Below are 144179 nucleotides of genomic sequence, written 5' to 3'. Positions count from 1 at the left end.
AAACTGTAAACCCCCTTCACAGTTTTTCAAAAGGCAGAAGGTTATTCATTTACTCAACAATTAATTTGTTCACAACTTGGTGAAATATGTTTCCCATGCCCTCCCAGAATATGGTTAGGGATGGCTGATCAAAGTACATATAGTCATCTAATAAGCATTCCTGCATTCCTGAGCCCTCAGACAGTTTCATAGCTTAGCCAGGACAACTTGTGGACACTGGGCCGCTTTTGAGTCTAGATTATAATTAGCCAACCTAGCAGATTGTCCACCGTTCTTTTGTTCATGACATAATATATTAAATCCTGAATTCCAAGTCAGTAGATGTAGCACAAATCAAGATTATATTTTGTCCTTCTTTGTCTAATACTCTTAGAATTCCATCCAATGCAGTCATCCCAGACTCCCATTGCCACACACTAATCAAGTTCATGGATATGTCTATGTAGATGCTATCTAGTTCAGTGTTGGCCCTGAGTATCTGTTTCATGTTGGGAGCTTCTACTGTAAGTTGAGACTCTTGTTACAATGTTAGAAACAAAGCCAATGGTAGGTTTAGGCCTCTGAGTAACCGAACCCCCTGGAGAGGGAACTGCATTTGGAAATGCAACAAAAAGCTTTTTCTGTGGGTGCAAGCTGCCTTGTTCTGGAGAGGTAGGATGTGTTACCTGCATGGGCAAAGCAGGTTAAAAGAGGCTCAAAGTTCTTATTCTAATATATGTAAATCCAAATATCCTCCACTGGTTCCATTACTGCTGCTGCTGCGGCTACTAAGGAACTCACCTTGGAGTGAAGGACTTAAGATGCCAACACTTATACTTCACAGCCCTTATGCCAGGCCCTGGATTTGATCCATTGACTATAGGAAACAAGAGACTCCTTGAAGTGTGTCGCAGAAGGCTTCTCGTTTTTCGCTTGTGTTTTGGAGTCAGAAATCCAGCCTGCAGTTTAACTTTTATTCAGACATATTAATGGGTATCATCCAAAGAAGTCATATGACAGTACAATTGGTGTAATCTCTGTTTTTCTTCTAACAACAAAGTATTGCAGGTCCTCGACCATCAAAGGCTTTTTGTTCTATCACAATTTATCCCCTGCCACTACTGCTGATAATTGGAGTAACTCATACTTCTCTGTACAATGGACTAGTAAGGCCCATTCCTTGGGGAGTGAAACATCCCAGTACTCTTCAAAGATAGCAGTTGAAATATGCCCTAGAATGACATTTTAAGAAGATACCCAGTATCGTCACTAAATATAGGGAAAGTATATAATGAGAATAACTGTAGAAAATAAAAAGCAGGCAAAACAAATTAAAATAAAATGAACTCTGCATACCAATGACTTTGCTGGCTATGCAGACAACATTCTTCTCTGCAGACACCTCTTTAAAAAGAAGGAGAGCCCAAGACTGCTGAAAATGCACAACAGGCCCTACATTGTACAGAACAATGAAATGAGGGGAAAAGACAGAAAAGAGGGTCTATAGAAAAATATTTTGAAAAACGCACATAATAGGAGATTTCAATGAAAATAAAATGGGAGTTGCAAAATGCAATACAGACTTTATGGGAAAAACAACTAAATAAAACCTAGGGGAAAAAAGTTGTAGAGATTCAAAAAGAAGATAGAATTAAGGAAGAAGATGGAACATATATACTATCAATTAATAAAGAAAACTGAATCCACAGAAACTAGTATAAAGGACACATGGAGAACAACTAAGGGGGGTGGAAATGGGAGGGAGGTGGGGAGCATGGGGGTTGGGCTGGGATGGGAGTGGGGGACGGAAAACTGTACTTCAACAAAAACTAAATGAAAAAAAAGAAAAAGAAAACTGGCACCTACGTTTATACAACAAAATTCTAACATAGAAGATATATTTTTAAAATCTCATACAGCATGGATGCAACCAAATGATTATAGTGAAAAGTGTTTATACAACTTTCAAACTACCTGATAAAACAGATTAAAAATAGACCAGAAATATATGGGCATGTAATAGGCATAATCTATTTAAACCACTAGGGGATAATTATTCTTTTGTACACATGAAGCATTTATAAATTTAACATACCTGTCACAAAGAAATCATTAATAAGTTACCCTAAATAACATTTTGTAGGCTATAATTTCTGATTGTGATATAATTATGCTTGAAGTCATTAGTAATAATTTTAAACATAACCACAAACATGATTTTCATGGAAAATAATTTTTTCCTAAATAACTACTTAACAGAAACACATTGTAAATTACATTTTAAAAATTGAGAAATATGTACCTGGCTGGTGTAACTCAGTGGATTGAGTGCAAGCCTGTGAAACAAGGGATCACGGTTCGATTCCCAGTCAGGGCACATGCCTGGGTTACAGGCCAGTTTCCAGCAGAGAATGCATCAGAGGCAATCATACATTGATGTTTCTCTCCTTCTCTTCTTTCCTTCTCTTCCTCCTCTAAAGTTGGATAAACAAAATATTTAAAAAATTAAGAAATATTACTGAAGAGAATATTCAAACTATCTAGAAAATACTAAGGAAAGTTCTCAGTTTGGTTCTGGAGGAAATACAAATATTTAAATGCCTTTGATAATTTCAATAAACAATTAGAATAAACTTACTGTTACTACTGAGTGGTAACAACCACAAATTAAATATTTTTAGTAAAATTTAATAAACCAGGAAATAATATGTTCATTATTCAACAAAATCATTAATTATACAACCTTTAATTCATTCAGCAAATTTTCCTGGAGTGCTGACTGCCACACACTCTTCTGGGGGTTTGGGGAACAGCTTTAACAGAAGAAAGAAAAACTCTACCCTCATAGAGATTACATTTTAGAGATTGACAATTGTTTTTTATGAATTAAATAGGAAAGAAAATTAGAAAGAGTAGGGTTACAATTTGAAAAAAAAAAAGATGGTCAGTGACTATCTCAAGAAATAGAATATAATAGGGTAAAATCAAACCACTCAAAATGAGCCAAGCAATTATCTGGAGAAATGCATTTCATCAATAATCAATGTTTTTAAGAATAATAGCAAGCTAATTCTTTTAAAGGACTTTTTAAATGTTAAGTGATGACTTTGAAGAATCATTAAGACATTTAAAATTGAAGACAGAAAGCAACATAAAATAAATCAGAATTAGAGCAAAAGATATAACCATTCCTAAAGAAAATACAATAAATTAGAAATTGGTAATTTCCTAGAAGGTTACAAAGCACATACACTAATTCAATAAGAGTGGAAAATAAATAGAACACTAAACACAAGTTATGTGCAGTAAAAGTTCTGCCAGTATTACAGAAATGCAAGAGACTCAGATATTAATGCTTGGGTTTTTCTCATCTTAAAAACCCACTTTATATTACAATATTTTGTAGTTATTTTTATAAAATATTTATAAACTATTTATAAAATATTTACAAATATTTTATAGTTAATTTTATTAGCCTAAACCTAAAATTTGGTTTAGGCTAATAAAAATAAAATATTTTAGAAAGGTAGGGTGATATAAAGAGTAAGAAATTCAAATAGAAAAATTTTAAAGTCATTTAGTCATATGAAGATACAAGAAAGATGAGGTGATACCATTTTTTGACTAGGAAATGTAGATTTGGGGAATGGACACTTGTGTACATTTGATGAATGTTTAAATAAATACAATCATCTTTTTTTTGTAATCTGTAGAGTTTATCAACATTCAAAATGTGCCCATGCCCTTCTAGAAACTTATTCCTCAATAATATTTGTACTTTATCCAAACCACAAAAATGTTTACAGCAGCACCCCCAAAGTAGTGAAAGTATGTGTTTGCTACAAAGTTTTAAATCGAAAACTTGTTTACCTATGTGAAATTCCATGAAAAATAAGCAATTTAAACATGGTACTTTGTCTAAAACCTTTTAAGTGATTATATATTGCTCAAGAAATTATAGATACTAATTTAAACAGAAAGAAACTGATGTGTATTTATAAATTAACTATGAAAATGCCTTAAAATTCTGGAAGATTTACAAAAATTAAATAAAGCATAGCTTAGCTGAGGCGGTGGTGAAGGTAAAAGGATTTTTAAGGCTTCGTTTTTTAATTTTAATTTTTAGAATGAGAATTAATTATCGAACTGAGATAAACAATATTTTTAAATAAAAAATAAACTATAGCCTAATGCAAATAACTCAAGAATAAAAAATATGCCATTCTATTTTGCTAAATACAATCAAATTTATAATATTCTCAAGGAAGCCTTATGCTTTTAAATAACCCTTTGATAAATAGATTGCTGTTTATTTTAAAACTACTGGCATGAGTATCCCAGCTTCAGTTAAACTTGTTAAGAGAGCTCACGACTGTCCAAATGAGCAAGATGAGCTAATGAGTGCCGAGCACAACTCGGGAATAACTGCTTAGCACGTGCCGTCCTCGTGAGCAAGAAAGCACTTGTGCAGTAACAAGTGACAGTGTTAACATGTCATTAGGAGAATGCTTGAATTTTAGAACTTATGCAAATATTTTGTTTCTCTTGTCTTTTACATTTGCAAATGACTCTCCTTTCGTTTGATGTGAAAATGATACTAACACCAACAGTGGATTTTTAAAAAAATATTTTCTAAAATTTATTTTTAGAGAGAGGCATAGAGAGGGAGAAAGAGAGGAACAGAAACATCAATGTGTGGTTGCCCCTGTGCACTCCCCATGGGGTCCTGGCCCACAACCCAGGCATGTGCCCTGACTGGGAATTGAACCAGCAACCCTTCGCTTCCCAGGCCTGCATTCAGTCCACTGAGCCACACCAGCCAGGGCCCGACAGTGGATTTTTAAAGGAAATTGTAAAAGCCTATGTGAGAATTAAGATATCAAAATGTATTGTGATCAAATGAAACACCTGTGTTCACTAGCAGTATTTATTGTTTCAACTGATTTTATCCCTATGGACATCAATGTACAGATTAGATCATGTCTGTCATTATTTGAAATTTAGGCCTGGTTTTTGTGACAAAAACAAACAAACAAACAAGCAAATAAAATACAACAGGAGATAGAACTTTCATTTACCTCTTTCTCTTGTACAGTGTGGTTAGGGATGGGGTGCATGGTGATAAAGGACCATCGATAATGAGCTCAGACTGTTTCTAATTAATGTGCAGCTCTGATTCACATGGTCGGTGATGATGTCTTCAGTCACGGGGAAGGAGAAATATGGAGCTAGAAGTGTGTGCTCTTTCCCATCGAAGGCACCAAGCCAACCGCAAGCATTTTCACATCCCATTGGTCGAATGTGCTCACAGGGATTCATCACAACAGAGCTAACTGCACAGGGGGATGAAAAATGGAGCATCTAGCAGAGGCTTCAGGTACCCAGCAACTGTTCAGGTATTTTATTATGGAGAAAAATATGGTAGAAGAGATATTGGGAATAATGTGGTCTCCAAAAGCTTTTTAAAAAATGCTACATATCACACAGAGGAAGATTTATAGTGCTACTGAGATGATGACAAATATATTAAATTAGTAGACTTCAAATAAAATACAAATAGAGTAGCAAAGTAAAATGCAGTACTGTAAATAAAATGTACAAAAATCATAACTCTACTCTTGCCTCTTTCTCCCTAGTTATTCCTTTGCTTTTTTCTACTTCCAACTCTTTTAATCTAAACATTTTCTACTAGTGTGCTGCTGAGATAAGTGGGCAGACTGTACTATTACAGTGAAACCTGATTTGTTAGTTTATCAGAAAAAAAATCTAGACCTTTCATTGTTCTTTTCTCTTTTTAATCTCAAAAAAGAAAAGCTACCTTTAAAGATGAATACTTAAATTTAGGAAATAACTGTTCTTTTTTTTCTTTCTTTTTAAAAAAAATTATTTAATTATTTTTCAAGTACAGTTTTCTGTCTATGACTCCCATCCCATCCCACCTCACGTGCTCCCCACCTCCCTCCCATCTCCACCCTTCTCACTTGTTGTCCATGTGTCCTTTATATATGTTCCTCTAAATTCCTCCCCTATTCCCTTGAAATTCCCTCCCCTCTCCCCTCTGGTCACTGTCAGCCTGTTCTCTATTTCAGTGTCTTTGGTTATATTTTGCTTGCTTGTTTGTTTTGTTGTTTAGCTTCCTGTTAAAGGTGAGATCATATGGTATTCGTCCTTCAACACCTGGCTTATTTCACTCAACATAATGCTTTCCAGTTCCATCCATGTTGTTGCGAAAGGTAGGTGCTCCTTCTTTCTTTCTGCGGCATAGAATTCCGTTGTGTATATGTACCATAGTTTTTTGATCCATTCATTTACTGATGGGCACCTAGGTTGCTTCCAACTCTTGGCTATTGTAAATTGTGCTGCTATAAACATTGGGGTGCATAGGTTCTTTGGGATTGGTGTTTTAGGGTTCTTAGGATACAATCCTTAGCAGTGGAATTGATGGGTCAAAAGGCAGGTCCAATTTTAGTTTTCTGAGAAAATTCCATACTGTTTTCCATAATGGTTGTACCAGTCTGCAATCCCACCAACAGTGGACCAGAGTCCCCTTTTCCCCACACCCTCTCCAACATTTGTTGTTTATTGCTTTATTTATGATAGCCATTCTCACCAGTGTAAAGTGGTATCTCATTGTGGTTTTAATTTGCATCTCTCTGATAGCAAGCAATATTGAGCATCTCTTCATGTGTCTCTGGATCCTCTGTATGTCCTCCTTGTAGAAGTGTCTGTTCAAGTCCTTTCCCTATTTTTTAATTGGGTTAGTTGTCTTCTTAGAGTGAAATCGTATGAGTTCTTTGTATATTTTGGAGATTAAACCTTTGTCTGAGGTATCATTGGCAAATATGTTTTCCCATACAGTTGGTTCTCTTTTTATCTTAATGCTGTTTTCTTTAGCTGCGCAGAAGCTTTTTATTTTGATGAGATCCCATTTGTTTATTCTTTCCTTTATATTCCTTGCTATAGGGGACATATCAGTAAAAATGTTGCTGCGTGAAATATCTGATATTTTCTTGCCAGTGTTCTCCTCTAGGACTTTAATGGTTTCTGTTCTTTATAAAGTATTTATCCTGAAAAGAGTTCTGCATGGCCACTGCACCCTGGGTGTCTATTCTGTGTCTGATGCTTGTGTCAACATCAAAAGTGACAACTTTAAGGAAGGATCTCTGAGTCTGAAACCAATAAACAGCACCCCTTAATAAGTATTATCTTCCAGTTTTCTTTGGGCTTCCCTGACTTAAAGTTCCAGATTAGTTTAATTCGACCAATTATTATCAAAAAGTATTTGAAATAAGCAGAGGAACTTGATTTTTATTGTTATTGTGTGGAATGTGCTATAGGTCGACTTTAGGTTAAATTGATTGTTAGGTTTCTTTAAGGTTTTCATCTCCTTATTGATTTCCATTTTATTATTCTTAAATTATTGGCACATCACTTTAAATATATCACAATTTAATACAATATTAAATTTCAAGTAAGTTTTCTATAAAATCAAATTTAAATTTTTATACTTTTTAGTGTAACAAATTTTAATCCCATGTTTTTCTATATATTAGTAATATTTTTACAATGTCAGTTGATCTTGTAAAACTAAATTTTATTATTTCATGCAGCACAATTTTACTTTTATATTTTGAAAAGTTGTCTCACTTCACGTTTGCACATAAAGCACACAAAAGTTCTATTTTTATTTTATTTTTAACTCATGGCTTAATTATTTTATAAGGTTAACTTATTTGGTTATCTGTTTCTCTTTTATTAAACATAGGAATAAGATAAATTTGGTTTTTTAATCTATCTAAAGATATATAGTAAAACAAATGAACCAGTCAATAAAGGTAAAAATTCAGTAAGCTCCAGTGTCAGTGAGATTAGTGGGAAGTAGTGAGGATGGTTGTGGATGGAGCAGCAAAACTGCAAACCCAGAAAGAACGACAGTCAATTGTCACCAGAAGAGAATGAGAACCAGCTTTCCAATCCTTCCCCTTTCTCAGTGGAATTCAGAGAGGTACACTTTTACGTCACAGGTCCTCATTTTTAGACATTCATATATTGATCATTATTTGCTCTACTGCCATCCTCTTCACTGAATTTGTTCTACAAGCCTTCGGATTTTGACTCTGTTGTGTATATGTGTTTGTATGCATTTCTCTTGCTGTGGTTTTCTGAAGTTGACATTGTGTAATTCAGAAGAATGTAATTACAGCAAGATGCTGTGCTGCTGAAAGATAACTATCTGTGCAGCATAATTTCAGAAACTGGCCAACTTTACCCCCTCCTTTATTGTTCAGTTACTTGTAGTATCATCGCTCTTTCAAGACCTGCGAAGATTTACGTAGTATTAAGTAATTGTCAAAATCTAATGGACTCAGTTACTATGTTGACAGATTAAAAAGATTGTTCCTCTGATTGGAACATAATGTCCTTGTGTCTCTTTCCTAATCTCAGCATGTTGTTATATTACCAACTAACAGTCAAGATATTCCATCAAGATATAAAACAGAAATTCTGTCAATTGTGCAAACAGTGTGTCTATACATCACCGACCTTTTCAAAACTTTCTTTTTGTCAGTGCTTCATAAAGCATTTCTGCAGATAAAAATAAACAACAAAAGGTCACTGTTTTAGGCTATTTTTCATAAATGATTAAGGGGAAGAAGAAGCTACCTTAGTTCTGTATTTTTGCATTTTTTACAAATGATATTTTCCAGTTAAATTTTTTTGAAAATTTTGTGTCAAGTGTAAAAGTAATTAAATACACAGAATACCAGTGGCTGGATTCTAAAGCCCTTTGGATCAGCTACTAGGCTAACATGAACCATTGATGGGTTTGCATGTTGAAATAAATCTTCCCTTTCTTTCGGATGTGAGGTTTATATTTTCTAAACAGATGTTTGCACTTGGTTTTACAGGTTTGGGGAACTGTGTGTGGATATTTTTATGCAAGTTTATAAAAATAAACTTGCTTTTATAAAAAGCAAAATGTTTTGCTAATTCCATAGATTAGTTTATTATAAAATGTATGTTCATCTCATAAACATTAAAACACACCATTTTCTATGTAAAATTCTAGATTCAATACATTTTTATTGAGTTTCCATCAGCTGATAGGCAGACAGTTCTTGGCACTGGAGACCCTGTGCCAAGCGGGGAGACAGAAAGACATTGTGCCGTGATGAGAATCCATAGCCACATTGGACACAGCATATATATGCAGTTACAAATATGTAATCCCACAGGGAAGACGAAAAGACATTTCAGACAGAGTAAGCAACAATCAACAACACTCTACCAGGGGTGTCCGACATTTTGGCATCTCTGGGCCACTCTGGAAGAAGAGTCGTCTTGGGCCACACATTAACTATGTGGCAACACATAATCACACACACACACACACACACACACACACACACACACAATCTCATAATGTTTTAAGTAAATTTACAATTTTGTGTTGGGCCACATGCATAGCCATCCTGAGTCACATGTGACCTGTGGGCAGCAGATCGGACACCCCTGCTTAGCAAAGGGACACACCTGGAATGTTCCAGAAACAGGAAAATGGATAATAAGGGGATAGATTATGTAAAGTCATGTAATTCATGGAAAGAACTTGGATTTATGTTCTAATAATCTAATCTGATTTACATCTTAACAAAGTCCCCTGTATTGCTCTGTGGAAAATCCATGCAAAGCAGCGAGAGGTAGAAACAGCACGCTGGTGAGGAGATGATCACATAACTGAACAGGGTCATGAAACTGTGGCTTTGGCCAGGACAGGGACAGATGATTCAATTCCGGGTATGTGCAGAAGCATAGCCATCAGGCTTTAAATTAAGGCAGGAGAACAGGGAGGTAGCTTCTACGTAGATACTTCGGGAAAGTGTTGAAGCAGAGGGTTTGCGGTTGTCAGTGCCTTGAGGTGGGGATGGGAGTCCCGGGGTAGCAGAGAAGCCAATGTCCTGGGGCAGAGAGAAGACCAGGGGCTTAGCAGGAGATGATGTCAGAAACAGCAGAGGCCAGGTCATGCAGGGCAGAGAAAAGGAGACATCAAGGACATCAACAAGGCCCGGAGACCTAAGGAACGAGGAGAACTGGGTTGGTCACAACCTGAAACGGGTAAGGCTGGGGCGGGTATTGGTTGGGAGGCGAATGGCAGCTTCGTTGAGTGCAGGCTGAGTTTGAGATGTGGAAGCGTCAAGTGTGGCGTTAGACATTCTGGTATGAAGCCTACATAAGAAAGAATTTGTCAGACCGGATAAACAGGAGTTCCCAGCACTCAGATGAGATCACAGATGGAGTGAGACAGAAAGAGAGTAGTCCCCAGACTGAACCCGCGGCTGCTCCTTATTTAGACAAGGAGGAAAAGAGGAGATGGTGAAAAGACTGATGGGACCCTGATCCATCGCGTGAAGCCAGTGTTACCAGATTACCCCTATTTCAAAGGCTTTGATTGATTCTTAACTGAAATCCTGGGCATGTCATGTATGTTGATGTACAGATTTCCATAGGATTTCATAAAGTGTTTTAGGCCGTATTAAATATTTAGGTAATATTGTAACTCTAATTTTTTGTGTTTTTCTGAAGCTTAAATGAGAAAGTAATAAAAAAAAAAAACAGGGGAACCTATAAGGATGGGGAAGTGGTTGGGAAGTGGGAAATGATGCAGTACCTCTAAGTGGGTACATTTTTAAGATTGTTTTTGAATTTTTTTAAAGTAGAAATATATTATACTTTCAAAAGTAAAACAAAAATTAGAGCCATGATTATATTCTTAATGTTAATAATAGCTGATCTTTTAAAACTTGATATCCTAGTAGTTTTACTGAATAAAACAAAGACCAATTCTATTCAAGACACATTTATGAACTTAAAAGACAATCCGCCTCAATTAGTAAAGTTAATTTCAATTTTAAACTCTTTCTCACATTTTTCTATCCTATCCTATATCTTCATTTAAAAGGGTTTTAATACATAGTTTCACTCTCAACAAAGAATGATCCAGTTATCTTTTCCAGGCACGTACTTTCCATTAGTTTGGACTTTTTTAGGGTAGCAGAAACCCATTGTGAATGGCCTTTTCCATGTGAGGCGTTGAAGGGATTTACCTTTTCTCTTTAGCAAGTGTTCCACATTGATAAGCTTGCTGCTGACTATTGTGTTGTTTAAATGAAAGACTGTACTAATAATTAAGTGGAAGCCCATACACACTTCACTGCCATGTCCTATTAACTTCAACATGAGAAGAAGAAGAGGCTGAAATCACTGCTTTTAACCTGCTTCTGTGTGCCCTTCTTATGCCTACCAAGGACCCGTAAATGGTTATGAGGCCAAGCGTCAGGATTGGTCTTGCTGGATAGGTAATTCCAGGTGTGGGGAATAGGAAGAATAAAGGTAAAGAAGTTGGAAAGAATACTCCAGAGTTATTTGTTTTATCTCTAGTCTGAGCAGAGGGCAGTATTTGTAAAAAAAAAAAAAATGTTTTACCAGAATACACTTTTACTAACACAGTGCGTGTGTAGACAGTATACCCTCAGGATACGTGTGACGATCAGAAATAGATTTATATAACTAGCCAAAATATGGTCTAACAGGTGTGTTTATACCTACTAAAAATAAACAATTCATCTGTATATTTTTACTTACCTCGCAATAGAACAAACACATTTTAAGGCCACTTCATTGTAAGGGTAAAAAAGCATAAAATATTTAAACATGCCAATTCAATTTCTTTATTTTCTTTACTATTCATATAGAGTACATGTTTCAGTTAGTGTGTGATTTGCCTCTGTGCAATTTTGATATGGTGTTTTTAATTAGTTATTCTCAGTAAATTATTTTGTTTATTTGAGAAAGTTAGAAGTTTTTTTCTCATATCTGCTCAGACAACCAGAGGGAGTGAGCTGCATTTGATTATTAAAAATAAAAAAAAATTCCTCTTGAACAGGAAACACTGATCTGCTGCTGCTATTGTTTATAAAATAGCTATTCCTTTGTGCTACATGACAATGTATTATATTGTGCATGTGTTCAGAATAATAAATCCACTGAAATACTCGGATTGGATTTTGGAGGCATGAGGAACTCTCAATCCTTGTTGTACTGTGTACCACTTGTCTAACCTTTAGAAATTAAATTCCCTGTGATTGGATTTCCTCATCTGTAAAACAAGGAGAGGAACATTTCCTAAATAACTTGTAATGTTTGAATAAGATGATAATTTTGCATCGCTTAGAAGATGGTCTGCTACAAGTAAGAAATAAATATATTTACAAAATAACTCTACATAGAAAAAGTTTTTAAATTAAGAACACTGAATAGATGAGTATTTGTTGCTAAGGTTATCAGACATATTTTACTTTCCTCTAACTAGACACACTGTCATGCATCAATTATAGCAAAATATTTTGTTATGCGATGTCAGTGACTTGGGAAGGAGCTCATCTGGGAGGTGGAAAGGAGTGGCTGGGTGAGTGTCACGGTTGACCCCCCCCCCCACAACTGCACCAGGTCCTCCGCCATTCTCCCAAGGTCATTTGTTCCAGTTGTGCATTCTCCTTGATATTCAGGCCAGCAAATCATCCTTTGAAGTCGTAGACTTGTCTTATTCCTGCTATATCTTAAGCTTCTTTTAAACTGAAGTGAAGTTTGTGTAACAGTTATAATTACCAAAAAATTTCGTCCAAGGAGTATGACTCCCCCTACATTTTATAGGCTTTATATTATCGCATAAGGGAAAATTAGAAGGCTTTTTAAAATGTATTACTTATAGGAAACATTAGTCACATTTACAGACCCCTGATGGTTCTAGTCATTTGGTTTAAATGTCAAGTCTAGTCGAGTCTAAATAAGGTTTTGGTAGGAAAATAGAAAAATAAACCCATAGGTCTCATGATGATTTTCAATATTCAACAGCAGAAAATAAATTACCTACATTTATTTGTTTGTCAGATATAAAGAATGTTTCAACATACTTTGTTTTGTATATCATTAAGGAAATTAACATGTCCTGTGTTTTCTGTGCTCTCCTAAAAACACTCAGGAGAAAATCCTGTCTCAACTTCTATTTTTAGTTTTCATTGTATCCATCCAAAAAAAAGCAAGCCAGAAACGTCTTCAAAATAGCATTATAGGACAGAATTTTAGAGCATGAATCATTTTGGGGGTTATTTTGAATTTCAGCCACTTCAATTTATGGAACAGAATGCCAGAAACTTATCAATGGTTATATTAGCTCTGTGTTCCACTTTTTGTCTTTCAGAGGAAGCGACATAATCAACACATTATATTCCATGTTGCTAGTCTACGTAACAAAATGTATAAACATATAATGCATCCTAGAAATCACTGCCTGTCAGTTCACAAATGGTGTCATTGGTATGCCTGCATTGCACCTTTTTTAAAGATGAACTCCTATTTATATTTATCTGCATATTGTGGATATTTATTCCAACCATCAATAGATGGTCCTATAAGAGATTTCCACATGTTAGCTATTACACGTGATGTCACTGTTTAAAAAAAACCCTGTGGGTATGTTATTTTATATGTGTGGAGGTGATTCTTCAGGGTAAATAACTAGGAATCAGATTTTATTTTGTTCCCAACAGGAAAAAAAAAAAGTCTTTTAGAGAAAGAAAATCCATTAACCTATAGCAGTGATTTTCAACCTTTTTCATCTCTGGAGCACAGAAACTAATTACTAAAATTCTACAGCACACCAAAAATATTTATTTTTGCTGATCTGATGAAAAAATAGGTCTCATTTTGATCATTCAGACCTGAGGGCTATTGTCATATTGGTCATTGTCATACTTTTATTTGCAAATCGAAGGGAAAAGCCGTCAGCACCCCTGACTAAATCGTCAGGTATGGCGTGTTTTAAAACTTCATGCGGCACGCACCACTGTGGAAGACCGCTGGCCCACGGCGTCCCACCAGCAGCTTCCCCCGAGGAACTCTGTGGCCACAGGAACCCTTTGAGAATGGTTTTCTCTCCTGTGGAACATATTTCACAGAGGCTACAGTCAGCACTACTTGAATCATCTGAGTAAGGATTTGCCAACTCAAGAATCTTAGTTATTTATTTCTAAACTTTAAGTCCATGTAGGAAGAAAAATTATTATTAACCTGCCCATGAAAAGAGGTATGATAAAAATTCAGTATATTCTGATGACAACAACAGTATGCTTGTTTATTGACAAACTAGTGATAAAGTATGAGGAGCAATTCTGGCATGGTTCAATAAAACTAAACCTATCCACAGTCATCATAATCCTCTTAAGTTGCTTGGTAATAGCTTCTGACATTGACATTCACGGTTTTATAACTCTCATCTTGAAGATTCCAAAAAGCTTAGTAATATTTTTAAGCATGTTCTGAAAGGCAAACCAAACAAAGGGATTACTGCTACACACTCAGAAATAAAAATGCTTAACCCGACACCACTGTACACGACAGAAAGTAAAGAAGCATGCATCACCTCCTTGGGACTACATTAAAATTTTAGGTGAACAGGATTACACAGCTGGGAATGCAGCCAAAAGGAGGATAAGGAATTTAGAGTTATCAAAGAGGAATAACGTCCCCATGCTAACTCCTAACTCAAACCATCAACTTCTGTTAATAAAATAAACTCCTCACAATGAGGGTCAACTTTTGTATTATTATTATAATATAGATCTACATTATTTTAACACTGGATATTATGAAGGATTGACTTGTTATCACAACTGTCATCACAACTAATAAACACTTCATACAAAAAGACACTATGTAAAGCTACTCAGACTATGTTGTAGTTTTTTCTTCTAATTCAACTGGTTTTATTTCTTTAGTAACTAGTAAGTTTAAAACTGGATGACACAAATTTTATTATAAAAGTTACAAAGGTGGCATGTAGTGACTTCTTAAATCGAACATGCATCTCATTGCCCTAATAAATTATTTAATTGCGAATGTTCTTATATGTATATATGCATGTGTTATATATAATATATATATAGTAAAATATAACTCTCAATCTGAACATATTTTCCTTTTAGTATACTTCATATGACTTTCGGTAGGGACCCTGGAGTTCAATTTAGCAGAATCTAAACACCTAATATGTTCAGATTTTGAGAGATTTTTTGATACTACTTTTCATATGATCTCTAACAAGGAAAATCTATATGTTTATGTATCTAAATTCAAAATTCTAAATGTTAAATCAAGATCGCAGACTGACATAAATTGTCCGAGATAGAAAAGCCAATCTCATGCATAGAGCTGGCTGTGGGCAAAGTCAGGACTTGAACTCACACCATTTGCAAGTGTTTAATCCACTCCAACACACTTTCTAAAGGGAAAAAGATAGTTAAATGACTTATTATCCATTGAAAGATTACTCTAGGATACACAATTTTACACAGGAGAACAAATGCTTGTTCCCAGTCAATTTACAATGGGAGCCACATCAACTGTTCACACAAGTTACTAAACTCTCTAGAAAACTGATGTGATGTCCATATTAGGTTTTTTCCTTCAGTTAAGCCTGCAAATACAGATAATATTTCTGGATTTATAAATGTCATTCTCAGAGATGNCATATTTTCCTTTAAATATCCTTCATATGACTTTCAGTAGGGACCTTGGACTTCAATTTAGCAGAATCTAAACACCTAATATGTTCAGATTTTAAGAGATTTTTTTAAAATAATTTTTTATTTAATTCTTGTTCAAGTACAGCTTTCTGTCTTATATTCCTAACCCTGCCAACCCCCCACCCCATGCTCCCCACCTCCCTCCCATTTCCGCCCCCCACCCTTAGTTATTGAGAGATTTTTGATACTACTTTTCATATGATCTCTAACAAGGCAAATCTATATGTTTATGTATCTAAATTCAAAATTCTAAATGTTACATCAAGATCGCAGACTGACATAAATTGTCCAAGATAGAAAAGCCAATCTCATGCATAGAGCTGGCTGTGGGCAAAGTCAGGACTTGAACTCACACCATTTGCAAGTGTTTAATCCACTCCAACACACTTTCTAAAGGGAAAAAGATAGTTAAATGACTTATTATCCATTGAAAGATTACTCTAGGATACACAATTTTACACAGGAGAACAAATGCTTGTTCCCAGTCAATTTACAATGGGAGCCACATCAACTGTTCACACAAGTTACTAAACTCTCTAGAAAACTGATGTGATGTCCATATTAGGTTTTTTCCTTCAGTTAAGCCTGCAAATACAGATAATATTTCTGGATTTATAAATGTCATTCTCAGAGATGAAGCAGCATGAATATTAAAGAAGTACAAAAATATAATCTTTGAGCAAATTATAAATCCCTGAAAGAGCTAAACAGCATTGCCGTTCAATCTGATTATGCAATACAATATTTACATAGTATTCTGTCGTTGAAAGTTTTGTCATATTATCTCAAGCTTGTGGTTGTTCTTAAAGAGACAGAGTCAGGAGAATCACAAAGGGCGAAGTAGCCCATTGTTATGATTCCTCAACTTTCGCCTCCTGAGGCTGAACACTGGCAGGGAACAGGTGGAGTGTGGGTGACTGTCATCCACAATATTTAACTGATAAATTCCAACTGCGATAATTTTGTGCAGTCATTATAATCCATCTGTGAGATGACAGTAGGCCACCTACTTTATTAGAAAGAAGCATTATATCGTATGAGCTTCTATGGGTTTTCCATCAGTATATTATAATTCAAAAAGACATTCATGGTCAAATAAATTGCAGCAATGTTCTTGTGAAACAGCCATGATAAATAGAGTTAGAAGAGGATAATATATACCCTTTTCCAACCCAGAAACAATCTAGTTCTTTATTTACAAAGCTCTCCTGTTGGTGCACTGTATGTTTTGGTTCCTACTCTTGTTTAGTTCTTATCATAATGTCTGTAAAAGGTCAATGCCATCTGTAGACACACACACAATGTCAAATCCATCCAGCACAGAATGAGGAGAGGCAGTTCTTGTTTAGCCTTCACATGAAAAGATTTCAAATGGACTATTAATGAAAATATGTTTTGTGGGCTATTCAATATTATGTTTTTCATTAGGGTGTATTTTCTTAACATCTACTCTGCAAATGATTGTGCATAACATGAAGTTCACTGTTTTTTTAATTACCATGTCACTTCACTAAGCAGGCTAGCAATTTCTCTCAATACCCAAGTCTAACAAAATAAGCTTATAAAATCCACAGAAAATATACATGTCAAACTTTTGCCGGGCTACACACCTAGACTGGGATCTCTAGCTGAACAGGTGGGGAAAGTGAGAGCTAGTGTCTCCTATATGCCAAGCAGTACTCGCTCTTCCAGGTGGGATTTGCATGTTGTAGGCCCCTTCATGGCCCCCCATACAGGACTGGCCCTGACAGGAAGTAATATAAATCAGAACCTTTACATACAGAATTTTCTATGGCATAGTCCCTGGTAATGAGGCAACACTGTACACATCTTTGGAGGTTCCAGGTATAACTTAGGAGTTTTTGATCATGAACAACACACCGGTACAAAAGCAAGAACACATGCAATACCTATCATCAGCCCAGACCTTTACTTCACGAAGCTGTTGTAAAATACACTGAGCTCTTTAGTGACTTGAAAATAGTTTTAACTATAAATTCTGCCTATTTTGAAAGTTCTGTGTCTCTGAAACTTGCACATTTCACTTTTTGCCACTTCCCCTCCTTGTTGCAACTCCTTGCAGTGTTTCAAAATAGCTGCACCTTAAATTCTGTGCACCGAGAGATCATTAAACTGTCTTGTGTTGCACACATGCAAATGTATAGTGCAGAAGGTTTACAAGACCTCAAGGGATTTTAAAAGCACGGCCCCCAGGTTGAGTGAGATGTAGAGTAGATGAGTCGCGTTTAAGCCACTAATTTTTAAAAAATTGTTTTTACTTGGTTTAAAGACATGCCCCCATTTGAGAAAAATTCATCGGGCCTAAAAATGAGCAGACCTGCCAAAGGTGCAATAGCAGCCCGAAATCTAGAGAAATGCTTGCTGGGACCCCAACAAGCATTGTTGGGGACAATGGGACCCCCCTTGGGCTCCCAATTCATCCTCTTTGCTCTTTCTTCATCAGGGCTTCCTCTGGGCGTCCAATTTTAGTTCGACCCCTACTCATTACTGGAAAAGGGGAGGAAAGCAATACAAAGATGCAGAAAAAAGTGAAATGTTCAACTGGCAGTTTCCTCTTAATTTTACCACATACGTTAACCTGTAACCCAATTTATGATAATTGCTGAAGAAAATAAATATAGCAATGATTTGAAGGGATAATTTTCTTTGTCTATATTCATTGTTTGACTGATAGGTAAATTAGTCCAATTAAACCTTCCATGGGAAGGGTATATCAGCATAGTTCTGACAGCTCAACTGAGAAAAATTGTAATAAAAATATTTGTTGCAACACTAGTTTACATTTCTATTAACACACTAATTATGTATTTGAATACATGAACTGTTTTATCTCAAAGATTTCCCTTAAAGGATAACAAGGAAAAATCAATAAAAATTTTGGTGCAAAATATTCTCAATAATACGTTGGAGCATTAAGACAATCTCTCTCACACCATAGATAGGTAATTTTAGTGTACGCTAGTGTACTTTTAGTTTCAGGCAAAAAAATTGAAATGTATGTAGAATCTCTAATAAAATGGAAAAGTGAACAATTGGGCACAGAGAAGGGACAAAATGAAGCTTTTCAAAAGACTCCTGCACAGCCTGTTGCGGTAGCTGTGCCCGTAAGGAGCATGTATGTGGTTCACAAAGGGCTCAATGGTAGCTGCGTGAGGCCTAAGTGACGTCCGTGCACAGGAAGCTTTTCCTGTGCATCAGACACAGGAAATGAGTAATGAGACAGAGGGATGTGCAGCGGGCAAGACTGCATTCGCGGCAGGAGTGCTTTTCCTGTATGAACGCGGGAGCACCCTCCGGGTGCACCAGTTTAGGATCTCCATCCATTCCTTCGCCTCCCATGCGCACGGCAGAATAGGACCGCTGGCTCCTGGGTAAAAACACCCGTCAGCACCGACCCACCTTGCTGCAGTTTTACAGTTGCCATGATTCACTTCCTTTCATTCATCCTGAGACGCTGGCCTGGTCAAGTTCTGTCTCATGAAGTGTTGGTTATTGTCTGTGTTGGGCTTGGCTTAGAATGTCGTATGGCTTGGATTTCGTTGCTCCAGCTCTGTCCTCATGTTGTCCCACACAGTGTGTCATTTTAGCACAGAGGTTTAGGGCAGCTTGAAGTTTTTCTGACTCTCTGGAGGGAGCACAGTCTTTCTGCCTCCTTGGTATCAGTCTCTGGCTTTCAGAATTATGAGAGAGTACACTTCTATTTGCTTAAAACAGCAAATTTACGAGAGAGGATATCAGAATGGCTTATGTAAACCGAGACATCGTAGGACAGCCAGGCCAAAACTCTTTCCACACACCCTGGAGTAAAACGGCCTTTCCCCAAAGGAATTCAGGGAGAACTTAGTGACCAGATAATGAGAGAATACTGGGAAAATGAAGTAAGCAAATAGACACCAGAGTTTTGTTGAAGTTAGTACAATAAGCTATTTAAAAGTTTTGCTGATTAGGGCTTGAAAATCAACATGAAATTAGATATGCCCTTCAGAAATATCTTCTTCAAAACATGTAACAGAAACTAGTAATATGGACACATTCTTAATGTCTGAGCCATTATTATAAAAGTAACCATTTGATGTTATTTTACTCAAGAGTTACTAAAAACTATTTTATTTAATTCAGTTGCATATTTTAATGATGTTTCTTGATATCAATTGGTTATTTTTTCACCCAAAAAATTTGGCATCTCTGCAATGTCGGGTTTCTTCAAAACCACTGTTACGTTCATTGACTCATGGTTCAAGGCAGTGGTGTTAGGTTAAACTTTAAGGAAGCTTCAAACAGTTTATATTGCTTTTGTTGATTTTGATGTTCTTGTGTTTCTTAGAATCAACAATTGTCTCTCAGTTCCAAAAAATACTAGTGATAGATATTAAGTATCGCTATAAGAATATTTTCACACCTTTTTTCCCCATGTTTCAGAACAAACACCAAGGTTAGAATCATTTGTGTCTTCTAATTTTAAAACATTTTGAGGAATAAAAGTGCCCTCATGACTGTTTTATATTGAACGTATTGGGGTAAGAATTGTTCATAAACCGTATAGGTTTCAAGTGCACTACCCAACAAAACATTGTGTGCACTCTGCCTCGTGCGCCCATGGCCCGAAAGACTCTTTCCATCCTCCCTTTCCCCATCTTTTGCTTAACCCCTTCACCGTCTTCCATCCAGCCTCCTAACACTGCTCCCGCAACCCTCTGGCAGCTGAACGTATCCATGCCTCCGTTTCTATTGTGTTCATTATGTGTGACATATAAGTGAGAGCATGTGGTAGTTGTCTTTCTCTGACTGGCTCATATCCATTACCACTCACTAATCATCTCATAACTATAGTTGGGGTTATGCAACAATAATCTTAATGTCATGGGTGGTATAAAAAACTTAGAGCATGTTTGTCTGTCAAACCTCACAAATATTTCAGGACACTTTTAATTTTTCTTGTGTTCAACACTTTGTTTCCAATATACATTGCAACTTTCTCTTTTAAATATGTAAGTAGAGCTGTTACAAACCTAAACTCCTAAAATATACACAGGGGTGGGCAAAAGTAGGTTTACAGTTGTTTGTGTGGAAAAAGACATGGAGGTTATGATTATTATAATAGCTTCATTAACTCTGTATTCTGCATATCACAACTTTAAACCTACTTTCATTCATCCCTGTGTTTATTTTTAAATCTAAAAAGGTAAGAGGTAATTATTTGTATGTTGTTTAAAAAACTATTTTTGAAACTAGCCATAATGTAGGAAATCATACTTATTTTTAAAAGCATATTTTAAAGAATTGCCTTCATTAGAAATGATAGAGTTGCCACCCCATTAAGTTAAAAACCCAGAAATATGTACTGTTTCATGGTGCCAAACTATTGAAAGATCAGGAGTCATATTGTCTTTGAAAAGACGGCATCCAGTAACTCAAAATGTGTCTGCCTCCCCCCACTTCTCTTGACCAGCTCTCTCTCTCTCTCTCTCACTCTTGCTCTCCATCTCTGTATTTCATGTTGGCATATGTCTAATTCATATCTTCCATCTGTTCTGTTAAAACTCAGGTTTCTACATTTTGCAGAAAAAGAGGGCCATGAGCAATTCTGTGGTTAAACCCTCACTCTTTCAGTGCTTCACAAGCAGAGCGGAATAAGAAGTACTCCTCCTAGTCTCGGAAAATGCCTACAGGAATCTGGGGGAGTCTGGCTGGACGGGCTTGTCCATTCTAGTATCACAGGATGTGGGGGTGGGACTCCACGGGTGGTTCAGCTTGTGTCCTTTACCCGCCATTTTGACTGGAGGTGAGAAATGGTATCTCTTCCACTAAAGGGGGCCCAGTGGTAGACACATACATGTTTGGCAATTATGTCTTGGAGCACTACCAAGATTCTTATGATAAGCAAATCAAACTTTATTTTACTATGCTTTGATGAAAATTGCTTCAGAAATTCACTTACTCAAAGGAACAGAAACTGTTTTGAATTTTGTTTTTAATGAGGATACTCTTGACAACGCCTTAGATATGTTGATTCCCTTCTGCATATATTTTAGAAATTCATTTTAAATTAATAACATTAGGTAAATAAATACAGACTTAGTTGGCTTTTCTTTACATTCAAGGATATGTCTTGAAAAACAGGGGCAGGTGATAGATTTGTACAAAGCTATTTTTAGAATAGGTCATATCTGTATAGATTAGATCCATTCAAGAAGAGTCATTATTGATTGGATCACAGTAAATGACCAATACTAATTTTCTTCCCTGACCGTATATTTTAATGCTAGTAATAGTCAGTTTTCCCTGAGTGAGTCCTCGTTCTTATTCTTATTCATTTCTTTCTTCACACTCTGCCTTCTAACCTTCTCTGTATAACATTTAGTTAACATTATTTGCCACTATTTTTTTCTCAAATGGTAGGAAAAATCTCCTTTCACGGTAAAAAGAACCAATCTGCCACTGTCTTTCAGACTGAGGTCAGTAGGAAAATGTGACTCCGATTAGGCTTCTAAAAACATCACTTTAAAAATCAGGGTTTTTTTTTAAAAAAGATATTTTCCTTTCCCCAAGTACAGAGTAGGAATAGTACCTTCTTCTGATTGCTAGGTTAACAGTTTTTCTCACCTCATCTTCATTATCCTCTTAAAGACTGGAGTTTTAAACAATTTTACAAGTGCACCTGCTGAGTAAAGCCTTTTTCTTTTTTTCTTTTTTTTTTGAATTTGGTTTTGAAGGCATATCTTGAGTTTCAACACCGAACAATAGATAGTTGATGGTGGAAGCAGATGATAGCATCCTGGAAAGATTTTAAGGGATTGACCGGGTCTCTCAGAGTAGCCTTTTACCCAGCAGCAGACAAGTGAGATTCAGAGCTGAAAACACAGAAGGAGCAGGTGGAGGGGAAGGTGACGTACGGAGTCACACATACGTGCAGAAAATGAGAAAAGCAAATGGGGATAAATGCACCTCTTCTCCCATTTCTGAAACTTCCAAATAGTTAAGCATTATTATAATTATATATTTTCTTTTTCTCAGCATATACAACTGCTCAGATAAACATGATTGGCCAGTACTAGAATAATTGTCAATTCTTTATAATCATGGATCGAGATAATAATCTATTATCCTAATTAGCTTTTGTTCACATTTTTCAAATGTGAGATATTCTTTTAGTGACATCGAAGCTATTATTGGCATATACAAAATTTTATTATAAGAGTTGGGGGTAATACAAAGGTTTTACTCTAACTGACTTGGATGATTATTTTTTAAGCCATACATTTTGTTCTCATATTTAATATCTTTGTAAGCTTATTTTTGCTGAGCTAAAGTGATCACTGTTTGTTTGTTTTAACCCAAGCAAATATGTAACTCCATCCAAGCTGGGGGGCGGGGAGGGATGGAGAAACACATGGAAAAAAAGCCTTATAGAAAGGCTAATAATAATTGGTTAATTCGTACTGCAGAATGGAATTACCTAAAGACTGAGTTTTCCATTCTTATACATTTTTACTTTCTTTGGCAAGGGCCAGGGCACTGTATGATTCTGCCTATACAATATTCTTAAACAAAAGATTACAGAGACAGAGGACCAATGAGTGGTTGCCTGGGGTTAATAGAGGAGACGAGATTGTGGCCATGTCTGTAACAGGGAGGCATCTGTAGAGGAATTATTCTGTATGGCCTTGTGATTGGGTTCCCGTGCATCTATGCAGAAAATTGCATAGAATTATACACACACACCAATGCACACATACACATAAGTGCGTGCAAAACTGGTGAGATCTGAGTCAGGTTGGTGGACAGTATCCATGTCTACTGTCTGTAGTATTATCTATAGTTTCGCACCGTTACTATTAGGAGAAACTCGTTGAATGTATATGACATCCCTCTGTATTATTTTCTCTAAGTGCATATTCATCCGAACATCTCAGAATAAAAATTTGAAGAGACAAAAATGAGTTGTTTACAGACTTATTTATGGCCCATGAAAAATATTGCAGTTTAGGCTGCCCAGGAACTCATGAACATCTCCGCTTATTGGAGTAATGGCAAATACAAGAGCAATAAAATATAAAATGTTGTAAATATGTGTTGTAAAAATATAAAATATTTGGAACAGTCCATTAGCCAGGGTATTATATCCCAAGGCAGGTTAGGTAATTGTTTCTCAAATATCATTCTCTTCCTCTTACCTCTGTAGACTGTCCATGTGACTTATTTTGACAAAGGGATTGATAGTAGAAACGCGGGGAGAGACTTGAAATGTCCTTGTGAGGTTAAGCTTACCCTGGTCTCCTGTTATTGCCACAAGCAGAGCACAGCTCAGGGAGCCCCCTGGTCCCCCAAGAATGAGAAACCCAAGAACAGACCTGAACCAAACCCATGGTTTGGTTTGATCACAGCCTTAGATCAAGTGATCTTGGGTCAAACCACAGGCATGAGCGAGAAATCAGATTGGTTTGCAAGCCGCTTCATTTAGAGTAGTTTGTTGTATAGCCCTGTTGTGGCTGGAGTTGACTAACCCAGGACGAATAACTAATGAGAATGAATGTCAGGATACCCTGACGGAGACTACGGTTTAGGTAAAACAGAATGTGGTGTGGAAACACGTATCACAACGGAATTATCAAACATCTACCTTCTCGGGACACACCATAGTTTCAATTAAGTACAGATCTTGATCATTTTTATTTTTCCCTCCCCTAAATTAATAGTGTTTTAAAACATTTTAATGGAACTAAGGTTACACTTTGATTTTTCACTGAAAATGAATGAGTGGTTAGCAAGTGAACAATCTCTCCCCTCAACAATATAATCTAGCTTTTCCCACTGATGTAAGTGCCGTGAGAAATAACTTTGGTACGTTTGTTTACTGCCGACTCACAAACACTTAATCATTTAGTAAATACAAATATATATTGAATAACTTCAACCTCCTTTCTTTCCTAGTTCCCTATAAAAGTGTTTACTGAATTGTTTTTAGTGTATCATTCTATGTTTCTATAGAAGTCAACATGAAAAATAGGAAAACTGCCTAAAATTTCCTGATAATTGTTTTGAACTTCTTTGAAGTAAGTTTGTGGATTATGATCATAGTTTCTGGTTATTCTTGGCCAGAGTGTATTTTAATATATATTTAGAATGAATTAAGCTTTTTGAAAACTTTAATCTCATGAATTAAAATCAATAGGCAATGTAATAGTTTTATTTAGTGTTATTTATGTCGTCACTTATTCAAGGTCACGTTTTAGAAGCTCAGGTTTTCCTCTGCCCCTCAGTCTTGTTTGGCCCGGCACCACCTCTCATCTGGGTGACTGCCCGTTTCCTGTCCACTCTGATCCCATCGTTTGCCCCACAACAGACAGTCATTTAAAGAAACCAGACCCAAATATACGACGATGGCAGATGATTTCACTATGGGTGGTGGACTCATAATGAAAGATACAGATCCTCTATTCTAAAAATCCACACTTGAAATTTATGAATACGCAGGTGTGTGACAATTTTCGAATTTGAATGATGAAAAGTAAAACCACAGTGAGACACCAGGACAACTGCTATGTAGGCCTGTAATACTCTGCTCCTTCCCAATTCCCATGTGCATTCCAAACCCCCACATTTCCAAGTTTATCTTAGAAGCATTTTATTCATTTTAGAGATATCATAATGATTTATTTGCCTTAAAGATATTATTTTTTAGTCTTCCCCCAAAAGGTAAGTTTCACGATGATGTAACAGCCGATTCTGTGCATATGGGAGCCTTAGCACAGTGCCTGAGACACACTGTAGATCTTCAGTATTTCTTAGAAGCACAGAGGCATTGCGTTGATGAAATTGTATTTATTTCAGAAAGTTCAATAGTCCTAGAGCTTGGTTTATTTTTAAGTATTTTTATTTGGTGAAAAATATTTTATTTCACTTAGTTAAATGAAATGGCAGTAATTAAAATTATGCTTCTTATATATTTAGTAGCATGACAATTACTACTATTGAGCATTAAATTGGACTCATATTCCTGGATGACAAAACTAACTAGAGTAAATTGTATGGGTGTTTTTGTCTGTTTCTTTTATTGTTGGATAAAACCATGCCATTTCCTCATAACAAATACTTATATTGTTTCATGTAAACATTGAGAGAAATTGCCATGCAGGTGATTATACAAGGTAGCACAATAAACAGAATTTACAACCTCATGATCTCAACTATAAATTGAACTACAAAATTATAATGTTTTACTGGCTGCATTTAATTGCATCTAAAAGGTCTGTAGCTTTAAAAGACACCTCCACAGCCAGTGCAGTCAGCCTAATGAATATATCAATACATAAATGAGTGGAAACAGACACTTTTGTGCTTTTATATGCACATTATTCAACATTACCCATTTTTTGTTTCTTCCTTTTATTGCATTTGAGCAAAGATCAACGCTATTTTAAATGTATATCAGTGTTCCCTGAGATTTCAACATCAATCTTAAGGAGAATTTGTTGAATCAAATCATGTTTATCATCACCTGAGTGACTTTCTTATATTTAAAATGTATTCCAGAGTAGTTGCACACAAAGTTGTATATCATTTTATTGAAATAAGTAATATACAGTTCTTATTTTCCACCCCTGATGCTGACATCACCCTGTTATCATCTGTTACCTGTAGATCGATCCCTTTTGTGATTTGGACACTCACAGTTAGCTGACAGTATGCATTAGTGACTGGGTGTGTGTTCTCACTTTTCTCAATGACTGATGCATAAAGTCGCTCAGAAACCCTTGGGATATCAAATTGAACTAATGAATTTTTCATTAAAGGTCCTATTATAAACTTTTTATCTCCTGAGTAAACACCTAAGTTAAAATCTAGCCTTCGCCAAGCAGCCTCCTGTTCGTTCTTATGTTAATGACGAGGCTAATTGCAAATTTCCCTGGGTAATCTGAGAGTCAATTATTCATGAATTGCTGACAGCAGACTTGACATTTCGGAGTGACTGCTTTCAATCCTGCTTACAGGTTTCAATATCTGCAAGATGATGTAAAAGGCTTTAAACATAAAAGTTTCCAAAAGTAATTTGAGAAGAAAAAAGAGGGAGAAAAAGGAAGCTTTTGAAACTTGAACACCTGTAAGTGAGTTTTGAATTTATTTAAAGCTCCCACATTTTAGAATTTGAAAAGTTTTACGGGAATACCATAAAACTTTATTTCAAACTTTTATTTAAGTTACACTGTTGAGTTGGTGTTCTTGAATAGAATAAGCATGCCATTCTGAAAGGAGATACATGTGTGCATGTGTGTGTGTGTGTAAAATGACAGCTTTTCTCCGAAGCACCAATAAGATTACATTACAATACAAATTAATACATGAACACTGAATGAAATGTGGTTCTAATAGTATTTAACATTTTTTCATGTGGCTGTTTTTTTTTTCTGTAGTCGATGTGTCGTTTTTGTTTTTTTTCTGAATGCGTCTGCTTGTGGTGCCTGTTGGCTGCCGTGGTGGTCTATGCAATTCATGGTCTGTAGTTCGGAAGGTGAGCTTGTTCTCAGCAGTTGGTTTTCATGGTGGTTCCAACTTCTTGCATTCGTGTGAGGCAGTTTTAGATTTGCCACTGTCCCTCAGGTTTCCTGGTTTCCCGCCATATTCTAAAATAATTTGATGGCTTCGAGTGTTGTGGGCATTGAGTTAAAAACTTGTACTCTACGCTCTTGCACTTTGATGGGTCAGGTTCCTTTCTTTTTGAGAACATTCTCAGATTTGGACAGTTTTTCTGTTCTGCCTTTCAGGCAGATGAGTTTGCAAGAACATGAGTTTTTTGACTCGAACTTTTACCCTGACCATATATATTACTATTGATTTAACTAGCATTTCCATAGCTGTGTGTGTTACTGAACAAAAAGGGTAGTTTCATCTTCCTGCCACCACAAAAACCAGCCTCCTGAGGCAGCTGGTGGCAAAAAAAGGTGAGGTTTTACGCAGATACCAGGTGATCTGGGAGAATGGCCGACCCTTGTCTCAAAGGCCAAGCCTAAGAGCAGTGTCCAGAGTTTCTGTGACAATTTATAATGCACTCATGTGGAGCCTATGGGTGGCAGCTATGCATTCATCCCTGTAGCTCAGCTTGTTCCCGGCTGCAGTCTATCTCAGGCTCCCTCCTGGAACCTGCATGTGGGATCTGTGTGGCCACCGGCCGTGCATGCGGCTGCTGGGGCCACAGGATCCCACAACGTACCAGCCAGAATGCTCACCAGGTGGGCAAGGGAGTGAGAGAACCTCTCTTCTGGAGGGCATGGGCTATGTGGCTGCCAAGGACACGTGGCCGATGGAAAGAACAGGCAAGTATACCATGCAAGTCCAGGTCACAAGCAAGAGAGAGCATTTCTTTGTTCCTCTTGGACTATATCAGTTCGGGTGTGGAATGGATCAGGTGCTTTCTCAAAATAACTGATTAACTCCTCAAACCTTTGCACGCTCGGGTGTGTCTGCCTCCCCACCAATCCCCTTTTCCCAGGCTAGAAGGGCAGGCCTCTCTGGTCCAGCACTGCTGCCTGAACCGTTCTGATGTCTATGACACCTGTGCCTGCCTTCCCCTGGTCCCACCCCCAATCTTGTACCAGAGGGGAGTGGGAAAGGGATTTTTGCACCCTCAAGGTAAGAGCCTCCCCTGCTGCCATCCCAGCTTACGGGGGAGACTCCCTGGTACCCCATCTAATCAGCTACTGGTAACATGTATGTACATTATTGGGTTCCCCTAAATTTTTCTGCTACAGTGATTAAAAATATAAATAATTTTAAAAGGTTATGCAATGTCCTCTATAAAGACAACTAAAGCAGGAATGATGTTATAACGAAGAAAGCATCAGTATCAGTATTTCACAGGCTTGCTATTGTGTAAAAAAATGAGAAATTGACCACAGGACAAAAACATCAATGAGAGAAAGTCGATCCTGTGCAGGGAGATCGTTCGCTCTCAGGGCACCGTTCTGCTTCCCTAGGGGACACAAACACTGACCACTCTTTCTCCTGTAGAGGCAGGGAGTGAGGCAGGGAGAGGCACAAGAGAAGGGCCGGCCCCCCCAGCTCTTCCACAGCCAGCCCTGCGGTGTATTCCCATGGTGGCCCGCCTTCACTAGTGTTTCCAACTGAAGTGTCTCAGGTCCACCAGAAAGACCAATGTCTACAGGTTCTGAGCTCTTCCTCGGAATTGTTCTTGAACACATAAATATATATGCATGCATGCATATATACATAATACATACATGCATATACAGAGAAATCTTTCATCCTACTCTGGACTGTGGAACTTTCACAGACCCATAAAGACCTTTGTTTGCCTTATGGCCTTAGGAGATTGTCTGTTATTATGAAATCACTTCTTCTGGATATCTCTGTTGCTATTTCAAGGGGATTTGGTGGGGTTGAGGGGGTAGGTTCTTCGTTGTCACTTTTCGTCTGTATGCTTCTTGCTTGTCCCCAAGGTAGGAATTACAAGGCCTTTTCCTAATTGTTCTTTTATATACCTTTGTTTAAATCAAAAGAATGGATATGGAAAGTAGCATTTATAAATGCAAGCCTGAATTATTTCTTCTATTCAGCCTTCTTAAGTAGGCGAAGAGAAGAACATGATTTGATGAGATCATTGAATTGTATCCCTCCTAACTGGCATAAGTCCAAGTAAGCACCACACACACACACATTTATATATTGTAAATATATATTTTGGAAAAAATATGTCATGGTAGAAAGTACATATGTTATTGTGGGCATGGGCAGTGATTGGAGAGACCTACCCCATTACACTGTTTTAAGCGGGAGTCATACCACCAAGGCAGACCTCAAACTCCATTAGAAATGAACAAAATAATAAAATCCTACATTTAAATAGCTAATTTAATTACCACAATTTACCATTTATTTCAACATAATGCCATTTTACTACAGGCATCCAGACTACTTATAATTTCTCCTCCAGGGCATGATGTTTCCGGTTCTCGAGCTTTTTGTGTGTAAGAACCTCACGCAGAAGGGCAGTTTGGCCTTCTTGCATTTGTTCAAAAAGAGACAACAGCTCAAAATAAAGTTGCCTCTGCTGAACCCCCATATCACCGAACCTCAGCTCCAGTCCCAACCTCATCATCGTTTCAGCATCCCTCAGGAATGGGAGCTTTGGCCAGTCAAGCTGGTGCTTCCTGGTCAGCACCACAGAGGGAATCAGCCTCATAAACACCTTCCCTCAGCCATAAGAAGGCGGACTTGCCCGAAACAATCCACCTCATGCTATAAACTTCCTTTCCTACCCCCTTCTGCGTATAAAACCTTCTATTTTGTACAAGTCTTAGATGCTACTTTCTCTTTGCTAGATGAGTTGAACCAACTCATAAATCAATGAATAAAGCCAATTAAATCCCCCAAATACTCAGTTTTTAACAGCTCTAATTTAATTCATCCTAAAATTTCTGGAATATCACCAAAAATAGACCTAATTCTCACACACACAAAAATGTAAGTAGCTATCCATAACCTACCTAAAGCATGTTGGTGAGTTTCCTTAAATTGCCTGATTTTTTTTTCTGATTTGTATTTTGCTAGATAGAAAAGTCCATCCATATCTTGATTGATTTTGCAGCCCTAGCCCTGACAGGGTGCTTCATATGCAGTAAGTCTACAATTAGTTTGTGCCAAATGAATATATCAATTGTGCTCTGACTCTTTATCTTCATTTCTGTTTGGATCCTTGTCTGCAGGCTTCCGCAGTCTTTGTCACTCCCTGTGCTTGTTATCTCGTGAGCCTAATGCCTGCATTTGCCAATCACGTAATAAATCCAGTGAGGATACTAATGCAGTAACATCCGTCCAGCACTGTCCTGCTTCTCCCTGTCTCTCATCTCAGTTGTACAGGTTCACTTTGCCCAACTCTCGTTAATAATGCTCAGGGCTTTAGGGAATTTAACCTTTGGCCAGGGAACCACAACTTTAATTACCTCACTCCTTTCATTAATGGTCTTCCAGGGAGTGTTCGAGGACCACAGAGCTGCGAGACCTGGTACTTTTCCGTTTGTGTACTCATTGGGATTTGTGATACACCGGGCTGCTCAGACCAGAAGTCAAAAGGGCCACTGTGGTTAGTGTAGTTTCTATGATAAAAATGTATCGAAACAAAAAAAGATTCAAGTGAAAAGGAAAAGATATTTTCTCATCCAATTTTCCCCACCTTCTTTTTCCTTAGAAACCAAAGCACAAGCATATTGATACACAGAAGCACACCAATTTCCTCTTTTGCACTTTGAATAAAGACGTCAAAGAAGTGGATGAAGTTTGTTTGTGAATATGCCTTTGTCCTTACTGTTTAATAACGAAGGGGGGTGTGCCTGGAGAAAACTAATGGAGAAGACTGCTTGCCACGCCCCTCTTCCCTCTCAGAAATTCGGGGCCATTATCCGACTTTTCTAAATTACCAGGAAGGTATGATAAATAACTAGCGTTCTTTATCAAACTAACACTAGTATTAAAGTCCGTTACCTCTTTCTTTTACGATGAGTCTGTGCTACAGTGCCATTATTAGCTTGGTGAACTGAAGTTGGTGCAAAGTAATGCATTTCGGCGGCTAAATGCATGGGTAAGGGTCCAGACAGTCCTTAATTCTAACGCTGACTCATGCTCCAGCGTGTATCCTTGGGAAATTTTATTGAACGTGACCTCTGTTTCTTCATCTGACAAACTGAGGTGATTGGATTGTAACAGCGATCCTCACACAAGATAATCCTAGGAAAACATGAAGCCATTCCGAGGGAAATTTACCAGGAATTCTTGCAAAGAAAGCCATTTCCAGATGCTGAGACCTGGAAACAAACTCTCCTAAAATGGACCTGACCTGCATAGGGAGCAAACGCGTTATTGTGTACTTATCTATCAATACCGTTGAACAAGAAAGAGCCCATGAGGTTGGACTTATGCCACGTCCATACCCGTGGACTTTGCAGAGTGCGTAATCAGATCAGCACCTAAAGGAGCCTGAGAGAGATGACAATGCACCCGGACCCAAAGGTGACAAGATTGTTCTGTCACGTCACCCGAGTTTACTGCAAATTCATAGAGTCGATCTGGTGAATTCAGCCATTCAAGGTTGTGACTAAAAAATTCCCTTTTAAACAATCTCAGTGTCACAACTTACATCTATTATTTTATTCTTCTTTCATATTGTGGCAAAACCATAAAGCTTTTCTAATTGTCTTAGATAGTTCTGCGTGAGAGTTTTTGAAACTACCTCCAAGTAACCAAATGTACTAAGAGAGTGTGTCTGAAGTTATTTAAGAGGAAGAGCATGCAGAAGTTAATCAAATTATATTATGAATTAATGAAAGCGCTAATATTAAGTTTGATTCTGCTTAGTTATCATATATACAAAATGGGACTTTTAAGATGACACTTTCAAAGAAAATGTATTTTGGGGGAGAGTGAAATGGTATGCATGTAAATATTAACTTCCATACATAATAAGAATGTTGTAAATATAGTAACACCATTACCAACAAAGCATGCCAAGAGAAAACAATAACAAATGTATTTTTGTTACAATCCAATGTGGCAAATGTTTTACAAATTTCTAGCAAGCGATGGCCTTAAGTTTGTTGTTAACGTATTCTTCAAACTTTTGTAACTATCTAAATATTGTATGACTGAACTTCACCAAAGGAAAAAAAATTACAACATATTTAGCAGAAACCAAGGGGGAAAATGTGAGAAAAAAAGATTTGTTCATATTACCATTTGAAATTAAAATTCTCTCTAGTCAATTAAACATGACTGACGAAACAAAATTGGTATCTAATTGGAAAGGTTAAATATAAAGAATCACCCTTGACTGGAAAGATTACAGATTATGTTGGTTTATTCTAAGGAGAAATTAATCAAACTGAAATAAAAATACACATTAAAAACCCATCTGCTTTTCTGAAGGATTTAACAGTCAATTTCTAAAGTACCTTCTAGAGTGATGGGTTTTATGATTCAAGATAGAATATATGAAAGTACACTAATCTACAGGGTAATTTTTCTCATTTACTACCTTTGCAAATTCAGGTAAATGAAATTATTTTTTTGAACTGGATCCATTTCAACAAAGAACGGATAACTGTGTAGATAAAAACTACTAAAAACTGCCGATCGAGTAGGGAAGTTTGCAGCCGCAATCCCATTCTTTTAGTAATAAACAGAAATGTAAAATAAAATGTGTGAACTATGAGTAAGCAGAAAGCAATGCATAAAAACGATTCATTTCTTTCTCCTTCGAAAAGAGTTTCCAAACTTTTGCGAAAGCCATGGAAAGTGCCGAATAACATTGTTACAATCTCTAGAGCTTTCATTCTGAAATTGTAAAACAGAAATGGAACAATGTTTCTTTTTAAGGATGATTTGATGCATACAGCTATAGTTAATGGGAAGCAAGTGTGCAGACCATGTATTTTTACTGGAATAATATGAAGTATTTAGGACCCGCATTACATTTTAAAAACTCCTCTACCTATTCTAAACATCTGCCATTTTTCTTATCTTTTATGCAGTTTGAAGTACTCTTTATAATGTATTGTGTTTGACAATATTTCATATCATTTTGCTTAAAAAATACAATATCCTGAATATCATATCTAGAACAACAATGGCAATGTTCTCATGAGATATTAAAAACTTAATAAAAGAAACAATAGATACGGAATTCAACATTGCTAAAGGAAGATTTATCTTCAGAACTTGACCTGACTAATAATCTCCCACTCTGTGAAGAACTGATTATCATGAGAGGATTACAATTAATTTCATATAATACTCCATGTTAAAATTCTAGGAAGAGCCGTGAGGGGGTTGAGAATCTTGGAATCACAGCTACAAAGTTAACATGAGTTTGCAGTCTTAGTTACTATATGTGAGGAAAAACACATTTCTCCCAGTTTGCTAGGACTGACATAACAAAAGTAGCCCAGAGGAGGTGGCTTAAATGATAGAAACATTATATATATATGAAGACTAGAAGTCCAAAATCCAGATGTCAGTAGTTCTGGTATCTCCTGACTTGAAGATGGCTCACTGTGTCCTCACGTGGCCTTTCTTCTGTAAGAGGCGCCTCAGGTCTCCTTGTCTATTCCAATTTGCTCTTATAAAGGCAAAAGACAGATTGAATTAGGGACCACCTAATGACCTCGCTTATCCTAATCACTGCTTTAAGGGGCCTAGGTCCAAATACAAGCACTTTTTGAGGTGCTGGGGATGTAAATTCAGGAAACACCATTCGCCCCAGGACAACATCCCATGGCGTTTGCATTAAGGAAATACATATGACCACCATTGTTACCTTAGACCTTTCAACCTGTGCTAACAGAAGGGAAATAGGACAGTCAGGGATGTTTGCAAGTACCTTTAAAGAGTATTTAAAGTACTGTACCTTTTGTTTAGAAGAGCTGATCTCTTGTTTACATATATTTTTTAATAGGACACAGAGTAGAGGAGGAACTAGAAATAAGGGAGGCTAAGCTTTGTGGTGAGAGGCAAGGAAGAAACAACCCCCCACTCCTTCCAGCAGACGGGTCTGTGACAGGCTTCTGCACTTCAGAGTTCAAAGGTCTATGGATGTTCCCTCAACTGCATGAGATGCTTGATTTTATTTGGACAACTGCAAAGGGGCTGTTAGAAAGACTAAAGTTTCAACATTATCATTACCTTACAAAGATTGTTCTTGAACAGGATTTTCACCTCTTGCCCATTTGCAACACAAGGACAAAAGACAGAGAGAAAGAGAGAGACAGAGAGGGAGGGACAGAGACAGAGAGCAAAACAGGGAGAGAGAAGAGCGAGGCCAACTCCTCTGGCCCAGTCCTTCAGCCCAGCTAAGGACTGCCCTAGCCTAAACACCAGCTTCATGTCAACATATAACAATATCCAGGTGAAGCCAGGAAAGAAACTATCCCACCATCCCTCGAATTCCTGAGAAATAGTAAATTATTATACAGCCTGAAGTTTTGAGGTGATCTGTTATCAGCTATTGATAACTGAAACAATCGCTTTTAAAAGAATTAGAGATTTTTTCCCATTTAAAATCTGTGTGAATTTGCACAAGTTGCATATTTTTTTTATTGTTCAAGTACAGTTTTCTGTCTTTTTACTCCCATCCCAGCCCACAACCCCAGTGTTCCCTGCCTCCCTCCCATTTCCACCCCCCACCTTAGTTATTGTCCATGTGTCCTTTATACTTGTTCCTGTGAATCCTTCCCCCTTTCCCCTGAAATTCCCTCCCCTCTCCTCTCTGGTCCCTGTCAGCTTGTCTAATTCTCTAAAAAATAGAGAATTCGAGATTTTAATAAAATAGCAAAATAAAATCTAGGCATGATTTCAATAAAAATAGTATGAGTTATCTTTTATAATTTCACTTTAGGTTCTATATTTTTATTTCCACATCTTGGAAGTAACTACTTTTGGGTGATTGAAGAAGGTAAGATATTTTATTCCATGTTCATTTCTATAGTCACCCAATTATGGGATTATTAAAATTTAAATATCAACCTCTAATTTTGCTATCAGCAAGCTAAGTATGTGGAACTTTGAAAATAAAGGAGGGAGTTTATGTATGTATGTATACCTATATTTACACCTATATGCATATATGTGCTATTTACAGAGTTGAAGTTGTTTTTACAACAAACTGTTGTGATTATTTGAAGATTGTAGAGAAATGTTATTTATATAAAATTTTAAGTATTTTCAGTACTTAAGGCTTCTAAACTTTTTCAACTATATTCTATAAACTAGTTCCAGAAGAATTTTTAAGAACCCTGTTTTGATTTAGATTATGGTAAAAGTATAGTTTGAATTATATCAAAATAATTTACTCATGATGTATGAAAAGTAAAAAACTCAGTAGAGAAATAACTGATTCATAGCAAGGAATGAGACAAAAATAATACTGAGTAATCAGAAATAATTATTATCACATCATTCTACATCACTTTGTTTTATGTTCTCATCTGACGAGTTAGAAAAATGTTAAATAATTAAAATTTTGAAAATGGATTACAATACATTTCATAACCAAAAGTAATTAGAGTATTTAGAAAAATGTGTTATTTACTTACAGCATGGAATATTACCTTTGTGTTTTTGGATATCAAATATGACATGCTTTTTAAAATATGGCTTACAAGATCAGAATAAAGCAATTTCAGAACAGTGTTGAAATGTATACTTCTTCAATGAATTTACTAAAATATAAAACAATCTTTTAATTACATGGATTATTAAAATGATTCCTTTCATTGTGTTTGGAAATAAGTACACACAAAGAACTTAATAATGTCAAACATTCAAATATATATAGTTAATTAAGTCACACTAATGAGCTAACAGCTAATGTGCTTGCTGTAATCTTACAAAGCAGTAGATCTATTTAAATTAATTTCTCATAAGAGAACCTATTTTTCTCCCTCTAGAGAAAATAAAAACAAAGAAATCTTATTTTAACATGGTATATTATTTGCTTTATGTTTATAATCTGTCTATATAAATGTAACATCTTATGTGTGTTTATATATAAAATCCTGTATATATAATGTATCTATAATATGTAATCATTTAATAATTTATATATTATATACTTATCATGTATATGTGAAAATTTATAATGTAGTATATATGAATACATAAATGTACATATATCCCTGTGCAATTGTTATGTACAATGATTAGTTTCATACAACTTAGTCCAATAATCCTATATAAACATATACTTTAAAATGTATATTTTTGACACGTTATCCCCTAACTCTCAAAAACACTATATGCATACATGCACATATATACATAGATTACAAATTTCGAACTATACTCAGTTAGCTGTTTTTGAGGTTCAATTGTTTGATGCCATCTATGATTTTTCTGTTAATTATATAACTTACTAGTGCTCCCATAAAGACAAAAGTTTGACTCTTTTTCTCCATGACTAAAGCAGAACAGCAATTTTCTAGGCACATGAAACCAGTTCTTCTAAACATTAGGATTCTCAATCTTAAAGCCCCCAAGTCACAAATCTATATGAATACCGTTTAACTGAAATGTATACGATAGTAGTCAATGCCAGAGAGTCATGCCATGAAATGTACCAACTGTTTGTTTTCACCATGAAAACAGAGGAAGATTCCAAGTAGGAGGGACGTAAACAAATACAACCTGGAAAAGGAGCAGTGGGACCAAATTTTCAGGATAAGGAGATTGTGTTGAATGTTCAATCTGTTAATATTTGCAAAGCACTTAGAATAGTGCCTGATGCATATGAAATGCTATATGCATACTTTTAAATAATAAATTGATTCCACAACAATGAGAGAATGAAAGGATTAAGAAAGCTGTTCTTGCTGTTATGTAAAAGGAAGATTGAGTAAGAACCTGTAAGCACAAAAACGATTGTGTAATCCATTCACGAGATAAAATAGAATATATTCAATCAGATAATAACCCTTATTATAAGAAGCTACCCAAAGCTCCAGTAGAATTATTTACAATTCACTAATCTAGTAAATTCAATTTAACTGAAAGTATTCTAAGCAAATGAAGAATGAATTTCAAATTATGAAGAGAAAATTGGACAATAGGTAAAAAACATTAAATCATGGAAAAAGTTCCTAAAATTAAGATCCTGTTAATTAAATGTAATTGATTTGATGACTATGGTATCAATAGCTGTAAAACCAGAAGACAAGGATGACCTGTGTGTTAAGGGTAAACCAAATTACAGGGCACCAGTCATTAAAACTAGTGCAAACAATGATAACTGTGCTACTATTTGAAAAGTTAGTTTTAAGATTTAAAATCGCATAACAGGAAGCACAGATGGAGACAGCAATAACATGCAAAAATTTCCACTTGAAACAGGCTGAGTTCAATAATGATATTGAACTTCTAATTATACAAGCACACTCTCACCTGCATGGGGGACCCGCAGCCTCTCAGTGTTAAAAGCTCTGAGTTTATGTTTCATTGCATCCTGTCTCAAATGTGGGCTGGGTGTTAACAATTTGGAAATAAATGAAAATCTTTTTAAATACCTAGTTGGAAGCAAATAGTAATTGGTAATCTTTCCTAATTATTCTATTTTATTTAAACTTGTACTTATGCCCTGGCTGGTGTGACTCAGTGTACTGAGTGCTGGCCTGTGTGATCCAAGGGGTTGCTGGTTCAATTCCCAGTCAGGGCACAAGCTGAGTTGCAGGTCCCCAGTACAACACGAGAGGCAACCACATATTGTTTCTCTCCTTCTCTTTCTCTCATCTTTCTCCTCTGTCTAAAAATAAATAGATACCATCTTTAAAAATAAAATAAATAAATAAAAATAAAGTTGTACTTGTAAGCAATGATGCTTAGGCAGGCATACCAGAATAACTTCAAAAACAGTAGGGGTCACTAATCAAATGAGAATTTTTGTTTAAATATTAGTGTGTCAAATAAAACATTGTATTTATATTTAAAGTACTTTTACTTGGTAAAGTAGAGCAAAATATATTGAAAATGTTAGGTCAAAATTGGATTTAACTAGAACATAAATCTGAGACAAATGGTATTATGAATGACTTTTCATATAAATGGCAGTTGAAATATGCTTCTAACTGCATACAATGGTTGCAATAACATGGAGAGCAGAAAGCTACTCAACATTTATTTAAGATACAAAACTTATGGAAAAAGATATCATAAAGTAAGGCACTTATATTAAGAATAGATTATGAGCACTAAATATTAACCTAAATTACAGTCCTTATGTTCTGTTTGAGGCAATGTTCTGTCTTCTGAAATTTATTGCTTCCACTGCTCTTTTACATGAAACCAATTTGAATAAAAACACATATTTAATTGCTCAATCAATTATATGAAAATGGCTATCAGTCAAGCAACAGCAAATGGCTATTTTCAAAATAAACAATGATTTAGTGAATTTGACTTTTTTCCACTGCAGTTAGATGTAGACGATTCTGTAATTGTTGTTTTTGATATATATTCAAAATATAATCTCTATGTAACCTGAAAGTGGAAATAAATGTTCCCTTTTCTTGTTGCTGAAGTATAGTCAGTGAGTAGTATGTACTTCACAAATGCCACATGAGGCTCAAAATAGGTATTCCGTAAAGCAATATCCAATTGTGGGGAGCACTTGATATTGTCAATACTTGCTATTTAAGATTTTACATCTTTAGAGAGCTACAGACTACTTAAATTTTAAGAAAGTCCATTTTACTTCAACACATAAAGACAAAAAATATGTGAAATATATTTCTATAAGTTTTGTACCTAGCTATATAAATAACTACTGTTGAAAGAAATTACAGATACACACATGAGCAAGTGCAAAAGTCCACCTGCAAGCAATTCAGGCGGGTCCCTTACCCCATCACCCTGAAGCAACAGGCTTTGTGTAATGTCGGACCAGCCCTTAAGGGGCCCATCACAAAGCCAGCCCTGCCTGTGACCATCATGTGAAGTTGCCTGCTCTTTTATGGGATGTATCTTATCATCTTACATGCATTTCATGTCATTTATGTATATTACATGTTATATATGTCATTGAACTGCAGATCTAGGTATTAAGGGGTAAGAAATAAAGTGGTTCATCCCATTATTACCCCTAACTACCCACTATAAAAACTGGTTTACAGATCTCAATTCTCACGGGAGGAGCTATTTCACCAGAAAACACAAAAGAGTTTTCCTTTACCTGGAAGCACGAACTACCATCTGGCTTCTTTGGGCTGTGCCTCCCTCTGACGCCCTAGAATGGGGTTGCTCTATTGACTTGGTGAAATTGTCCTAATTTACGATTGGAAATCCATTGCTCCCTCATAGCAGAGGCAGCAGTTAGTAAATTTGAAACCCAGAAGCATCCTCTGAGTTGTTTCTCAGCACTCCCATTGTTAGCAGAGGTACTGGAAAACTCCAACAACTCAAAACAGGCAGAACAACTAATGCACGGATACTTCAGGAATTAAAAATTTTAGTTTATCACATAAGTTAAAGACCTATACACAGATTAGAGGCTGGCTGAGTACAAAGGGAAATTAGAACTATGGTGGACACAGAAATCTTACCACTAAGTGCAATGCAAGTACAGAAATCAGAACTTCTGCATTTATGCATATTATCTCCATAGCTTTGATATATATACATTTGTCATATTAGTTAATATATTAATTATATATCTGTATATAGTAATATATGCCTATATAACCTTGTACATTCTAATATACTTTCTGTGTATATATGCTAAATATATATGCACTTATATATGATATATAATATTACATAATATTATTATATAAATAGTATATAATAATACTATTATATAATAGTATATAATATATATTATCATTACTAATACATAGACACACATTAATAACATATTATGTATAGATTTGTTTGTATCAGTATTTATACTTTCCAGGGCTGTTTTAAAATTATTATCATAGCTAATCAGTGAAAAGGAGGAAAGAGTTTCTTGTTTTGAATGGTAGAGAATATAGTCACATTTACATATCTCCATTTATATAACTATGAATACTCTCTATAGTATATGAGCAAGTGGTTATACAAAATCACAGTTTATGTAAGGATGCTGTGTTTATTTGGTTTAAATAATTATTTTAAAATATATGTAAACATTTCATTTCTTTTAAAATTTTGTTTCATGCATTAGCATTGATAGGTATGGAACAAATGGAGGCATACCGTCCTTACACTCACATCCAAGGTGCTGCGAAGCCTTTCGGATACCGGATGTCGGGCATCATGAAACCATCGAGAAGAGAACAAGCATATTCTTAATCTGGTACCAAGAATGTCAGGCAGGCAATTTTTTAAGTACATGAATTCAATCCCAAGAAAATGAATGTACTGGAAAAATGGAACTTGTTAAAAACACGATGGTTCTTTTTCTTATTTGTGAAAATGGTAGTTACTTGCTATTTTTTTCCTTTTGTGTTTCTAGCCAAAAAGTGTTTATTTTTATATTTTTTTCACTTATTGAATATACTTACACTATTTTTTAAAGAATCTAAGATTTTATATTCTTCTTAAATATCAATAACAATAATATTTTAGAAACATATACTGTGATTTCATGTAGATTACACATACTTGCTAAAGCACTCATATAAAATTGCAGATAATTTTGGAGTGAATAAAATCATTCATTGTGAAATAACAATTAGCTTGGAAATCATAGTTTAGATAACTGATTAGATTTCTTAGTTTTTAAATGCATTTGAGTTTCCTTTAATGATGCCTTGTTACATTATATTTTGCATGGTCACAGGTGTTCTCTTTCTTTCAAAGGTTTACTTGACTATTATTTATCTCATGGTTACTACACTAATGTTCTTTGCCAAAGTGACTGAACAAGTGTCCCACTTCAATACCTTTGACACATTTCATATTTGGAAGTTTAACACAGCATACATTTATTTAATACTGATGAGTAACTGGACCTTGCCAGGTGCTGTATTGAAGTGTGGGCGTGCCAAAATGGGAAACACCTTTCCCCTGTGGGAGATGTTTGAAATAATGAAGATATTACCAAAGGAAAAGGATGTAAAAGTAAGAAAAAGAGCTCATCTACAGCAGCTTTCTTTTGAAAACTAATTTATATATAAGCCTATAAAGTTGTTAACATATTAGTCAGTGATGGTGAACAGACCAGTGTTTGTTCTATCAATATGAGCAAAGAAAAAAATCACCAGAATTGGCATTCAGAAAAGTATTCCTTGAAGAAAAACTTATTTTCATAATAATGAAGGTCTCGCTGAGTGCCAATAAGTGTTAATGAAAAGAACTTGATCTTGGAACTACTGAAAATTTTTCTGAGCCTCAAAGTTAAAAGGTAAATACAGCATAGAGATACCCATACTGGGAAGAGAAATAAAACAAAAGAACTTTGACCTACAAGTGAAAATAGAATCAGAATTTCATCATACTTTTTTTACAACATTGATTGCTAATAGACAAGAACAATCTGCTGTCCAAGGGAGAGAACTGTGGGGCAAGAAAAAATAGTGCTAGGTGAAGACATATTTCTTGTTTAGTACCTGCTTATTATTTTAATAAATAATTTTATAATATTTAAGTGAATGCTTTAGAAATAAGATGTTGCCAAATATATTTCAGTGTGTCTTAAAAATGTATGAAGACCTTCAGTTCCAGTCAGGGCATGATATTTTCTGTTGGACTAGACCTCCTAAAAAAAAAAATCTATAAACAGCCCTGGCTGGGGTAGCTCAGTGGATGAGCGCGGGCCTGCGAAGCACACAATCACGGTTCGATTCCCAGTCAGGGCACACACCTGGGTTTCAGGCCAGTTCCCAGCAAGGGACTCACGAGAAGCAACCATACATTGATACTTCTCTCCTTCTCTCCTTCCCTTCCCCTCTAAAGATAAATAAATAAAATATTTTTAAAAAATCTATAAACACTGAGGCAGCCTGTATTGTTACTGCAGATAGTTAGATAGTTAGTTAATTATGAATAAGGAAGCTAAGGGCGCTGGACATTGTTGAACATAGTGAACCAGGGAGCATGTGTGTTTGGGCCTTGGAGCTTCCGCGCGGTGAGGCGGGTGGAGGTGGGACGCAGGCAGCCTCCCTCCCAGACGGCCCTGCCGTGCGGCAGTCTCCCATGTGTGAGTCGGGGGAATGCTGCTCCCTCAGTCCCAGGAAAGATCCCCCTTCACTGACGACATCATCTGTACCAGCGTCTAATATAAAGAACTGAAGCAGCTTGCCCTTTCTCTTCTCTGGACATTGTTTTTGCTTGTGTCTATTTTGCATACCTTTGGAGTATTTTTAATTTGAGTCCATTTGGCAACACATCATCCAGTTGTTGTCACTGGGAAATTTATATAGCACATTTTATCAATTAGCCCAGTAGGTGGTACATGAAATCCTTACAGAGTAGCTGTGAATATTTACAATGCATATAACTAAGGAAAATAAATATATGTCTTGTGGTGATTTTGGTCTTTTGTTAAGTCCATAGAATTATAGAAAAATAATAGCCCTATATTAAAAAGTTCAAGTTAACTCAAAAGGATAGAGTTGTAGGATCATATATGTTGCAGAAACTTCCACCGTAAGAAATATCAAAAGGAGAAGTTTTGATGGCTTCCTAGGACATAGTATTCTTTCCAGTAGCCTTTAAGATGTAGCAATTTCAATCATTAATTGAAAATTCTTTTAATGCTATTGTTCCACAATTCCTACCCTTGTCTCTGTTTTAATAACATGTTTTAATCAGATCAACTTAAATCTTACCTATTAGAAAAAGAAAACCTAGAATTTTACATGTCAGAAAAAGGAAACTAGGTTTCTGAGAATATTTGTTTTAATGATGTTGCTTATCATTTCCCCCACAGCGATAGACACAATATCCTCAGAGTACACAGTCATCAAATACTGTCATTAGAATACATTTGTGAATGAGGAAAATGCAGAACACATTAGCAGCATTTCAAAGCAATTAACTGAGAACATGAAACAACCAAAGTGACTCCATTATGTAACCATCCCACCATTTAGAGCTGATCTGTGTTGAGAAATGACATCAGACCCCTGGTAAGGAAATGAAGACAGAGAAAGAGGTGTGGATTGATAAATATTATCACGTCGTAGTGCAATATCGTTTAATAATGGGATCTCTCACCAACTCTCATTAAAAATTAAAGTCCTTGGGTAAATATTGATCAGCATTGCTTGTATGAATAATGGGGACCCAGAAAGGAAATAATGTTAGTAGATGTTATAATTGGGAAAGAAAAATGTAGTGTCTACAGTGTCATCGGTGACATTGTGCACAGTGTGGTTGGGAGAGCATGTCCTCTGAATAGGGGACAATGCAATTAAATAATATCAAGCTTTTCATGATGTGGGGTAAACATAGCCACTGTCGAGAAGCAACCAAACCCAGGGAACATCAGCCCAGCACCCCTGTCTACTTTGGTTACAGATGCCTCTTCACCACAATATAATTTTTATTTACTTTAATTTACTACACTAATTATGAAAATGTCTTTTTTGAAATTATGTATTCAAGTAATTGCTACATCTTAAATTTACATAGGTATGTGTCAGTTATATCTCAATAAAAATTTAAAATAATTGGCAAAAGAAAAAATTGTTGGAGGAAATGTCTTTCAAATATGGCCTGAATCCTAATTTTCTCCAAAAAGCCCAATAGAATGATTTTATAAATATTAAAAACTTAACGTATTTATTGACTTACGTAGTGTTCAATTTACTTCTGAAACTATTTACCAATATTCTCTACCTTACAGTAAACTTTATACTTCTCTTGTAGTAACAGCTTAATTAAATATGGCTGAAAATTAACCTCTCTTGGTGCATTTTTACTGATACATTTGCCTCTATGGTCAATGATGCATTGCATTTGTGAATATAGTTCAAATTCCGCTATACATGTTCTGCTGTTATTAAACTAAGTTCTTCTGTGTTGTTAAAGTTGACAGCGGAAAATATTACATGAGAGCACACCAGACCCTCCTCAGTATAATCCAAGAAATACAAACTGGTAATGATTTCACAGAGCATAAGCTAAAACATAGAAAGAAAACAAGTTTAGAAGGACCTAATAGTTCCTTCCTAACTATTAATTACCCTTAACTATTCTTCTTTGCATTAAAAAACTCAATAGAATGCCAGTACGGTGCTTTCAATGTTTCATTAACTTTTTTCTTTTTCTCTGATTTATTTTCCCTTTGAAGATGAAATGGGTATTTTAATTAGGGTGCAAAGGGAATAAATTCATAATTAGCTTATGTTGGTGTTCAGTAAATGCAATTTTAAATGTAGCCTTTTCCTGTTTGTTTCAAAGATTAGGGAAAAATCAGAGGCAAAACAAATGTATCTAAACATTTTATATCTAATCATATACTGCCTTGGACTTACTTTTGATGCGTGTTTGTATATTTTTCATTTTAAGAACCTGTTTATCATTGTAGATGGGAAGAAGAATGAAAGTACACATAGAAGCCTTCTTCATTGTTTTCCATGGACTGAGTACTTTGATTCTCTGCCTAAACTTTTGCAGCTCAAGTTTCATGAAAAAATCCTGGAATGAGTTGGTTGGTCGCCCAGGCACAGCCCAGGACAGATAAAACATTGAGGCTATCTGTAGAGTCCCTCAAATACTCTAATTGACTGTATTTACCTAAGGTATTAGAGCTGTCTCTGCAGGTCACCTAAACTACTAGGATTTTGAAAACTCTTTTCTTCGGCATTTCACTGAAGAGAATAAAGTGAGTCCAAGCATTTCCAGAAATTATAGAATGACTCAAGGAAGTATTTTCTTCTCAATTTTGGAAGGCAGAAGTGAGGTTAGCAACTACAAAAACATACCTGCTTATTAGGACATACACATTCTAATTTATCCATTAAAATTTCACATGCATTACTCTGGATATTTATATGTAGGCAGCTATGCTGTGTTGGATATTTATTTTCTGTATCAAAATGCATCCAAAAATGTAGGTTTTTCTCTTTTATTTTCCAAATAATTTTAATTATTTTATATTGTCTGATCTCCAAATATTTTTATGGTGGTCATCTTTGATTTTATTGATAATGAGGAGAAACTGCAGGCCATTTAAGGAATATTAGAGCACTTTTAAATAAGCCATCAAAAATTAAACTGAACAAATTTTGGTTTCAACCAATTACATTGTATATTAAAAATGTAGGTCCAATTTCTCTATCTGTAGACATACTAGGGAAAAATATTGAAGTTTAAATTATATGAAGTCATGAAGAAATAAAAATCTCATCATATGATTTATGTTCCTAATTGTATTCATAAATTGAGTGATTGTATCTCAGGATGCACGGCGTAGAGGCAGCCTTGTATTAGACATGGTTTCTCGGTTTCTCAGTTTGGCAATTCATCAACAAAGTGGACAAAATGACACACATTTGCAATTAAAATCAGAGAAAAGGAAACAGCACTCATAAAAATTGCAATGGAATTAAGAAAATAACAACTTACTAGATGTAAATAAACACAGTTAAATTCAATTTTGTTGAAAGTTTTGAAGAGGACTCTCCATGTTCTTTCAGGGTCCCAGAAATGATATGAAGATCCCTTTATAGGATTTAATTGAGATAAAATTTAGAGCTCTCTCTAAGACTATCCCAACACATGTTTATCATGATCACTGTATCTTTAACACACTCCTACACACCTTTGTTCGATGGTAAGGAGAAAATAATTGTAGAATGTGTGAATCACGCTTCCCGGAGGTGTCTACGGTGGTCGCACTCACAGCAGCAGAGGGCGGAATGGTGGCTGAGGGGCTGGAAGAGTGTGACCAGGGGGCGGCTGGTCAGTGGGTTCGGACTGTCAGTCTGCAAGGGGGAGAAGCTGCAGGTGGTGCTGAACCGTGTTGTGCATGTAGTCAGCAACACGCCCTCTACACTTATAAATTCGTGAAGAGAATAGAAGTATTCTATCACCATAAAATAGCACACTTGGATGACTTAGTTATTTCCCTCACTCTGAGTTATTAAATAACAAATTCCTAGAATAATTTCATTTGTTCTGATTCTAGGAAATGTAAATTATGTATTGATTATGACACATATAAATGTCAAGCACTTGTATTCTACAACAAATGTCTCCTTACTAAAATTTTTGTTTTGCTAAAAAAATCTATCTCTTTGTTTTTGCTAATAGAATTTAGTTCATGTCCATGACAAATTTATGCTAATGAAAAATTTTAATTGTTTCTTCTTTATCAACGGAATCTTTTATCGTTATAGACTTGTGACTACTTCCTTTAGCCTGATGGCACTCCTGTCCATGGGCATCGTATAGAGACTAGCTCTATCCCAAGACGAAAGATTGAGTTTAATATTCGGTCGTCTGGAAAATCACAGCATCACTGTGCTCAGTGCCTCTTGAACATCCTGAGAAATACGATCCCCCACACCTTGTTTTCTATCTAGTATCAGTGTTATGATACGAGCGTGCTGTCAACCATGTACCCAGAAGACAAGTGCTTCATTCTGATACTATTTTCAACAAGGTTAATATTTTAAAACATATTTTAGAAGAAATCAAATTCAAATTCAAGGTTGTACTAGTGTACTTAAATTTATCTAAGTAGCCCTTACCGAGAATTTACTGTATTCAAACAATATCTTTGTTGTGAGCTACACAGTGGTGAATGGGTTACACAGGATGCGCACCCCCTTCGGTTAAAGGGACCAGGAAGTAGAATAGCAGACCAGACACTGCGCCCTTGACCGTTACTCCATAGGAATAACCGTAAACATTGCTAGTCTGGGGGTTTTAAGAAGGTGATGTAATTTAGTGGAGAAAAAATGAGTAATGACTTAAGTAACTCATGTTCTAGTCATTATACTTTTGTAAGCAATTCTGTGATCTTTTGAGAGCAACTCGCTTGATCTAGTTAATTATCTGGATATCAGTTCTTTTAATTATAAAATAAGGCATTTATTTGGATTACCTCTAAGGTGACTTCTAATATTATGGTTTTGTGAGTCTATGATATAAGAATCATAGGACTTAAACATTGTCTGCTAAGGGTAACAGAATTAGGTAATAAGAAGACTGTCAGCTACGGCATTTATCCCTGAGAATTGCTTCAATTGTGAACAGGATGATCTTTTAGTAATAAATAGTAATAAAATGCCTCTCTTTCCTAAGTATTGTTCAAAGTTATAATAACTTAAATGAATTAACCAGCTTTGGAAAGGTCACTTTTCCAATAAACGGCAAAAAAAAAGGTTAACAAAATGAGTCAGACTCATAAATTGTTACCTACAAGGGTTATTCTGTGTGACACCTATATGTGCGTAATTATACCCAAAGCTCCAAAATTGTGCAAAAGCTTTTTGCCTTTTTTTTCCCCATTCAACAGAGCAGAAATGATATCTAACTGCTGCCTTTTCACGTATTTAAAAGTAATCTCTCTCCTCATAAATGTGCGGCTGTTTGTTTATTGGAAGCAGGGCTGGATGTTTTCTTCCTAGAGGTGTGTCACAGGTGGAGAGGACAGAAAACCTAGAGTGTTTGTCATATCGGGAAGGAGGGTCAGCCTGGGGTTGAGATTGGGATGCAGGGATTAAAAGCCTCTCAGAACAGCTGAAATGAAACGGAGGCATGATTCATATCAGGGCGTGTATACACACCCAACATGTAGAGGCTGATTTAAAGGACAGAGAAATAGATGTTACCCGTGACCTGTTTCCTTCTGTTTGTTACCACCCAGGTATTTGCGTGAAGGGATAGGTCGGCAATAAGAATTATATTAATGGGAAATTCCATTATAATTCTTAGGAATCCCTTAATGTTAACTTTGAAGGGACTGCTCAGTTTAAATTCTCTACACACACACACACACACACACACACACACACACACGGTTGGATCCTATCTTGAAAGGAGCTGTATTTATTTAGGGTTTGTCTATTTCTTGTAAACCCCAAAATTGGCACAAAAAGTCTGTCTGGAGGCTTTTTGTGTAGAAGTCTTATTAGTTACATGAAGACTCTTCATCTTCAGGAAGCAAAAATGTAAGGGGTATGATTTAGATACAAGAAAAGGCCTCACAGGCAGAGTGGGGTACAAACTTGAACATAACCTACTTTCAGCCATCTTGTTCTCCTACCAGGTAGTGGAGAGGTAGCAACAGAGAGAGATATAGAGATAAAGATACCATATCTTATACACATTTTAAGTTCTTTTTTTAAAAATCGTTTTATTGTTGTTCAAATACAGTTGTCTGCATTTTCCCCCCACCACTCTCTTCTCACCCCAGCCACCCCCACCTCCCTCCCTTGCTTCCACCCACATCTTGGTTTTGTCCATGTGTCCTTTATACTTGTTCCTGAAAACCCTTCCTCCCACTATCTCCTCCTACCTCCCTTCTGGTTACTGTAAGATTGTTCTTGATTTCAATGTCTTTGGTTATATTTTGCTTGCTTGTTTGTTTTATTGATTAGGTTCCACTTAAAGGAGAGATCATATGGTATTTGTCTTTCACCACCTGGCTTATTTCACTTAGCATACTGCTGTCCAGTTCCATCCATGCTGTCGATAAGGGTAGGGGCTCCTTCTTTCTTTCTGCTGCATAGAATTCCATTGTTAAATGTAGTTTTGATCCAGTCATTTACTGATGGGCACTTAGGTTGCTTCCAGCACTTGGCTATGAACATTGGGGTGCCCAGGTTCTTACGAATCAGTGTTTCAGGGTTCTTAGGATATAATCCCAGCAGTGGAGTTACCGAGTCAAAAAACAGTTTCATTTTTAGTTTTCTGAGGAAATTCCATAGTATTTTCCACAGTGGCTGTGTCAGTCTGCATTCCCACCAACAGCGCACTAGGGTTCCCCTTTTCTCCACATCTTCTCCAACACTTACTTTTTGTTGATCTGTTTATAATGGCCATACTCACTGTTGTGAAGTGGTATCTCACTGTGGTTTTAATTTGCATCTCTCTGATGGCTGGTGATACTGAGCATCTTTTCATATGTCTTTGGGCCTCACATTTTAATTTCTTTATCTCCATCCTACTTTCTGTTATACAAGAGCTGTCCAGAAAACGTCCAGCCTTTGTTAATATGAAAAAACCAGTTTGTGCAACAGTGATGTAACCTGGCAGCCAAGGAGAGTGGACCAGAATGCACATGCATGAACAATGATGACTTCACTGTGCTAGACAGTGGCGGGTGGGAGATGGTGTTGAGTGAGCATGTGTACTGTGTGGCCGTCACATTCAAAATGACTGAGTGAGTAGAGCAATGAATCTGCATCAGATTTTGTGCTAAGCTTGAACGTTTCTCCACAGTAACTATTTAGATATATCTGTAGACTTTCAGGGACGATTCAATGAATGTGGCACAAATAAAAGTGTGATACAGATGCTTCAAAGATGCTTGAGACTCTGTTGAAAGCGATCCATGTTCTGGAAGGCCCGCAACAAGCAGAACACCTGAGAGTGTTGAATGGGTATGAACTGCAATCAACAAAGACTGGTTGTGTGTTCTAGTTCTCACACTGAAGGTGATCTGATCTGAAGGTGATCTGGGGATTCCAAAAACTACTGTGTCCAAGATTCTGAAGCAGGATCTTGGCATGAAATGCATCATGGCACTCCACAGCTTCTGCTACCAGAGCAAAAGGAACATCGTGCTGCAGTTGCTAGTGAATTGATTCAAACCACTACCTATGAACCAGATTTCCTCAAGAAGGTTGTAACTGGAGGTAAATCATGGGTCTATAGCTGTGATCTGGACAGAATGGCCCAGACCTCCCAATGGAAGTTGCCTGGTTCTCCACACTGAAAAAAAGGCATGGCAAAGTCACGGTAAGATTAAGATCACATTAACTGTGTTTTTGGACTGGGAAGGTGTTACCCATCAGTCGTATGCTCCTCTAGGCCAAACAATTAGTGGGGAGTATCACCCCAGTGTTCTATGTCGGTTGAAAGTTTCAGTCTGACCAAAATGGCTACAGCTGCGGGCACCTGGTGACTGGCAACTTTATCACAATAATGTGCCTGCTCATGAGCCACGTCTTATGCAGTTTTTTTGACTAAACATCAGATCACACAGGTGACTCAGCCACACCCAGGTGTGGCTCCCTGCAACTTCTGCCTTTTCCCCAAAACTGAAATCACCTTTGAAAGGGAGGAGATTTCAGACCTGCGATGAGATTCAGGAAAATACTATAGGGCAGCTGATAGCAATTCCAATAAAGGATTTTGCAGTGTTTTGAACAGTGAAAGAGATGCTGGGAGACCTATGTGAGGTCCCAAGATGCCCACTTTGAAGGGGACTGAGACATCATTTTCCTATGTACAATGTTTCTTTCATCTACTTCAATAAATGTCTCTAGGTGTCATAACACATGGCTGGATATTTTCAGGACAAGCCTGCACATTTGTATGTCATATAAATACAAAGAGAAATTGTTAACTCATCTAAATTGTACGTTTTTTTCCCTAGGTGGTGTGGCTAAGTGGTTGGAGCACCAGCCTGCACACCAAAGGGTCACAGGTTCAATTCCCAGTCAGCACATGCCTGGGTTGTGGGCCAGGTCCCTAGTAGGGGGTGTGTGAGAGGCAACCACACATTGATGTTTGTCTCCCTCTCTTTCTCCTTTCCTTCCCCTCTGTCTAACGATAAATAAAATCTTTGAAATAAATGAATGAATGAATAAATAGTCTCTATTGATGCTTTTCCACATCAATATCTTACGGAGAAGAGACAGATATGGGGTTTTGCTGATATTTGTTACTATTTGGATGGGAAATGTAATTCTAAAAGATATTATATTATCTACACAAAGCATGTCTTTATTTTTTTACTTATTCTAAATTATCTTTTGGCTACTGGAACTGAACACTGTGAAATACAAATTTTTTCAGCAAGATAATGCCAAGGTTTCTCATATGTACTAGGTAAAGGAAAACAGTTTCAGTGGAAGTAGCAGACCTTTAATTCAGACACCACCATCCCTTCTCCGTGCTGTCCAGGTCATCAGTTAACACACGTCTGGAAGAAGGTTTAAAAGATCTTGAACCTGTCGAGCCAGATTTCCTCAAGAAGGTTTTCACTTTGAAGGGGACTAAGGTATCATTTTCCTACGTACAGTGTTTCCTGTATGTGGCATCTTCTTCAATAAATATCTCTATTTTTCATATTACATGGCTGGGTACTTTCTGGACAGGTCATATATATGTTTATATATATTTATTTATATAGAGAGACTTAAACTGAGAGAAACTAACACCTTTCAAATTCTATCCAGTAGGGGCCCTGGCTGGCGTAGCTCAGTGGATTGAGCACAGGCCTGCGAACCAGAGGATCGCAGTTCGATTCCCAGTCAGGGCACATGCCTGGTTTGCAGGCCAGTTCCCTGGAGGCCAACTCCCAGCAGGGGATGCACAAAAGGCAACCATACATTGATGTTTCTCTCCCTCTCTCCTTCCCCTCTAAAGGTAAATAAATAAATAAAGTCTTAAAAAAAATTCTATCCAGTAGGCACAGGAATCAAAGGTAAGTAGGACCCAGGACCTAAGATATTCAGTGAATACTCTGCAAGGCAGATAAACGAATAGGATAAATAAGTAGTGGTTGCTTTTGTTGTGGGGAATTCAATCCAGGCTGACGGGACACTAGTGTGACTTCTGGAAGGCGAGCCAGAGTTATTCAGCTAAAACAAGAAGTATTTCTGGATTAAAATAGTGAGTTAAAACTTCCAGTGGAATTTCCTTCCTCTTTCCCCAATAGCCAATTAGTAGCAACTACGCAAGAAAATGGAAATGATTCCTGCTGGTAAGTAAGAAAAGATATAAAGGATTATTTAGGTGAGACTAGAGGAAAAAGGAACAGTGTTAGTCATTTCCATACATCAGAGTCTGTACTGATGAGTCAAAACAATATTCGGTTCTCACCTATACCCCCAATATAGTAAGCGTGAAATCTGAGCAGTTATTTGTATTGTTTACTCCTCACATAGGAGAAGTGAGAAAAGCATTGGGGAGAAATAAATGAAACAGAGAAATAGAGAATGTGGGCCATGGAGATGATTCTAGAGTCACAGAATGGAATGATAAAATGATTTTGGCCCCCAAGTTACTCACCTACCCACTAAGTAATTAGAGGACTATCAGGACAAAACCATGATGAAATCTCCAGAGAGAGAGCAGAACTAAGGACCAGGGACACTCCTCCCCCCAAGATTTTCCCTCTGCCATTCCCTCAGGCCACAGAAAGTGGGCAGAATGGGAAGATGCTGTTCCTCACTCACAACTCGAGGGTAGCTATGGGGGCCTTCTCGGATACCTAAGTGAGGGATTAAACCCGAGCAAGATGAATCCGTCAGCTTGACCACTACGCACACATTCTTCAGGAGCAAGTAAGCTCCCTGCACACGTTTGGGACTGAAACGGATGAAAGCGTAACTCAACATAGAGGAGATAATTCTACATCCTTGCACGATACAAAGACCATCTAATTAGAACTTTATCTTAACCTAAAGAGCAATTAGAAGAAATGATAAAGGAGCAGGTTGAGATAAAGAGGGGGTTTTCAAAAAGAACAAATTGAGGGCCCAAACTGCAAGACTGTACACTTATCTAGGAAGTTGAAAAGACGCTGGAATTTAATCCTATAGGAAAAGATAAGATAGTAATAGCGGGCCCAGGCAAGAGACAGAATGGTCAAAGCACTGAGAGACACCACCCGACATAAACATAATCACTGCCCTGTGGTAGGGAATCAACGAATGGCATAGAGATCTGCTCAGATACAATGCCAGAGAATTTACGGGGTGTGAGCAAACAATGAACTCGAAGGTGATGATGCCAAAGTAAACAGAGATAGGCACACTAATTTACCTATTAATGTTTTAAAATTAAAGACTAATTCCTCCAAGACACATATTTAAAAAATGTGCCTGTGGTGGCGGTGAATTCGTAGAAAGGTTTCAGCTTGATTAAGCTTTCTGAACAACATATAATGGAAGCACGTGTCGGAGGGCCTGGAAATTATGAAGCAACCTGTGGCTGCAGTGTAGTGGCGTGGGCGAGAGCATCTGTCCCTGCTGACTGCCACGAAGCCCTTCGCTCTGCACAAACGCCAGCTCCTCTAAGTGGGTCTGAGCCGCCCATCCTTTGAGCAGGAGAGCAAGCGATGCTGTCTGGATGTGGACTTAGCCGGCATAAGGGCTGTCCTTACTAGTTTCCCTCTTTGAGTCCTCTCTACCTTCTGGGTAGAGAGACAGGGTGGAGTGTCCCTGAAGTACCAAATACGTGACTATAAAGCCACGTCAAACGTTCTGTCCTCGGCAGTGAGAGTCACCTCAGAGAAGCCCCAAATTCCACGCGGCAGGGCCAAATGTTCTGCCAGACTCTGTCTGAATGCCTGGTGCAGGGAATGTTGAGAAAAAGTATATATAATGTTTACTGTTTCAAGCCACTGTTTCAGGGTTTTTATACGAGTATAGGTGCTTGTATAAAAAGAGTTTATGTATTCACAATGAGATTTTAAAATAAGAGAAATAAACAGATTTTCAAATATTTCTTTTTTAATGAAAGAATGTAGTACCTATTAATAACACATGGTAAAATTGTTACTCAACCAAGATTGATTTAAGCATTTAGAAGTGGAAAAATACTGATAAAAAAGATTAGTTATGAGCATTTAATCCCCTCAGAAATAGCAATGCTCCCAAAATTTATTTCTGATATAACAGAATTTCAACTGTGTGAGTTTGAACAATGTTAAAATAATAATGTAACTAAGCAAAATGATAATGAAGGTAGAGGCACTTGGAAAATTACAGAGTCGCTATTATCATCATTTTTCTTGGTAGGGAGTCATGCCTTTCAAATGTTCTTAACCTTAGTGAGATTTGTCAGAAACTGGTATTCTTTATTTAACAGATACATTTATTTGAGTGTCAACAATTCTCCTTCTTTCATTCTAGCAAACATAAAGTCTAATATTCAAAATAGCACCTATAGCATTTCTTAGATGTTCTACTTTCTTGACATGCGCATACAGACATTGAGTACTGTCTATAGCTGTGCTGTCCTATACAGAAGTAAGACACATCTGGCTATTTAAATTAAAACTAATGAAAATAAATAAACTTGTAAGTGCAGATGTTCACTTTTACTAGCCCCAACTCAGGTGCGCAATAGTCACATATGGATGGCAGCTACTACGTTAGTAGCGTGGAAATAAAGCGAGGTTACTCCATGTTAACAATATGCATTTTTACTGCAATTTGACAGGTTATTTTATTTTTTACTTTTGCATGTATATCTCCTAAATTGTTTGAATAATTTTTGGTGACTTTTGATGTCATTTTTTTTACACAAAGAGAGCATAAACTAAAATTGTTTTATTTTAAAAGGACCAGAGGAAAATAATACGGTATTATGAAAGTTTAATTCTGAGTGGTACAGAAATGAAAGGTTGTAATTTTTATTTTTTCTATTTTTAGCATTTGAAACATGTTTAATAATACAATGTGGAATAATAACAACTCTTTATACTCTGCTCAATTATGCTGTAAACTTAGAACTATTTTTTTTATTTACCTTATTTTGCTTAGCATGACATCTTCAAGATCCATTCACATTGTTGTGAATGGCAGTGTTTCATTATTTCTTAGAGCTGAGTAGTCTTCCACCAAAAAATACATAAATAAAACAACCTCATAGACACAGATAACAGTATGGTGGTGACCAGAGGGGAGGTGGGGTGGAGGGAGGTGGGAGAAGGTAAAGAGGAGTTGGAAGATTTGGGGTGTAAACACACAATGCAATACTCTGATGCTGTACATTTATAAATCTTATTAATCAATACCACCCGATAACCTAATACAATTGGTTGAAAAGTATTCTATAAATAAAACCTATTGAACATATAGAATGAAAATCGTTGAGAAAACATTCTTGCTAAAAGTAACAGCATGTAATACTTGAATATAAGGAAGATAATGCTGCATGTGGGAACTTACAAGTTATTTTGTATAGATGCCCTCTCAGATATGATTAGGCAGAATTAAGACTCAAGCAGTGTGCCAAAATTCTTGAAGAGTTCTATGAAATGCTAAAACATCTAGATTTTATCTTAAGTGTGTGAAAGTAGTGAGTGAAACAAAATGACCAAGTTCTTTTTCTTGAGAGTTTGGGTGCGTGGCAGAGCCCAGAATACTTTATGGATTTATCAATTGCTCTAGAGAGCCCAATTTTATCTTAGTTTAACAATAATATCACTTGAGAGATTTGCTTGACCAAATCAGCACATTTCCAACGCAGTGTCTGGCTAGCGCGGCTTCTCCTCGGAAGGAGCAGCAGCTGCAGCAATCGGAGACACAGCTCTGTGAGCACCAGGGATCTTGGCATCGAGTCCCCTCACGCCACAAGAACAGAAGGGCAGAAAAATAGTGACTGCCACTTACTAAGAGGCCTGATTGGGAACATCATTACAAACCAGTGAGGGGAGATCAGAAATGGGGTTAGTGGTATATGTTGGAGACTGGCTTTCAGGTTGTAAGGATTGGGGATGGCAAAGACAAAGATTCTGTACTTGTAGTGCGCCCATGCGATTTACCGCTAGGGTTATATAATGTGAAAAACACACAAGCTAATAAAAACATGTATAATTTAAAATTTAATTTCTTTAAAAAATATTGTGGCAAAATGGAGATGACAATGAGGGGTTTTTTTGTATTATTTAATTTTTTTAAAAGATTTTATTTATTTATATTTAGAGGGGAAGGGAAGGAGAGAAATATCAATGTATGGTTGCCTCTCGTGAGTCCCCTGCTGGGTGGGAACTGGCCTGCAACCCAGGCATGTGCCCTGACTGGGAATCGAACTGCGATAGTGTGGTTCGCAGGCCCGCGCTCAATCCACTGAGCTACGCCAGCCAGGGCATGACAATGAGGGTTTTTTTATAAAGATTTTATTTATTTTTATTTTTAGACAGAAGGGAAGTGGGGGGAGAAAGAGACAGAAACAATGTGTGGTTGCCTCTCACATGGCCCCCACTGCGGACCTGGCCCACAACCCAGACATGTGCCCTGACTGGGAATCGAACTGGTGACCCTTTGGTTCACAGTCCGCACTCAATCCAATGAGGTACACCAGCCAGGGAGACAATGAGCTTTTTATTTAAGCCATTACACATGAAAGAGTCTACATTCTCTTGATTCTCTGCTCCATTAGCTTCCCTTGAGTGGCCTGAAGTTCCTCTGTGAATTTAGGACCCTGTTGGACTGGAGTAACTAAATAAGAAGCCATTTTATTTTGAGGTAGCCTACATATTTCTTGTCTCTGACCCCTCCCCCTCCTTCCCACACACAAACATGATCTGCATTTTTCCAAGTGATGACACTGGCTAAGCGGTGATCCTGTGCAGTTGAGTGCACTTCATTTTGACACCTTCTCCTCATGGACTTCCTCTGAATACGTAGATTCTCTCTGAGAGCAGCCTCTCTTCTGTTAAGTGCTGCTTGCCCACTTTAATGATACTGATTTCTTACATTTATTATTATTATTACTGTTACTTGTTTTTACTTGTAAAGGACAGTGTTGTTTAGAGAAGAGTAGAGTTCATGCATAGTATTTTTGTCCATAATTTTTCTCATGCAAATATGCTTATTGACATTGTCAGCAGAATTATTTTTGCATACAAAATATGAGCTGCCTCATTTCAGTGGGTTTGCATCCGTACTTCTGGCGCAGCCAGATTAAAAATCGCTGGTCATTAGGAGTGTGCTTGCATCAGGCACATCATTTTAGTGTAGAGTAATAGTGATAATAATGATAATAATAATGACAACAACAACTACGTGCAAGGTAACTTCAAAGACAGAGAAGGAAGTGCAATGTAGCAACTGTTAAAATTCCCTTTACTAGCAATTAGGGAAAGGGAAAGAAGCCAAGGAAAGTTAGATTCAGAGTATTGAGAGAGTCTGTTAGAAAAAAAGTAATAATTTACCATGTAAGCACCGTGAAATACTTTCAAATCTCTAATCAACCTGCTGTCATGCACATGTACTTTTATGTAACTGATACAACAAAAACCACAGTCTTTATATTTGTGCTGCATTAAACCGCATATGTGTTGCTAGAACTGGATACTCCTATAAGCTTGATCTAGTTTTATAAAATGTTTTAAACTATTTAGAATGAATATTGATTCTTGGAACTCAGCCAATCTCTGAAAAGAATCTTGTTAAAAAATAGTGAATTGAAAAATAAGCATTTTTCTTCAACTTAATATCTGCTCCCGTAGTTCTGAATAAAAGAGCAGTGTTTAAGAGCGACTCAGAATTAAATGTTAAGATTTCATTTATCTTACATTCTCTTTAATATTAGTAATAAATTCAACCTGCCCATGACTCCAGATAAAATGCAAGCAAGGGAAATCTTAAAGGTTTGTAACTAGAAAATATAGACATTCTTTATAATTATTAGAAAACAGCAAATCGTCCATTTTGGTTTGATCGGGCTACCTTTAGCTTCAGTTCTGTGTTAAGAATAACTGTAGTGAATGTCGCCAAGTCTAGTCTCTATGCTTTCCTCGTGTGCAGCAATGTTGCTGGGTACGCAACAATGTTGCTAAGCGTGAAGAACAGGGGACAGACAGCAGAATTACGGAGACATGCACTTGCTCTTCTGTGCTCCTTAGAGAGAATGAGAGGTAAACTACGAATTTGTCCGAGCCGTGTGCAAACCCCACCTCTGCTGCCACAGCACCTCCTAACCTGAGATGAGATCTTTTATCTTCATCCGTTTCTTCCTTTTATGAAATAAAATGGAAAATTGTGAAAAGATTTATATAAATGCTCACCAAATTGCCATGCGTCATTTACATTGGAACACTTTCTATTGAACACTAAGATGCCATCAGGCAAAGAATGGAATGTGTACGTTACTTGGACTTCTTTCGTTGTAGCTCAGAACACAGACACACGACCCCTTCATCAACTCTGCTCCGATGGTAGGCTTTGCTAAAAAAAAGTACAAAACTGCGAGGCTACAGCTCTTTTCAACTTCAGCAGGAGAGCCTAGGATGATTAATTAGCGATGTCGAAGGGTCCAGTAGGTTTGTGCATTTGGTAGCTTTGTAAACCATCCATCAGGGCCGGGACAGGATTGTTTACAGACAGCATATGATTTCTGTTGATACGACGAGGTCTAGTAAGACACGGCCAGGAAAAAAAATGATCTAAAGCAGAAGGCTTAGGTCCCAGGGACAATGTGCTCTTAGCAGCTCCTTCATTTTTGATATGTTTGGATTCTAGTTGGGCCTATTTATTTCTAAAATTATTTCAAAATACCTTTTGATAATACTGTGGCAAGACATAAAAACTTTATGTTAAAGTGCTATTTCAAGGACACCGCCCTAACATCACACGTTCATTCTTTTATTACATATATCATATGTATACTGTATATTGATATTTAATATGAGACCTAAACCTGAATTGGATTTTTTTGCTACCTGAAAAATGTACATTATTTCAGCGAGTGGCAGCATTTTTACCTTAGTTCTTTAAAATCAGGCCAGTATAGCCTTTTGATGAAAATCACTCTGTATTAAAATTAGTGGGGATAAATCATTACTCTGGATGAGAATTGTGATGATGGTGATACATGGCTACTATTTTAGGAATAAGTCAGATATTCACATTCACATGCTCTGATCTGTATCTGAATGCTATTTATAATGTTATGTAACCAATGTCTTTTTCTTGGTTTTTTAAATGATCAAAAACATGAAATGTGCTTTCAGGTTTAGATACTTTTCAAGTTTTTTAACTTCATGATTAAGGGAATCAAGTATATTCCATATGTGAACACCTGTGTCCAATGTCTCCAAGTTCATATAACAAAAATACATTTTAAATCTCTTGTTTAAAAATATGGAAAATTGTGCCAGTACTTAAAGTTTCCTCTTTCTTGTTCCCGTGTCACTTAGGATTGGCCCCTTTCTTTCATTCTCTAAATACAATTTATTAACAAACAACAAGTGTTTATCCCCTAAATATCTCCCCAATCCATTCCATATTTAGTACCTGGGTGCTGGTCCCCAGATGACCACTTTTTCTTTCCTGGACGGTTGCAATAACCTCCAAAGGGGTTATCAATATTCCCTCTGGCGACTTTCCTAATCCATTTTCTTCAGTGAAGTCAGATTAATCATTCAAATACATCAGACCTGATCCTGGCATATTTTCCTGCTGAAAATGGCATTTTTTGCTCTCCCTCATCTAGTCCCACACTTCTCCCTGGCTCTTTCCCCTCCAGTTTTCCTGCTGTTTGTGTGCGTCCTCATCCTTCTTCCGCTCAGCACAGTGACTTTGCTCCCCCCTGTCACCCCTGTCTGGAATGTGTTTCCATCTCTCTTTATCAAATTAAATTCTCAGGTCAGTCCTGTTTTTCCCCAGAGAAGCATTTTCAAACTTCGATGAATTGTCCCCTCACCCCAGCATCAGCTTCCATAGAACTGTGCTCTTTTTTCGCTATTTTTCTGCAATAAAATGTTATGTCCACATGTGCAAATATGTTATCATTGTATGATCTATAATATATAAGGGCTAGACTTATTCAGTAGTCATTCATCATTGAATTCTCACCCTGAGAACAATCTAAGACAAAACTAATAAGTAACTATGTTCTGCACTGTAGATGTGTTATTTAATGCTCGTGATAAGCCTATAAACTGAGTATAGGTGTTATTATTATAGTTTTTGAAATGGGGAACTAGAGGCAAAGAGTAAGCAAGTAAATCATGGGGCCGCATATCTGTTAAATGGAAGAACTTAATTTTTGAACCAAGATTTTGCAGGACTCTGCTCTAGAAACCAGCTGAGAAACTCCACCTACTACCTTAAAGGGTAGATGGTTATTGAGTGTGGGCAAGTATAAACCATGATGACATAGCTGTGTGTTTCTACCCAGACATTCAAAAATTGAATTTTGAATAACCTATTCAATATAGAGTTTAAGTTAAACAATATCATCTACAGACTCCAAATTCAATGAAATTTATTTGGTGTTTTTCCTGGGATATAGGCAGACAGACAGAAGGAATGTAATGGTGTTTGCATGTGCTATGTCTAAAGCCATTCCGTATCCGTATATACGCTAATATCTACAAACAGGTACCCGACAGTTTTCTTTCAGAGTGAATAACATTCCTATGTTTAAGAAAGGATTTTGAAGACGCTTCCTCAACATCTTATTCAGACAAACATTTAATTGGTAACCCATTTGTTAATTAATGGAAGGCGATCAAGTTCTATTTTGTCAGGCCGTTACTTGAGAACATGATATCTTTCTCCACACGAATGGAGTCCACCTACTTTGTGGTAAGCACCTAAGCATTTTGTGTTTAAATATGGAAATGCAGCAGTCTCTGTAAGCTTGGTCTATTGGGAGAAACAGAAAATGTGACAATGTAATTTGGTAATGTATAAAATAAAGAGTAGTGTGTAAAATTCATAGAAACATTTCAGGACCAATAAGTGTTAACCAATTGAATATTGGAAACAAGGATTATTTTTCTTCTTTTGTAAAATCACAGAATTGTAAGAGTTTTCATTCATACTCCCAAAAAGTTGTTTGTTATGACTCTAGGGTGGGATGTTACAGAGTTTGACGAGATGGTCATGGAGACAGTGAAAAAGGAAGCTAAACGTGTTGGCATTGGCCAGACCATGAAGAAGCGTGAAGTTAAGGACTGGTGACTTTCTCCTGGATGTTAATGACATAAAACTATGTAGCAGAAGAGTGAGGTATTCATATTATCATTTAAGAATGTGTAGAAAGGGGATGAAGGGGGGTTTCTGGTAAAAAATAGCATTTAGAAGAAGGTTATTTTGGTAAATGAAAAAGTACAGATTCTGAAGTAAGATTGTTGCATTAGAACTTAAAACAAGTGGAAGAGTAAAACTAATATTTAAAAGAGTAATGAAGGAAAGGGGGAAGCAAGGACTAAACCAGATCTTAAACTTTCACAATGGATGGAATGGGGATGGGATATTTTTCTGTCTTCTGTCCAGTGGAAACAACCTTAGAATGTGTACATGTTACCACCTCTCTTTGCATAGAGGATTTAGGCTTTTTTTTTTGTAGCCTTGATTCGATTTAAAAATTTCAAAATAAGTAAAACGTTAGAACATGAGGCGTGTAACAGGTCCATTTTTAGGTAAGAATATTTAGGAATACAGTGACTTTGGAGAGTTACATGGCTAATAAGAGACCAATCCGGATCTGTCACTCTGCGTGGGAATCAATCACTATCACTTGTTTGTTGTGTGAAAGATGAAATGTGTCAAACAATTAAGGAGGCGATTTTATTCAGGCCATTACAGTCGGAGGTACTCTGGATAGTAAGCATCCTTTTGAAGAAAAGGAAGGAGGGCTGGATGTATAGAGCAGAGCAATTAGGGCGTCGCAGGGAGATGGAAGGAGTAATGAAGAATGAAGGATGGCAAGTCTTACTAGAAGGGCAGAGGCAGCCAATAGCAGAATCTGAGGGTAGGACGGTCCTTTGTGACAGCTGTTTCGTGTAGAACATAGAAATGGGGGGGAGGGGCTTCTCGACCGCCACTGCTTCCCGGAAACATCAGGCTCAGGTGAAGTTCAACCCTGTCATCCGTTACTCAGCAAAATAATTTGTTAAAGTGATAAAGCTATGCAGTCGAGATAATTTAGCAGTTCAATACTAAGCAGAGGGACACATTTTTTAGTAACTAATTAGAGTTCCTCTGTGTAACATAATGGATATGCACATATTAGAGAGATTATCTCAAAATATTCATGTTTTATTTTCCTTTGTCTCCAAAACTTGTTTCCTGCTATGTCCTCGATGTTTCCATATTTATATTCTCTGGGAACTTAACGTTCCCAAGGCTCAACACCTCACTTATTATCATCTTTTCTAAAATGTGTTTATTCTTTACCCCAAATATCTACCAACATTCACACTAGAAACTTCAAAGTGACCCAAAACTCCCAATCTCTTGCTCCACACAGAAACTCAGTATTGAAAATATCATTAATTTTATAATCTGAACTGTTCTATAGTTAGTTCACTTTTTTTGCCTCTATCTCCTCTGCAATTGCAACAGTTACTCATTTGAATACTTGCATTGTCTTACTCTTGTCTCAGTCCTGGACCATCCTGTGGCACCCATTCTTTTCCCAGTTAGGTAAAAATAGAAAATATTCCTTACTTGTTAAGAAAAAAAGAAAGCAAGAATGCATAATCTTCTTTCTCATACTAGGATTTTGAGATTTAACCAATATAATACCATACAAGCATGTATTTTTGCATAGATCAAAAAGACTTGTATGCCATGGTACTAAACGGTTTTCCTAGCTAATTCTGCTTTCCATTGATATCATTTTTTGGCCTTTACCTGTCATCTGATATGCACATACATTTGCCTTCCACAGTATTTCTCCCTGTCCCAGCACCAAACACCCCTCTTATGCATGTGGGGAAGACCCAGGCATCCTGTGGGATCCTCCTCTCAATCACTTTTCATTCATGTGCCTGGCTCTATCGGACTTCTGTGCTCGCCTAGAATGCAGTGCTCAGAGACCTTCTCACTTGAGACAATTTTTGCCTCCCAGTGTCTCTCTCAGTGAACACTGCTGCCATAGGTCTGGCATGGGTCCTAACTGGCTTTTGTCTTTTTTTTCCCTTGTATTTATGCATTTATGCAATGGCAACCAAAACAGAATCACGTTGAGACATTGATGGCCTGATAACCTTCATAAGCACGGTCTACCTGGAGACCATTATTGATTTAGCAATGATTTTCATTATTGCTGGCTAGGTTGCACAACAGAAGTAAGAGGATATCAAAGCAGAAGGAAAATTCTGTCAATTTCTGGAAGTTGGAATTCTCATCCGAAAGAATGGCAATTTGGAGAGTATGAAACAAGTGACTAGCCCTCACTGAAGCCATAAGTAACTTCAGAAAAATGTTGAATTTTGCAACAGCTGGTGACTTTAGAAAAAAATTGATCCTTTAGCTTGCATGATTAATGACAGAACTGAAGATGCAAAATGCTTGGCCAAGGTTATGAAAGGATGAAGTGAGGAAAAGGAGCCAGGAGCCTAACTCCCAAAGTTTTTTTTTTCTTCTATCTCAAGTAAACTTTTCAAGTGTTTCTTCCTGCGTCACACCCCCACTGCTAAACTTAGGGGTGTGAAATGCTTATGGTATTTTCAGCTACATTAACACTGAATAAACATTTTAACCAAATGCAATGTTTACTTGTAAAACTCTTTACATATTCTACCACATAGATGAGTGTCAAATAAGTTATATAGGCACAAATGTTTAATTATTGATTTCATTGAAATTATAATCAGATTGTCTGGATATATATCTGTTTGGTGGAAGAACTCATAAAATTTTCATGAAAATATTCATGCTACCCTAACTAGAGTCTTTTCTACCTTCAACTGTAATGCACAATCTACATTGCTAATTTGTTCACATAAGATTTTTGGAAAATAACTATTCCCAAATGACCACTTTCTTTTTCAAATAAATTTTGTGAATATATATGAGATCTATCTGGAGAATGTACAACCATTGTTACTATAATGAGCACAGTTTATGCAACATTATTCCAACCTGACAGCCAAGGCAAGTGTACCGGAATGTGTGTGCCTAAACAATGACTTCACTCTGCTAGTCAGTAGGGGTGGTAGACGCCACTGAGTGAGCATGTGCACTGCGGGGCCACTGCATTCAAAATGACTGAGCCAGCAGAACAACAAATCCGCATCAGATTTTGTGTTAAACTTGAACTTCCTCTATGGGCACTATTCAGATGATTCATAAGCTGCAGCTGTGGGCAACGAGTGATTGGCAACTTCATCACAACAAAGTACCCACTCATGTATCACATCTCTTGAAAAGTTTTTTGGTGAAACATCAAATCACCCAGGTGACTCTGCCCTCCTACAACCCAGATTTGGCCCCCAGTGACCTCTGCCTTTTCCCCAAACTAAAATCACCTTTGAAATGGAAGAGATTTCAGACTGTGTATGAGATTCAGGAAAATACAACAGGGCAGCTGATGGTGATTGGGAGAACTGTGTGAGGGAGAGCTACTTTGAAGGGGACTGAGTTGTCATTATCCTACGTACAATGTTTCTTGTATCTTGTATCTTCTTCAGTAAATGTCTCTTTTTTATATTATACGGCTGGATACCTTCTAGACAGACTTTGTATTTTTTATATTTATATTTATTTTTTAATTGCCTTAGAAAAGTGACACTAGAAATTGACCAACTAAATGTTTCTATTAGCTTTCTAAATTTCTTATTTGTTACAGCATCTCTATATTTTATTTTAAAATCTTTTTGTGCATTAAAATCTTCCTTCTAATTTCTCCTATTAGTGTCTCGTTCACAAAACTTTACCATCTAAATAAATCTTCATTATTTTGCAAAATTTTTTCCCAATAGCTTCTGAAAAGTTGGGTTTTTTTTTTTTGGCATTTAAAATTATAGTGGAGTAATGTTAAATACCTCAAGGCTTCTTCCCTCAACATATGAAATTATAAACTAATTATAGGAGTTTTTCTATTTAAATATACCATCTTTATTTAATGTTTGGCATATTTATGATACACTAAATTCTTACATAAAATTAGTCCCATTTTTAACATTTTATTTTCCATACGTTTAGTTGCCTATATATTCTTCCTTTTTACCAGTTTGTTTTAGGGGTTCACTCTCCTTGTTACACTTTCTTTGCATCTCAAACTGAACATGTTCAAAATCAAATTCAGTCAACTCCCCGTACATGCCCCCTCCCCGCCCCCACCCCACTTAGCAGAGCCTTCCACTGTCTGAACTAGATGGGAGCTTCCAGCACAGAGCCACAGTGCTCAATGTAAATTTCTAGCCTGCAAAGACAGACTCTTACGGACTTCATTCCTCACACACACATATCTCTCCTCCACCTCCAAGATCTAACCTACTACCAGTTACCCTAAAAGAGAGCCCTAAATTGTCTCCATTTCTCTTCTTCTCCACTGTGAAGTCAAACATCATCACTTACTGACTTACTACAATGACCTCCTACCTGGGTCTCCAAACATCTCAGGACTTCCTCCAAACTAGCATCATTCAGTGATCTTTTCAAAATGCAAAGTTGAGCATCATTAATGCTTTTGTAAAGTTCTACACTGCCCTCAGGATAAAGGCCGAGCTAATTTACTGATATTTTTGAGGCCCTACATGCTCTGTACCTTCCTAAACTTGCAAGTTTCCTAGCCCATATCTAAGCTGTTTTCCAATCCTCTTGTATTTTGATTGAACCATATGATAGAGTTGTATCAAATAGAATGCAATTGCAAAGGATATACCACATTTTTTGTCTTAGAGAAGTTTTCCTGTGAGTGACTCTCTATTCCCTGTCTCAGGCCATGCCATTAAAGATGGGGGTACCAAAAATGGAAGGGGCCTGATCCTATTAACCTAAAAATGAAAAGCAAAAGTAAGAAGAAAATGCATTTATTTGAGATCAAAAAGAAAGCTTGCAGAAACAAGGATTTGGGCAGGAACTTTAATAGTGTCGGGGTGAAGGCAAGTGTTTTTTTTATGAGAAAGAGAAGGGAAACAATTGAATGAATAGAATTCATTGCTATTGGTGTTAATAACTCAAAGAAGGACTGTCTATAGGTGCAAATAAACTGTTATTCCTTAGCTTTACACAGTTGTGTTAATTCTAAAGGATGTCAATTTTCAGTCTGGTAGTCAGAATGTCTGCTTTGCCGTTAGCTTTGCAAACAGTTATTTGAAACACGATGTGGCTTTGGCCGGTCCACAGGCTAGTTTGCCTGCGTTTGAGTAAGATGTTCATGGCCATTGCTCTGAGATGACAGCTCCGACTCCATTTTGAAGCGTCTCTGTTAATATCGTTTTTCACAGTCCCTGAATTTCCTGTGTGGAAAATTGGATGATGTATATCGGGCAAAGTTTTTTGTAGAACTGTTACCCATGATATTTGGAAAGGCAAACCTGAAGATGACTAAGCTGGCAAACCTAGAGAAAGTGACGAGGACTGAGAGAAAGCAAGAAGAATATATGGACTAGGTGCTTGAATACATTGAGAGACGTTCTCTGGTTCAGCTTGAAAGTTTCACCTAGAGAGGTTAAGAGTATGTAGAAATCTGAGCAACATGCACACAGACGGTCATCAACTTCAGTATAAGCAAAAGGATCTCCAAGAATGGACATGCGATCTTCTTTTACTATGTGGTTCAGCTGTGAACAGAATTTGCATAGTTATAATTATATAAGCAATGGGTATTTATTTGATTAGACATTGCAATGTAGCAATAGTCAAAATATGTGGGGAGGAGAACTGTGTGTGAGAGAGAGAGAGAGCGAAAGTGTGAAAAAGATAGCAAGAGGTCAACATAAACAACTCAACAAGAATAGCTGAGTAACGGTATAGCACATGTTTTAGAAATGTGAAAGCAAATGGTAGAATAAAGAGCAAAAAAATGCTGGTAGTTATCAAGTACTAAGAATGAGCAGGCAAGAGGTAAAGTGAACATTTACTATTTGACTTTTTATACATAAAATACATGTATTATTTCCATACAAATATAATTAAATAAAACAGACTCAAATATGCCTTAGTACTAAATTAAAGTGATAAATAGACAGACTCCCTCTTAGAGTTTAAGAAATTTAGAACTCCCAAATTGATCACGGGCACAAATGTACTGAAAAAAAATTATTTCTTTGTATTTTCCAAAAGTGTGGTTTATAACATCTAAGTATGTGGCTTTAATGAAAAGGAGTTTTTGTATGAAATTACTATATTTCCCTTCTTGAGAGTCATATCAATGCATTTAGATGATTTTAGAGGTCCATGAAGATAAAATCACTTCAGTTTTGTTTGGTCTGTTTTTTCCCCACCAACACAATTGTGCCTAGAACAGTTTTTCTTCAGCTTAAAAATTATCTTGTCAAACAGCACTTTGAGATACAGCGTTGGAAACCCTGTTCTTTTCTTATGTTTGTTCCTCTTAAACCTACTACACAATGTACTGCAATAATTTTACATATGATGCTGTGTAAAAATCTAAGTCTTGAATATAAAGAATCATTTCTTACATTTCTATAAATCCATAATTTGATTGCATTTCTTATATTGACTAGAGACAGAGATATAGTAACGTTTATAAATAGGGTCTGCTGAAAATACTAATTTTATAGGCATTATTTCAATAGAATTTTATCTCACTAGTATTGGAGAACATATTTGGGGGAGGGAACACCAAATACAGTATGGGTAAGGAAGTTCCAGTCCAGACTAAAATGACAACTAAACCAGTGCCTCGTTTGAATCAAAGCTACTGAGGGAAGAAGAGAGTCAATGAGTTCATCTGTCAAAGCATTAACACCAAAGGAAGGTAATGGAAATTTCCTATGGAAATGAGACCTGCATTCCAATAGCTACCCCATCCTACATTTCAGAGTTGGCATATGCAGTGTGTAGCTTTTTCTGAAAACATGATATAAAGTGTGTAATGAACATTAGTATAACTTTGCTTTTTATACTCTCATTTTAACAGTTTTATTGAGACAGTAATTTAGATACCATATAGCACATCTATTCACAGTATACAGTACAGCCCAGGCTGGTGTGGCTCAGTGGATTGAGTGCCTGCCTGTGAACCGGTTCGGTTCCCGGTCAGGGCACAGGCCTGAGTTGCGGGCCAGGTCCCCAGCTGGGACTGTGTGAGAAGCAACTGATCTATGTATCTCTTGCACATACATGTTTATCTTCCTCTCTTTACCCCTTCCTTCCCTTCTCTCTCAAATAAATAAATAACATCTTTAAAAGCATAAAGTATAGAGGAAATTTTTTTAAAAAATTATATTCATAGTCAACCCCAACAACTAATTTAAGAACATTTTCGTCATTCCAAAACGAATCTCTGTACGCTAGCAGAATCTTCACGTTCTCATACACACTCGCAACCCCCAACCTCCAGGCAACCAATCATCTGCTTTCTGTCTCCATAGACATAGAGTTGCCTATTCTGGGTTTTTCACATAAGTAGAACCACACCACATCTGGTTTTGTGTTGGGGGGGGAGGCTTTCTCTCATTTAGCATAATACTTTTAAGGTTCATCCATGTTGTGGTCATTTTTCTGATTGTTTAGTTAATTCAAAAATTTCAGAAATGTTCAAGTTTAGTTGTTTTGCTAACATTTCCATTATTTTTGTGGGAAGGAGAGGGCCTGTCTGAGAGAAATCTTTATTTTTATCCTTCCAGATGTCCATCTTCTCATTTTGTTTTTGAAGCAAAATATTTTTGCTACTTTAAAATATCATCTGTCTTGGGTGTCATTTCAAAGTAGTCTATCAACACATAATATTGCTCTCTTTTTAGCCTTTCAATTATATAAAAGCCAGTAAATAAATAAATAAAAACAGACCCCCAAAATAGAAGACAGAGGTATGGCTCCCATAAAAAAGATATATCTTAACAAAATAGCATGGACTCCAGTTATAGGATATTTTTTGAAACTGCTTATGGTCTTACAAACTGCAAAAGAAAACTGCTGTGGTCTCGGAAAAGGAGCAGGGTTTTGGACAGGTTCCCTACGGTTTTCTCTTAAAGCTCTGGGATTTTTTAAAGGTCAGCAACCAACTGGTTTGTCATTTGAAACATAGGTGATTTGAAATAAATCAAAACAAAGAATAGAAAAATATTTTTAAATGAGAATTGTGTGGTGGATATCCAGCAGAGAAACCTTTGTATGCATCAGATCCCTGGAAATATAAGGGGAGGACAATTTTTTGAAGAATAACAGTAGGGCGCTCAGAGACAATCACGTACAAAAATATAATTTGTAAAATATTACTCAAAAGATGGATGTAGTATTCATAATGTAGATCTTTATCTTATGAGCAATTATTCAGCGCCTGGGGCATGGCTCTAAAAAGGAGTATGGCCATGTAACAGGCCTCCTATGGCGGTATCTGAGGAGAAAGCTCTGCACGGACCAAGAAATGAAAGAACAAAGCTACTTTCACTTGGAATCTTGAAAATCTTGAAAAACTAATTTACTTCCTAGATTAAATTTAACCTTGTTTTGTGGCTATGTTGGTATGGATGGGAAGATTTTAAGGGAACTTAGTTCACTGTTTTAATTGTAAATAACTTCACCAATGAGGAGGGTGAATGGATGCCAGGAATATAAGTCATTCATTGTTTTCAATTTTAAAAAATAAAAAATATGTGAAGTTCTAGCACCATGCTAAATGCTGGGGTGGCAAATTTGAAGTGTCTGTTTATATCACATAGGGTGCTGCAGTAAAAAAAACACTAATGTGCTCTGACTGGTGTGGCTCAGTGGATTGAGTGCCAGTTTGTGAACCAAAGGGTCGCTGGTTCGATTCCCAGTCAGAGCACAAGCCTGAGTTGCTAGGCCAGGTCCCCGGTGCATAAGAGGAAACCACACATTGATGTTTCTCTCCCTCTCTTTCTCCTTACCTTCCCTCTCTCTCTAAAAATAAATAAATTTAAAAACTAGTGCATATTTGCAAAATATTTTTTAAATAGAAGTATTGCAAATACAGTATTCTGATTGTTGTCACACATTATGCAGTTGCCTCTGGCTCCTGGGGACCCAGTGAAGAAGTGGCGTCCACGGGGTTGCCTCCTCGTGGCCCAGCTCAGCTCCTGCAGACTCATGCCTCGGGCTTCTTTTATGAAGGCAACCCTTCTCATATTTGGTCTTCCTCTTCTCCTGCCACCTTCTATTTCCCCAGCATTGCCGTCTGTCCCAAAGATCCCTACTTCCTCCTGAAGTGTTCCAAGTAGGACGGCTTCCGTTTTGTCATCGCTGCCCCCAGTGATGTTTCCAGCTTAGTTTGCTCTAGAACCACTTGTTCAGGTCCCCCAAAGAGGTAAGACTCTAAAGTTAACATCATTTGATTGGATTTATATGGATTTAGGAATATATACTATTGCTGTATTTTCATTATAAGATCATTATTAAAGGCTTAATGTTATATATAATAGTGTTATCATTGTACATGCATTACCTTATTTTAAGTAGTGCTGGCTCCCTCGAGATATTTTCTAATGGCGATCCTTCCCTGAAAGCTCAGCCTCACTGGCTAATCACATGCAGGGTTCCTCTCTGTGAGGAGCCGAGTGATGCCTGGCACCGTGGGCCAAGGGCTAAGTGTGGTTCGTCCCTCCTGAGCCAGTCACGTGGGGACGCTTCATTCTCCTTTTAGCTGTTGAATTTTGTTCAAGATGCATTTTGGACAAACAGGAAGGTTTCTAATGGACACAAACGCCTTTCTGTGATCTCCCTTGTGTGTATATCCCATTGTTCGTCTTGATTGTCACCCGGGAAATGTGAAGAAGGACATCTTCGTTTAGTACTCTAAACACTCATGTCTGAAGTACTTCAACTCTAATTACGGGACAGTGGTTACCTCACCATTGAATGCTTCAGTCTTCTCAGAGTCACTCTGTTAAACGAAAAATTTTTTGTTGCATTTTCTTTGACGATAGTTTCTTGAACTGTGCTTCTTAAGCAAGTTATAAGTAACGTAAATCCTGGGTATTCTTAGTCATGTAACAAATTTCTTGATGACATTGCCATTCTGTACACAGAAATTTAATGTTTTAAGCAATATTGTTTTTCTTTATGTAACTTGACACTCAATCAAAACAACGGAGTAAGGGACAGAGCTGGAAAGAATTTGTCATAAACAAAATGCCATTATAAATCACCGTATAGCATTTCTACCTGTCAAGATGATTCATTAGTTATTACTCCATTTCCAGTTCTGAACCATTGACATATAATCAAGAACCCAGCAGAGAGACCGGAGAGTTTGTAAAGCTGTGAACCTCCAACCTTACAGTCTTGTCAGGGAAGAGGTGGTTTTAAGAATGACAATACTTTCTTGCAGATGAGCATTTATTGAAAACTGCAGACCGGAAAGTTTAATTTAAAACATCCATTTAATAAACTGTAAAGACAGTACCCTGCCATTGTCTTTGCTACCATATTTTCTCCAGTTTAACTTATAGAATCTCATCAAATATTTAAATCCCTATTGCCAGCAGTTTATTACAGGAAAACATAATTCTACTAACAACGTCCTTACTAACTCCTTTTAAATCATTCCTCTCCAAATCGGAGTTAACTGAGCTAGTTCTACTTTTGATTTCTACTGTATAGTTCTTAACTATGTTCCTTTTTGACTGTGAACTTTTGGAGGAGGGGCTTACCTTTAGTTTGAAAATTCTTCATATATCATTTCTATGATTTATCTAAATTGAAACCACGTTTTTTGTATTTCAAAAAAAAATACTTGTTGGGAGTCCATTTACTCCCAACAAGAGCCATTTAAAATGGAATATACTTCTTCATATTTTCACTACAATAGATTATTCTCTTGTTTTATTTTCACCACATGCTTAGGAATTTAAGCCGCTCTATTTTCTAGTCCCGCCAGCAATTTATGAGGGTTCTAATTTCTCCACATCTGCTCTCACACACGTTAGTTGATTGTAGTCATGCCAGTGGGTATGACCTGTTTTCTCGCTGTGGCACTTCCCCGAGATTACTGATTTGAGTGTCTTCTCATTTGGTTATGGATACTTGCATATTTTTTCTGGCACAATATCTCTTCAGATCACTTACCCACTTTTTAAAAAAATTGAAGGCTTTTTGTGTTTTTACTCATTAGTTCTTTTTACAGTCTAGATTAGATACAAGTTCTTTGTCAGATGCATGACTTGCTGATATTTTCTCAAAGTCTGTGGGTTGTTCTTTTCCTTTTTTTGATGGTATTTTTAAAGCACAGATGTTCTTAATTTTCTGGAAGTCCAGTTGTGCTGTTGTATCTTCATTTTTTCCATTCCATTTTTTGGCAGGATTCTTAAACATGGGATCCTTTGGATCCCATGGGATCCAATGTACAGTGTCTTTTTTAACTATTAACTACAGGCTTGCTTTGTAAATAATTTCTTGAAATTTTTTTCTGCTTTCAGTAAATACAATAAAATTAATCTTTAGTTTTCATAAAGAAAAATTCCTTTTTATTTTCTATAATTAGTAAAATCTTTTATTTTAACCCAAGGCTAGTCATGATATTATATTAGAATTTGTATTTTACTCCAATTCTTATAAATTGTCACCATTGAATAGAATAATCAACAGAAAATTCTCTCATTTCAAGCTTAGTGAGTAGAATATACTGCCCTGAGGAAAAACAAAATAAATAATATAAATTTTACTAGAGTGAATTACAGTCCACATATTTGAAAATATTCCTAGCATTGGCATAACACCTCATAATATTCGAATTACAGTCCACATATTTGAAAATATTCCTAGCATTGGCATAACACCTCATAATATTCCCTTTAATAGACATTGAGACATTTGACAATCACAAACATACAACCAGGTAACATTGGAAACGGTTACAACAAAGAACCTGCGTTTCGGAGACATGGAGAGTAACAGATATTACTTTCATTTGCTCTAAGTATACAGAGCAACTGTACTGACTGTCTGCATCCTGTCACTGGCCCTGTGAGGTGCTTGGAGAATGTTTCAATGTCTAGGGCACCCTCAGGGTTATTTCGTTGGCAATGAAGTGCTCAGGCATCCAAATAAATCTATGTCAAACAAAATTTTATCTGGAGTTTCTAAACAAAGCTAGAGTATTATTTTCATCACAAATTAAATAAACCAGAAGGTAATAAAGATGATAGTCAGTTTCCAGAACATCGAATCACCAAAAAGGAACTACTATCTGGATAGAAAATAATTCCTATAAATATTTCAAGTGCTTATTTACTTGGGTAATAAAAAATATTTACTGTTTCTTAAAGATGGCAAATCTAACTTACTTAAACCCATTTACAAAAAATAAATTTTAAATGGATGCTCCTGGTTAAGGCTGTTGTACCCTGACTTGTCCCTTGTCCCTGCCACCCAAGGGGTTGAAGTTTTTGCTGGTACCTTCTGAGTGTTTCCCTCTTTGTCCACTTGGGCTTTGCATTCATCATGGCTTATTTAACCGTTTAATTTCCTACTGTTCACACTGTATTTGGTCATCATAGCTAACTTCCTGAGTGGTCCATCTAAAACTTTTATTTTATATCCTTGTATCTTAGACTCCAAGATATGCTAAATATCTCTTTGCCTTCTCTTCCCCCACAAGGATACTTTTTGACAGTTACAAAAGATATTTTTCTTTAAACCAATTTACTGTCATACTGGACTCCCACCTTTAAAAATCAGAATGTGATGGTCCTTCTTAATTATCAGAAAACTACACGAACTTGTGTTCACTAGACATGTTTCATTGTTAATGTGCCTTTGTGACAGCATCGTGAACCCCCAAAAAGAATTTAGTAGTATTGAAGAGGTAGGAAATGCAAAGTAACAGAACCGTAGTACAGATAAAAGATGGCCTCTTCCACTTAAAAGAAGAGGCAGACAAGCCAAGCGTGATCCACTGGCTTGGCTCCACAGACTCTATGGGAGCCAGGTAACTTCCAATTCTCCAGTGTCCAGGCCCTTCAATATGGCTTCTACTCTCCCCGTCCGAGATGACGGCTAGACAACCAGCTGTCATGTCATAACTGCCTTGTGCTTGGTGTTGGAAGCAAGAGGTGAAGAGTGTGGACCTTCTTCACGGGCTCTCCCAGGAAGCCGCACAATGCACTTGCACCTCTGTGGAGCAGCTGAACCCAACGATAGTTCCAAATATTAGAGAAAACTGAGAGAAAGTGGTGTTTCCCTTGGGCAGCAATTGTACAACCTAAAAGTCAAAGTCCTTATTACTAAAGAAAACCAGAAAAGTCATTTCAAAGACATAGCGTCGTTCATCATGAGTTATTGGATGACGTGGCCTTGTTTGTATTTCTGCAACATGCACTCTGTTTCCAGGTAAAATTTGAGTAAATGATGACTCTAACCTATAGTTTAGTACTTATCTGCATCTCATCTCATCATATTTTATTCATATTTCTGCAACATATTTCTAATCAGAAAGAATCGACTACCACTTATATAAAAAAACAAACACTTTTACACACTGCTTTCCCTCTCGCAAATTCTACTACATGGGTTGCCTTTTTTTTCTTCCCTAGATGTATTTGTATTAAATCATCTTAAGGAACTCTCTTAGTTAAATCCACCAAATAAATAATGATCATTTTCTTCATTGTATGCCCTACTTCATTATAACTTCTGTAGTCATCTTATTTTGTAGGTCTCTTTCCACTAATATTAACTTTCCATTTCAAAGGCATCAAATCTGCCATCTGGAATTTTTTTGCTGACTATGTCCCCTACTCCCAGACCAATACATTGAAGCCCCAACCCCAGAACCTCAGAATGTGGCTGCTCTTGGAGTTAGGACTTGGAAAGAGGTGATCAAGTAAAATGAGGCTCTCGGGGTGAACTCTAAACCAATCTGACGAGTCTCCTTAAAATAAAAGAAAATTTGAACATCAAGAAAGAGACCAGGGCCCGTCACACACAGAGGAAAGATGATGTGAGGACACAGCAAGAAACAAGCCATTTGCAAGCCAATGGCAGCATCCTCAGGAGAGAACAAACCTGCTGATACCTTGACCTTGGGTTTTGGGGCTCCAAATCTGTGAGAAAATAAGTTTCTATTGTTTAAATCATTTAGTCTGTAGTCTCAGATCTTAGACTCCAAGATATTCTATCTATCTTTTAGAATATATCCTCACATAGCAAGAAAAATACATTTTTATGACAAAAATAGCAAGTTAACACAAAATTTAGCAAGTTAATACAAAATTATTTAATAAAAATTGAGTTAATAAAATGTTTTTAAAAAATTCTTACTTGGGAAGAGAAGATAGCTATGTCAAAAAGTAAAGTAAGCTTATGTATATAATGGGGGAAATGAAGATACCTTCTGTAAATGTATCACTTCTCAGCCAGCACAATCCAAGAATCTGTAATATATGCTTTCATAAAAGTTCACTTCCTAGGTTATAACACAAACATTAACTTCTATCTTACCTAATGGCCAATTTTTAATCCACAAATCCCTTGTCATCCTTTAGCCATTAAATGACTATCTTTGACTATATCACTTGATCGATACATTTTCAAACTTAAGCATATCAAAGCCTGGCAGAACTAGCTACAAAATGTTAGAGGCCCACTGGAAATGAAAATGAAGGGGCCCGTGTTTTAAAAATGTTCAGAATTTCAAGATGGCCATGGCGGAGCAGTGGGTCACGCAAGGGTCCCTCCAAGCCCCGAGCCTCATTGCATAGCACCCCTCCCGCGCCCCCCCCCCCCGCACGCCTGCGAAGCTGGGGCTGAGCTTGATGATTACGGACTAAAATAGACATAATCTGGTTTATTAGCAGTCAACGCACACTGCATTCCTCTAGAGGTTCCAAAGCCTGCTGATGACCATGGCCAATGGCCTCTAAGGTGCCTTTTTGCCGCATGATTGTCTTTCAACCCCTCTCTAAATAAACTGAAATGTGTCCTTTCAAAAGAGCTACATCCTAGTTTTCCAGGCTTTTCCAGACACACGAGTTACTCAGATTTCACGCACCCAGAGGGAATGTGTATATATAAAATACAGACAACTGGGTGCTATACAAATATAAACAAATTAAAGAGAATATAGAACACCATATATAGATAACTTCTGTTAAAAAAAAAAACACCAGTATCCGAGATTTCATCTGTGTTCTGAATATTCAGCAACATGCTAAATTAATTTGAAATCAGAAAACTATTACATTAATTTGCATTTTTAACTCAATTTAAACCTCTGCCAAGTGCAATGCAGTATTTTCTCAAAGGTTTGGGGCTCTGCATGACTCACTGCCCATCTCTCGTAAGCTGCCTCCAAATTGAAAATCCTCCCAGAGTTCCACCAAAAATCTCCTTAATGCTCTGATTATGAAATAGGAACACCTTTAAAGTGTTTACCTCAAAAAAGAACAGAAAGAAAGGGAGACCTAGTGACTTTTGCCCACAATTTTCCACAATAAATTATCTGGCAATGCTGCCAAGCTTCTCAGAAAGCTGCCTTCTCGTAGTTATTAGGTTTTCTACACCCAACTACAACGAAAATAAGGGACTCTCCACCATGGGAACTGAGGTAAAGTGGCATTTTGTGAGAGCAGGTTTTTCTTATTTTTAAATTATAGCTTATAACGGTAGACCTAACAGTGACATTTTAAAGATGTATTCTATTGCCAAATATAAACATTTCTACTACTGTAGTTAGGATGCTTACAACCCGCATACTCCACTCTGAGAAAAATGTCAAACTTGAGTCAAACTGGCTTTGAAAATAAGAGGGTTGATTATTTTATTTCAAATATGTCTACAGACGAAAGTGACCTCAGGTACAGCAAATTAGGGCTTGGTTGTGGTTTTCCCATGATCTCTGGGTTTGACTTCAGCTGAGGGTACTGTGAGACAGGTGTCACACAGGAACACCGGTGCTTCCTGCTTAGAACAAAGAAAGTTTTCCCAGGACATCCCAGCAGAGCTGCTGGTGGGAGTCAGACCTGGGTTCACAAACCAATCACTGCTAAATTAAAACAACTTCTCTCCAGTGGACTCTCCATCAGGCTACTTACTCTAGGGTATGTTGCAGTTTAAATGCATAGTCTTACCGGTGTGTGTGTGTGTGTGTATTTACTTTGAATGACCATCCTGGTTCACTATTAGCTCTGCCCCTCATCATCTGCAGCTGGGCCTAAACTTGAAGGTCTATGAGAAATGGCAGAGAAAGCACCACACAATGACTCCTAAGCCAGAAGTGCACCATCCTCCCCTCCCCTCTCCCCCCCTCCTCTCCCCTCCTCTCCCCTCCCCTCTCCCCTTCACGTTTTATTGTGTAAATAAAGCATGCCACATGCCCAGAGGTGACTTCCATAGGGCAGGGAATGAGGCTTCCTTTGAGAGAAGCCCTGTAAAATGGGCCTCATGGGAAAAGACAATTCATATTTTGACCACCTGGCAATAGACCACAAGGAGGAAATTAGCTTCTGTTCTTCATTGTTGGAATGTCATTATTATTCGTTGTTGCTCTTCAGCATCATTGCATCTTGCAGGACAAAATTCAGTACTGTGAGTAGGGGTAAACTGAGGTCTACTTATAAAACACTAGAATAATCAAACAAGTTAGCACTTGTTGTAAAAATGTAGGTAAAAATGATGCTTTTACCTCTGACCCTGGTCTGACAACTAGATCTATTTATAATTTCTTATTTCTCAAATTCTTTAATGTTTGAACATATTTTCTTTAGTTGTAAGCTTTGAATGAAATTATTGTTTCTTGATTTTTGGTTTCAATTAAAAACATGGCAGATGCCTAATTTTTCTTGTAGACAGCAGCATCGTATCATTAGTTATTAAATGTAACTAAAAATATTTAAAAAGCAAGAAATATCCCATACCCTGCCTACCAAAGTTATGTACATTTCCTTTCCCATGCAATGTCATTGTATTTTATATTTATTTCTACTAAGAGATATGCTTTTGAATATTAAACAATCTAACTCTTTCATACTTAAAATATCAATCTTTTATAGATATGTATAGCATCAAAACTGAGAAAGAAATAAAACCCTTATAGTTTATGACAATTTAATTATTTAGTAATCACAAGGTAGATACCAAATCAAAAACATGAAAATGACTGCAAACTAGGAGAGAAATTTAGTAAGATTTTTGTAGAATAACAAAAAGCTGAGTGCGTGCCTCTGCAGTTTTAGCTTAGGCGTCGTCTTCGACTTGCATTAAACTCTTGGTTTGGCATCTTTCCTGCTTTCATGCCACTTGCTTAGAGTGCCAGTAAACACCAGACAGCGTTTTCCTGAGAACCGTTGTGCCAAGCGTTGTGTTTGTTACCCAGTCAGAATCCTCTGTGTGGTAGGACAGACGCAGCCTAAAAGAAATGAAAAGGGGAGAAGAGGAAAGGCAGAGGGGTCTTCCAGTGATGACCCTCCCTCGTGTCTGTTTTACTCACTTTCAGCCTCTGCGAGTGACATAGATTCTGGAATACCCCCTAACTGGTGTAAGCAATGCACTCAATGTATTCATTTTCCCAGGAGGAGGACGTATTTCAGGACTTGAGTTAGAGAACAAACCTTGAAACATCATGTATATTCATTTTTTCCCTACATGTTATGATTTGTTTTCAGTTTTACCTATTATTTTCAATTTTAAACTAATTAGATTGTGTGAGTGTTTAGGTCAGAGAATTTTGTTTCATGAAATATCTCTCTTGCTGGAAAATTTATAGTACTAAGAAGTTTTCAGCCCAAGTAAGGGAAGGAATTACAGTAAGTCTCATACAAACTTTAGATGGGGAAAGAGGAAGAGGAAAAGGAAATTTGCTTATTTTTTTCTCACTCTCTATGCAAGTTTATTTCCTTTATTTCTCTCTCCATAACTTCCTTCTTAGCAAATGTACCTGGCTCTTTAGAAGTTACAACGTGTGCTTGAAAATGTGGCTTTAGACCTAAGTCTATGAAACTTTTTCAGTGTAGAACTTACAGCGTTCAGACTAACTTTGTCATCCGTCAACTTCTTATCCGTCTTAAGAGGGAATCACCCAGGCAGGAACGGCAGTTTCTCTCTCTTCTGAACTGTGGCTGAGGGTCAGAGTGGGTTCATGCTTGTAACCTCACCCACCCTCTCTGCTGAGCAAGGTGGGGGTTAACCTGAACCAGCAAGCTAGTTAAAAAAAAATGCTCAAGTCATTGAAGAGCATGCAGAGTATAGAGTCCCCACCTAATGATGTTCGTACTGGTAGCAAGAATAATCAAAACATTATTGTTCTGGCCAGGAAAATACATTCAAAAGCACTCGAGAACTCCCATATGCTGTGGAAAATAGTCTTTCTTTTCCACATTTCTTTCATGAATGTTTCATGTAAAAAGTCAGGGGCTATCTTCTTGGTACTTAAATTGCTACAGTACACAGAGATAACATACATTTTCATAAAGACCACTCTAGACGTATTTTATATTTCAGTTATGTATTGCATCTACCGTATTTTGAGACTGACATTTCTGCATGCTTTTCTTGAGAAAATAAGTTTGTTATCATTAAGGGAATGAGACAAAGAGAATTAACCCGGTGTACTGAGCTAGTACTTGCTGTCTGTGAAATTAAAAGTTAAACACACACATACACAACAGCTTCAGCCTGCAAGCTGCAGCATGTCTGAAGGTCAAATGATAATTGAATTTCATGGGTTTTAACTTTTTCTTGGATGACAAATATCCCATACTCAAAAATAATAATTATAAAGTAAATGAAGTAATTACCAAACCTAAGAACATATTGATATAATTCCCTTTTGGCTCAAATAAATGTGCCAGTGCACATACTGCTTTATGGAAAAGATTTTTTTAAAAAATAGCATGCTGTTATGTTTCCTAGTAAAAATAGTGGAATGATTTTAAGAAAAATAAACTCAATTTTTGTGATGTTTTATTTCTTTGTAGTTTGTATTAAATAGAATGTAAGATAAAATGATACAAAGTTTTTACTGAGAAGTTAATGCCTTTTAAAGAAGATCTTATAAGATACTTAAGATAGGAGCTAGACTAAGTTTTGCAAAATTTCAAAAGGCAGTTAAAATTTCTTACCTTTATGGGGATGATGACCTATTATACATTTTTGTCATGGCACTGAGTTACACTTCTAATCTATATTTCGATGCCCCCTAAACATATTCAGGGAGATCTATTACCATTGTCTTAAAAACTAAACTTATAATATTTACCCCCCAAAAGTTAACTTTCTGTCCCTTAATATAAACTTGAGTTTAACATTCAATATAATCAATGATATGTATTCATATTTGTTTAAACATTTTTGTCTTCCATTTCTACTAATACCTATAAAAACACATGAAATGATTGCCCTTATTTTATGTCTAATGATGAATGTTATAATCATCTGGAATAAACCATTTTGTTTAGAAAAAAATTTCTGAAGTGCCAGAGAAAAAGTTAAAACATAAAAATTATAAAGCCCTTTTTATGTATTTGGGATTCCCTGCCATTCTGGGTTTAAGTAATTAACTAGAACATTTATAGCCAGATGATAATATTTTTACCCTGAAATTATGGAAGTTATGATTCAGGGTATTATTTTGGGATGTTCACACATCCTCATTGTCCAACTCTAAACCTCAGTCCAGGAGAATTCTGACGTTTAAGAAGCGACATGTATCACAATGTACAGAGTTTACAACTGACTTTGGAGATGTACGTTTACTGTGACTAGACGATTCTCCAGGCTGCTGCTGAGTGTGGTAACATTCACTGCCAAAAACGCAGTGGCCATTATTTTTGTGAAATAATGATATTTCACAAAAAGACATACTTATGGAAGCTAAACCGATCAAGCTTCTAGGAAAAGCATAATAGAATATTTCCATAATTTTAGTACAGAACACACAAAACATTAACTATCAAAGAAAAGTTTAATAAATCAAAATTTATTAAAGTGAGACTTCAAAAAGTATTTTCTGTGCATATATATGACAAAATATTTATATCCAGAAAGCATGAAGAACTCCTACAAACCAGTAAGAAAACCCCAAAGACAAGCCAATTGAAAATTGCCAAAAAGGTTATTTGTCAACATATTAATGCAAATTAAACCACAGAAAGGTGTGAATGGATCCCTATCAGGATGCTAAAAATGACAAAGACCATAAAAATGTTGAGGAGAATAAGAAGCAACTGTAACTTTCAGATATTTTGGTGAGAGCATACATTGAAACAATCACTTCAGGCCCTGGCTGGTATAGCTCAATGGATTGAGTGCCAGCCTGCAAACCAAAGGGTTTCTTGTTCAATTCCCTGTCAGGGCACATGCCTAGGATGCAGGCCAGGTCCCCAGTAGGGGGCACTCGAGAGGCAACTACACACTGATGTAGTTGCCTCTCTTTCCCTCTCCCTCTCTTTCTTTTTTCCCTTCCCCTCTCTCTAAAAATAATAAATATTTTTTAAAGCAAGAAACAATCCCTTCAAGATATGGCATTATCAATTTCTAAAAACCAATGGTACTTCAAAGACAAGGAAAAAGCCATTTAGTAGGTTAGAGAATCCAAGGAAAGTAAGACTATCACAAAAGTCTACTTCCCCCACTGACCGCTACAATGAAGTCATCATTGTTCACCATGCATACTCCTTGGCTGCCAGGTTACAACAGTGTCATGCACACAGTTCTCATCATAGCAACAATGCTGGTGCTTTCTCCAGACAGACCTTATATTAACATGATGGAATAGAAGTGTTCAATGTCAAAAAATTGCACTTAAATAATAATCAGTCCACAAAATGATGTAGAATCCCATGACTTGCTTTTGACGCCCCTAGAATTTGTTCTAGCTAAGGTTGTCCAGAGAAGCATGTCTCCATCATCAAAATGTTTATCTAGTAGCCTGTCATCCTTGAATAGACGAACATTAGACCTTTGCCTTTACAGCCCTTACAACAACATACCTTTAATGCCACGCTCTTTTCTTTTAAAAAAGTAGAACTTCCACCATCTGAATATGTATCTTCCTTTCTAATGCAGTTACTTCATTTGGCAGAAAATGAGCTCCCATTTCACCTGCTAAAGAAAGCAATCTGTGAATCAAATACAGTTTGAGGAAAGCATCGCCTTATTCAAAAGATAAATCATATGATATTGTTATGCTGAATGAATAAGAAACCGTGGATGGAGAATAGATTAGATGATTGCATTATAAAGACATCAAAGTAAACTTTTCTGAAGGGTGCACTATGAATGGACTGAAATTCAAAGATATTATATTGGTACCTAAGTCTATGGGAAACTAATGAACAAATACTGATTTTTATTATAGACTTTCAGAAGACTGAGGATTAATGTGAACATCATTTTAGAAAGTTGATTATATTCACTACCCTCATTACATGAAATAATATACTCAACTAAATTAATTTCCTTTTTTAAGATTTTATTTCTTTATCTTTAGGGAGAAGGGGAAGGGAAAGAGAGAGAGAGGGAGAGAAACATCAATGTGTGGTTGCCTTTCACATTCGCCCTTAACTGGGGACCTGGATTGCAACCCAGGGATGTGCCCTGACTGGGAATCGAACCAGTGACCAGTTTGGTTCAAAGACTGGCACTCAGTCCTCTGAGCCACACCAGTCAGGGCCCAACTAAATTACTTTTACTAGGCAATAATATTTTTTTAAGAATTTCTCACCTTATCCATTAATTGATCAAATAAAAGTTACAGTATTTTTAATACTTAAATATCACATTGTTTTCTAGATCTGTAGTATAAAGTACCCAAAACTGGCTTGGAACATGAAAATATATTGCAACAGTTTTGGAGATCGAAGTTAAAATCGAGATATCTGCAGCCACTAGGGAGGGACCTTTTTCAGGCTTCTCCTAACTTGTAGGAGTCCCCGGCCTGTGGCGGTGTGACTCCGGTCTGTAATGAGTTCTCCATTTGTGGTTCTTTGTATCTCTGTCCGGAGTTTTCCCTTTTTATAAGGACACCAGGCCAATTGGACTAGGGCTCACCCGGGGGCTCTAATTTTAACTAACGTAACTCCTGTAAAGTTCCCATCTCCAAATGAATTCACATTCTGAGGTGCTGAGGGTTACTAACTGCATGTGTCCTTCCAAAAGTCGTATGCTGAAACCTAATCCCCTGTGTAATGACACTTGGAAATGGAACCCTTGGAGATGCAAGGATGAATCCGGTGGTGCCTTGATCTCGGACGACCCCAGAAGAGTAAGAAACAAATCTCTGTTGTTTATAATTCACTCGGTCTATGGTGTTATGTTACAGCAGCCTGAATAGACTAGGACACCACTTCAACATACTTGTTTTGGGGCGAGACAATTCAACTCAGACAAGTATTGTTTTCTTTCTCATTGTCCTATTGGAATTGCCCTCAAATTGATCATGGCAACCCTTACCAAGTTTGTACTATTTTTTTTAAATTAAAAATTGAATGAATCCACCAAAAACCCTGATTGATTTGGCATCTTTGGTATATTGACTTTTGCTTTTCACATTCTTTCTGCATATTCATTCTATAGCTTCTGCAACTACAGGCAAAATGTCTGCTTTAAAGAAGTAAAAAAAAAGTGAGAATCCATTTATTTTATTGAAAAAACAAAAACCTTCCCAGATCCTCCCAACATAACTCCTCTCAAGTACAACTGCCAGGATCTAGCAAGGAGGCCAAAACCATTTGGAGAGACGAGAAACCACAAGCCATTTCCTGCTGTTGAGCACACTGAACCCTAAAGTTAGATGATAGATAGACAGATAACCATAGTTCAGCTAGAAAGAAAGAGTGTGTAATGTATCTGTTACGTCAGCAGCTCAGATCGACCCTCTGTGAAAAACCTATAACAATGAGAATCTGATGGTGTCTAATGAAATGACTGATCCTTTAGTTTTCTGTATCCCAAATTAATCAAAAATAAGATTTAAGAAATGAACACAAAAATAAGACATTGAAGACCTGAGACTGCCATACTCGTTTTGTAATATAGTTCATTCTGTCATTATAATTAAGCTGTCATCTCACCAATTAACATATTTTACATTATATTGAGATTTAACAAAATATAAACATGCATAGTAGAATGTGAGGATGCTGATACTTTAAAAAGCATACTTTTTCTCCAAGTATATTATAATAAATGGAAACATATTTTCTAACTATATTTTAATATCTCACTTATTTTAATATATATGAAATATACTTATTTACATATTGTCCAGGAAAACAAAATGTCCTAAGAAGAAGTAAATTTAATTTATCACTTAATAGGGCTCTTGAATATTGTTATCAGTCTACTTCCTACTCTTACCTATGAATAAACAGAGATAACTTTGTGTGTGTATTAAGAATTTTTTCTAAGAGTTACATATAAAATGAAATTACACATTAACATTTCTGTATACCACACACTTTTTTTCCCTTGAAGTATATTTTGGAAAATTTTCTGGAAGATAAAACATATTTACGTTTACTTTTTGTCAAGTTAGAACTGAAAGAAAAAACCTCATGTTTCTTCTGTGAAGTTAAAAAAAATAACTGTCAAATGACTATATGCCAGGTACCAACTACAATCAAATCCCTTCAGAACAGACAGAAGTAAAAATAAATGGCATTAAAGTTAAGCACTATTGCTGAAAAGAGCATTTAATGAAAGCAGTGAATCAAAAAATAAGATATCTTGAGGGTAGTAAAATGTCTAGAATAACTTAGGGCTTGTAACTTTGGCTTATATTATTTCATATATATCATATAAATGGCACTGCCTGTTCCTAGGAAAACAGTAAGTAATATTTACCAAAAATAATATTTTTCAAGAAAAGCATTGTCTAGCTAGATGATTCAGCAATTCCATAAAATTGATTGCAAATAATTCGAAGCAAGTTGTATCAGACAAAATAATTCACAGCTAGAAATAATCTTCACAAAGCATTGCTTCAAACATAAACTTGTCAGTGCTCAATAAAATATCTTCTTAAATTTTTAACTGTAAAAATTCACAATTAGAGTTAAACTATTTTATGAGATGCGAAGTGTCATAAATCTTCAATAATTTCTTTCACTTACAGAAATGCAACATTTTATTCAGACAGCTAAAGTCAACCTTATCATTTAGGTTGAAAAATGTATAACTGTAAAACATCAGGAGAATTTTACCCCCAGACATGAGACTTAATTTTCATGTTTATTTTTGTTTGACTACAGATATACATGATATTCAAGGAAAACTTTAAACCCTAAAAACATAGACATTCATTCAAGAATTCTAAAATGCAAAATATGTATAATGGGCTTATTGAGTAGTTTCAACTTAGTGAGATATGGTGAAAATGCCATTTTTCCTAAACCAATCTGCATTATATCAAAACCCTCATCTGTACCAAGAAGCAATCCTCTTAATATTTGTATTCTATTTTTTCTGGTCACTTTGTTTATTAAAACAGTCCAGTCTGGTTCAGAAATTCCAATTTCAAATCCATTTCAGGGTTTACTTACTTCCATGGGCGCATCCCTGGACCAGAGCCAGGGGTCTTGCCTGGTTGGGAGACACCAGCTCTACTCTGGGCCCTGGCGTAAGATTCTCCAGATGGGTTCCAGTTGCGTGTTTCTTTCAACTTAAATGATGTACGCATTTCATTAATCGAGGCACAGAACCTTGGTTAATGAAATGGGGCCAGTCAGATCTCTCCCAGGTCCTGACTTTCCCTCCGTGGTGCTGGCTGCCTCTCTGGTGGGGGGTTCCCTGGCAGCAGGACTTCTGTCCCTAGGGTGCAAAAGAAGATGAGTTTGTGAGGTGCAAGCATGAACTAACCTTGACCCCTCTATTCTCCCCAAATACTTTCAGTAGGAGCATTTCATCCCTGATCCTAGATGATAAATAGGGCAGTTCCATAATAGAGTAGCATTTCGTGATTTTTAAAAATCATTTTGATGGAAGAAATACTCTGCTCTCTTCTAAGTGAACAAAACACAGAAATGGTTCTTGCTGTCAGCCTGCCCCTCCGAGGACAGATGGGCAGTGGGCAGTGTGGTGGTTAAAGACGCAAGGTCCTTCCGTTGCTTTGTAGGAGCACGAGGGGCTGGATTCCCGCTCTCCCTTTTGGAAGTTCCTCCACATCTCTTTTCAAGCCCTGAGTATCCATTGCCCTTGTCTCTGACTTGGGTCATAGCTTCAATCCCAGGATTGGTGGGTACTTCTTACTTTCATATATAAGTGAGTTCCTTTTCTGTTCTACTTGGGGATGGCGAAAGAAATATGAATCTCTCCTTCCGCTTCTCTCACTATATAGCCCACGACACTTTTCCGTCATCATCTTATTCCAAAAGGTGTTATGAAAGTTTTCAAACAAACTCCAAAGTTGAGTAAACTTAAAATTCAGCTCTGCTTCATATTCTCATCTCACATGTTGGAAAAGGGGTTTGCCTACATTCTCTTTTTATATATTTGCCTTGAAATTCTCCATGATAAATTCTTATGTATAGGACTATAATTAATAAAACTCTCAGGGAGCACTATAATCCCCTTTATTCCATATTTTATAGCCACCTAATGGATATGCTTCATTACTTTGAATACCATCTAAAATTAGGGCATAATCACACTGTTATATGGTATTTAGAAAATACACCACACACAGGGTTATTGTTCAAGCCTTTCTACTGATGTTTCTAGGTTAGCTGTTTTCTCACACCTCTTTCTATTTTATGTTTTAAAGGAAATATATGCAGACAGTCCCCATCCTGCGTCCCCTCTGTAGTTGGCATGGAGGAGAACATCACCCGAGACATTTTCTGTGCCCAGTCCCCTGCTATGAGGCAGAAAGGGATAAAAGAAAGGCAAAGATCTTTCATAAAATAATCATGCATCAACTATATTTCAACCATGATGTGCCAAACCTTTAACAAGCTCTTTCTTTGCCTTCTGGAAATTCTTTTTCACATCAGTTTGTTGGAGCCTCAGCTCAGAGACATGTCAGGAATCTATGTTTTTCCAGAACCCATTTATGAATGGTGTCATTTGTAAGCATTCTTCAAAGTTTATGTTTAATTATAGGTGACATACAATATATTAGTTGCAGGTGTGTAACATAGTAATCAAACATTTATGTACAGTATGAAGTGATTACAAGATAAGTCTACTACCATTTGTCATGAAAGGGGCTATTCTGAGCCTCCAATTCTATTACAGGTAGGTTGCCTGAATTAAAAAGTTATAAATTATTTCTTGAGACACCTCAATGTTATAACTCAGTGTTATTTACATATTATATTATATAGCATATATATATCTCATTATAATTGATTTCTATTTCAGTGATGTAATAATAAAAGTAAGCCATACTTTAAAGAAAAAAATTTGATAATATGCAATTCAGAGCAGGAAAAATCTCAAATGTTCAGAGAAAAATAGAACTTACTTCAAATTCTGGCATTGGCTATTTACTACCAATATGATCTTGGTGAAGTTAATATCATTGTAAATATCATATGGTATAAATGTAAAATTACAATGATACCTATCTTATAAAATGAGTTCCATGAATGAATTTAGATTATTTATATAAAGTATTTCATCTAATACTTTCACAATAAAAGAGGCTTAATTATATTATACTTTAAAATTATTATGTTAAATTGAGGGAAATTGAAATTTTAAAATAAAGTTATAAAATAATTGTGTAAAAATTATTATAAGGCAAGTTCAAGGTAAAGTTCACATGCAAAAGTATGAATTATCAATGCTTATAAGAAATACCATTATCTTCCTTAATTACATATACAAATACTATATTTCAGCTACCAATAAACATTTCAACTACCAATAAACATTTCTTAATTTCTTAATTAGTATGTAGTTGGGAAAGTTTGAGCTCAGTACCTAGAAAATAGCACAATTTAAAAATTCCAAATGATATATGAACCAACAGAACTTGTTAAAAATAACTTCACATTCTATTTGTGTATTTTACTTTTAGTACTATCAGTAAATATAGTGGTATTGTCTGGCAACAAATCTGCTACAAACAATGTAATAAACCATTTATATTGACTATCTGCCCATCTGAGTTTACTGGGCTATAAATCTGCAAATAAAAATCTGTTGAGTATTAGAGCATCTTTTATGACAGTTATTTTATCATAACTTTTGTTAAATTTTACCAAGTACTTGATGCCTATAAATATTAATATGAAGTTTATTTACACTTTTAAGAGATTCTTTTTTTTTAAGATTTTATTTTTATTTATCTTTAGAGGGGAAGGGAAGGAGAGAAATATCAATGTATGGTTGCCTCTCGTGAGTCCCTGGATGGGAACTGGCCCGCAACCCAGGCATGTACCCTGACTGGGAATCGAACCACAATCGTGTGGTTCGCAGACCCGCGCTCAATCCACTGAGCTATTGTTTTAGACAGACTTCTCAAGATATTAATTTTATAGTTTTTAATGTGGCTAGAAATTGAGGATAAATGTACTATTCAAAGAAAATCCTTGCTGAGAATCATTAGCTAAATAAATAAAATAAAATAAAAAGTGGATTTTTAAAGTATAACACACATAATATGGCCCTGAACTGAAAAGAGGGGGAGAGGGAGTGTTAAGACGAGAGCACTGAGGAAACACCCCAGAGCTATCACTCCGTTCATTCCCGAGTATGGGGAGAGGAGTCACATAAAAGAAATTCAACATTTAGAGAATGAATAACCTCATTAGAGGTCAGAGTCATGGACAGGCAAGGTATAGAAGTAGTAAGAAAACAAACAAACAAACAAACAAAACAAAAATCTAACATTCGACTTCACTGAAGCAATATAACCATAATAGGGGAAATGTAGTTTCAATAGCATGTTAGCAAAGACTAAACTCTGCTTTAAAATAATATTAAAATGAGGTGTCCTATTTTTAAGCAGTCTTTGAGGAATTACAAATACAGAAATATTTATCAATACAACAATACCCCTATATTTGCAGTTTTATCATTATGCTAAAGTTAAACAGATAGCAATTTTATAGTGCTATTTGTGTGTCTTTCTTCCAACAGCAATAAAAGTGAGCATATACTATATGCTAGCAGGACCTTGTTGAAATTTTTAAAAAGTAAATAAAATGTGGCCCTCAACTTCCAAGGGCTTCATAGATTATTAAGCTGTCTACATTTTACATACTTCTTAATCATCCATTCTCAATAATTCTGCTGTTATCTTATTAAAATTGTGGATTAAGAACAATCTTCAGGGGGTAGGAATTAAAATAACAGAACATTAAGGAGCTAACAAAATCCCCATCACCTTTGCTTCTCCCATCTTCTTACTCTCCAGAGGTTACCAATACCTAAGGGAGATTTTTTTCATTTTCATACATGTTTTTATTTGTTCACTCATTTACTTTTTATCTATTACTATTTGCCACAACAGGAAAACCTTGAAATATTGATCACAAAGTTTCCTTACATGTTTTCAATGCATCATTGGTACCCACAAAACAAGACCACCTACAACTTACTAGGTATGTTCTGAAGATACTAAACAAAGAAGTTCCTCACCTAAAAGAAGTTTAAACTGTATTTTATATTGCATCCCCATTATAGTAAAAGACAATAAATATGTAAGTTTATATAACAATAAGCAAATAATTCAATACGATTAGTTCACAAAGTGACTATAAAGATAATAAAAGGGGTGGTGAGGTTATATCTCAAAATATTTCTTGGGCTGTTAGTGCACTTCTCTCCTTCCTTGTGTCTTCAGTCATCTAAGAGACAAATACTTGAATGTGCCTTTGACTAACTTATGTGTCAATAAGATTCTGGGGGCAGCTGTCAGAATGAATTCCCAACTCCTCAAAGCTGGATAAGACTGGAAATAGTGTTGGGGGGTTGTGGTGAGGGGGTCGGACGCAAGCCAGGAAGGAGGAGAAGAGGTACAGTTGCCTTCCAGGAAAGAGCAAAGATGGATTTCAACCCCTGACCAGTGTGGATCAGTTGGTGGGGCGTCCTTCTGCAAAGCAAAGGGTCTCTGATTCGATTCTCAGTCAGGGCACATGCCTGGCCTGTGTTGCAGGTTCTATTCCCAGTCCCCAGATGGGGCATGTAGGAGAGGCAGCCAATTGATATCTCTCACATTCATGTTTCTCTCTGTCTGTTTTTCCTTCCCTTCCCCTCTCTCTAAAAACAAAAATCTTTTAAAAGAAAAGATGGATTTCAGTACCAAGGCTAGGGCTTAGGACCTTTGGGAAATTCAGTTCCAGGCAGCCCTTCAATCTTTGAGCATCCAGTTACCTCGTGCTCTGCTTAGCAGCCCTGCTCAGCAACCATTCCCACAACCTTCTATTGATGCTGAAGGGCTTGGGCAAAATTTGTACCAAATAGGATGTGTAAGCAGGTTCTCTCCTCTAATAAGGGAGCTCAGGGCCACGCAGGAAGGTGAGAATCTGCCCTTAATCTGCCCATACACGTGACACTGCATTGAACCCTAGTGATTTAAGAGCAGGCTTTTAGAAGAGGCCGTCTGCCAGTTTCTGGCCATCGTCTAAAACACCTAGTTCTGAAGAAACAGAGTAGGACTGATGGGATTTGTAGCAGGGAGAGAACGTGGCTGAGAAAAGGGGAACAGAGGACGAAGACGTAAGTAGCGTGCATATCAGAAAGTGTCTTAATCTGTGTGACACGCGTTTTAGTTAGTACCTGTCCTCCCATCACTGCTCAGCTGTCCTGAGATGAACCTGGCCCTTCAAGGAAAACTTTGAAAACTTCCTGTTGCAGTAAGTGAGTTGCTGTGCGGTCACGTGGCGAAACAGAGGGCGTGACTACAGAGGATCCCTGGGGAGGAGGGGCAGGCAGTGTCTGTGAGTCAGAAGCAGGAGTCTCAACCCTGCAGTGTGGTCCTCGAGCAGAAAAGAAACTGAAGACAAGCACAGTGGTAAAAACAGACTCCTGAGCGCCCTTTCTGGTTGTGAGTTTTAGTTTTCAAGGAAGTGAAACTGGTTTCCTATGGCAAAACACTCAGTCTTACAGTTCGAAGAGACATGACAATGGTGATTCTGAAAGACTAAGGAAATGAGAAGGGACTGTGTTTAGACCGTTGTATTGAACACAATTGAATCTCTCTGCAACACTCCCTCTATTGAAAAAAGCACCTGTATTCAATATTTATTATAAGCAGTATAAGTAACTATATTAATATATGTGGACAATACATTCATTAGAATTAACTCAGAACACCTCTTCAGTGCTTCTTTTGTGACTAGGAACCATCATCTTAAGAAGAGTCATCTGTAGTATATTTTTGAAAATTTATAGAATATATTCTCACACTTTAAATAGCTTCTTTAATGACATAAAATGCTTAAAAATCATACTGCAAGTATTATATAACAGAGCAAATCATTAAGAAACTATAGAAAGTCTACACAGTGAAAGGTTTTGAGGGCAGGAGGAAGATTTTTGCAAAACTGGAAACTAAACCCCACTAATATTCTTCACCAAAACTGTAGAGGAAAGGGTGCAGGGAAACTGAGTGGAAACTCAACGAACACTATCTAATCATTACAAACTGGTGAGCTGGCGTCCCAAGCAAGGAGGGAGGGACTGGAGGCTCCCAGGACAGACAGACACTGGCCGAGGTTTGATGAGTGATAGCAAACATTTACTCAGTGCATAGTTTGTGCAAACTGGTTTTCTAAATGTTTTGCCTGTATTGCCATTAATCTTTCTAATATCCCTTTAAAGTAATGAGCATTATTTTCATTATGAAAATTATGGAATTGACTCACAGAGCAATAAGACAACTTGCCTTGGCCCACATAGCGAGTAAGCGATGGGAACACGGAGGCATTCAATTTGTGAAAAGGAATCACACTGGATTAAAAATAAGACGCCGCCTTGACCGTGTCAAGCACACAGCATTCCTATTTAATTGCAATGGAAAAGTGAAGCGAGCTTATACATATATGATTAACATTTCCAGCAATTTAGGTGGTATTGGCTATGGAGGATAATTTAATGCAGAGAGATAAAAGAACTGAACATTTTGGGGTCCTAATGTTATAGAGAAAATCCTCTATGAGGGAAAGAAACCAATGCACTCGTACCAGATTTTAGTTTTGAAGTGTTAAATCTGTATATCTACACAAGTCAGTTACTGTGAAACATTTTCTGAAGACAGGGAGTGAGGGTGGAGCTACTGCCCCTTAAAGTAAATGCTCATTCAGGCTCTTCGGAAACTCTAGTGGGTATTGAGATGCCTCCCTTCCAGCCTCAGTGCGATAAATCTGATCACTCGAGGGTTTTTTTCCAAACCAAATATCCTGTGATTTATACTCTGCTATAGGGCTTCTTTGCTTAAGGGTATGATTGCGAGTTAATACATCATATGATAGAAACTTGCCATCATGTAGTGATTATAAATTTTTTAGATTTCTGTTCATAAATAAAGATTGATGAGCAAGAATTACATTTTTCTTTTCTTTCATGTCTAAATTAGCCTTAGGATTTTATGAATAATTCAGTATGAAAAATATCATCTTTCAAAGTAATGGTAAACAGTAAACTTGTGTGTGATTTTTTTGCAAGTGTGTCTCTGTGTATGCCCAAAGAACCCAAGCTCTAACGTGTACGCAAATTAGGGAAGCTTACTTAATGTTTTATAAACTTCTGAATATGTTCTTAAAGTGCACCTGAGACCTGTATAATTTTGTTAACCATTGTCAACCCAATAAATTCAATTTAATAGAAAAAATAACAAAATAAATAAATAGAAATAAATCAGTTTTCAAAAAAGTATTCCAGAAAAATCTGGTAGTCGTACAAACCACCTATAGTGCAAAGATGATTTGTGAAGTAAACATTTTAATTATTTACAATATTTAAATAATGCTTTACATGGTACGCATCTGCTTGCATGCATTTTGGAATTGGAAAAAATAAGCGCAAACTTTTTAAACTAGCATTTTCAGTTTAAATTCAGGCTGCATCCTTTGAGGTACTGATTCAAGATATTGGAATTCAATTGAAATAAAAAGAATATTAAGGTATGCAAAGCATTAAAAATCAACCCAATCAATCTAATATTGCCCTTAAAATTATTTTTGACTTGTAAGATAACATTTTAAATTTAGATCAGATCTGGAATACAATTAAAATACTTATATAATGTAATAACTTTCTAATCTTTTAACAAACACTCAAATTTTGTCCAAAATTCTTACTAAGTATATAAAATATTTTACACAAATTTATAACATTTTACTAGAAGATGAAAAATATTAGAGAGCATGTTTTTAATTTTGATTTATTCTCTGCTCTAATTACCTTCAATAATGAATATTTCTTATTTTTAGAAAATATTACAAAATACTGATGCAATGAATTTTTGCATCCACATTTTAAGCAGACCGTGAGCATCTCTAACCCCTCAGGACTGTTTTGGGTTTCTTCCTCCTGGTACTAATAACATTTCTGAGCTCAGTTTCTTCATTTATAAAATGTAAATAAATAAAATACTCATCTTGTTGGGTGACCTAAGGAAAAATGAGTCAATGGACATGTATTGCTTTGCATGGTGGCACTAAATAGTTACCAAATATTTAATAATAAAAATTAAATAATCAGTATCACATTATTATTATTATCTTTTTTTCTGGAAAAGCTAGCTAAGTAAATATTTTAGATACTGCTAAAAAAGAAAGTGAATTGATATTCTTAAATGTGTCTTCTTGATACTTTTATTCATTTTTAATTGAGGTATAATTGATACAAAACATTATTTTAAGTTGTACAAATAGTAATTTGAGATAGAGAGAGCCACAACACGTTTAGTTGACATCCATCACCTCATAGTTATATTTTTTTCCTGAGATGAGAACATTTAAGATCCATTCTTTTAGCAAATTTCAAGTATGTAATCATTTTTACCAATAATAAGAATAATATTTAATAAAACAGTGACAACATTTAGTATTTATTAAACAATTAGTATGGAAAATCATACTACCTACCATTTAAAAAAAAGATGTTATTTATTTTTAAAGAGGGGAAGGAAGGGAGAAGGAGAGGGAGAGAAACATCAATGTGTGGTTGTCTCTTGAGCGCCCCCTACTGGGGACCTGGCCTGCAACCCAGGCGTGTGCCCTGACTGGGAATGGAAATGGCGACCTTTTGGTCTGCAGTTTGGCACTCAGTTCACTAAATCACATCACCCAGGGCTTACCTACCTTTTTTCACTGACTCATTATAGTCAACTTTTGCAGTAAATTATATTACTATATCCATGTTACAGATAAGCCTAGAGAAATTTAGAGGTGAAGTCTTAGAAGAGAAAGGAATTAGATTCAACACCATAGAACATCTGCCTACAGGACTTGATTTTAATCATTGTGCTATTCTGCTCCCCCCACCACTGGGCGCGGGTACCCCCCGTACATGCGTACGTCCAGCAGGGTTGACTCTAAAGTGATTATGTGGCACGCTGAGAGAGTGGGGGAAGTTTTTCATGAAGATTTTTGTTGAAGATTACCTATACGACTCCCTCATTTCACGTAATAGCCACCCCACCCAGCACCTCCCATGCCTTTGGTAAATGTTTCAACAGCCTAGGAGCAGGGTGTGAAAAGGAGCCCTGATCTGAAGTTTTGCTAATTTTCGATTTCTGTGGTGTAAAATACTGTCGACACGGCCACTTCAAGCCACCAATGGTGGAAACAGCTTGCAAACTTCCTGAAACCATAATAAATTAACAAACCATTCTAGCGAACTGGTATGAACCGGCTTCAAACTTCTGATGCATTACTCTGCTTCATTTTTTCATTATAACATTACCTACCACCTAACATATTTTATATTTAAAGTTTAATTTTTAAAAATTGTATCGCTTCACCTGCTCCTTATTAGGATTTAAGTTCAATGAAAAACTGAAAATAAAGATTTCAGTAGATTTCTTCTTTTTCTCCAAAGTTTGCAGAATGCTGGTTAATTTATCCATTAAACACTGCCCCTAAACGTCAACAAGTCTGTAATGAATTTTTATAATAACATCGTTTTACAATGAAAATTTTTATCATGGCATGTTCACAGAGGTAAGAGAGAGGCCATTTAAACTAGGATGATTCCATTTACAATGGATCCATTAACTCTAATGGTAAACACACAAAATATTCTAACATTTTAGTACTATTGGTACCCTGAGAGCAACTATCCAAATAAATGAATGATTTTAAAAGTCCACTTAATCTATTATTCTTGAGCATTGAATTCATACCTCCTATCAGTGGCTCTCAACCTGTCTCAAGGGGGGTTGTTGGCTTAAATGAGGACTCCTGGATCAACTCATAATCCCTCTTTAGGATGTGGGAGGCGACGTCACGAAATTGTATTTCTAACAAGCTCCCTGCCCACCTCTCTGCTCACCAGAGATTGTGCTGCAGGAAATTATTGGCCACAGCTCACACTTCGGAAAATACTGCCATCCTCCTCTGAAACTCATTGTGAAGCAGGATAAGGATGGCTGTCATGGATGAGTAGCCAAATCGTATTAAGGAAAATTTCCTTGGAGATTTTACATTTGTATCAGTGTGAAGACCATTTTGTATGTCACCATAGAGAGAAAGAAAATGAGAATAATATGTGAAATCTCAAAGTAAATGAACATCAAGGCTTGGAAATTTGTTTTATTAGATGCAAATTAGCATCTATAATGGACTTAGAAGATGACCAATTCACATTCTGTAGAGCTGGAAAGAGAAACCTATAATGTTAATTATTTCAAAATATTTTTGCAAGCCTGTATACTACACACCAGACATAATTATTTTGTAACTTAAATCATAATTTATATAGGCTATAATAAGTCTGCATAATGCAAAAGTAATGACAGATTGTTAACATAAAGACTTAAGTAGGATTTGGAATGAGTGAAATTAAAAAACATGGATCTTTCTCATTGCAATTATCTTTTTCTTCGTAAATGAGGTTCCATGTTCTTTTCAAAAAGCTACCTCCCTTTGTGTTAGTTTATCTTATGGGCAGAAATCAGGTATTTTTATAAGAAATGATGTATCTTGTCTTTGTTCTGATTAAATATAGCTACCATGGAACATTTCTCCCGAGGCATCTGCATGGATGAATTGCATTGCTGTGGTATGTAATGGCTCTTCCTATGGGGAGAACAAATTTTAGCTACAAAATATAAGTAAATTCAAGTCAGTGCTTAAGTACATAAAAATGTTATTAGCAAACTATCCAGTTTCCCCTTCTTCACTTGAGATCATTGTTTTTCTTTCAGAGTAAATTTATTTTTCAAAGGGCAGAATGTGTAACATCGGTACAACTGTACATCAAATTTTATAGAATTTCTAAATCAAAACAATGAAGACCAATGAAAAACATGGTCATAAAACAAAAATTAAGATTATATTATTTTTATTTTTGAGACGGAACTCATTAAATTATAATCACTTAGAAAATAGTTTCTTTATAATCTCTTAAAGTAGGGTGGGCAAAGCCCTGAAATGAAAATTATTTAAAAATTATTGTGTATTATACAATCCTATTTGGATATAAACTTGTTTTAGGTGAAGGAGTTTCCCCAAAATGATGGTATATCTGCCTCCAGAATATTCTGTCATTTGCATGCAGCCTAAAAAAGTTTCCATTGTTTTTTGTTTTTTTTTCTGGACAGGGATATTCAGTAAAACTCATTGTGTTAGTTATCTAACACAATGAAATAGTCTCTCACAATAGTCTGCTACCCTCCCTGGCCATTCGTCATACTTAGCTTATAGTTTTAGGGTAAGAAGTAATTGAAAAATCTATAAATACTTTTACGTGGGGTGGTAAAAAATAAAAATAAAGAAGAGTAAAATAACTGCATGCAGTGTAAATATGGTGACACGTAAACAACACGGGAGGAAGTTCTCCCAGTCACGTCTGTGTAGGTGTGGGTGACAAACCCCACGACCAAATGAGTTGTATGAAAATAAATGCATGTTTATGAAAGTATTCTTGTGAAAATGCAAAATACGAACTTTCATCATCTAGCCAGTAAAAAATGACCTGAAAGCTTATATTTGGGGGACGTTTATGAATACTGAATATCACTGATCTTTAAGAAGCAAGCAGGAGATGAGGAAACTTTGAGTAGTCTGAGAAAGTGTCAACCAAGGAAAACAGTTGTCAAAGGATGGGAAAGAGAAGAAAACAAGGAAAAGCCTATGAATGAGGGTACTTGGTGGAGGTGAAATAATGCAAAAAGGTAGAGAAGGATGCAAACCTACAAAATTCAATTTTGCAACAAATAAGAGAGCATTGATGACTTCTGCCAGAGAATTGTCAGGAGAAAGCTAATGTTGATGGTAAAATTGCATGGAGCGATGGAAAAAAAGTGAGAATTGTAAACATACCTATTTTATCACTATTTTTGGTCATAGCAAGTAGAAAGATCATACCTATGGGGAGGTAGAAAAAAGTGAATAAAACTTTAAGACTGAGGAGAAATGTTGCTTCAATATTTCTAAGAAGGGGACTCTGAAAAGTAAGAGGTTAGAGGGCTGCTTATTTATTTATTTATTTACTTACTTACTTATTTATTTATGTTTTGCTCGATTCCTTGGAAACCACAGGATGGTGCTTAGTCATTTGATGTCGCTGGGGATTGCGCAGTTTGACCAGAAAGTATTTGTTCATCTGCAGGCCATTCTTTTTGAATCCCAGTCACTCCCACATTGCCATTATTAGGGATTTTGATCTTCTCCTGGGAAGTCACATAGTTTATAGTCCTCCTCATTGTAAGACCCTAACAGAACTAGCAAAAGACGTGATTTATAGAAGCCACTACAAAGGAATGCATAATGTGCTACCAAAATAACATGTTTTATTCTTCAGGAGGAAAAATACACATACTCATTTATAGTTTCTAGTGGCTCAGTTGAATACCAAAGTTCACAATTTCTGTGCCGAAGGAGAACAGTTTCGATGAAATGCCATCACTTCGATCATCTATGTGATAGAAGAAATGGCAGGGCACCCCTCACCTGGGAGAAGTTACCAGTCACATCCCTGGAGCAGGGCCATAATCATGTAGCAAAGGCAAAATATGGCGCCCTTCTTTTCCACTCCAGGTGGTGTGACAGACTTTCCACTTCGGAAATTAAAAATAAACCAGTTTCTGTAATATTTAACTATTATTTTATATAATAGTTAGTAAAAAATGAAAACAAATTTTTAAAATAAAATCTAATATAAACTGAAAAGTCTTGACTCTTTTTTTGGTATAGTCCACATTCACCAAATACCAAATTACATAATACCAGATTTATCAAGTAGGTCTTAGCCAACAAAAGGCAACTGCCCTGGTACTTTGGCAACATTTTTCTGAAAGTGACTTCAAGTACATGTCAGAGCTCACAAAAATAATGTGAGATCTCTTCAAAGTGAACTAACATTAATGCGTCTATTTTCCTCTTTGTACTTAGTGACTTAGAGATGTGAATATAAGCTTTATCCTTTTTGATCAGTTGTTTTGAGCTTAAATCTTCATATATACTGATTCATTAATTCGTTAATTCATTTTATGGATCACCTACTATGTAACTTCTCTTCTGATCATCATGTGTAGAGATAGGAAGAAGTATTAAGTTCAAAAAGAAAGCTCAAGACCAGATCCTGTATGAATTTGTAGATCATGAGCTGTGTTATGCATTTTCTCTAAATGAAATGGTTTGGCGTTGAAGGACTTTAAGAATGAAGGGATTTAATTTTTTTTTTGAGAAATAAGTGTTGATGGAGTAAATAGTGTGTTAGTTTCTAGGGATGCATAAATGTGCCACCCAACTGGCTGGTTCAAAGCCATAGATACTTATCTGTCACAGGACAAGAAGCTAGATGTCCAAAATTAAGGTGGCCAAAGATTGACACCTTCTGAGGACTCCAAAGAAGAAACTGTGCCATGCCTCTCTTCCAGTGTCTTGGGGTACCTGCGGTCTTTGAGGGTCCTTGGCTTGTAGCTCATCACGCCAATCTCAGGCTGCATCTCCATCTTCACCTCCTTTTTGTGTGTCTCTTTCCTTCTCTTACATAAACATCTGTCACTGGATTGCTACATCCAGGAAAATTTAATCTTGAGATTTCCACTAGTTACATATGAAAAGACCCTATTTACAAATGAGATGACATCTCCAGGTTCCCGGTAGACGCATCTTGGGGGAGGCACTATTCAATCCACTAAAAGTCGTAGAGAAAATGAGATTAGGTAAGAGATCGTTTAAACAACCCAAGTAAAACGGATGATGGTGCCTTGGACTGTAAGGTCGAATAAGACATGATTATATTGAGGGAATTTAGAGCCAATAGAACTCCCTGAGGTAGTGAGAAAAATGAAGAGGGGATGCAATCCGAGGCCTGCCTCTTGGATAAAGTGCAGTGAAATGTACTGGGATGGGGAAACTAAGAGAGGTAAGTTTTCAAGAAAATGTATTGACATTTCCACTTCCGTTATGTTACATTTGTGATATGTATTAGACCGTTTCAGTTGAAATATTAAGTGCCAAGTTTAATATGAGAAAGTCTGCTGTCATATTGAATATTAGAACAAAACTTTGAAAATAAAAACTCCAGAAACTGATTCATTCCACCTGTAGAATCATAACTAAAGATACTTTTTCTTTTTTCTTTTTCTATAGTTACACAATTAGCACCCCCTGCTATCGTCCCCTTCGGAGTCCATCGCAGTGCGTGTGTGTTCATCTTTATTGCCATGGAACACGCTCCCTTCCTTTCTATATTAGACCAGGAAAGGCCCTCATTTTCTCAAGGCAACTCTCAGGCCACTTGATGTCAATGGAAGAATGAACTAGAATTAATCAGAACCAGGCCATCGCCTGGCCTGCTCTATATTCCCACTGCGCCATTTACCCACGGTGTGGTTTTGAAGAAGTCAGTCTCTCCAGAAGCATCCATTCCCTCATATTAAAATGTAGACTGTAATAATACCTACTTACCAGAAAGATTATATACAAGATCACGGACAGATAGTAGGTATTTATGAATATGTGTTCCTGTCGTATCTTCCGAGAGCTTTTTTAATAATTTCATATACCTTACTTATACATTATACATATACATTTAAAATAAACAAAATTAAATAAAATGTTTATTCAGCAGAGATGAAAGTTACATGTTGAGGAGCATGAAGAATAATAGCCTTCAGGGACAAAAGCTCCACCTAGGAAATGTAAATTTATGTATTTCAGGTTAATAATGTTGTTTATTTGGAGACAAAAAAAAGAATGCTGTAATTTAAATCCTCAGCATGCTATTCTGCATGAGATCACTAATGTTGTGGTTTGCCAGGAGAATATTTTCATTGCATAGCTTCCTTGAATACTTAAAAGTGAGACAGTGAGGTTATACAAATAATTTATCAATACAGATCTTAATAACATCTCTCCACTCTAATTGCCAAACGACGTCCCAATATAGCTACCGCGTTTCAGAGCTCACCGCCTTTAGCTTCCTGCAGTGACACCCGTGATCTTAGCCACTGGACACATAAATGTCTAGCTTCATTTAAGGACTTAACGTAATGCGTATGACTGTTACATAAAAGCAAACAAAAGGTTGGCTAAAGAGAAAGATGAAATTAAGTAAAATTAATAAGCCAAAAATAAAGATGTTCCAGGGAAGATCAAATAAATGTCTCCTTTGGCCCAGCAGACACAGAAGAGGCAGGTAAAAGGGAACCGAAGGAACTAACATTTACTGAACAAGCACTAAATGCCAAGCATCTTACAGAGGGCATTTCATCGCAGCCACTCAGCAGTAAGGTAGCATTTTCTTACTCTACAATTTAAAGATGTCGAACCTATGTGTTAGTGAGATTCAGTAGATGAAGGTGTTGCACTGTAAGTAGTGGAGCCGAGAGTCAAACCCCAAATTATCTGGCTTTGGTTCAAACGTACAGCTTTCTTCGCTAAATAGGAAAGCGGTTATAGGAGAAATAACGTGGTATCACCAATACCAGACTTAATAGAACATGTGCCCCAACTGTTACTGCTTTTTGTGGGGGGAAAAGCATGAATAAGTGGTCAGGAATAAGTAGATTTTAGCAGCACATTACTGAGAACAATTTATTGATCAGTTTCTAATGGATCTCATGTTCATACTTTTTTTTCCTCACGGGAAATTTTGTATCACTTAGAAAACTACTGCTCTACTCATCATTATTTTATAATTCTTTTCTCTATCTTATTTGTCCTAGATTATGGGACAGATTTTTATGACCTCTTTGTAAGTTTATAGAGCATAAAGATACATTATGTGTGTTACTATATGACAGATGATACCCTAAATAAATATGTTTGACCATGTGGATTACACTAACAGTATTTTCTGCAAAAATATTTATAGTGACTTGTATTTTCATGTTTTTCAAGCAGTAATATTGTTTGCAGCAAGAGTCACAATAATTTCTGCAAGTGCGTGTTTATTTTTTGTTTTAAAATATGCTTCATTCCACGGATGAACAAGGCTGTCTGAGAAACTCCAAACACGTGGAAAGCAGATAAAGAATACTGAAAAGTGTGGCCCAAGGAACATTATGCAGTAGGTCTATCCTTACAGAACTTGAGTGAGAAGACCTGAGAGAGTTAAATCTTACCTGAAATCCAATTGGTATGAGTGAAGTAATTAAAGGAGAAAGAGGCTGTAGAAAAGAAACTATTTTAGTTAATTATTTTCCTGCAGAAGTAAGAAAGGATTAATAAAATCTTGAGTCTTAGTAGAGCTTCCTTTAAAAGTAATATTTTAATTATCTCTATATCTGGGGACATATCACAATTATAAGAAACAATAACCACACAATCACATTTATAATAGTGTTTATTTATATTCAGTATTTAGAATCAAGATATGAAAATATCAGTGAATTACCTAACACAAAGTAAATACAACTTGACAATGCAAAAATCACAATAGATGTAACAAACTGTGAGTTAGAGGGTATGGATTCTGGCAAAATGATTCCCTTGTCTTTCACGTTATGTCTACCAGGTAGCATCACATTGGCAATGCTTCCAATATAGGAGATGCCAGGAAATTCAGAACACTTGTATTTTGTAAAATAAAGTTAAAAAAAATTTAAATGGAAAACTTTCTAGTATTTGGTGATTTTATCACCTGTCAACCCCTCCAATGTGCAAGAAATTTTATTGTGAGCTTTTTGTTATGTTTTAGTAATAAAAGTTAACAGAAGTTGAGCCCTTACGAAGGACCAAGTACTGTTCTAAGTAAAACTCATTTAACCTTGACACCAGAACTTGAAATAGCCACTGTCATCATCCCTACTTTGGAGTTGAGGAGACAGAGGCATCCACAGACAGGTTACCTTTCCCAACAGTCAGCAAATATCTCTGGAGGCCAATGTTTTGAACACACGAAGCTAGATCTCAAGGCTTATACTCCTAACAAAGATGCCGTTCTGTGCTGTTTATGGTAAGGAAATGTATGAATTCATGTAAGTAAACCAAAATAAATGGAAGTGCATTGAAACTGACCATTGGGAGTTTTAGTGGGAAAACCATTGAAATGTATGATCTTTTAAACCCTTATTTTTTATTTTTGTGTGTTTTCCGTTACTTTATTTTCAGCATAACTTATTATCATTGTGATACATAGTGCAAGATGTTTTATAATTCTAACATACTCTGTTTAGACCATGCACTGCAACATTAACTTTTACTTACTCACATTTTAATGCTGATTTTTTTGTTTTGTATTTGCTACTACTTGGTTGCTTATTTTCAAACACTTCCTTACTTTTTAAAAATATTTTATAGATATGTGTCTTATATAAAGACACACATCTGGGTTTGTTACTTAATTTAAAGTCACTCAATTAATGTTCTGTGTTTTTACAAATGTAATCCATGTATGTTATAACTGATATTTTTGTTTTTAACTGGTTTAAATATATATTTAAACTTTTACAAATTGGGAAGACTTAATACTTGCATTTTACCTTACATAGGAGATACATATGCTGTCCAGTTTGGGGCTTTATTATGTTTGAAATGTTTACCCATCCACATACATTCTCCAGCAGGTGAAGAATGTCTGGAGTAAGACTGGCATGGTAGGAACAAGGCTCATGAAAATCCAAGAGGAAGGACTTTAATATTATGCCAGTAGAAAAAATATAGATTCTTATATGTTTGTACAAAAACTAACAGTATACTTAATAATTATTTTATATTAACGTATTTAATTTATCAACAGCTCAGCATGGAATCTCCAATTAACAAATGAAGAAGAGAAAGATGGCGATTAGCCAAGAGCACATAACAAAAATTTGGAACAGCCAGGATTCAACCCAGTGTCCTTGTATGTCACCAGTAGTCTATTCGGCCTCTCAGTCAAGGGTGACAGCATATGACCCAGGAAATGAGGTTTTCCCTCTGGTATGATATGGCCGGGTTCTTTCCCCGATAGTTTATGACTTGTGGGTGAGCATCTCAGAATTCTAATTAATAATGTCTATATTCTTAATTTGTCTTAGAGTTAAGACAGTCAAATGTCTGAAATCTTCATAGGTGAGTTAAGTATATATTCACTTCTAACTTTAAAAGAGTTTGCTAAATACTTTCACTTTTATATCATATTTGAAATCTTTGCTATTTCTTACATATATTGAAATTTTCCTTTTTTTAAGCAGTGAGTTACAATCCTTGGGTCATTTGATATTATATCATTTACCTACTATGTGTTGTATTGTGGATGTGAAAATATTTAACCTAAAAATATGTTAGGTAAAATGTGCTTTCTCAGATATAGTGTCTTTTGATTTCTCCTGACATTAACTTAATATATCATTACATTGAGGCTTTGTGCTGTACATAGAGTGAGTAATAGTACTGTAAGTTAGTCATCTTAAGCGCTCTGATTGGTCTAAGCCAGAATGATTACGGCACAAATTAGAATTGAAATGAGAGGGCGGTATGATTTGTGTGTAAAACACTAATAACACACAATTATTTAGGCACAACAGGCCTGCTCTGTCTCTCTGAATAGTAAGTACTTCACCATCGTGAATGACCTACGTTACCACAACACTTCAGCCTTTCAGTATCCCAAAGACTTACGATGCTTAGAATTACACGCACTGGCAGATCATTTGTACATGTTTCAAACAGGTGGTTCTATGTCAGAAAATTTTATAAAGACAGAACAAATAGAAATATTTATGGCCAAATTGTCTTTCACTGGATGAATTCCTGTGAGCTCAAGTATATTGAGTGTATTGCTCTCTGAAATTCCATTTTATGACTTGTCTGTATGCCAGTTTCAAAGATGACAGTTCATTGCACATTGCCAAAAGTTGAAAATTTTATGATACCCTAATTGTTAGCACATTTTGCACGAATTTTCAGGATGATCACTCGTGTTAAAAGTAGGTTTCAGGAATTTCCTTCGTGGAGGGATTCACTGGGAATGGCCTAGTCCTCTATGACTGAGTTGTAACAGGCTCTGCTAGGAAAATGGCTTCTTCTAAGCCTTGTGTGTCTTTAGTTCTGTGCTCAATACAGGTGTGTGTCACCTGTAGTCAAATTACTCCAGCAAAGTGCTATCATGAGATGGGAAACTTTGTGCATTTATGGAGGACTATAAAATTATAACATTATATACTTAAGCCAGGAAAATTAAGGTCTTGTTTATATCATAGTTAAACAAATAACTTTATAACATTACAATCTTACTGGTCTCTAAAATACAAGAATTAAGCTAAAACACATGAACTATTTATCAACTGTAATTTTCCAAGATTTCTGAGAAATTAATACATGTAGAGAACGGTTTTGCTCATTGGAAGCACTCACCCTGTCTTATAAAATGCTTCCCCATTTTTCAAAAGAAATATTAACAAGATGTCTCAAAAAACACTTTAAAATAGTGGTCTTGTGTAAACGTAATTGAGATATAATAATAAAAACCTTTCATCATAAAGAGAGTTTATAATGGAATAGAAACTACAAAGATTTTACACAATATTTGCATGAAAATAACATAATAGCCTGACGGTGACCAGAGGGGAGACGGGAGTGAATTTCAGGGTAAAGAAGTGAAAGGTTTGCAGGAACGAGTCTAAAGGGCACATGGACAATAACGGGGAGGGGGGTGGAAATGGGCGGGAGGTGGGGCGGGCTGGAGGGGTGGGCTGGGTGGGGAGAAAAGGCAGAAAACTGTACTTGAACAATCATGAACATTTTTAAGAAAAGGAAATAACATAACATGTTGAATGGAGTGTTTTATATTTCTATCATCTCTTCAGTATTATAAGCTCTTTCGTACAATAATTTGGTAAGAAAAATGTAAAGACATACATGAAAAATATTTCTGTAGACTTTACGTATACCTGATTTCTACTGATATGCTTCCTGAAGCCATGTCTAGGCACGTGTTTGCTTGTGCATTTGTTCCTCAACAGATACCATAGATACTTTGTATTATTAGAGTTGGTTCCATAAACTCCAAAGCTTATCAAACAATCAGTGGGTAGAAAGAAACTAAGTTTATTTGGTCATCTTAGCATGGGGCAGAGTGGACTAGTAGGGTATGGCCTTGTGTTACAGGCCAAGTTACACGGGGCGTTGTTTTGCACGTTAACAGCAAAAACTATGATGTTTGTAGGATGAACTGAGAAGATGTCTATGTGTCTGAAGAGATAATATCACTACCAGAGTAACACATAAACCCTCACAATGAGACAAGGGTCCATAATATTTTTATTCTGATTTGACACCAAGGACATCGTGAAATCATCTAGCATCTTTACCCCCCTAAAATTCTGTGCTCCATTTAATACCATACTTTAAAATGTTTGCGATTGAAGACTAAAAAATTTAGATGTAATATATACAATATTACAGTTCATAGTTTCTTTTCCCTTTAAAAATTCCAGTTTGGGATATTGTCTACTACAATTGGCTGAATAAAACATGGAATAACAGAAACTTATCGATCAACGTAAACAATTGGGCTCCAAACCATCCAGCAAACGTCTGTATTCATGAAGCTCTGCTTGGTAATGTACTAAAGAAAGATGCTATCAGCTCTGCCTTGCACATGCCTTTCCAGAAATGTCTCCATGAAAAAAAATGTATCATTTATTTAGAGATACAAACTAAATATATGTGGATTTTCAGAAGAGTTTATATAGGGAAGAAAGAGAAATATAGATAGTTTAGAAATATGCGCACTTAGAGTATCTGGAAGTTTACTGATGCTGAAGCACATATGACATTTAAATGTGCTTATTACCCAAATGTGTGATATACTCTGAAGTCCTGACTTATGATCACCAGGGGCACATTGTCTGGGGGCACAACAATGAGCAATTATTGGTTTCATTAGAGCTTTGGCGAGGGGACCCTCCTTAGTTTGAGAAACCCCTGATTCCTAGGGGTATATTAATTTCAGATAAACTATTTGAGAAAGGGAATAATATATACAAATATTTGTGTGATTAAAACATCTCACTTTATCTCATGAAAAAAATCATCTTTAAAAAGCTTGCAAATGACTAAAACTTGATGAGCGTGAATGCCAAAGCTGTCTTTTAGAGTTCGCTCTTGGAAGGTGGCCAAATATGAACTATTAAGGCATCAAAGTTATGAGATGCTAACCAAGCAGATAACAATACAGGTGTATAGTCCAGTGTCAAAATTTAAAAAGCTGAGTATTGCAGTTTATGCTGTCCAATAAATCACATAAAACTCTGACATTCCTTGTCTGTCTCCTATATTAAAAATAAAAAAGGAATGTGGTATTATTGTTAGTGTTATAAATAGGAAAAAGGTTATTATAGAAAGTCAATGCAGATAAATAATATCACTAGAAACTTTATCATAAAAAGATCAATATTAAGTAATAAAGATGTATAAAACTTTGAATTCCTCTCTCAAAGTTTTGAAAGACACGAGTCTTTGAAAGACAGTGCCTTTGAAAGACACTGGTGTTTCTACTGGTGTACAGACATTAGGGTGCTACACCTGAACCAGAATGGTTGAATGATGTAAGGTCAGAAATAGTATTAATGATCTTGCAGGATGAACGAGTTATTTCTTTGATCAAAGTACTAATATCTTGCTGCTTTTAGATATTTATTTTTTAATGATGTTATTTATTTACTTCTAGAGAGAGGAGAAGAGAGGGAGAAGGAGAAGGAGATAAGCACAGATGTGCAAGAGAAACATCAGTCGGCTGCCTCTCACATGCCCCCACCCAGGGACCTGGCCCACACCCCAGGCATGTGCCTTGACCAGGAATCAAATAGGTGACCCTTCAGTTTGTAGGATGACATTCAACCCACCGAGACCCATCCATCAGGGCTAATTTTTAATAATATAAACTCAGGTATGTAAAATATATTATGGTTAATTCAAAAGCGTTTTGAAGATCAACACATTTTAATATCCCTAAATCTTCCCAGAAAATGACATGAGTGTAGCATCTCTGCTGTTGGAGAAATTAATCCTCAAATGCACACATGTCACGAATATGTTTTAAGAAAAAGTCAAGACAAAGATACTCTCTGACATAAACATTTCAATATGTGAAGTCCTCCACGCCATTGATTTTGTTCCCTAAACCAAGCCATGTTAGGAGCTCTGAGAAGTAGGCCACCGCTTCAGCACAGGGAGAATTGTATGAAGTAGGGCTTTAACCAGCACAGCAGTTCATTCAAGAAGACTGCTTCAAGACTTCATTTAAAATTATCAGGGGCGCATTATCTGGGTACACAACAAGAAGCAATTATTGGTTTAATTAGCTGGCATTCACCACACCGCCCTCTTTCTCTTTGTTCCATTGCCAGGCAATTTTCTACAATCATTAAGCAAGGGAACTATAATTCCACAATGGCCCGATTTACAGTTTCTTCTTATCACATTGGAGTATTTTAAAGTTATTTATGACTGTCCTCAATAAGAACTAAGTCCATTGGGCAGAAAACTCTTCAGGCTTAAAAATTCAATATTCATTGCCATATTATAAATCTTAATTATATGTATAATCTATGTTTTACTTTAGATAGATATGTGCCATGAATATTTGATGGAAAGGGAGTATATATGGTATCTTTCACCTGTTAAAATTCTCCAAGTAACTTATCTTTCACAAGTATACTACTACCACAGAAATATGCAACTAAATGTTAAAAGTAAAGAAATTTTAACATATAACTTACTGAAAGCAAAAAATAGACAAACAGACTCATTCTCAGATGTTGTTATCAGTCACACTCTTGCAAATAGTGAAGGGAAACTATTTTCCCACAGTGTGAATCACTGATTTAGGTGAATCCCTAACATTTTAATCTCAATGCAAACATTCTACTCTGACATTAGAAAGCAGGAGAAGGTTCAAAGGTGTAAATTCTCCTCTGTGAGGCCATAGTTAAGACAAGTGTCTCTGTGGTGCACAGGCATCTGGTGAGGATTTAGAAGCAGTACAAGTGTAGTTCTAGACAAGTTTTTGAAATATTCGCTCTAGATCTGTGAAATATGCCATTGATGTTTTAATAGGAATTGGGTTGAGCCTATAGATTGCTTTGAGTAGTATGGATATTATAATGATACTTGTTCTTCCAATCCATGAATGTGGGATGTACTTCCATTTATTTGTTTCTTCCACATTGTCTTCAGTGTTCTAAAGTTTTCTGAGTATAGGTCTTTTACGTCCTTGGTAATCCTGAGAAAGAAGAACAAAGCTGGAAGGATCACAATACCCATTGTCAAACTATACTACAAGGCCACTGTTTTGAATGTAATCAAAACATTCTGGTACTCACATAAAAACAGACACAAGAACAGAATAGAGAGCCCAGGAATAAACCCATGTCTCCATGGTGAATTAATAATATTTGATAATGTTGGCATGACCATGCAATGAAGTAAAGGTGATCTCTTCAATAAATGGTGTTGGGAGAACTGGACTGGTACATACGAAAAAAGTAAAACTAGACATCAATTTATACCATACACCAGAATAAACTCAAAATAGATAAAAAAATATATCACGGTACCATAAAAGTCCTAGTGGAAAACAAAGGCAGTAATATTTCAGATATCCCATGTAGTAATATTTTTGCTGGTAGATCTCCTAGAGCTAGGAAATAAAGGGAAAATATACAAATGGGACTATATCAAGTTAAAAACCTTCTGCACAGCTAAAGAAACCATCAACAAAATCAAAAGGTAACCAAGTGTATGGGAGAACATATTTGCAAATAATACATTGGACAAGGGTTTCATCTCCAAAATATATACAGAACTCATTCAACTCAACACCAGGAAGACAACCCAATTAAAAAATGGGCAAAGGACCTGAATAGACACTTCTCCAAGGAGGACATACAGAGGGCCCATAGGCACATGAAAGGAGGCTCAGCATCACTAGCCATTCAGAGAGATGCAAATTCAAACCACAGTGAGACACCACTTCACACTGGTCAGAATGGCCACCATTAACACATCAGCAAACAACAAGTGCTGAGGGGGTTGTGAAGAGAAAAGAGAACCCTAGTGCAGCGCTGGTGGGGACGCAGACTGGGGAAACCACTGGGGAAACAGCATGGGTACAAATGTGGTTAACAAGTAACATCTCCCATCACTATGGCTTGGGGGACTTCGTGTTATTATGCATAAATAAAAGCATTTCCAAATTACGTCTCTGTTGAAAGTAGTTCAATTAAAATGTCTGTATTTTAAAATGTCTCTTTTCCCTGTCTTACTCATTCACGTTGGTATTCTGCTATGAATTTGTACAATAACTGGGTGCCAAGCGTAGCATTGCACACTATGGGAAGTCTCATATTAAATCTCATGTCTACCATGAACTCACTGTGTGCAAATTGAAAGTTAGCTTTTCTGCGCCTCCATTTTTCTTCTTTTAAATAGGTATAATGAGGTCCTAAGGGTTATAGCAAAAATAAATGGAGTAATTTCTCCACTATGGTACATACTGGTTCACAATAAATCATAGTTTCCATATTCTTACTTAAAACTAGAATCTAATTAGTCACAACAATATGCTCAACAAATATGATCGGGCAGTTACCGTTCAAACGTGTGCAAACCTCAAGTTTTTCTGTTTTCACAGTTACGTCTGTCTTTCTCTGCATGGAATCTACATGCGGTTTCTGGACTCAGTCCTCTCTTGGGTGGTTCTGGGGCCACAAGTGGGCAGTGCCCCACCCACAGGCTCAGCACCCAGGGCACAGCAGCCTGACTTCCAAATACCAGCTGCTAACTCCGCCTCTGGGCTCTCTGGCCTCTAGACCTGACTTTACTAGTGTGCAGCAGGCTATATATGCTTTAGAATGGAACACCCACTACACCCCAGCACCCCTGCCCACCCTCAGACAGAGCCAATGGGAGTCTGATAAAGACCTCGGCTCTCTCCCCTGGCAGGTGGGGCAGTTCTGACACTCGTCTTCCTCATTGTCTCCAGGTGTGTCCCAGTGAGACAGGACGCCTAGGTCTACACGGGCAGCTGGCTTGATAATGTACTCCTCTCTCCACTCCATTCCTCTCTTCCCTTGTCTCAAATAAACAACTTGCACTGAATTTTAGTATGAGGGGCAGTCACTTCCACAAAAGAAGGGGAATGGGTTTTCTCAGTGCAGGCCAGGACTACCTACACACAGGACAGTGCCCGCTGGTGGTTCCAGACTTATAAGCCTTTGTCGTCTTCATTTCCTGTACTATTCTTACCTTCTCCCTGTCTATTTTCTACGTACCATCTATGCTACTTACTCCCGGTACCTTTTCTCCCCTTCTCCACTGATAACCCTCCATGTGATCTCTATTTCTATGATTCTGTGCCTGTTCTAGTTGTTAGCTTAGTTTGCTTTCGTTTTGTTTGTTTGTTTTTTTTAGGTTTGTTGATAGTTATTTGTTGATATTTTACTGTTCATATTTTTTCTTAGATAAGTCCCTTTAACGTTTCATATAATAAAGGTTTGGTGTTGATGAACTCCTTTAACTTGACCTTATTTGGGAAGATCTTTATCTGGCCTTCCATTCTAAATGAAAACTTTGCTGGATAGAGTGATCTTTGATGTAGGTTTTTGCCTTTCATGACTTTGAATACTTCTTTCTAGCCCCTTCTTGCCAGTAAGGTGTCTTTTGAGAAATCAGCTGATAATCTTGTGGGTGGGTTTGTGCGTGTTCTGGGACCCTGTGGGTCTCTCCACTGAACTCTTCTGTGAGGTTGGGAGTTTCTCCAACCACCTCAATCCCCACAGATTTTTTCAGTCAGAGGTTTTGAGGCTTTATTTCCCCATGCTAGAACCCTGGGTTGTGTGGTTTGTCTCGCTCCCCAGTTGTTCCTCCCAGTTTATCTGCACACAAATATGGGATCGCCTGCACTGCCAGCTGCCTCTGACCCTGATCTGCCAGCTACGACCTTGTCTGGAGTCCTTTCTGCCCTGCTGACAGTCTCCACCCCTCCTACCGGTCTGGATGAATGTTTCTTCTTTAACACCTTGGTTGATTTTCATACAGTTCGACTTTTTGGCAGTTCTGATTGTTTTGGTTTTTAAATTTGTTGTTGTTTTTCTTTTGGTTGTGCGAGTATCTTCCTATGCCTCCACGGGGGCTGGGAGTCCAAAGCCTATAACTTTCTAGTTTATTAAAACATTGTGAAGTGGTCCATGCAATGGAATAAGATTAGTTCACCATACTTTCTTCCTCCTACTCAATTCATACACTTTTAAAAGCGAGTTTATTATCTATCATTTCCATTTTGAAATGTTACAAAAAGCTCAAAAAATTAATCAGGGGCAAGCCAGGGAATGCTTAGGTTTGGCACAACCATTCAGGTGCCTTCCAGTCGCTTCATGTAGATAACTTTCCCTTCGTCTTTTGTGGTCATAATTCCAACATCGTTTTTTATCAGGTCATATACGGCTTGATAAAATAAAAGAAAATTGTGTCAACTATGATTAGGACAGATGCTTAAATGCTTGTTATTCCTACTTCCCTCCATGTTTTGTTTCTAGATAAAATAGTTTGTATCAAGCCTAATTTTAGTGATTTTTAATAAGTAAATTACTAATGTGGTGTGAAAACTTCAGCATTTATATTTATCGTGGCATTGCAGAGATACCTGGGTGCTGGATCATGTGTAATTTTGAACTTATTTTCAGTTCTTTGGTATATCATATGTTGTCTATTTTGGTGATGCAGTTAGAAGCTGTCCAAGTCATTAGCTTTTTATTCTGATCACTTGATTCACTTGAGAAGATCATACATTTTCAGTGTGAGGCTGAAGTCTGTATTACTACACCATAGATGCTGTCACTGCTTATTCAGGATATTAGGTAAACTTTGCCAGATATATTGACTTGGATTTAATTTATTCTATTTCTTATTAGAAATTTTATATTTGCAGTGTATAATTTTATATACATTAGTGGGTGATCATTTAAGTTCTGTAGAGACTTTATTAAATTTATTGTGTGTAGACCTTAATTCAATATTTGATATAGAAAGCAATAGAGGTTTTGATAGAATATTCATGAAAGTAGATATTCATTAGTGGTTACTGATGTGTATATCTATATACATGTATATATGTAATTTATATGTATATGTGTGTATATATAATGACAACTGTTTTAAAATAGAAAATCAATTTCAGTGAAAATAATCCCTTTATATTTTATTCTGAATTACAAACATATTTTCATATCTTCACAATATTTATGTGCATTGAAAAACAATATTTATTGCTTTTCAAATAGTAAAGAACTTATAGATTTGATTCAATCTAAAGAATCATATTATGTTCCTCAGATACCATTTGTTAAGTTATCTAAGAAAATAACTTGATAGCAACTAAGAGTTTTTCAGAACCATACACATTAGTTATTTTTTTCATTTCAGTGAAGACCTAGAATTACCTTCAGAAAGGAACTGAATCTTAAAATAGGTAATAATCCAGCCACTGTTGTTGAGATCTCTAATTGGATGTACAGGAGTCCTCCCTTATCTGCAGTTTTAATTTTTGCAGTCTAAGTGACCTGTGGCCAACCACAGTCCAAAAATATTGAATAGAACATTCCAGAAATAAACAATTCGTAAGTTTTAAATCGCATGCCATTCCAAGTAAGATGATGGACGCTCACACCACCTTGCTCCACACCACTCAGCAAGTGAGTCCTCCGATTGTCCAGTATCTCCCCGTACAGTTTCCCCACCGATTAGGTCGGGGCCATCCCAGTTATTTCATCAAATGCCGTGGTATCACAGTGCTTGTGTTCAAGTCACCCTAATTTTACTTAGTAACGGCCCCAAAGCACAAGGGTTGTAACAGTGGCAATTCAGATATGCCAGAGACCAGTCATGAAGTACTTCCTTTAAGTGAAAAGGTAAAAGTTCTCAGATTATTGTTCTGTTTTATTAGTTATCGTTACTAATGTTTTACTGTGCCTAATTGTAATTTAAATCTTATCATAGGTTTGTACATACAGAAGAAAAACAGCCTATATAGGATTCACTACTCTTTGTGGTTTCAGGCAACCACTGGGGTCTTGAAATGTATCTTCTGTGGATAAGGGAGGGCTACTGTACTCTGATTTTTAAGTTCCTTAAAACCTTCTCTGTTCTCAATGGGGTCAAAATGCTTATGTGTGCTATCTCCTGCCAGATTTTATGATGAAAGTTTGTACCTGTGCTAATCAAATCTTCTTGTCTCTATCAGTCAGGATTCAACTAGAGTAGAGCCAGTAAAACTATGTTTACATAAATATAATTGGTTATATTTATATATAAAATTACATGTTTATATAGGGGTTTATTTTAAGAAACTGGCTTGTGCAATTGTGGATTTGAGGGGCTAGCTAATCAAGTCAAAAGGGTAGATTATCAGGAAGGACCCCCAGGAGAGAGGGCCAAAGCTGGCGTACCAAGGTGGACTTTTTCTCCCCCTCGGAATGCCTTGGCCCTGTATTAAGACCATTCAATCAGTTAAGTCTGGCCCACCAAAGATGTGATCCTTATTTCAAGTCAACTGTTTACAGACTTTAATGAATGCACAAATCCCCTCACAGTTACACCTCGGTTAGGGCAATAATTATTATTCAGAACAAATAAAACATCAAAAATTAAAAGTTTGATAAGTGAAAGATTTATATTTTTCAAAATATACCATCATTACAATTGAAAAGATAACTGCAGACAGAGAATAAAAAATCTGTGCTACTGTTCAACCAAGGATTTTTATCTTGTATAAATAAAACTGAATCAGCCTTGGCTCGTGTAGCTCAGTGGATTGAGCCTGGGCCTGAAAACCAAACAGCCACAGTTTGATTCCCAGTCAGGGCACATGCCTGGGTTGCAGGCCAGTTCCCAGCAGGGGGCGTACGAGAGGCAACCATACATTGATGTTTCTCTCCTCTCTTTCCCTTACCCTCTAAAGATGAATAAATAAAATATTTTAAAAATAAAAAATAATAAATGAATAAATAAAACTGAATCACTAATTATAAGACCAAAAATCTCAATTTAAAAATGAACCAAAAATCCAAATGGGAACTTGATTAATAAGTAGCAAATGCTTGGTATCAAAGTTGCTCAGCACTTTGTTCATCAATAAAATGCAAATTAAAATTATATTGAGATATTAACCAGAAAATTTTAAGGACTAATAACACCAAATATTGACGAGAATGCCAAACACCTAAAAAACTTACAGGGTTTTGTTATCTATTTATGGAAATAAATGCAAATGATTAGCACTAAAAACCCAAACAAGCAAGCAAGCAAACAAACAAAGCTATACAGGACTGTTCACAATAGTTATATTCAAAATATTTCCACAAACAACTGAATTACTCTTAAAGATAGAATCAGTAATAGAACTATGATGTAGTCATGCAATCAAATATGACATAGTAATAAAAAAGAAACAACTACTGCTGTCCAGAAGAATAGGATGAAGTTCATATGCAAAATGATGAAGAATATTTTATGACCACCGAGGACATATTCTCTAATTTTGTCTTACGAAGTATAACAGACAAAGCTAATATAGGTGATAGGAGCCAGGATAGTGGTTATTAAAGTAATTAAACCTCAAATAAAAAATTATATGTCCTATTAAACTATAGATCTATATTCTTGCAATTAGAGTCTTAGGTGGGAAAATGCTAGATGCTTGACATACACTTTAGAGAAGAATATAAAACTTGAGAAAGTAATTAGGAGAAAGATTAAATGCATCTTCTGTGTCTGAATCTGCTTTATCTCTTAAAATGCTGAGAAGTTAAGAATAGGAAGCATGTTTCTGGATAGAACTAAATCAAACTATTTAACAGTTTTGCTTTTCATGATCACAATTGCTTTTGAAAAATGGAAAATTGCCCTCCAGGTATAACATATTAAAATTATTTTAAAGCATTGAAGGTGAAATGATTCACCATTGAGTGAATTAACATTTCTTTACTTAATTAGCCTTAATACATATAAATAAACTATAATTTAGTTTTTTGAGGTTGCAAGATACTTACTGAAATAAATAATTAAACTTACATTCTAATATACTATAGTGTTTAATGCCTTAGGAAAAACATATATTTATTTTCTCATTTATGAAGAATGAATATGAACTACTTAGTAACTAGATAAAAAACAAGGAAGTTTTTTTTTATTTAATTACTTTGGTAATTTTATGACTAATAAAAAATAATCTAAATTTAAATATAAATTTAGTTAATATAAATTGACTATGTTTTGTATGAAAATAGATTTGCATATTTTAGAAGTGAACAACAGATGTAATCTTCCACTTAATAAACGAGGCAAAATATTGGTAAGAACCTCTTTCCTTAACCCCGCACTACTACGGCAGGAGACCAAATATCCCTTGGAACTTCAAAAAATGATTTTAAAATGAAGTAATCATTTCTCAGTTATGGGAAAAAAAGGTCATTTAACCTGTGCTTCTCTATTAGTTAAGTTCAATTTAGGGATTTAAGAGAATGGAGAAAAAAAGGAATTCTTTTTATCCCTTGCCTATTTTTTACTAGAAAATAGAAATGAGGTACATTTTACATAATACATGAGATATAGCTTTATTATTCTCAAAATTGATAAATCACTAATAAATGCAAATAGCTTAAAGCTCATCATAACCTGCTATTAACACATCCTTAAAATAGATAGTACCCCGCTGGTTCTCCTGGGCTCCAATGTATTTCTAGTAATTCAGAGTAAGAGATTTGGTAGAAATGCTAATTGCACACATGAAACTAGGTCATATAATTTGCCATTCAATTAATAATACAAATACAAATGTATTGTGCCACACTTTGTATTTTAGCCATTTTCCTTTTTGTTATAATATTTTCTTTTTACTCAAAGATTTTCAAGACATTAAAATTATTTTTCAGAACACAATTGTAAAAGATATTTTTTCACGCATAAAATTTACACCTCTCCCTTTTCCTTTTAAAAAATAATACAAATAAAGATGTGAAAGTTGAAACTAACTTTTAGTCAGTATTAGGGAAATGATATTATTATTATAACAGATGGAGAAATGTTAATTTAAGGTGGTTTTAAGACCATAAGAGATATCATTATATAAACCAATTTCCACCTTCAATTTGAGAAGTAAACTCAATGTATGTCTGATAGAAGACAATTACATTTACAAAAAAATGTTTTTTTTAAATATTCAGAACCGAGAGAAAGTCTGGACTATGTGCTCTCTAGATCGTGTTCTGTAAGTACCTTACTTCTGCATGAATGAGGTTGGGTCAATTCTATCTCAGCAAAGCACTATCTAGCTTTCAATTATTATGGCAATTTGAATAATGCCATAGAGTTTAAAAATAGAGTATATAAATTACAATTACAGCGACTTTATTGAGTAGCAGTCAATGTACCTTGCATAATCTGACTAAAACTATGCAAATTATTTCTTAGAGCTTTTAATACCTAATGTTTTCTTGAGTGTGCCTGCATGTGTATGTATGTGTTAACACATTCCTCTCTAGTTTTCACATAAAACTGTAAAATCCAAACTTCTAATTTATTTAAGGTTAAAAGTAATTTCATGGGAAAAAGCTACACCACTAGGTTGTCAGTCATCAACAGCAGAAGCTCCATCGCAGGCCTACATATTACTTTTGTTCCTTCATAAGACTACCCGCTCAAATTGTGTGCTATACAGGACTTATCGTACTTCAATTGTCAAATTTACTTTTTTACTACAATTATCCATCTCCACTCTAAATAACGCAATTTTCCTTCTTTATTGACAGTTCCTATCAGGACATATATGCCTAAAATGTTCCTGTAAAAAAACAAGAATAAGGCATTCTACACTTCACACCTCTTTTCAGGCGCTGCCCTGTTTCTCCCCAACCTTGAAAATGACACACTGAAATACCATTATAATAAAAACACCCATCATTTTTGAGTGTTTACAGCAGACTGTAAGCACAGTTATGTCACTTCATACCCTGACTCATTTGTCTCCATTTGCTCTTGCACTTCTTTACATGTCCTTTGCTCTTGAACCCCTTGTTATCAGGCTTGTTCCCGGCCGTGTTATCGATCCACTTTCATCACTGCTGCCAGTGCTCCCCATCTCAATGTATGTTGGGGTCTGGCCTTCACTTCACACCCAGGCAGCATTTATTACCATTAAGTGTTTTCTCCTCTTTGAGACTTTCTCCACTTGGCTTCTGGGGCGCCACACAGACTCCTAGATTTCCTTATGTCTTACCAGCTGGTTACCAGCTGGTTTTCTGAATAATTTGTAACTTCTCTTTTCTCAGTGGTAAATGAGAGTACCTGAAAGTGTCTTTGCCCCATCCTTCTGTCTACATTCACTACCTGGATAATTTAGTACCATAGCTATAAATCATATTTATAGATCTCTGTATCTCACTTGTATATCATTAATCCTATCCACAACCCTGCTCCAAATTTCTGCATCCAACTGTCTACTATATAATTTCATTTGGATACTTAAGAGGCATCTGCTATAGGATTCCCAGTATCCTTCTAAATACTGGGAAGAAGACACCTCCTAGCCCCCTTGCATTTTGGCAACTCTACATGAGGACTGCTAACCAGTGTTCTAATGGGAGAAATGTGTGACCTTCAGGCCTAAACACAGAGGAATGAGAACGAAGTCTCCACATACTCATTTCTTGCTTTAAAGAATGAAATGGCCATGCAAGGTGCTCTGGATATAAAAGGTGATGTGTGATTCAGCCTCGGTGGGCAAAGCCCTATTTTGAATGGCTAATTTCTGTGAGAGAAATTTACCATTCTGTGGCCATAAAATAATCACTGAATTGTAACTAAGAATATTTCTGTGATATATATAGACACATGTGTTTGTGTGTTATTTATCCAGCTTTGTTCTCTGACCTCTTTGAACTTATATGCTTGGTATTCTTCTTTTTCTTCTTCTTTCTTTTTTGTGTTTGTCTTTGTTCTTGTTTTTTTTTTTTGCTTGTTTGTTTGTTTATTTTTTTGAAAAACCCTAGCCATTTCCACTTCAATGTTTTTTCTGCATGTTCTCTGTCTATTTTTGTCTAAGATTTCTTCTGTCCTTCTGGGATTCTAAATACAAGTTTGTTAGATCATTAATATTTTGTCCCAAAGTCCTTCAGTGCTCTATTCTTTTTGCTTTTGCTTGTTTATTTGTTTGGCTCTTATTTATCTTTGTTTTTCAGTTTGGGTAATTTATGCCGACCTATTTCGAAGTTCACTAATTATTTTCTTAGCTCCTTCAGGTCTACTGATGAATACATCAAAGTTATTCTTCTCTTTTAATATGTTATTTTATAACATTTCAAATCGACTCAAAGTGTTTCATCTCTCTTCTTGAAAATCACCGTCAGTTCATGCACAGCATTTAACATGTTAATAAGCATTTTACATGTTTTCTCTGATAGTCCCAACATCTGGGTTGCATGTGGCTTTTTCTTGTCTCTTGACTGTTTGTTGCTATTGTTGTTGTTTGTCTTTTGTGTGTGTGTGCATTTTTGTTTCTTGTTTTTGACATCATGTGCAGGGTATTTGAGACAAAGGCAAATCGTGGTTTTCCAGTGAGCTATTATAACTCTTCTTCTCTGAGCCCTTAGTATGTGAAAGTCCAATTGTGCTGTTGTTAACTTCAGTGCTTCTGCTGGTGAAAATTTCTCTAGTGTTCCCTCATGCTCTGGGTTAAGACTGGTTGGCCAATGGGTTTTTCTCAATGTCTCTACCATCATTGGCTTTGGGGCCTCCTACACATGTCTTCCTTGGAACTCGTGTCTCTGTCTACCCTCTTGTGCCAACCCCAGTGTTATGTCCTTGATCTCTACTCAGCACTTGTGAGCGTGGGGATGGGTGCCAGGAGGGGTGCTCTTTGTTGTCTTGGGTGGCCTCATTCTAAACAGCACTTGGGTCTCAGGGCTGAGGGTGTTCCCTGATTCTCTCCCTGGCTCAGCAATGGCGCATCTTTGGGTGTCTGAGCTCAGTGCAGTTTCTCGCTGCTCCCTGAGATTAGAGGGGGTGACTTCCTGTTCTCTCCCACGTGGTGTTCTCCTGGCTCTGCGTGAGGGGCGGTTTGCTGCCCACCCACAGCCTCTTCTGTCTTTAGTTTCCGAGGGGCGATGCACCAGGAAGACTCTGTGCTTTTCCGTAGCTGCTGCGGCACCTCCTCCTACAGGACTGCGCCACATTCCTTTGTGTTCATTCACCAGGGGAAGCTTTTTTCTATTTCCTTTGTCCCGCCCGCCCTCAGTCTTTCCCGTGATCACACTGTCAAGGTTCTGAGAAAGCTTATGAGTGCCTCTTACAGGTGCAGCCTCCCCTTGAGTCTGTGGCTGTCGGGGACTTCAGACTCTCTTGCTGACAGACACTCAGCCCCTAGAAATTTGTCCAAAAAATTAGCCACATCTCACTCAAGTGAGTGCTCATGTAGAGGCTCTATCTTTCTTTCTTTCTTTTTTTTTAATTTCTTCCTTTCCCTAGAGGCATGGTCTTAGATCTCAGCCTAACTGATTGGCCTATGACCTCAGTGCATTGGTGGATTAAAGAAGAGTTATGATTTTGTAGAATTTTTCTCTCTGGTCAGGGTGGAAGTGATGCTCATTCCAGGTTTTCCCTTCTTAAATAAAAGCTGAATGTCCCTTGTGCGCATGTATAAAAGTGATCGGCAGTAGCTATTGTTATTTATATGTAAGTGGAAGGTACGTTGTGGATAAAATGGTGCATAGCTAATTTTAGTCAGGCAGAGTGTATTTCTCCCCCACTTTATTCTAACATTGAAAGAAAATAAAGGAAATGAAGTATTATCGAGAAAGTGTGAAATGAATTTTTAAAAATCACAAACTTAATTAAAAGTGAGAATAAAACAAAATGTGAGTAAATCTGCTAAAGGTGTTAGTAAAATAAAGCCAGGGATTATTGTTTCCAATACACAGGCATTCTTTATTTTATTAAGCAAAAGAAACCAGTACATATTATTTAATTGTTGTTTTTAATGAAATAGTGTATTTGTGTGCAATCTGATAAAAGTCCAGCAAATAGAATTCTGAACATAAAGAAATATAATGTTTGACATTAGTATTATAGTTATCGCTACTGTTAGAATCATTAACATTATGTAAGACTTTAAGCTGGTATATTAGTTATCTACATCTGCATAACAAAGATTATAAACAGTGGCTTAAGAACTCCCCTCATGGTCTCACCACGTCCACAGATCATGAATCTGTTACGTATTAACTGGGTTTCAAGTCAATCTCACAAGGGTGGAATCAAGTGTTAGCCAGGCTGCATTCTTACTTGAGACTCAGAATCCTCTTTCAGGCTCGTTTTGTTGACAGAATTAAATTCTTTGTAATTGGGGGATGAAGTTCTCCACTTTCTTTCTCTCAACCAATAGAAGCTTTTGCCAGTTTGTATTGGCTTCGCCCTTCTGACACGGAGTCCTGGGCAGCACAGCCGTTTGCTACTTCAGAGGCTAATCGTCCAGCTTCTCTCCCTGCAAATCTCTTCAATTTCTTCAAGCCCTCACTGTGTTAGGTCAGGCCCACCCAGGAAAATCTCCTTCTGATTCATTCAAACTCAGTGGATGGGGAACCTTAAAGACATCTGGAAAAAAAAAAAAAAAAACACTCTGAGACACAAAATAACAAAATCCCAGGAGTGATATTTCCCATATTCACAAAGTTCTCTCACATGCCCAGGGTCAGGGATTATACAAGACTCACGGAGTGGCAGGCAGAAACGTGGGGGCTCCCGTAATACGATGCCCCCCATGGCAATTTTCTTTTTCCATGGAATAGCAATTCTATAAAAAGAAAATTATTCTTTACAATATATTACATTTATTATGTCAACATTCTGTTGGTGTGATACCTGTGCCTGTTCACATCTCTGCTGTCCTCTGTGAAAGAAGGTAATGAAATGCGAGTCAAAGAATCACGTGTTTCTCCTGAGCAGAATCTTCAGGAGACAGCGGGCAGATCTGCCATGGTTCCCTCCCAGAGTTCGACACATGTGCTTTTCATCTTAGGCCCTAACCACATTTTTAGCTAATAAAAGTGCCTGAAAAATATTACACTTTATTAAATAATCTTCAGTGGTTGGATCTTGTTTGGATATTTACCCTCAGAATGCAATAATCGATATGTAATTTTAAAGTGCATCTTATTTTAGTCACCTTGACCTTGGCTCCTGTGGGGATTATCACATCAATTGCCACCTTCACCAAGGATGTCAGTGTCCTTGCCAGGCCATGGGCCTTAGGAAGCACGAGTAAATGTGCACAATTGTATTCGCTCCTATTCCTAACGCACTGTCCGTCAGGCTGAGATGGTGTCGTATTGATTGCATTGGATTTTTAATTTACTTCATAATTGTTCGTTACTGTACTGGCTTTATTTATTAGGCTGCATTACACTTCTCGTTGCAACTTACATTTATTCAAGAATGAACACATAGGGCCCTTTCCTTCTCGGTATTTGAATATATGGTAGTAACACCGCGCATTCCCACATGAATCATAGTGTGTCTGTGCATATTGTTTGGTGAAATGCTTTGTGTATGATTGACAACAGGGTAAACAACATTTCTTCGCTTTCTGATTTGGGGTGTGACATTAAGAAACTTTTCACTTTTTTCCTATCTGTGGATAACAATGTTATATTTGTTTGGGGGTTATAGTTAAGACACACTTTGTTTTCCATAATATAAAACGAAACATACAAAAAAAAACAAATCATCATGCTGCACATAATAGACATTGTGTTTTGTACCCCACGTCCTTTCTACCTCTCTCACATTTTGTAGCAGCCATACCGTTTTTAGAGTACTCACAGTTATAGAAATAAATCTAAATTAATCCAAATTGATTATGATAACCCTTAGGTTTCATGATTTATTGACCGATTATATAAATTGGCTCAATAATAGACATGAGATTTTTTTTAGTTTTATTCTCCCCTCTACTCTTAGGTTTTATTTATCATTAAGGACTGAAGTATATTGTTATAGGTGGAAGACGGGCTCCGGGGGTGTCTAAAGAGGGCCCAGGAAAAAACTTCTTGAGACATGGATGGTAGATGGGCTCTGTGGCATGGTTTATGGATAATGTACAATTAAAGAGGTTCCCCGCCTGACTTCCCAATGTCCCATCTCCATCCACCTCACCATGGAAAGGGTCCAATCTTGTCTTCAGAAGGGCCAGGATGAAGGCTACTGCCCCGCGAATGTGCTCCATATTAAAGTTCAGTTCTAATCCAGCATCGAGCTACCTTACCAGGTGTCTCTACCTGCAGGCCATTCTGAAATGGACTCCTGGGGCCTTCCGGAGCTTGTGGGTGGAGCTGCATGGCTATGGGACATGTGACTGCTGGGACCACACTGCCATGGAGAGAATAGGCGAGTACACAGTTAAGTGCAGGTCACAACAAGCAAGAGAGGGTGAGAGCTTCTTTGTTCCCCTGGGATTATTTCACCTTGGGTTTGGAATTGGCTGGTGTCTTTTTCAAAAGAACCGATAACTTTCCAAATTTTTGTAGGCTTCAGGTGGTTTTACACCCCCTAGTTAGACTGACAGGCCTCCATAGTTCAGCAACCCCCCGACCCTGACCCTGCACACCCCAACCATCTGGAGGGGGAAGGGCGGGGGAAGGGAGGACTGATACTGGAGGGGGAAGGGAGGACTGATAAAATTCTTGGCAAAGCCTTGCTGTAATCCTCTGGGGTGTGAAGCTGCAGCTTCCCTGTTGAGGAAGCAGGCTCCTGCCTCTCAGTTTATTAAGTTCAATGCCTAGTTTCCATCCGTCCCTTTCTCAATATCCAGCTAAACACCAAGGGTAATGTTATCAGTAAATATCAGTTTCTGTTTCCAGTGTGGGTATTAAGAAAAACAAATATCCTCCAGGTCTCAAATCGCCAAATATCAAGATATTTATAAATAAATATGAAAACTGCAAGAAATTAAAGTTACTCTCTAGATACACACCTAGCCAAGAAATGCGCATATTTATGCAGCAGTTATGTTGAAGAGGCGTGTCAATCTGATCTTGAAATTACCCCTTGGAATTTATAACTATAAACCTAAAAACCAGGATCCGTGTTGATATGACCCACATGGATCAGAAAGCCTCCAGTGAAAAAATTCACATGCAGTGTGGTCCCAGGCCAGTGATATGCCCGGAATCCAGGCAGAAGCAAAAACACTGGCTCTGAAGGGACAGGTTTCCCACAGATAAATTAACTCATAATCCAAAATTATAAGCCATACAAGAGAACAAATCTATAGAGGAGAAACTTAGCAAATATTACAAACAATAGTATTTGATTTTCTGAGCTTCCCACGATATAATTATTGAACAGACTCAGAAATACATACTTTTAACTTTGTTAATTGCTATTGTTGACCACACAGAAAAATGTCTGCATTTCACAGGTGGCCTGCAGGGTCACTGGCTTGATGTTCACTTTAAGGAGCTTCGTTGGGTGAGAAGAGTGATTTATGAGACCTCTTTGTAATTGTGGATTCATAGTTTTATGTCTAAGTTGTAGGCTTTTATATTTCCTGCACACTAATTACAGACCTACCAAGTAAAATACAGTCGCATTTGACTCACCTACTTTTGAATATCAGCTAAGGTATTTTATGTAGTTATCATCATCACCATACCATGTAATTCAAATTGGCTCCCTGAAGGTGGTCGTACATCTTAGTTTGCCTGGGAAAAATCCAGGCTTTGGGTCTTGTGTCTCGTCTCCATAAAATTATTAGTAGCCCCTTTCATTCTTAAAACTTTCCCAGTTTCAAGTGACATATCATGTGGCCAGCATTTTAAAATTATAATGGAAATACATTCTCTGACTCAGTTGAACATGTCTAGAAGCAAGGTGAGCTCCAGGCAGTATTTGCTGGAACCCTTTCCCATGAGGCTGTGAGAGCCGTGTATTACCCGCGTCCTTCCAACAGCATATTTAGAGACATCTAGTTGGCACCTTGGAGGTTGCAATGAGGAGAGTGTTTACACCTTGGATAGTGGTAAAAACTACAAACCAGGGCTTTTTTTCTTTTCCTACCAAAACTAAGTACACTACTGTCCTTAAGAATGGTTTAAGTTTGTTTCTTGCTGGTTCATTTTCTTTGCTAACTTTTTCATGGACTCTAATTCATTTTCTCTTATTCTTTTATATGTTTTCAGAGTTTTAGCCCCACTTGCACACCGTTATTTCTCAAAAGGCCTGTGGCTGTAGCAACTACCCAGAGCCGGGTGGGGGGGCTTCCCCTGCGTGGTTTCCTGGTACGAAGGAGGTGTTTTGGGATCCTCACATCCACCTCTCCATCATTCACCTTGTACAGTCTGTAACTGTGGCTTTACTCATTTGGCATCTACCTCATGTTTCGGTTTGCTGGCCTTTTTCTCTGTCTTGCTGCTTCTTTTTTTCCTGTGCCCTGGAATTTCTTATAATTTTCCTCTCAAGTCTCCAGAGAGGTACAGAAAGGAAGCTGTCCAGCAGCTGCTGCCCAAACAGAAACTCAAGCAAGGCATGGTGTGACAGTTTCTTTTCTCTCGATGACACTCCCCTTTGGACAGCTGATTCTCTCTTACTTGGACTCGGCAACGAGGAGATAGGAAAGAGAGGAGGGTCAAAAGCCATAGCAGGGTCTCTCCTGACTGATCGTGAGCCAATGACACGCAACTCTGATCTGTGAATTTTCACCCTTCTGCACACCTTGACCGAGCGCCTTCAGGTCAGTGATACCAGTTCTGCCACCTCTTGGCTATTCCTGGGAACCACCTGGTGCTTCTATCTAAAATGCAAAGGTATTTAGCTTCAGAGATTTGTAGCTGTGTGTGTGGCTTTAACCAAAAAATGTAGACATCAGATGTCACATGGTAACTATGCATACTACAAATTCAATTCCCAGAGATAGTCTCTAACAAATATTCTCTTAGTCCACATTCTTGGACTGTTCTTGCCCCTGTGTGAAGTTTTCCTGATGTAGTTAGTCTCCTGTCCATAGCTGTGGGCTTTCAAAACCCGAAAGCTCGCCTTTGGTATTGTATGCTGTTTTTTAAGCCATCTCTGGTTCTTTTAAGAATGTGAAATTGTGTTTTTATTTTTTCAAGTCTGAATTATTCTCTTCAGAGTTGATTGTATCGCCATTTATTTTTCAATTGCTTCTATTGCTTCCTTGGGTAACTCATTTATTTAGCAGTTTAGACTTGGAGGGATACAAACTCAGAAGAGTTTATATTTCTCCAACGACTGCTTTCAAGCATTCTCTCCAGAATGTTAATTGCTGACCCCTTGAGCTATTGTAGGCAGATGGCATCTTACTGATGAGGTTCAGAGATAAAATATTCACCACTTTAAAATGCCAAATTTATATCCTATTCAAAATTAATCTCTTCCTTCTCCTCCTCCCAAACACCACCTACAATTGTGATCTTGTGGACTTGGACTTCTGAAGGTATCTTGTCTCCACCCTTACAATCCCCCCATAGTCCAAACCTTTGAGTGTAAGATGAAAGTGTGTACAGCTGCTCCAGAAACACCTATATTCCCTCCTTCTCAAAGTCTTAATTATAATAGCAAATTCTACTTCACTTAATTGCTCATGGTTTTTTGATACATTCTTAATTATTATTCTTGCATCTCTAGGTAACAAAGAGTGGCAATCAGTGTCTTCTGAGCAGCAGGTGTTCACATTCTACCTTAGTCATATAACAGTAAGCATCATACAAATACCCTGAAAAAGGAAATCCGGGTCCAATTCTATCACTTACTCCCCCCGCAGCAAGCAGGGCATCCTTTCAGGTAACTGGCAAGACAACTCTCATAGTTTATCTCCAACTGAAAATGATACATCTTTGCCGTGACAAAAGGCAGGACATTCCAATGCTAATCATTCTTTTTCTGCTGCTCTCTGTCTCCAGTGGTCTTTCCAAACTCTTAGGTGTAGAGCAGTTAACCAGTGCCTTTGTGTGAGTAGACCTGCATCTGGAAAATAAAATGCCGGGCTCCCATTCTTCAAATCAACTTTAATCTCTTCACATGATTCTTTTGGAGAGGAGCCAGGCTCACTTCACTTGAAGCTGTGTCTGAAAAATAAGCTACAACCTTCCCAACCTGGCCAATGACACAGCTCCAACACCCCCCTCCCGGCCACCCCACTGCAGTGTCCTGTGTGTAAAGAAAACAGTGGCGATGGTGTGGCAGTCGGTGGCAGACTGTGACAAACACGCTATACCTGATTCTTCATGGTTCCTTGACAGGTTTTTTGGATGGATATGGGATAAGTTGTTCCGTCCCGCGGAACAGTCAACTGGGGTCCCGAGTCTACCTGAAACGGATGTATAGGGATGGGAACAAGAGGTGCGGAGAAAGGCAGCAAGACAAAGGATTCTGATCAAGCTGCAAATTTTATTTTAGGCGGGGCTGTTATATAGAGGGCGGGGAAGAGGGGAAGTGGTCCTGATAGGTTGTCCTGTGCATGCTCACTGCATGCTCCTGGTGACGATTGGTAGGTGGGCGCGTGATCAGCATCTTGATTGGTAGTTAGTACTCGTGATCCAGGGATGCCCCCAAGGGTGGGGCCACCTGGCTTGGCTGCAATATCCTGTTTGGGTTGCCTCAGCCAAGCCCTCCTGGTGCGATCTTGATAGATTGCATCCGCTATCTTTAGGCCCCGACAATAAGTAATACATTTTTATCTTAACCTTTGGCTCCTCGTTGCCTACTTCAAGACAATGTGAGCCCTGGCTGGTGTAGCTCAGTGGATTGAGCGCGGGCCTGTGAACCACACGATCGTGGTTCGATTCCCAGTCAGGGCACATGCCTGGGTTGCAGGCCAGTTTCCGGCAGGAGCCAGTTCCCAGCAGGGGATGCACGAGAAGCAACCATACATTGATGTTTCCTTCCTCTCTCCTTCCCTTCCCCTCCAAAGATAAATAAATAAAATATTTTTAAAAAAAAGACAATGTGAAACATTCTACCCAATAATTTGTTATGACTGTGAACACACAGATTTTAGTTTATATTTCTAGCTTCCACCCTTCGTGGTTGTTAGGGGTTATCTCTTCCCTCTCTTTGTCTTTTGTGTTTCAGATTTCTGAAACAGCACCCAAGCGTGTCTCCCATACCTCTTCTCCGGCATTTCTCCCTACCACTTCTGCTCTGTCCTGCTCTAGTAAGGTCTAAATTTTTGGTAGACCTTACTAGAACAGGACATTTCTCTTTTCTTAACTCAGTTAGAGTCTCCTTTATTTCGATTTGTCATCTTCTCATCTTTGCATTTGTTATAATTTTCAATGAAAGCTTAATAAAAAACCCTGTCGTGTTTTATATAAGGGAATACAGAAAATATGAAGTTTCCCTCTGATCCAAGTTTCTGTCATTGGATACCATAGGATTTAATCAGCTATTTTTATTTTACTTAGTGATAAATCCTGTAGGTTGTTCTTTATGAGTAAATGACCATAGTTGTAATTTTTTAATGGTTACATATCCCATTTGTGCTATAACAAATTGAATGAAGGCTATACTCATAGACAGCAAGGGGTATGTACTTTTGTGACCTGGTTAGATACTACTAAGTCACCCTCAATCAGGGAGGTTAAAGTATAGCTTGAAATTCTTGTGTTGGTAACATTTATATTAATTTGATAATATCATAAGTCAAAAATGATGTTTCCTACATGCACAAACTCTACATACACAAACAGAATTCTTATTTTTAAAATAGCCATAAAATCTATACAGTATTGAAAAAATAAGAAAACAAGATGCAAGAACTATCTCCTGAGTGCATATCCCCCCATTATAGGTCATTAAAAATGACAAATAAATAGAAACAGTTAGAAAGATATTTATGGGGAAACTAGTATAACAATTATATTAGCTTTTTTCTCAAATTAATCCATAGATCAAAACAATTCTAAATAAAACTACAACTTTTGGAGACAAAATAAGATTATCCTCAGTTTATTATGAAAGAACAAAGACTAAGATATCCCAAGAGACTAGGGTGATGGAAGAAATATATTGGGGATCTTGTGAGGGAAATGTTATATTGTTTGGCCTAGATTCTAATTACATATATGTTCAACTCATTATTGTGCTTTAAAATCATTCAGGCATTTGACATATTCATGATGCTCTTTAAACACATTGTTTCATCTACAGCTGGAAAGAAAGTTGCAGTATGTGATTTCTACACTCATTTTTCATGCCTGGCAACAATTTATTCAGTACATTTTTTTTAGAACTCAATTTAGGGTCCCCTTTTTTTCCTACACCAGATGTCTTAATGGCTGACCTTCTGAACCGGCCTGGAAGGTGTGAATTGACATGGCTAGGATGCGTTTCCCTGGGGACCCAGTGCTGTTGTCTCAAACATTTATTTCTAGAAATATCATCTTAAAGTTTTCTCTACACTCGAAGTCACTGCTTTTTTCATGAGTTCTGAATGCATATAAAATAGTCATATTGATTTGGAATGATGAGAGAGGGTGCAAAGTCTATAGGAATGCAGCCGAGTTGAAACGGTGTCAGATTAGAAACAGACCAGTCTGTGTTTTTGACAGCCATGCAGCCCACAGTGAGGGAATTAACATCTCATTGCATTATCTCTGGGAAAAGGTCACAAAACCTTAAGCAAACTACCTCTTGAATCCTTTTTGGCCATTTATTTTAAACTCTGAGGACTATATCTGTACTGTCTAAAACACTCTTCTTAGGTTCTTCCTAGGTAATGTATAATTTAACTTAATTTTAAAGATTTTTATGAATTGACATCTTTTGCATGTCTTTGTTAATATTTATGTGCAAAGCTATATATTTTTGAAAATATACAAAATAACCTGTTTTGAATATATCTTTATGACATTTGTATAGATACCACCAGGACCACTATGCTTATTTCTGTGACAATCATGAATAAACAGGAAAAAGAAAAAGTTAGAGTTTTAGACTTTTGGAGTTGCATATTGAGAGGTTTTCTTATTCTCCGCCGAGAAAGAAATGCCAATCAGCCATAAAGTAGGCAATAAAGAGCTTTATTGGGGTTTGTGCACCAGGGTGAAGTTCTCCCGATCTTCAGGATGAGGCCAGGAGAAGTCACACCCAAGCAGGGAATATAGTGGGGTTTTATTTCCGTTGGCTCCCCGTGGGAGCTGGGGATTGGTGCCCTCTGAACAAAGAAGCAGTACAGCATTGGTGGTCTCTGCCCCGGGCTCAGGTTACTGTGAGGATGTCCGTCTTGGCAAGACCCTAACACATATATCTCTCTATACCTCCTGAGTGTTAAAGTTTATGACTAAATCAAGTGCTAAACATTTATAACTTTGAGGATACCTAGAGTAAAACCAAATTTACCTCCTCTTTCTTTCATTGTTACTTGACCAAAAACTGCATAAGAGAAAAAGGGAAAGTATACAGCTCAGTTAACAACTTATGTCAAGAATTTAGGAAAGACATTTCTGACAAGAGTCTCAATAGACAATTTGTATTGAAAATTAGAGACTGTTCAAACCCTGTTCAATTAATCAACCTTGATATTTTAATTAATTACATACATTTTTTCTAACATGCCATTATCACATAAAAGTAAATACATTTTAGAATGTTCCTATGTTTATTACACTAGTAAAATACTCAAGATGTTATCTAAAAATGTATTAATACTCAGACATATTATTTTTTGAAAATAATATTTTCATATTGAATTCTAGTATAGTACAATGTATGCACACCAAGTAATATTTTTACTCAATTCATATTCCTCAATCATGGGGAATTTTTTAATTTACATAGGAGAAAATGGCACTTCTTTATTTACTCCTAAAAATTATAGTAGGAATTTAAAATGTATGCCCCACCATATAACATGATTGATTTACTTACACCCTCAAGTTGTTATAAAGACCTGGTCTTTCAGGAGCACCATAAGGTTAGTGCTTCCAAATTATAAAACCTACCAGTGGGGTGAACTTTTTCACAACATATTTGACACGGTTATAACAAACCGTTTCACTAAATTAATACATACAATGAAATGTATTTGTATCTAGCGGTTTCTGAAATTGGAAAGAGGTTTTGACTTGAATCCTCAGATCTCTAGCACACAGAAAAGCTAAAGCTATTTCTACACTTGTGTGAGATGAAGTGTTTGAATTGTAAATTTAGATAATCTGATCATTTTTATCAAATATAAAAATATCTAGCTAAAGTAAAATCACTTTATCTTAATATTTAAACATTTCACATTGAAAATTCACAGTGTCAAGCAGCCCAAATTTATTTAAAGTTCAGAATGTTTGCTAAATACACAATGTAATTTTAGTGAAACTAGGTTATTTTTTCAGTTGTGAAAAAATATTTTTTCAGATACAAGCCTATCAGTAATGGCAAATATACAAATATGTTTCAATTCATACTTAAATTTCATCAATATTTTCTCTTATTTTTACAATTTTTAAACAAACTATATAGGAAAATCAATAGAAAATATTGATGCTCTATAAATTATAAGTCCTAATCTCTATCATTTTCCATAGAAGCCATGCAAAAATATACCTATATATCTACTTATACCTACAATATAAAAATATACCTACAATATACTTAATCACCAACTATTTAGTGATGACTTTTGCATTTTTTCTCTAGTTCAGTTTTCTTCCAGAAGGAAATACCTACCCTCTTATATCTCAATAAATAGTCACAGAATCCTGCATTTTAATATATACAGAAAGTAAAGTTGGCATGTTCTTTGAATAATCTTCCAAGTTCTCAATAAACAGCACCCATTGATGGCACCCACTTCCTCAAATGAGACCGTGCATTGACTCACAATCCCTCATTCTTTTTCCCTGCGGTCTCACCTCAGTTTCTTCTGGTCTCTTGCACTGACAACCCATTGTTTCTGCTGCATCTAGGCACAATGTAGAGTTTCAATATTATCCTCGTTTCGCTATAAACTTTTGCTAGGATTATTCTCCTCATTTCCTCCTAACATACCTGTAAACCCTACTCGTTTTAGATGGATCTTATTTTAGACACTACTTCCTTCCAGATGTTGTTATTAACCACCAAATGGACTTCTTGGGACCTGTAGGCACCTGTAGTGTCCTGCGGTGTAATTGCCTTTTACTTCAGGGCTGGAAGCAATTCTCCCAGTAGATTCTAAGTCCCTTTATGGTGAGCAACATGTCTGGTGTGTTCAACATAAAACTTCCTGGTACTTGGCCTGGAGCAAAACAAAATAAGTCTTCAATGACTAAATAAATTTTAAATATATAAAATGTTTAGGCTCAGAGTAATTCTTCAAAATTATAAATGAACTATGTACTGGGTAGAAGAACTTTTGATCTCATGAAATAAATGTATGGGTGATAAAAAAATCTTTATAAGAAATATGTTACTTAGAACTTACAATTAAAATGATTAGACACAAAGTAATCATAGTAGGTATCCTATTCTTTTTTAGATATGTCTAGAGGCACTGAAGAATTACACATATGAATTGAGTATGAAATTCTTTTTATTAAAAAGTGATAGAAGGAGACTTGACTTGGGGCGGTGAATGCATAATACAATATACAGGTGATGTGTTATAGAATTGTACACCCAAAACCTATACAATTTTATTTATCAATGTCAGTCACCCCAATAAAGTCAATAAAAAGATAGATTCAAAAAAGGACTTTCAAAACTATATTGTCAAAGGGATAAGCAAGTTTTTGTAAAGTTCTAATAATCATTTGTAAATGATTTTGAGTTTACTACAGTGTAACCAAAGAACAGAAAAATAGCACCATGAATATTCGATCAGGTTTATAATTTATTATTCACTAAAAATTGTTCTAAGGTTTCTCTCCCTTTCAGTGACACTAAGTTCTAGTAAAGTTATCCACTTCAGTTGAATCATTATGCTTTTGTTTGTTTTCCCTTTGATGCAAATGGTCCAATCTTGCCTGACATTGTCATTAACAGACACCTACACTGTGAGGGCGCCCACCCCGGGGGCACCACCATACAGAAGCAGCTCTCTTTTGTGCAGGGCTCTGTGGTGAGGACACGGGCCCGCAGTGTTGGAGTCATTATGGATGAAATGAGACATTCATACAGACTACCGAGTCCAATGCAGGAAAAGAGTGGGCATGGTTTTTCTCTCAAGGGGAGCAAAAGCTGTGATCCTTGCCAGGACTGACCTTTGTTGGGTTTCTCAGAACGTTACTTGATGGTCCTCATTTACTATGCACAGTTTTGGTTTAGGTGGTTACCTATTCAGAAAACAAAGGAGAGAATGCTGGTAATCGCATCACAGAGAAGGGATATTTGCAAATGAAAAGGCAAGAGTGGTTGAACCAGTTACACTGGTGCTTGGAAGGTTTAGCATGGTTTTTAGGAAGTTACTTTGCAGTAAATGTTAGCACAACAAATCTGGGTGAGGGAGTTTTTAGCAAAAAGCAAGACTCAAAGTGGCCTAGGTACATAGCAGGCTTGATCCCCCATGGGAGAACCTATCCTTGGGTATGGGTCCTGTGCATCTCCCAGTGGGAGCTGGGCCCATGCCACGCAGAATGGTCTCCTACAGCTCTGCACCCTTGGAGACCCATGGAGGCTTTCTCCACCCCATCTGTTTCGGGCATGTGTTCTCACAAATTGAATCTAGTCCAGCTAAAATATGTGCAGCTTATTCTAGTGTTTACTCTAAGGTTTAGTCCTGATCATGAAAAAGTCTGGAGAATTGTAAGTGAAATGCCATGTTAACATATAATATGAAAACATAGATCTTTCTCTCCATATATATCATATATATCTATACATACATATAAATCTGTATACATCTATATATATATACATATATATGTGTGCATGTGTGCTTTTATGTATATATATGTTTACATATGATTTTGAAGTATATTATTTAATTTGAGATACACACTATTTCATATGATTATGCATACAAACTACACATACACGTGCACACACATACATATACACTCTCTAAGTAAATAAATAAAAATAAGTTTGTTACAAATACTTAGAAATTTTACATTTCATTATGCTTTAATTATTTGATAGAAATAATTTTTGCAGTGTTTTGTAAAGGTATATATTTCCTGATAATTCTGTTATGATACTATTAAATTTTTGTTTATCTCCCCAAGACTAAACTGCGTTACCTCAGATGCAATTATGAGTTATGCCACAGTAAATACTCTGCAAATCCTGCAAGGATTTAACAGAACTAGTGAACATCTTAGATTTTGTTCTCTGAGAACACATAGAGTTTTTAAAAACCACCAGTCCCTTTCAACCACAGGTGCAAACCCAAATCACCAAAATTAGCTCTTAAAAGAACAGCATTGTGTTTCTGTCGTTCCAGTGCTGGAGAACCAGTCCACCAACTCCCCTCCATCCGAGCATTTGCGTTCCCACACTGACCTACCAAGGGTCAGGGACTCAAACAGTAAGTGTTGAAATTGTATAAAAGACCCAAGGGATAAGGACAGGCAGTCCTGATAAAAGCTATTGTGAGAAGTCCTCAGAAACTATACAGCCATGTTCTGTGAAAAATAAAGACATTTATTAAGAAGATACAGGAAACATTATACACAGGACAATGATGCCACGGTCCCCTTCAAAGCAGGCACCTTGCGACCTCACACAGCTCTCCCGGAGGCTCTTCCACTGTTCAAAACACTCTACAAAGTCCTTTGTTGGAATCGCCATCTGCCACCCTGTTGTATTTTCCTGAATCTCACTGGCGGTCTGAAATCTTTTCCTTTTCAAAGGTGACTTTAGTTTGGGGAAAAACCATTAAGTCACAGGGCGCCAAATCTGGGCTGTAAGAGGGCTGAGTCATCTGGGTGATGTGATGTTTTACCAAGAAACCCTTCCTGCGACACGATGCATTAGCTGCCATGTCGTCGTGATGAAGCTGCCTGTCACCCGCTGCCCAATACTGTGGCCATTTACATCATATTGCACCTCTCGACGGACAAAGAACACTGAGGTGGTATTCATCAATTGTGTGGCCTGGAGAGGCAAACTTGTGGTGGACAGCCCCTTCCAAAAACACAGTTAACAGGGAATTGATCATGCTACAACTTTGCCATGCCTTCTTTAGGCAGGGAGAACCAAACAACTTTCATTGGGACAACTTGACCTTCATTTCTGGATCATGGCCATAGACCCAGGATTCATTGCCAGTTATGACTTTCTCAAGGAAATAGGCTTCATTGGTAGCAGTTTGAATTAAGTCATTAGCAATTGCAGCACGATGTTCCTTATCTCTGGTAGCAGAAGCCATGGAACACGTTTTGCCACAAAAGGTTTTGTGCCATGATCCTACACCAAAATCTTGGACACAGTGGTTTTTTGGAATCCCCAGGCCAGCTTCTAGTTTTCTCACGGTCAGTTGCTGATCTGCGTGGATTGCAGCCCGTACATGTTCAGCATTCTCAGGTGTTCTGCACGTTGCGGGCCTTCCAGGAAGTGGATCATTCTCCACAGATGCCCGGCCATCTTTGAAGCATTTGTGTCACAGTTTTATTTGTCCTGCACTTATTGCATCGTCCCCAAAAGCCTTCTGCATCATCCTAATGGTTTCTGTGGAGGAAATGTTCAATTTTAACACAAAACTTGATGCAGATTTGTTGCTCTACTCACTCAATCATTTTGAATGTGATGGCCACACAGTACACATGCTCACTCAACACCATCTCCCACCCCCACTAACTAGTACAGTGAAGTCGTCATTGTTCATGCATGTGCATCCTGGTCCACTCTCCTTGGCTGCCAGGTTACATCACTTTGGCACAAACTGTTCTTATTATATTAACAATGGCTGGACTTTTTCTGGGCAGAGCTTTGTAAAGCGTAGGTACAGTAAACAAACCATTTCATTCTTAATCCAGACTGAGTCAATGAACCCAATGTGTTATTTCCTTCACTGGGAAAATGAGAATGCTGTCCAGGACATGGAGAAACATGTCTAACACATGAATAATGCAGACCTTTATGTGTTCTTTCATGGAGTTGTGGTCTTCAAAAGTGGGTACCCAAGGAATATGCTAATTGGGTCATTAACATGCAGGAGAAACACATTTTTTCTACTGTTTTACATACTAAAAATAAGTTAATTAAGCTTTTCTCTATTTAATACATAGATTGGCACTGATGCCCCTCATGGTCTTCATGTCAGACAATCGTGTTTCAGGCACAGTTGCAAACACACTTGAGAGGAGACTGGGGATCCTTCAAGGGGGATGTTGACAGTGGCATCTCCAGTGTTAACATGTATGGTACTAAAGCAAACTCCATACATGCAAAAGTGATTTTAGAGATTGTTGTAAATAATTATGTGCTGAAATAACAATATGTAAATCTATAAGCAGGACAATGGGAAAACTAACAATTCTACACTTAACTATGAGTTTAGAATCTGTCTTTCTGTAGGTAAAAGCAATGGTGTTCTACTGGGATCTATAACTCAAAATATTAAGACTATTTGATACAAAGATTTTTGTTCACTATTATTAGTATGACCTCATTCCATGTATGCTTTGCATTGAGAAAGTAGTTTGTGATAACATCAAGCTTAACAATTCAGAAGGCATTTAAGTACTTCTTGAAAATATCAATTCACATTGGTCTTTGAGAACGATTATTGGTGTTTGCATTAAAGTTTTCCATGTATATCATTTATAATGCATATGTATATATTAGGAGGGTGTACTCAAAATTTATGGTTGTTAAGAAAACATGTATGAAGAAGTGTGGAGACTTGTGCATTGGAGGTCTATGTGCTTTGGCACAAATATTAGGGACCTTTGGTGCAAAAAGGGAATGCGATGACAAGGGGCCTGAGATGCTGCCTGGAACTAGGTACATGCAGATATGACAATGTGAGAAACAGACATATTTTACCCATTTTACTAATATCTATTAAGATCACAATATAAAGGTGGGCATGCTTGTGCTGAGAATAAAGGGATCATGCCAGGCAAAAGGAGGCATTTAAAATCGGTGAAAAGTGTGTTACATGCGGAACCACTGAGGATCTATCCTTCCTCAGCCCAGCGTCCCTCTTGGCTCCTTCCTGGCTCTGTGAAGGGGACTGAATTACTGAACTTACTTTAAATGACTAACTGTGAATGAGTAGCGAGTAGCATGCGACTCAGACTGATTAGGGTGATGCTGGAATTATTGTATGCAAAGCTCTTGCCACAAGGCCTGCATTTTCTAATTGCTGCCAAAGTTATTTCATCAGAGGCTCTATTCATTTCAGCGGGAGCATTTTTATTTTAACTCAGTATTGGATTTCCCACACCTAGCATCTTGTTTTAACATGACAGCAATTGCTAGAGAATAAATAACTAAGTAAATAAAACATCAAGAACACTCAGTGTCAGCAGGAGGTGGTTGGAAGAGGCAGGTCTGAGAGAGTAGTCATATTTTTGGTTTACCTACTTCTTAAGGACAATCCAGGAGTAGCTTGAAGGCAGTGGGGGAAAACAGTATGTGTGTGTATCTGTAAATATTATTATATGTGTGTACATATATATATATATATATATATGTATATATATATATATGATAAATGTAACTTCATTTGTATATATCCTATGCCACGGAGGTAGACAGAACTGTATCAGCAAGCATGTCATATGAGCGTAAAGTTCAGAATAAAATATTTTAGTGGCTTAAATGTATAAATGCTTACATAATTAATATTAATTCATCAGCTACATGCTTAAGTCTTTGTTAACTTTTAAGTTTTCTCCTTCTACAAGTTGAAAAAGGAAGAGAAAATTTTTATTTTAAAAATTATGCATAAGTTCCTGTGTCAATATATAATGCTGTTCCTGGCCACTTTTGATAAAATCTGCATGTGATTCATAATAAGGAATTTATGTGATGAAGTTAAGGCTCAGCTACAGGTAATTTATAATATCCTGATATCCTACATTCATTTTGTGATACACATTTCTGAAGTTATAATAAACCTCAATTAGTGATAAGTACCTTTACTTTGAACTATCATACTCAGTATTTTCAATTTCTTACACATAATTTTACAGTTACAAGTATTAGTTAAGCTTTTTGAAGACTTTTAATATATTAAAAACCATCATTATTTGACTTTCAATATAATTAAAAATAATTTTAAATGTTATTTCCTTTTTCATATTTCCATATAATATATATATTAATTAAAATGTAAATCCATTTATTTACTATATTCAAACATATTATATTAAGCTAAAACTTCAACTGTTTTATCCTGCAAGGTTAATTTTTAATTATATCTTATTAAAATACATTACTGAACGTTAAGGAACTAAGATATCTTTAGTTTAAACAATAATATGGCAGAATATAGATATTGAGTAATGGTGTAAATAGACACTACAGAAGATGAAAATATCATTTGCATAAACCTACAAATTACTGAAAATGACATGCCCCTTGTTTCATGTATTTAGTGTATTTTTTATTTCCTGCTGAATATTCTTACATGATTAAAAATGTAGTAATCTGGATGGATGCTAGCAAAAGTAACAAAACCAGGCTGATTGGTCCCATTACACATCTATGTTATTCAATCCAGAGCTTTCATTCCTAACAAATGACAATAATTTCTAATTGGCGCCCACAGATATTTTTCAAATTTTAAACATGAACTATTCTCCCCAACAGCCCCCTCACCCACCCTCAGCTCTCTGAAGACAAATTCACTCTCCATTTTGCACAGAGAAGAAGCCATCTCTCGTAAACTCCTTCCGTTCCTCCTTTTAAGACTCACAATTGCAAGAAATCTACTCCCTTTTATATCTCAAGACTCATTCCTCTTCTACAGAGCTCATCACCAGCTTCTATCCTTGCTCCCATCTCTTATCTGACATCCAGATTTCCTCAACTGTTCTCTTGGATTTTCTTTCTTCTTCTTTTTTTTAAAATAATTTCTTTAGTCTATGTTGACCAAATAAATCCCCCTCAAAAAAAAAAAGAACAAAATAAACAAAGATAAAACCCATTTCAACCTGTAATTGGAATTTACATCCCTCCATCTTCATGCAAGGACTCAAACCCTCCTTATCTCAACTGACATTGGACACCTTTCAGTATAACAGTGATAAAGCCGTGGGCTTGGTCCTTTGCCTGACACTGGCACCAACTCTCTCTGTGACCCGAGGGAAGTGACTTAATTTTGTTGTACTTTTGATTCCTCACGTCTAAAAGCAGCAGTAATAATAGTGCCAACCTCCTTATGTTGCTGTAAGGATTAAATATACCAGTATACCCAAGGGCCAGTAAGTGACCTATGAAGTACTGTGTGGTCAACTAAGACAGTCTCACTGTTAAGACACCATCAGAGGGCTTTTACAGACTCGACTCTCTCACTTCCTGCCTGTTGATTTAAAATGCCAGTAGCCTGGGCCGCCATTGTCACTCCGACTTTTGCCTTGGTCCCCTGGCTCTTCACTTTTCAGAGACTCCATTCCTGACACGGATGCCACTGTTGACCACCTCCTGGAACCTCACTCTTTGTGTCCACAGGCATTCGCCTCTGCTCGCTCCTGTCACCCTCAGTTACTCCCGTCACCTGCTCTGTTCTTGTCCAGCATTCACTTACATCCTTGGACTTTCCCTAAGCACCTGTCCGTATGTCACCTTCTTCTCCTTATCTAGATGTTCTTCTTCTGTTCCACTTATAATCCTCAAGTTAATATTCAGAATTGATTTATTAATGATATAGAACAACATATGGTTCCACAATTTTCTGGAATAGTAAACATCATTCGGAGTGATCTGATCATTTCTCTTAGTCTTAGCCTCCTCAGTTTTCCTCCAAGAGCAACAAATCTAACCAGTTACCTCACTATATAGCCCTCTCATTCTTTTTTAATGCAAATTAAATCAAATAGTCCATCTTCTGGGCCATGCTTTCAATCCAACAAACCATTTTCAGGTTTGTCGATATTGATTGAATCCATCTAGCACACTTCATTTTACTCATAATCATATCCTACCAACTGTGTATGTTTTTCTAAACTGTTCCCCCATCAATGGGTGCTCTTTGGCTCTCTTTATTTCCTTGTAATAGTCAAGTCCTTACAAATCTATTTCTCTACTATAAAATTCTAAAGTATAGATCCGTGTGCATTTCTTCTAGAACTGTTATGATATATTCACAGGCTGGCAGGCTGGCTGGCCATGTGGTGTTTTCAGCCAACAGCTGTCTTATTGGTCCACAGGGAATTTCTCTGTCATTGTTTCAATTCAGAACTAAAGTTTCTGTTCCCTGGATTTTGGCTTTATAAAATAGCTAGGGGAGACCTGTTCTTGTAGTGGACGTGTTGTAGTTGGTTTTGCTTGCTCAGCATGTTTTCATTATTCTGGGGAAAATATTTAAAATATTCCTGATCATACTGGTCAGGGGCAGTTGTTATTTATGGTGTGAGTTATAAAGCGATTAGTACATGAGACAAGGAGGTAATGTAGCAGTAAACCGATAATTCAGTTTCGTGATCAGTGGGGATTTTTTGCGTGCTTGTTTTCTGTCCTTTTCTTTTCTGTCTTTTTTTTCATATTCATGATTTTTAATTCCAAGTTTTTCAGGGAGCACTGCAGGTGGACATGTGACTCAGCCCTTAGAAGTAAGAATAGTTTATTTACTGTCTGTAAATATTTGTTCAGAGATAGGCATGCAACCTAATCCACATTAATGGAATTCAACTTGGAGAATTTTAATTAATTGGCTGGGAAGGAAATACACAATGTTAAACGCTCAGGAAACTGTAAGCCCGGGTCAAAGAGCAGCTCTCAGGTTGAGAGCTGGCCCAGGAGTGACGTCAACCTTGAGAAAAGCCAAACGAAGGTGACAGGGACAGAACTCCTAATCTCCTGAGGCCCTATTATCATGTGAACGCAGATACTATTGTATTTTACCTAAGAGAATGCATCCGCTTTTTAATCTATGCCAATTTGAACTGGTTTCTCATCACTTGCTTCGGTGGAAGGAGTTTCAGTGCAAGGTCTATCTCAATACAGAACAACTGGTTTCATGGTCGTAGATATTATAAACACAGTAGAATGATTACACATTAAATCCAAAGTTATGTCCTGCTTCTCATTACCTGATTGCTATGCAAACTTACCTGCTGCTTCCATCATATTTTTAAATGCTGTTCTAAGTATTCTTAGGAAATTATAAAATAAAGATATGTAGCATAATAAATAATTAAAAATGATTTTGGAAACATTTATCAATAATAAGATATTCTTTAAAACTGATGAAATTGAGCGCGGGCCTGAGAACCAAACAACTGCGGTTCGATTCCCAGTCAGGGCACATGCCTGGGTTTCAGGCCAGTTCCCAGCAGGGGACGCACAAGAGGCAACCACACATTGATATTTCTCTCCCTCTCTCCTTCCCTTCCCCTCTAAAGAGAAATAAATAAAATCTTTTGAAAAAACTGATGAAAATTATTTTACTATTGGTTATTTTACACATAGTATAAGCAACAAATGTTATTTCACTAAATTGTACACTTGCCTTGTAATTACAAAGAATTTTGACACATTAACATTTATATAGTAATCTATGGCAAACCAATTTCATAGTAATTAACCCTTAGACTGCTCATTGGCATTTGTTAAGTGTGTTAATTGGTATAAATAGCATATTAGTTTATGTTAAATGTTAAATGTGTAAGTTTCTTACAATTAAAGTTTTTAAATAATAAATTAATTAGGCATGTAAGTCCCATCACGTACTGTTAATTATATTAGATTTTTACCACAGACACTAATTTTTATTAAATATTTTTAAAGTATTAGATATTGAATAATATTACTGGTTATTTGTTTGAATATAAATATTTAGCTTAACCTGGACAATAGAAAAATTGTTCACTGTACCCTCTTATCAGAAGATAATAGAATTTTTTAAACAATTTCTATTTCCCATAATGCCCGTGTTGCCTATGCATGTTGCTTGGTGGTATTCCATAGTCCCCTTGGGTTTCATTTTTCTTCATTCTGTGTTTTACCTTCTGCACCTCTGAGTGGATAATTTCAGCTGCCCCATCTTTAGTTTTGCTGGCTTTTTTCTTGTGCCAGTTCAACTCAGCTGTTGACTCCTTGTAGTGATATTTTTCATATGTGCTGTCTTCATTTGCGGTTCCATAGTGCCTATCTGGTTTTCTTCTTATAACTTATCTTTTCAGTGATTTTTGGGTAATTTTTCTGGGGTCTTTGAGCTCTTTCCCATGATTTACTGAAGGTCTTTAGCATTTTAAAGACAATTAAAGTCTTTTCCTAGTAAGTTTAATGCCTGGATTTCCTCAGGGATGGTATCTGTCAATTAATTAATTAAACTAAGGGGAAAAAAATGGAAGAAACAAATAACTAAATTTTTAAATAAAATTGGGATAAAAATAGTAAACTTATGGAAATAAAAGGGATAATAAAAGAATATTATAAACAATTGTATGTCTATGAATTAGATAATCAATAATGAATAAACCAATTCCTAGAAACACAAATATTATTCAAATTAAATTAAAAAAAATGAAGTCTCACCAGACCTGTGATAAGAAATTGAAAACAAAAATAAATATAACCATAAACCATAAGAATATGAAAATGTGGAGTTATATTAGTAAAAAAAGCCAAATGTAACCTTTAATCTAAAAATAAAATGTAATAATAACAATAAATGAATGGGTAGTTCAGCAGATTTAACAGGAAATAAATTTACGTAACAGAAAAAATATATCTAAAGATATTATTCAGAATGTTGTACAGTGCCTCTGAATGTTTCTTGTTTTCTTACAATCTTCTTTCTTACAATTATGTATTCAAAGTTAATATTCTTCATTTAATATGTTTTCAAAAGAAAACTATCACCCGTTGCAAGTGACGCTGTTGAGCAGCTGTATGTTGTCATTGGAGGAAATGCGGGACATTGAAAAGCGAAACACAGTTTTGAAGTCAATTGTTAAAAACTAACTAGAGAGGACATCCCATTTTTGATGAAAAAATTGGATCATTGATGCATTTATACCCTTCTAAATAAAAACAAAATAGGAACTCTGAAAAATAGATATAGATTGAGATATGTTTTAATATTGCTAGATAATTCTAGTTCTTCTAAAGTCATCTTAAATAATATCTATAGTTTTATTTATTCCATTGGTATAACTAAATTATATTTTATTTTAGCCATAAAATGGAATTAAGTCAGAATTTAATAAATTCAACTGCAGAATTATGTAGAAACTTCACATAGTAATTTTGGTACTCCATTAATCAGGAAATAAAATGTGCATATAAACTATGTTTTGTTGAAGAAAAATGTTATTTTACATCTGGCACATACTTTAGGGTTTAACTCTATGTATAACACATTAGGAAACTCACACTAGCCATGAATTAAATCAAAATTGCACTGCATAATGAGGCATGTAGTTAAAAATGATCTGATTTTATTTGTAATATCACTTGAAAATTATCACTATCCAAACTTGCATATACATCTCTTAAAAATATAAATTGCTTTCAAAATTTATGAAAAAAGCCTTAACTTTTTATGAGTCTCATTTAATTTAGCAAGTTGTATGTTTCATTTTAAATATTATTTATATACCATAAAAGCTGTCGTCATTTGAAAAAAGCAATAGTCTATGTGCTATTGAGACAAGAAATGTGTTAAGGCAGCTGCAATTTTGATTTACTTTTTATTTTCACTTTCCATTCAAATCTTCAAATGATGTCTGCATATGGGTTCTCTGTGCATGGAAGATGTTGGTGGAGCTGTTGGGATAGTGGTGTTTTCAGAAATAAAGGCATGTCTATTTGTTTTGTATTGTCAGCAGGTTTTAAAGAAAGGAAGACTGCGAAACAACTAGATAAAACATAGTCATCCATACCATAGTAAGATGTTTCTTTTTTGCTTACTAATCAACTTTGAAAGAATGAATGTTACCTAAAACTTTATTTTTTTTCTTTTGCCTTGTTGTTACAGTAGAAATTACATGGTTAAGAGTGAAATTTATATACTTCTAGTATTATATCAAACAATTACTTAAAACGATCACTGTTTAGAAAGAAGACTGATATGAACATTTCTGAAATTGCTAAGGAAATTTAAATGAGTACAAAACATCTTCTATTTATACATTGAATGAAAATGGGTGTGGTCCTGTTCTGCAATTTTTTTAAAAAATCAAAATGAATATATTTAATCATGCTATAGTCATGCACTTTAAGATTTATTTAAAATTTATGGAAGACAGACAAAGGCTGGACAACTGTAACTGAACAACAGTGGAAATAAGTAAAATGTTCAATTAAAAAATTATAAATACTTCACTTTGATTCAAATGTATTTTATTTCTCTTTTTCCTGTTAGAAATTACCATTCAAAAGTATGGGTAAAACTATGACTGTTCTAATATTAAAGAGAGAGTAATGACAGTTTTAAAAAGAACTTCAATGTTGCATTTACATGAACAGCAACATTATGGAAAAAAGAAAGAGAAAAATTTGAAATGAGTCACAAATATTTATCTTCAATTTTTTCATTAAAATATGTTAAAGGTGTGCCTTACCATTTAAGCAGCCTTAGCCTTCAGAAATTATAAATTATTTTCAAAATATATCTTCATGCTATTTGTGTATATTTTGTAAAATATTAGTTGATTATAATTTATAACCATAACATCAATTTCTAATATGATGAGATTTTTCTGATAGCTAATTTTAGCACTTTATAGATG

This window comes from Sturnira hondurensis, unplaced genomic scaffold (assembly GCF_014824575.4).
Source record: "Sturnira hondurensis isolate 20B ecotype Veracruz unplaced genomic scaffold, ASM1482457v3 Scaffold0010128, whole genome shotgun sequence".
Lineage (NCBI taxonomy): Eukaryota > Metazoa > Chordata > Mammalia > Chiroptera > Phyllostomidae > Sturnira > Sturnira hondurensis.
Note: the sequence above shows the minus strand (reverse complement) of the source record.